Genomic DNA, 125,237 nt, shown 5'->3' with positions numbered 1-125,237 from the left:
ACATTTCATGGAGGTTTCGGCTGTTTGTGAACTTACCATCCAGAAAGGACACCCCAGGTGGGTAATGTCTATGCAAGAGCTGGAGTGAGAGTCCTGCATGGCATTTTACAGTGCTGCTGGGAGTTTATTTCTACCAAAAGTCTACTTAAAAAAGAAATGTTACTGGGGGCTCTTACAGCTCTATTAAGAAACCATGCATCAGTTGTTTCAGACACATTTGTACATATGTGCCCATCATCATTTTCAAAACATTGTCTACTTGAGCCCATGGTATCAGCTCCTCTCTTTTTCCCCCTCCCTCCCCCACCCTCTCATCCTCATGAAGCCCTGACACATTATAAATGATTATGATTTTCATATCTTATACCATCTGCTGTCTCCCTTCACCCACGTTTCTGTCGTTTGTCCCCCGGCGGGTAGGGTGTGTGTGTGTGTGTGTGTTATACATTGGTCATGCAATCGATTCCCCAATTTCTCCCCGTTCTACACCCACCTTCTCCTACCCTCTGGTATCACTGTACTGTACCTGGGGGTTATCTGTCTCAGATTCCATGTGTCGAGAGCTCTTATCTGTACCGGTGTACATGCTCCAGTCTAGCTGGATTTGTAAGGGAGAACTGGGATCATGATAGTGGGTTGGTGGGTGGTGGGTAGGGGGTTGAGGGCATTAAAGAACTAGAGGAATGTGCGATTCGTAGGTGCTGTGCTGCACCCTGGCTGACTTGTTCTTTCCTTATGACCCTTCTGTGAGGGGATGTGCAATTGTCTACAGATGGGCTTAGGGTCTCCACTCTGACCCCCATTGTTTACATTGATAGAATTGGTTTTTTGTGGGGGGGGTCTTCTGATGCTTGATATCTGATCCCGTCGATACCTTGTGATAACACAAGCTCTGGTGTGCTTCTTCCAAGTGGGCTTTGTTGCTTCCCTGCTAGATGGCTGCTTGTTTAACTTCAAGCCTTTACAACCCTAATTGCTGTATCTCGTAATAGCTAGGCACCATCAGCTTTCTTCACCACATTTGCTTAGGCACCCATTTTGCCAAGTCTACTTTTTTTGAGGTCAAATTTTCCTGATTTAAATTTGGTAAAATTTGATACTTGCATCTTTCAGTGTAGTATACCACATGTATCTTTCGCCTTGGTTGCTTTTAGGGAACATGAATACCAGTAATTTTTTGTTCGATAAAAGATTGATATTGGTGTATTTTCAGACATCACGTGAGGAAATTGGGACCTACTCATTTTAGTATCCTGTGTACGTCAGGCAGGCGGTCAGCTGAGCTCTCTGGCGGAACTAGCTGTCTTTGATACTCACTCCAATGTTAACTTCTCAATGAAAACTCAGAAGGAAATGTTTGAGTGACAGAAAGACTAGTCCAGTTAGCGCAGGGAATATTCCACAGGGGCTGCTGGGCGGAGGCAGCGCACATGTGAGTTAGAGAAGCCCCAGACCCCCCCCCCCCCCCACACACACACACACATTACTTAACACCAGGGACCAAATGGGGGCAGTGTAGGTTTCTACAAGGTAAGGCTACAAGCTCACTTTTCTTGGTCTTTTATCCTGAGGTTTCTCTGGGCTTGGTTTTTGTTAACATTTCCCTAATGAAATTATGATAATTCAGAACAGTGTTCCTTAGATGTTACCATGCATGCAAATTATCTGGGGTTGTTGCTAAATGTAGGTTGTGATTTAGTAAGTTCCTCCGGCCCTTGAAACCCAGTGTTCCTCACAAGATCCAAGGGGGCGTTTTTGAATAGTGAAGAAGTCGATCATGTTTTCCCAGATGACCTTTTTGAGATCTTGACCTTTCCTGTTTGTATTTTATTTCCTCAGGGGCTTTAAAACTCACTCAATGCCATGCAGCGCAGCATCTGCTTCCTGTGGTGCATTAGTACGCTCTCAGGGTGAGTGTGATCAGCTGTCAGTTGTCAGTCATGTGCTGAGGATTATGTTTACTACCCAGACAGAAGGAAGCATGAGAACTTGGAATCAAATTTAAGAAATAAACCTTAAATAAAAAACCAACTCACTCAGTGCTCTTCAGTTATTGGCCAGGCTGGCGTGCCTGCTCTTCAGTCTACAGCAGTCCCCGCAGCCTGAGGCCAGTGCCTGGCAAGAACAGCTGGCCTGAAGGTGGCCACAAAGCTGGACTCAAGTGGAAGATGCGTGGCTGTGTTCCCAGTCTTACATTACAGGCGTCCCCCCCTGGGTCCCTGGGGGGTACCTTTGCATGGCACACAGATAGGTATTGCCTAGTACTTAGTTGCATTGGGTTATGAGCCCCTCTCCTCCACATGATCACCGTTTGTTTGTCAGCACTGAAGATGACAACAGACAGCCTACAGTAAGTATCATGAACACATTTACTAGTTGAGACACTGAGCTGGAGTGACCAGATGTAGCAAATATAAATGTGAATTACATATTTATTTAATCCTAAAGACCTCTATGAAGTTAGGGTTACTTTTACCATTTTGCCAATGGAAAGAAAAAACAAATTTAAAAAAGATTAGTTTATTGATGTTATTAAGAAATTGAATACAAGCTAAGATTTTCTTACCTAAAGTTAACCACTGTGCATCTTTCTCTAGAAGCAGTGTTATAGTGGTAAAGAATCATGGGCAGCTACATACAATGCCAAGTATTAACAGTACTAAATTAATCACATTAAGTGCTATGAAACCAATGCGGGTATTGATATCTGCTAGGGATGGGATGAAGATGTCCCAGAAATGACATTTGACCTGGATTGAGAATATGAGCAAAGTGAAGAATTAACTAGAAAACCCCACTCCTGGTACCATAATATATTAGTCTGAGTCGATCAGAGAAACAAATCCAGGGACACTCAAGTATATGTTGAGAGAGAGCTTTATATCATAGAGCAATTGCATATTGAGAAAACATCCCAGCCCAGGCCAGATCAAGTCCATAAATCCAATATTAGTCTATACGTCCAACACTAGTCTATAAACTCCTCAGACTCACGCAGCACATGCAATGTTCCCAAATGCAGGAAGATCACAGGCTGGTGGGTAAAAAGTCCAGAAAACAAAAGTAGAACTCACTGCAAAAGAAAAAATATTCTCATCCTCATTACTGGAGTTAAACGTTTTTTTTTTTTACATTGTTGCTAAATTAGCTACAGCAACATCAGGAGGAAAAAGAGCAAGCTATCAATCATCCTCCACTCCTTGGGGCCAGAATGTAACAAGGCAACAACCTCCTCCTACTCTGTAAACGGAGCCCATGTGGGATTGACATTTAAGGACTGGTCTTCCTTTCCCCCTGGGTTTCCTGAACTCCAGAGCAGCAGCTTTCCGATACAGTAATCCAGGGACATGTTCCATTTCCCTACAAGTGTGTTACTTCTGTTGACAATATACGTAGCAAAATGTACACCAACTCAGCAGTTTTTACACGTACAATTCAGTGACATTGATAACATTCTCATGCTTCTTTTCTGAGTTGTCGCTCCCCCATTAGTAGAAATTTATTGCCCCCTAAGGTTAGTATCTAATATGTTGAGTTCCTATTGTCAATAACACCCATGACGACGTTGTTAGGTACCATCAAACCAGTTCTCACAGTGACCCTGTGCACATCAGAATGAAGCACTTCCGGGTCCTGTGCCAGCCTTACAATTTTCCCGTTGTCTCCTTGTTGCAGCTACTGTGTCAGTTCATCTCCAGGCCCTTCCTCCTTTTTGATGCCCCTGTACTTTACCAAGCTTGATGTCCTTCTCCAGGGACGGGTTTCTTCTGGCTACATGTCCAAAGTATGTAAGACCAAGTCTCTCCATCCTTGCCTCCAAAGAGCACTCTGTACTTTTTCCAAGACAGATCGGTTTGTCCTTTTGGCAGACCATGGTACTTCCAGTAGCTTCACCAGCACCACCACTCGAACACATCGATTCTCCTTCGGTCTTATTTAAAGTCCAATTTCCACTTGCATCTGAGGCCCTTGAAAACCCTGGCTGGGTCAGGGGCACCTTAGTCCTCAAAGTAACATCGTTGCTTTTCAATACTCTAAAAAGGTCTTGTGCAGCCGATTCATGCAATGCAATATGTTTGCTTTTTTTTAAATCTCTTTTGTTGTTGCTGTTTGATCTCTGTCCGTTTTTCATTCTTTTTCCCTATTGGTCCGGTTGTGAGGATTTTGATCTTGACACTGAGTTGTAATCCATCCTGCAGGCTGCAATCCTTGATCTCCATCAACAGCTGCTCAAGTCCTCCTCACTTTAAGCAAGCAAGGTTGTGTCATCCGTACATCTCAGCCTGTAAATAAGTTTTCCTCCAATCCCGATGTGACATTCTTTGTCCTATAACCCAGCTTTTCAGTGTTTTGTTCAGCATATTGAATAAGTATGGGGAGAGGATGCAACCCTGATACCCACCTTTCCTGGTTTTAAACCATGCAGTGTTCTCATGTTGTGTTCTCACAACTGCCTTTAACCATATACAGGTTCCACATGAGCACAGATGTGTTCTGAAATTCCCATTCATCTCAAAGCTCTCCATAGTTTGTTATGATCTACACAATCAAATGCCATTTAACAGTCAATAAAATACAAGTAAACATTCTGATATGCACTGCTTCCAGCCAAGATCCATCTGACACCAGCAATGATATCCTTTGTTTCATGTCTTCTGAATCTGGCCTGAGTCTCTGGCAGTTCTCTGTGAATGTTACTGCTACTGTTGTTGGGAACTTTAGCAGAATCTCACTTCTCTGGTTTATCAGTGACATTCTACAATTTGAGCATTCTGTTGATCACCTTTCTATGAAATGGGTGCAAACATGGATGTCTTCTAGTCAGTTGGTCAAGTAGCTATCTGTCAAATGTCCTGGCCTAGTGGATTGAATGCTGTGCTCCACCTACTTGTTGAAGCATTTCAATTGCTGCTCCATCAATTCCTAGAGCAGTGGTTCTCAACCTGTGGGGGTCGAAGGACCCTTTCACAGGGGTCTCCCGATTCATAGCAGTAGCAAAATTACAGTTACGAAGTAGCAATGAAAATAATGTTACGGTTGGGGGGTCACTACAATATGAGGAACTGTGTGAAAGGGTCGCGGCATGAGGAAGGTTGAGAACCACTGCATAGAGTCTTTTTGATTAATGCTTTCAGTGCGGTTTGGACTTTGTAAGTACCATCCGTTCTTGCTTCTGTGTTATCTCTTGAAATGATTGAATTTGGTGCAGTGACTGTATTCTTTCTGTCTTCTTTTGATACTTACTTCATCATTCCATGTTCTGCCCATAGAATTTTTCAATATCGCAACTCAGGGCTTGAACTTTTTCCTGAGTTCTTTCAGTTTAAGATCTGCTGAGCATGTTCTGCCTTTTGGTTTTCTACCTCTAGTTCTTTGTACATTTCATTATATTTCACACACATTTCATATCCTCCTTGTTCTTACTCATTCCTCTGTTGCTTCAGGTGCAGAGTCCAATTGTGCTTTAAAGGGCCACTTGTACACTTTTAAGGCCCCAGGCACTGTGCAAGGAATTCAAGGGTATAACAGGAGCGCTAATGTCATGATTAGGTCAATTACCTGTGATGTTCCATGGACACGTGACCGGAAACTTCCAAACCAACAAGCCCCAAATACTTAAGTACACTGTACGTAAGTAGCTATATGCTTTTATTGTCGTTCTTAATACATCTATCAGTTTTTGCCAGTTCTTTTCACAGATGTGCACCTACTGACAGCAATTAGAATAATCAATGCGGTTTTCTATCATTGTCTTCTTTCCACTGATAAACTTTTTTAGTCTCTATACAATACTTATCCTTATGGTTGACTTGTTTCAGTCGGCTGCTTCCACTTTTCAGCTATTCTGACCTGCTGCAATGAACAGTGTTAGTTAGGCAAGTCTCATCTTGTCTTTTTTTATATATGTAGGAGTAGACTTGCTAGATCATAGGGTAGTTCCATTTTTAGGTTGTTTGTATTTTATTGGGGTCTTGTACAACTCTTATCACAATCCATACATACATCCATTGTGTCAAGCACATTTGTATATTTGTTGCCATCTTTATTCTCAGAACATTTGCTTTCTACTTGAGCCCTTGGAATGAGCTCATTTCCCCCTCCAGCACCCCTTTCCCTCATGAACCCTTGATAATTTACAAATTATTATTTTTGTCATCTCTTACACTGTCCGACGTGTCCCTTTACCCACTTTTCAGTTGTCTATTACCCAGGGAAGAGGTTATATGTAGATCCTTGTAATCGGTTCCCCCTTTTTACTCAACCTTCCCTCCACCCTCCTGGTATCACCACTCTCACTACTGGTCCTTAAGGGTTCATCTGTCCTGGATTGCCTCTGATTCCATTTCCTATCTGTACCTACCAGTGTATATCCTCTGGTCTAGTCGGATTTGTGAGGTAGAATTGGGATAGTGATAAGTTTGGGAGGAGGAGCATTTTAAGAACTAGAGAAGAAAGTTGTATGTTTCATTGTGGCTACACTGCACCCTGACTGGCTTGTCTCCTCCCTGCAACCCAGTTGCATACAGATGGGCTTTGGATCTCCACTCCGCACTCCCCCTTATTCACAATGATATGATTTGTTGTTTGTTGCCTGTTCTTTGACACCTCGTGATCACTCAGGCTGGTTTGCTTCTTCCATGTGGGATTAGTTGCTTCTGAGCTAGATGTTTACCTTGAAGCCTTTGAGACCCTAGACACTGTATCTTTTGATAGCCAGGTACCATCAGCTTTCTTCACCACATTTGCTTAAGCATGCACTTTGCCTTCAGTGATCGTGTCGGGAAGGTGAGCATCATGGAATGCCAGTTTAATAGAAAAAAGTATTCTTGTATTGAGGGAGTACATGAGTGGAGGCCCAATGTCCTTCTGCTACCTTAATACTAGATTTAGAAATATGTGCAAATTGATCTATTTCCATATCCTCATATATAAAAATATTTACCTATGTACATGCCTTTATTTAGATCTCTATAAATGTCCTTTGCCTTCTAGCTCTTTTCTCTAGTTCCTTTTACTTTCCTCTTTTCCCACTATCATGTTCAGTCGTCATTTGGGTTTCCATAATTCCTCTTGGTTACATTATCCTTGATCAAGCCCTACCAGGCCTCCTACACCCTCCTCACCACCGATTTTGGATCACTTGTTCTCTTGTCCCTGTGTTTAACACCACTTCCTTTCACCCCACCTCCCCCTCTCTGATGTCCCGCCGGAACCGTCGGTCTTATCTAGATAGACCTGCAGAAATAATAGCATGCACAAAAACAAGACAGAGCAAAGCCAATCAACAAAAGAAAACAACAACCAAAAAAATGACCAAAAAGAAAAAGAGGGAAAAGCCTGTAAATAGCTCAAGGACTGTTTGTTGGCCTTTCGGAGTGCTTTCTGGTCAAGTTTGATGGGGTGCCATGCCCTGGCCCTAAAGTCTATTTTTGGTACTACCTCGGGACTTCCTTGCTTTGCTCCCCTTGCTGTTGTTGCACACCCTTAGTGTTTTGCTTACATGTGGTGGGGTCAGATCGGGCACAATTCCCACATTGTCTCCAGTGTTGACCACCGTAGGGCTATGGGTCAGTGAGGGATATTGTGTCTCAATAGTGGGGCTGGCCATATGGTTCTCTTTGTGCATTGGCTGCTCTGAGCAGAAATATCCTCAAGTCCTAGTGGGCCAGGATGTGCTCTACTCTCTTCCTCCCCCTTCATTTGCTCCTGTGTGCTCTGATCAGACCTGTCCCTCTCCGAGCTATAGCTTCAGTGCTGTCCTCTGAAGTCAATCCTTCTGTCCATGTAGTTGGGATTGAGGCCAGCCCCTCAGTAGCATGTCTTTTAAAAGTCTTCCCCCCCACACACTCTACGGAATTTATGGCTTTTAGATAACACGTTTTTAGATTATACATTTAGGTCCTTAGTCCATTTTAAATTTTGTTTTGTTGTTTTATGAACTTGTTATGTACGATGGATGGATCTTGCCTTTTTCTGTGTGTGCAAATCTAAGTTTCCCACCACCATTTATTAGACTCTTTGTTCACATCAAATAGACTTAGCACCTTCATAAAAAATCAGTTCACCATGGATGTGTGTTTATTTCTAAACTTTAAATTCTATTCCACTGCTCTGTGTGTCTGTTGTTTTATCAGTACCACAGTTTTGGTTACTGTATCTCTAATACATTTTATAATCAGGAAAAGTGAGTCCTGCATTGTTAATTCTCTTTTAACAGTGTTTTAACTATTTGGGGCTTCTTTACATTCCACATAACATTGAGAATTGATTCTTTTCCCATTTCTATTTAGCTGGCTATTTGAATTTTAGTTGGGATTGCGTTGAATCGATAGGTTGTTTTGAGTAATATTAACATTTCAACAATATTAAATCTTCCAGCCCAAGAAAACAGAACTTCATGCTCATTTTCCTTTACAGTCTCTGTGGTGGCGTAGTGGGTTGTGTGTTGAACTGGTGAACAAAGTCACCAGTTGAAAAGCACCAAACTGGGCCATGGGACTGACCCGTGCTTGGTTGTGTTGTGCTGACGGTCACCAAGTCTGAACCAACTCAGCCCCCGTAACAACGGGACAGACCATCAGTGGGGCTATATGGGAAGGAGAGCCTCTCGGATTGGGTCACTGCACAAGTTGTAAGGATCACTTGTACAATATATTGGGGAATGAAAAATGTTGATTGCAGCTAAAGCCTTTTAACTTTTAAGACAAATGGATTAATAAAATATTCCAAAATGCCTCTAATTTTATCATTTAAAAAATTAATCTTAGAGCAGAGTCATCATTTTTTGCTGCCTGTTGCTCACTGACTTACTGAAAACTAACAAAATTCCTCCGTGTGGCAAGTACTAATGCTGCAGACTCGAGGCTCCCATTCAGACATGGTCATCTTGGGAAAAGTAGTGTCACAGGATCCAGTAAAAGCAAAGGGAAGGCACTGGCAGGTTCGGGAATAGAAATGGGCCCAACGCTCAGTATCAGGAAGAGTACATGTGGACTGCTTTGAAAGATGAATACGAGTTAACTGCACATGATTCAAGGGGAAAGAAAGCAAGGACAAAAGTTACACCATGCATTGACAAATGACAAGCTTTGCGAGTGAAGAGTTGGGCATGATACTAGAAGTGGGAGGCTACCAAGTGATTAGATTGACAATGGACAGGGTTGGTTAAATAACAGCATTTTCCCAGGAATTGTGGATTTCCTCCTGCTTTCAATGAGGATCCCTTTAAAGAAATGGGAGTAAGAGCAAGTTTGAGTTCTTAAAAATGCATTTAATTGTGGAATAAAGTTCAGGAGGAAAATGACCTGCACCCTTTCCCCTTTATGTTGTCGACAGATTACATTTTAATATGTTGTATGCCCATTACCATGGGTTTACAATGGTCTCATGCACTAGCTTTTAAATACTAGAAAAAGAAGTTACAGCCAACCACAAGTACAATGACACACTGGTTTTTATATGGTTACTTTTTTATTATGTTTTTAGTTACTGTCTTTTCATCTCAATATAATTTTTTCATTTTTTTGCTCTTATACACTTATTTTTTAAAAAAAATTTAAATCATTGGGGCTCACACAACTCTTATCACAATCCATACATACATCAATTGAGTAAAGCACACTTATACATTCGTTGCCCTCATCATTCTCAAAATTAGCCTTCCACTTGGGTTCCTGGAATCAGCTCATTTTTTTACTCTGACATTTTAAAATATGGCACATCTACTGGCAATGAACTCTTACCTTTCATTTATTAAAGTTATCTTAATTTCTCCTTTATTCTTGAAGGACATTTAGGTAGATAATAGGATTCTGTGAGTGCACCCAATCCCCCGCCCCTTTAGGACTTTAAATTTGCCATCCCATTGCCTTCTGCACCCTTGATGTCTTAAGGGTTCCTGGTGTACAGTGCATCACTTCTTTTGCTTTGAATTTGGGCCTTGAGTTTGGCTCAAACTCAAGTACGTCTCCATGTGGATCTCTATGGCTTCATCCTAGTTGGAACTTGTTGAACTTCTTGGATGTGTATGTTCATGGCTTTCTCTTCTTGAGACTCCTATATGCTGGTAAATGATGGATTCTAGTTTCCTCAAGTTCTGCTCCTCAGACGGAATAATTTCAAGTTTGCCAATTCTGTTTGAACTCCCATTTGAAAACTAATGTTTTTCAATCATCATACTGAAAAGCTCCCAAATTTGTTTGGTTCTTTTTTGTAATTTCTATTTCATTATCGATAGCCTCATTTTGTTCAGGCATCATTTTCCTTTTTAGTCCATTGATCCCATTTGACAGTTGATAATTCCAATGAGTTTCCTTAGGATGGGTTGCCAATTTTTTTCCTGCTATTATTTATTGAATTATGTCCCTCCAAAATGTGTTGGAATTCAAACTCGTGTATCTGGCTTTTACAAGATATCAAGGATGTAGTTTTGTTTGTTGACACAATAGGTCAGACCTGAATGGTGTTGGTTTAAAGTCTCTTCTGAATTAAAACAGGTGGAGACATGGGTAGGTTGGGACAGACAGGCAGTATCTGATGTTGGCAGTCTGTAGGCCCAGGAACCCCAAGGATCACTGAGCAGAAGACAAAAGACAAAGGCGGCTCCCCCTTTCCCCAACAGCCACCCCTGAATTTGGACCTTGACCTTCCTAGATGTTAAGAAAACAAAGGTCTGTTCTTTTATTTAAATTATTTTTAAAATTTTATTTTTCAGGTCTGTTCTTTAAAGCCCGCTCTTGTAGTATTTGCTACAGCAGCAAAGAGACTAAGGTGTGAGCCATAGCCACACTTTGCTGCTTTGAATTTTTAAAATATTCTAAGAACTGGACATTTTGAGTATTGTGTTGTCACTCGAAATCTTGTTCTCTCATTCCTTGGTGATTGTGGTTTTTTACTTATTGGGGGTGTGATGGTTAGAGACTATGTCTGCTAGACACTCCTGGCTATGGGTAGGTAGGGGTGGAGCCCAACCTGATCAGCCAGATTACCGCCTAATGACACCTCCTTGTGTGACCTTTTGAATAAGAGACCAATTTCTCTTTGGTTTTTCACCTGCTGGAGCTGGATCCTGTGGCTGGTTCTGAAATTCCTGTTATTACTTGCTAATCCCAGGTGGATTCATTCGGCCGATCTCAGATTCACTTAGCTCTTCATCCACCTAGCCTGTAGCTTACCCCACTGCTTCGTCATCCTGCTCTCTGTTCGTCAGCTTCCACAGCTGAGTCAGGAGCAGCCTGACTTGAGGCCAGACTGGACTGACCTCCTACATTCATCTGTGTAAACAATTTCTCTCTATAAATCTCTGTGTATAAAGACAAACACAGACCACTGTTACTGGTTCTGCCTCTCGCAGTCACGCTTGTATGTGTGTGGTGTTTCCAACCAACTTTTGCAAACTGCATTCTTTGTGTGTGGCCACAAAAATATGTTCCTTTATTTTTGCCGTCAGCCAATGAACTGGCATTTCTTTAAAATGCTTCCAAAGCCATTTCTTTTAAATGGCTTCCAAAAGGGGACAAAAGGACTGACTGTCTTTTTGAATCCTCTAAGGCAGAAAAGCCACTTCAGCCCTTGGGGTGCAAACCACAGCTGCCCTCGATGCCAGCCCAGTGATCAAAAGCAGGAGCCTGTTTTTATAAAAGTTCTTACTTCTCACCCTGGACATGGTAACACAGTAAGCCGCAGCAGGAATGTGGACCACAGTCCACTACTGGTTCCTGTGCACCTTCGAGACAGAGACCGGTAGGCCATAAGCAGACTCATACTCACTGCAAATCTGTCAGCCTCTCCTCATCACGTGCTTCCCTAATTGCAGCAAATACTCCACTCGATTTTGAGGGTTGAGAACGGATTTGAAACAGTTCTTGCTAGTTATGTAAGTGCTTCGTTCCTAGAGCTTCCTACTCAGCCAGCTTCTCAAAATTAACTATATACATTACATAATTTAACCATAAAAAATAGAGAAGTCCATTGTTTTTGTAAACTTTTAAATTATATATTTTAATTATGGAAAAATTTAAGTGAACAATGCAAATTAAACATTCGTTTTCATTCTAGACAAGTGTTTCCTAGACATGCTAATGATGGTTGGCTTGTGGTGAATCATTATTTCATACTTGAGATGCAAACCTCTGTAAACCAGATGAAGTTTTCTTTATTGTTAACACCCGTTTGCCAAGTTAGGCCAGCTGATTTGTGCGCGGGGTGAGAGGCAGTAATGAGATACTAATTTTGAAAATTCATGACACATTGATAAAAATTAAAATTTACACAAACAAAAAAGGAGAAACTTTTAATATTGCCAGCAAATATAAAATGAATGTAATATGACAGGACAGCAAGGACTTTATACATTTATATTCGATACCTGACCATATTTTCAGTCACCATAATATCTCTCTCCAGACTTAAAAAAATAGTATGCTGATTTCTATAACAAAGCTTTTCCCCCCTATACAAAGATCAAATAATGGCCAACGAGTCACAACAGTGCAACAGGTCGGGGATAAGAAACCACACTGAACAGGTGCTGAAAATAAATACTAACTAGGAAGCGGAAAGGATAGAGCACTCTGGGGGAGTGCGTGTGGGACTTGCTTTCATTTCTGTGAGCTCTTACCCTATCTCATGAATGCTGTTTATGGAGGCAGACTGCAATCGAGGCACAGGAGCCTTAAAGACCCACCTTCAGATCATGGAGTTGAAGCAAACAAACAAAATGGAGAGTGGAGAATCCTAACTATCATTACAAAGAAAAGATCTTCCCCCTATTGCTCAACTGTGCTAATTGGGAGTTCATCAGTCAACATACTCGAGATATGATTTAAAACTTAAGAGCATATGCAAGGGGGTTTCAGAAAGTCTGGATAAATGGGATTGAAAGATGATGGGGTTTCTGAAGCCCCTTCATGTTCAGCTTATTCAGGCAGAGATGTTTGCATTTTAGCCCAAGTAGGCATATAGATTTTTAATGGAAAGCCAGTATGTGAGAGATTCCTGGCATTAAAACAGACCTTTTGTGTTGGGTAGATTGGTCAAAGCTGATGCCTCTGACAGATTTGTGAAGAAGCATGTGCTGATTACAAGCACACGTTGCAAGTGGGAGTGGTCTGTGCTGCCACAGACTGGCCCAGACCCGTTCCATGGGCAGCCAGCTCTGCCTGTGACTGAATCCAGCCATCTTGGCGAAGTGGGCTTGTTTACTGTGGTTTGGAACTGTAAAATATAAGAATTCGCAGGGGTGGGGGTGATGGGTAAAAAAGGACACCCACTAAGCGTCATTCTGGCTAGTTTGCGAAACCATGAGGCAACTCCCCATTAGATAATCTGCACCGAAAAGGTATCAAAGGCACAAGCAAGAGTGACCCGGTAAGCAGAAATCCTGATGGTCAAACAATGGATCAGTCCACAAGGCAGCTTTAATCCTCAACATGTTTTGTTTTGTCCCCCTTGAATGGGAGAAAGAGATCCTGATTCTGCTGTGATAAAAAAGCAAAAACAGAATTTTTGGTTTAAAAGAAGCCACTCAAGGATTAAAAGAGTTACTGTAAGTTAAGCAAAGAAAATTAATCTTCAAATAAGCTGATCTTATCTGGAAAACCCATCTGCCCCTTCAAGTTCAAAAATGTTTCAGTCGCTCTGTCCTGTAACCTGAGCCTGGTGGTGAAGTCACAGGTGAGAGAAAAGCATGACTGAGGAGAGAGAGACACCTTTACAGAATGTACACCACAGGAGGGTTGTGCATTGAGTCTCAGATTACAGTAAGATGCACGGGGCTTCCATGTCCACGGGATGCTGCTCAAATGGGTGTTTCCTTCCGGTCTTTACTTGGCGATGGCTTTACTTGCTCCTTGCCTGCCTTTGGCTGCTCTCTAGCTGCTTTCGTCTCGAGAGCACTTTCTCTGGTCCTCTGAGGTCCACCCCCACGCCTCTCAAGTTCCTCCTCCTCCGGGGCCTGCTGCTCAGCCTGGGCCCGCTGCAGCTGCAGCAGCCGGAGCTGCACTCGAAGTTCGATAATGGCCTCTCGTTCTTCATGGATTGCCTGATTCAAGTGATTGTTCTTTATCTTCGGGAAGAACAGAAAGGGCAGTGAGGGAACAGATGTGGGCGCAGAGGACCATCTTTGCTCTAGTGACTTCACTGATGAATGATGGTGCACGCATGCCGAGCCCCCCCCCCCCCCCCCCCCCCCGTCTAACTGTGGGGCTCAGGACTGCGGACTACTCTTGGTCAGAGGAGAAGAGACGCCTCTGGAAAAACGAGACACACCTAAAGGACAGACACACTTATCTACGTATCAAGTATTGCAGTGTCAGCATAACCAACGTAGCAGCAACCGGAAGCAATTTAAAGACAGGATAAAAACCTAGATTTGTGGGAAAAGTCAATGTTCGTTGTAAATAGGATTTAGGTCTAAACTACTCAAGCAGCAGAACACCATCGATTCTAAGTTGTATGGGCTCCGTCAGCAAATAACTACATGCAGTAGCTACTCCTGAAATTCCTGTCATCTCTATTGTGACAGACATCAATTTAGGAACCTGCTCTCCCTTGCAAATGGCTCAGCTGCAGCTCCATGTCCCAGCCTCCCTTGCAACAAGGTGGGGCTCTGACTACACAGCTGCTCCGAGGCGGAGGCCAAGCGGTGTGCTCCACTTGCACATCTTGACACTCGCAGCAGGCGATCCTAGCCCCGAGAGCAACCCTCAGAGCTGTCACTTGCAGGGCCACGTAGAAAAGCCAACACTGAAGACAACAGACCCACACCTAATATATAGTGATACCTTGGTCATCAAACTCAATTCACCCCCAAATTCGTGTTCAAACACCGAAAGCTCAAGAGTAGAACATATTTTGCCCATAAGAAATTTACATCACTAATGGAGGCTTTTAACCTTCTTGCACGTCACTGTCTCGGATGCACTATTGCCATCTGGTTTTTCCTTTATTCAAATTAACTAACTTTTCAGCCTTACCGATGGTCTGGGCTTTGTGTTTCACAGTTAATGATGTCACACCTTTTGCTACATTAGTCACTTCGGTCAGTTTTTTGCCAAAATGTTGATCATGTTCCCTTCCCCAGCCTCCCATCAGACAGGCTTAGGTTCACAGTGATTCTTTCTTAAGTCTATCGTGGGTCTTACAGTTTTCCTTCTTAGCTCCCTTTGGAGTCATGGTTTCAATGTTTTACACAAACAAACAAAAAAAACCCAAAAAAGGCAGAAGGACTAATGTTCTAACGCACTAACACAATACTGGATGTCGTCTGAGAGAGAATGGTGCTGTAGACTGAAGCAGACAGGCCTCAGGATTCACTCAGCACCTACACCTTTTTTCAAGTCTGATCTTCAGTTTGACTGTGGAACAGTTAAAGATTTTTTTTTAACTTTGCTGTGGAAAGTTTGAGCTTAGAGCCATTGGACAATCAAGGTATACTGTATGACAGCCTGTGCCAATTACACAATGCAAAATAAATGCAGAACCTGCTGTACACGTGATCAGACACAACTCCATTCCTGGATACCCCCCCTCGGGCAGTCCTTGCACTATAAGTGTCTTGATCGAGAGCCTCGCTGGGGCGCCACTTGGGATTTCTGGGGGTGACTTCTGGAACGTGGATTTCTAGTTCTCTGCTCACTGTGATGTTTTGGATTACCCAGAAAATTGATTCAATTATAACAGTAAACCTGAATGAGGGAGACAGAGCTTTTCTTGTTTTCTCAGATTCCTTTCCAAGAAAAGAATGTATTCTTCCAGCCCATAGGCAAAACATCTGGAGAAAAGATCTTACTTGGGATGATTCTGATCAAGATAATTGAAATGTTTTCTTTCTTTCACTCTGCAGCTGTCTCCTAGCTGCCCCTTACTGCACTCACACGCATCTGCCTCTTAGGAATTTGATTGCCTCAAAGAAAACTTTGTCCTCACGATCCATAGAGATGGAAACAGCCCTTTCCTTCTTCTCATAGCACAGCTTTTTCTGTTCATCATTTCCAGGATCAGGCTCTTCAAACTAGCACAGCTAAGTTAATCTCCAGGTTTGGTTTGTGTGATAAACTGAAGTGACGAAGGGGCACTCTCTCTGCACAGAGCCTGAGGAGCGTCTAGAGAGACCCGCGTGCCTTCAGCTGGGCCGCTTTGTGCTCGCTCTCCCTTTCTGCTGACTGAGGAAAATAACCCTCTGATGGAAAGCAAGTCGTTTCTAGACCTTTGAGGCATCAGTGTGCTTTGTGGTTACTCCCACCTCCCCACAAACTCACTTCCAACTCTTCATTCTGTCGTTGTAAATCTTCAAGAATGATTTGCAGCTCCTCCTCATCCTCGCTCTCACTCTCACTCTCCGAGGAATACTCCTCCGTCTCACTTCGACCATGCTGCTGGCGACTGAAAGGTGAGAGACCCGTTACGGCTTGACAACTGGGAGAGGTAGGTACAGAACCTACTGAGTTTCACCAGCCTTTTACATTGAGCAGGGCTGTGAGTCTACTTCACATTAACAGCCTTCTTGAGACTTTAGAAATAAAGATGTTCAATTTCAGAAGCCTAATTCTTTTTTATGAAAGGCTGAAAATTGAAAAATTGCACGTATAACTTAAACATTCTTGGAAACTTTAGAATGCTTGGCTCTCCTTTACCTCTGAATTTCGGCAATCTCTGCTCTGAGGCGCTCTATCTCTTCTTTCTCTGAGGCAATCTGCCGCCGCAGAAACTGCTCCGTGGCTAGAAGCTCCTCCTGCTCGGTCAGGATCTCATTCTCCTGAAATGATGATCACAGGTGAAGATATCCTGAGTTTCCATCTAGAAAATGCTACTTCTTTCTGGCCTCTAATGTTGCTGTGAATTCCTTAACCCTGTTATACAATGTTTGAGGAACTAGATTAATGTGAAAGGTTGTTTTTATTTATTTATTTTCAGTCTCTGTGGAGACCGTCAAAAATTGCCAATGCCGACTATTTTCCAAGTCGTCACGGCGGGGTATTGGGAAAAGTTTTCAATTAGCAATAATCGTGCCTCGGGTAAACCTCATCGGCTACGATGTTGCCACTGCACAGGGCTTGTGAAAGGTTATTATACTGCACAACATCCTGTCTCTTGAGGGTGAGAGACTTCTGTGAGAAGAGATAAACTAAGCAGTTGTGTGAGGAAAATGACTCGGCTTTTCTTAAAACATACAATTAAAAAAATGAAATAACTCCTCCATTCTGTGTAAGGATAGTGTCTTCATCCTGCAAAGGATCTCAGCAAGAACAGCACGTTAGAGACAAAGTCAGTTTTCCCTCCACATTAACCTGCCTTGGCTTTCCAGTTCTTCCTAATTGCCTTCCATCGCTCAGGGTCACAGTGGAGAAGAAGGACCCAGGAGGTAAGCCAGCTAGTCGCAGCAACACCTTTCAAAGGGGGACTAAGTGAAGGACTCAGACAGTCTTCCTCACCGCAAGACGCCATTCTTCCTCAGCCCATGTCCCCAGAGATAATATTAAAACAGCAAATATTCTCTTGTGATAATCATCTCTACACATTATGCCACCAATCTTATGAAAAGAATTGGGGGGGGGGGACACTATCTACACACGATCTAGCCTTTCCAACCGAGAGGAAAAAAGACAAGGAAATACAAGTGAGAGAGGGGAATTAAGAATTTAAGGCTATGCACTACGGGGGATGACACTGGAGACACACTGCAGGAAGAGTGCCCGACCTGACCCTAAGGGCATGCAACAGAACAGCAAGGGGAGCAGAGCAATGAGGTCCCCAGGGAATACCAAACATAGACTGTGGGTCCAGGGTGTGGGGCCCCATCAGACAACAGGAAAACACTCCTAAGGTCAAAGACTTTGAACTATTTATAGGCTTTTCTTTTGTTGTTGTTATTGGAGTTGTTTTATTTTCTGTTGTTCCTTTGTTTTGCTCAGTCTTCTGTCTGTGCATATTATTATCTCTGAATGTCTTGTCTAGATAAGATAGGAAGGATAAACAAGCCAGAGGAGAAAACAAAGGGATGGTTGGGGGGTTGGGGGAGCGGGAGAGGGGAAGGTGGGTGTTAATAAACCCAAGGACAAGGGAACAACAAGTGACTGAAAATCAATGGCGAGGAGGGTGTAGCAGGTCTGGTAGGGCGTGATCAAGGGCAATGTAACCAAGAGGAATTACTGAAACCCAAATGAAGACAACAGGAAAGTAAAAGGAAATAGAGGGAAGAACTAGGAGGCAAAGGGCATTTACAGATATCTAAATACAGGCATGTACATATGTAAATAAATTTACATATGATGATGGGAAAATAGATCTATGTGCATATATTTATAGATCTAATAGTAGGTAGCAGATGAACACTGTGCCTCCACTCAAGTACTCCCTCAATGCAAGAACACTTTGTTCTATTAAACTGGCATTCCATGATGCTCACCTTCCCAACAAGATCACTGAAGACAAAGGGCATGCATATGCAAATGTGGAGAAAGCTGATGGTGCCTGGTTATCAAAAGATACAGTGTCTGGGGTGCTAAAGGCTTGAAGATAAATAAGCAGCCATCTAGCTGAGAAGCAACAAAGCCCACATGGAAGAAGCACACCAGCCTGTGTGATCATGAGGTGTCGACAGGATCAGGTATCAAAGACCCAGAACAAAATATCATGTCAATGTGAATGGTGGGGGGTGGGATGGGGAGTGCAGAGTAAAGGCCCAAAGCCCATCTGTAGGCAATTGGACATCCTCTTAAAGAAGGGTCTCGGGGAGGAGACGAACCAGTTGGTGCAGTGTAGCAACGATGAAACATACAACTTTCCTCTAGTTCCTTAATGCTTCCCCCCCACCCCCACTATCATGACCCCAATTCTACCTTACAAATCTGGCTAGACCAGAATATGTACATCGGTACAGATAAGAGCTGTAAACACGGAGAATCCAGGACAGATACACTTGTCAGGACATTGAGAATGGCCATACCAAGAGGGTAAGGACAAGGTAGGGGGAGAAAGGGGGAACCAATCACAATGACCTATCTATAACCCGCCCCCCCCAGGGGGATGGACAACAGATAAAGGGGTAAAGGGAGACAGTGGACAGTGCAAGACATGGAAAAATAATAAAAATTTATAAATTATCAAGGGTTCATGAGAGAGGGAGGGACGGGAAAATGAGGAGCTGATACCAAGGGCTCAAGTAGTAAGAAAATGTTTTGAAAATGATGATGGCAACAAATGTGCTTGACAGAATGGATGTATGTGTGGATTGTGGTAAGAGTTGTACGAGCCCCCAATAAAATGATGAAAAAAAGAATGTAAGGCTATGAAGATGAGGCATTACATAGAAAGGACATTTCTTCTCGGTATGACAGGTAATGAAGCATGTGTGGTCAACCTAGAAAATACCATGACCAAGTTCTGAAGTAAATGTCTTTCTTAAAGCCAATCATACTTTCGAGTCTTTCTCAGAGATGCAAGGGGCAGTGTTTCTCCGGTGTTTTAAAACACATGCTTTTCCGTTTCCTTGGTATACCTACTAGAGATAACATGCTAAAAATACATCAGTCTGAAAATTCTAGAGTAAAGACATAATTGTTCTCCCTTTTCAGAATGAAAGCATTCATTATGTGCCTGCTAGGCAAAGCAACGGCTCTTTCAGAAGTAACCGAAAAGGATCTAATCTTGTAGGGCTGTCAGCACATCACATCCATGAACTTCAAGAAGTTCACAAAAACATTCTCCTTAAGCTTTTTTTCCCCCCTTAAACTATGAGAAAGTTGACTTGATCAATTCCAAAGGAGAGAAATGAGCTCATTTTCAGTTCTATGCCTGGAATAAAGTAGCACGCAATAGCTATTTGTTGAACCAATGAACTATTAATAAAGATCATGCAACTCCAACAATTGAATTCTACCTACAAAGAATAAAATCAAAATATCGTAAAGGATAACACTTCAAAACAACAATTAACTAAAATCCTGTGATAGCTAGGTTTAGTGTCAATTCGGCTGGGACAGAATGCTCAGTGGCTAGGCAGTTGAGGCCTTCGCCATACTGTAACCTAACAATGGAACCCCACGATGGCATCTCCGGATGAGAAGGTAAGTAGCTGTGGGAGGCTTAGCGAGGCGTGCTGTCCTCCTAATCAGGTCCCACTCGGAATGCAACTGGAAGAAAGCTTCATTGGGAACGCGCCTTACTTGTATGTAAGCAGACTTGGGGAAGGCTGGTCTCCTCGCTAGCCTGGGTCCTACATCTGTCTCCTCAACTTCCAGTTCCTTGAACCTAAGCCACTGGCTCACCAGACTGGCTACCAAACCCTGGTGCTATCAGTGGCCTGCCACACTGCCCGCTAACGTTGGCTTCATTCGCCTCTGCAGCCACAAGCCTCACCCACTTCTTCTACCAAACCCACTTGTTGCTGGGCTGGTCAGTTCCAGCAGGATCCCATGGACTTGAGCCAGGCTGGACTTACTGCTTCCATGACTGTGAGCTACTTTCTTGATAGGAATTTCCTTTTCTAAGGGACACTGGTTTTCCTTCTCTAGAGAACCCAGCCTCGTTTCAGGATGCCAAGCTTTGTGACCTTAGCCACAGATTTTAAAAGAATGACGAATAATCTGAAAATGACGGAAAATGCCTCTCACATGACCTGCTGTAACTAAATGTCATGAACTAAAGCAAACAGCCTACTTAACTAAAGGAGAGTAAATTAAGCAAAGTAGCCAGAACAGTGTCCAATGAGGAGTAATTACTTAGTATGTGATAGTCTCTTCTCTAATCACCTAACATTTGAAAAACCCAACAAAAAAGCAGGGTCAAAAACAATACAAACCAAATGGGGAAGCATGTAAACAAATGACAAAAATGACTGATTCCATTAAATTGATTCCAGCTCGGTGCAGCTCTGCAGAATAGGCTGTAAATCTTTACGAGACAGACTTTTCTTCTGTGGAGCAGCTGGTGGGTTCGAACTGCCACGCTTTAGGCACTGCTTAACTGATACACTCCCAGGGCTCCTCCACAATAGGCACTGTCCCTCGAAAACTTCTAAATCATCTTATAATTTTGGGCGTAACGGTACTATGCCTCTGTAGTTTAGGTAAGGAGCTCTGGTAATACAGTGGACTACATAATATACTGCTCACGGCGAGGCCAGTGGTTGGAACACATCAGCATTCTGTGGGAGAAAGATGAGATGATGCATCTACCATCTCAGAAATCAAAAGGGCAGGGACGGTTCTGCCCTGTACAAGAGGATGGCTATGAGTCAGAACTGACTCAATGGCAGTGAGTTTGTTTCTGGGTAGTTTAGCTTCTCAAATTATAATGTTAAAGTTAAGAAAGAAAGCAGGCTACCTGGGCAAGGAGGATATTTATAACTTCTTCATTTTCATTCATTTCTTCTTTGGAAACATCCTCTTTTGAAAGACTGGCTATTTCTTGTGCAATCTTGGTTTCACACTCCTGTCAAGAAGCAAATGAAAGAACTGTTCAGCCGTGATATAACACGCCTTCAGTACTCCACCCAGCTGTATAGAAGATTTTCATTTTCTTAACTGAAAAAGGAATATACGTGCATCAACAGGTTTCATAAAAGGATAAACAGATAACCAACAGCCTGGGGGGGAAATTTTTTCTCATTGACAAACAAGGGAATAATCTCAAACTTTTACAGGAAATACCAACATGTCAATAAGAAAAAGAAAAATAATCCAATTGAAAACCAGAAGACTTGATCGGTCAGTGTAAGATATGACAAAATAATTTATAAATGATCAAGGGTTCATGAAGGAGGGGCAGCATGGAGGGAGGGGAAAAATGAAGAGCTGATGCCAAGGGCTCAAGTAGAAAGCAAATGTTTTGAGAAAGATGAGGGCAACAGATGTACAAATGTGCTTGACACAATTGATGTATGTACAGATTGTGGTAAGAGTTGTACGAACCCCCAATAAAATGATTTTTAAAAAAGGAAAATCAACCCGAAGACTTTAGATTGTGGTAAGAGTTGTACGAACTCCCAATGAAATGATTTTAAAAAAAAGGAAAATCAACCTGAAGACTTGAACAGGCACTTCACCAAAGACATTCAGAGGCCATCAAAAGCATATCAAGAAATGTTCAAGATCATTAGCTGTTAGTGAAATGCAAATAACAATGAGCTATGGTGTCACCCAGCATTCACTGTTGTCAGGTGCAACCCTACCTGCAACAGAATCAGACACTCCCCAACGCTGCGTATGCGCATAATTGTTGCTGTGCGAGCCCATGGTTGCAGTCGCTGTGTGACTCCATCTCACTGAGGGACTTCCTCGTTTCCCGCTGCTCTTTGATTTATCAAGCATGGCCCCAAGTAAGGCGACAAAGTCTCGCTGTCATCTCTTCTAAGGAGCACTCTGGCTGTACTTTGTCCTAGACAGATCTGTTTGTTCTTATGCCCATCATTCCAACTCACCAATTCGTTTCTGATCTCCCTTCTTTACTGTCCACATTTCACATGTCTATGAAGCAACTGAAAGCACGATGGCTTGGATTAGGTTCACCTTAGTCCCCAAAGTGACATCCTTGTTCTTCAACATTTCAAAGAGGTCCGATGCAACAGATTTCCCCAGGGTGATGTAGTGTTTGGCTGCTTGCCAGAAGGTTCCATTAATATTGATTGTGTGTGGTGACAAACAAGGTGAAATTCTTGCCAATTTCAGTCTTTTATGAGCTTATTATGATGATGTTTGTTGGTACAGTTGTAAGGATTTGGATTTTTACATTGAGTTTTAATTCATATCGAAGGCCTGCAATCTTCAATCGTCATCAGTAGATGCTTCAAGTCCTCTTCGCTTTCAGCAAGCAAAGTTGTTTTATCTACATATTGCAGGTTGTTAATAAGCCTTCCTCCAAGTCTATGTCAGTGTGATCAGAAGACACGAGCCTAACACACACTTCTAATTTTAAACCATGCACCATTCCCTTGTTCCATCCACACAATTACCTCTTGAATCCTCTGTATAGGTTCTGCATAAGCACAATAGTTTGTTATAATCTAGACATGTGGCATATCTTCTTCTGAATCCAACTTCAATTTCAGGCTGTTCCCTGTCAATTTATTACTGTAACTGTTATTGAATTATCTTCAGCAAAATTTTACTTGCATGTGATGTTAATGGCAGTGATAATATTCACATTCTGTTGAGTTACCTTTCTTTGGAATGGGTACAGGTATGGATCTCTTTTACTCAGTTGGCCAGGTACTTCTTCTCAATTTTTCCCAACAGTTTTATTGACATATAAATCACATATCATAGAATTCAATGGTTTAATCACACCAAGAAGAGTTATACAATCATTACCACAATCAGTTTTAGAACATTTTCTTCATGCTTGTGCTCAGTGTTATTAGCAGCTTTCACCTCCCCTGCCATACCCCCAAGGAATCATTAATCCAGTTACTGTCTCTAGCTATTTACCTATCTTGGACTTCATATATAGAAAAACCAAACAATCAATCAAACTCTTAACTAGAAAAACAAAGTAAAAAAAAAAAAAAGGTAAAACCTCAATCAAAAATAACAATTGCGAGAACAGACTTTGGAGACAGCCAAGAGGATGGGGGCAAAGGAAGGAAGAGAAAGCAATGGGCTAGCGAGACGATGAGCAGGTGTTAACTTGGGTCTAACAGAAAGATCTTAGTCCACAAGAGGGAGAAGTGAAAATAGGAAACAAGGGTAAACTTCTGGCAAGTTTGATTAGTGGTTTAAACTGTTGAATACAAAGTTGATGATCTGAAATATAAACCCCCACCTAATTTACAATTAAAAACTGAATATAAACAAATACAGTTCACTGCTGTTATATATATAGGATCTACAAAAAACCTACATAAGACCTGGTGGTGTAGTGGTATACAATGGGCTGCAATCCACACGGTTGGGAGTTCGAAACCACCAGCTGCTCTTCAGGAGAAAGACCAGGCTTCCTACTCCCGTAAAGTTACAGTCATGGAAACCCATAGGGGATCGCTTTAAGTCAGCATTGACTCGATGGCAATGAGTTTGAGGTTTTTGTTCTGCAAACCAGGTAGTCACAGTTTAAGCTCTGAGGCCATACGGTCCTTCAGTTTAGGATTAGTTATAATGCTGGGATCGCACAGGCTTCCCCCATGTGGACTTATTGGACACCTGATCTTTTTTTTTTTTACATAGACAAGGAAGCGCTTCCAGTACTACACAGCTTGTTGGAGCCTTTCAGTGGGTATTCCTTCAATTCCTGAGGCCTCGTTTTTGGCAAATCCCTTCAATACAGCTTTGACTTTTTTTTTCTTCGTTTCTATTGGTTTTAATCACATGCCAACTCTTGAAATGGTTGACTGTCAAGTAGTTCTTTTTGATACAATGACTGTATATTCCTTCCATCATCTTTTTCATACTTTTTAACTGAATTAGGTGGGACTACATTTCAGACCATCAGTTTTATATTAACGTGTTTTGATTTGCATCTCTGATGGTGAGTGACCACAAACATTGCTTCAGGTTTTCTGGCTTTCTTTGGTGAGCTGTCCATGTCCTTTCCACATTTAGAACATGGATGACAAGTCTTTTCTCATTGAGACACTGACGTTTTCTATACATCTTTAGAGATTAGTGCCTTGTCCTGTAGTTGTCAAAAGTTTTCCCACTCTTGTGAGTTCTTTTTCCCCTCTTTTGTCTTTGGACATTTCTCTTTATTTTCAGTAGGTACCAGTCTTATTTTTCTTCTACTTTTTTCCTGTTACGTTTTTAAGTAGATAATTCATGTGCTACTTCCTTAGAGAATGAAGTTAGGATGTGGATCAGAATTAAGCTGCCTTGACATTTCCCCAGTATACATATACAAATGGTGTGTATTTGACTGCTTTGTATTGGCATTCAGAAAAATATATATTGTTAGCAGCCATATGCTGATGGCCCATGTTTTTGTTGGTTATATTAAGACTTTCTAGGTATATGGTTACCCATAAATGATGAAAGTTTTATTTATTTAAAAGATATTATTTTATATCTTTGTTTCAAGAGAAAATTTTCATTTTTATTTCTTTAATTACATAGGGTTTTTGTTGTTGTTGTTTTGGGTTGGATACTTCACTGATGGCACATGACAAAGTGGGGTTCTCTAAGCCCCTTACCCTTCTTCAAAGGTCTGGATGAAAACTCTTTGACAATGATATTCTCAATATGTTGGGGAATCAAATTGGGGCAAAGACACCCAGCCCCCCAGTAGCGGAGGTCCTCTCTCTTCCATTAGATACTGTGGTTGGTGGTCCAGAGAACTCCCATTCTTTGGAGGCCATGTGAACCATTCTTTTGGAGGCCATGTTGCTGGAACCAAATGAAAGTGGTTGTTGTGGATATTGCCAGCCCCAGAATCAGAGGTAGCAGAAGGGTGTCACTGATGAAGTTGCAGGAGACAACTTGGTATTCACTTTAGCCCAAGATGTCTTTTAGGAGCCATCTGACGCCTCCTTCAGCACCTTCTTAATTTTATCATGCTTAGTGGCTTTCTCCAGATGGCAGGTGAGAGTCACGCTGCACACACTGAGGACAAGAACATGAAAGGGCACGCCAGCGAGTTTCCTATCAGCTCCGAGAAAATCTTGCCTACAGCCTTGGCAGCACCAGTGGTTATGTTTTGGGGAAAGCCCCGTGGCTGTCAAGCCAGAGTTCCCCAGAGGAGCCATCAGCAGTCTTCTGGGTGGTACACAGGCTATGGTCATGGGTCTCTCCAGGATGCCGATGTTGTCATGGATAACCTTGGTTGCGGGGCACTCGTGACTGTCTTGAGGAAATTGTCATACTTCTCTTGGCTCATGGGGCACTGGCAGGAGTAGAGGATCCTGTTTGGCACCACTACGCAAGTGACCCTCAGCCTCACAAAGGGCTCTACAGCACACTCGGCCGCAGCTAGCATGCCTGCTATGTCCTTCCTAGATTTAAGGCAGTTCTCAATTTATTGAGAACTGCTTGTCTTCCTTTTACTGTGAAAATGTTGCACATACACATTCCCCTGTATTTTCTACTTGTCTTCATCACATATTGAAGACTTCCTATTCAAGAATTCGTATCGCTGGCTTCCTATTTTCAGTCTTTTGTTTTGGATGCTGCTTTAAGTGTGTTGATTAATGGGTGGTGCTGTCCTCTTTCTTGATCCCAGGCTTATACCTACTGTTGATGATGGTTCTCTAATCAAAGGACCCCTTTATTATTTTTTGTAAAGCTGGCCATTTTGTTAATTCCATTATTGTATCCTTGTCTGGAAACAACCTACATCTCCCTTTATATTTGAGAGATAATTTTGCTGAATATAAGATTCTTAGTTGGCAATCCAACCCCCACCCCCTTGGGGCTTAATATGTCATTCCATTGTCTTCTTGCCTGCACAGTGTCTGTTGAAAGTTTTGATTTATTGTTACTGGTTTTTCTTTATATGTAACCATTCCCCTCCCCTGAGCTCTCAGTATTCTCTACTTGTCTTTTATATTATTACATTTCACTATAATATGTCACAATGACATTCTTTTAAGGTCAATCATATTTGGGGTTTTTCAGCTTCTTGAATAGTTTTCTCTTTCATTGTGCTATGGAAGTTTTCTTCCTGGAGTTCTTATATTCTCCAGGGCTTGTTTTTTCTTTTTCTTCCTGTTCCAGAATCCCAATGAGACATAGTTGTTCATATTGATAGTGTCTCACATGTTTCTTAGGCTTGCTTCATATTTTTTGCTCCTTTTGCTGATTGTTCTCCTCATAGACTGGAGTCTAGAGATTTGTCTTAAAGCTCAAGAATTTACCTTTCCATTACTTCAATTCAATTACTTTGTTCTTTGTCTAATTCTGGTGTCTCTATGTTAGTCTTTTGAATTTCTGTTTTATTCTTTCTTGTTAGGTTTCTAGTCTTTTCCATTTTCCCAATGTGTTCTCGATATTGTTTTCCTTTCATTGAAAGCACTTAAGCATCATTCTTTTGAATTCTTTTTTCTGGTAGTGTCAAAGCCATTCCTTCCTTCTTCACACTTCCTCTGGATCTAGCTAATTTGTGCCTGTCTTTGTGTAGACTGAGGTTGTTATCTCTGCGATACAGCGGGATATGGGTGATAGGATAACTGGAAACTTGGAGGACAGTTAACTCCATCAAGTGGTGCAAAAGAGGAATAATATAAACCACAAATAAAAACGAGGGGAAATACATTTAAAAAAATTTTTCTGTTTTTAAAAAAAGAAGGGGGGGGGAGAATACTTGCATTTTGGGCAGGCACATCTCTCAGCCCTGGGGAGCAGCTGGGAGTAGCAGTTGGCATTCCTTCAAGCACTCAGGGCATATTATCCCCTAGGTGGTGGAGAGCTGTGGGGCCTTTGTAGCTGGTGTGCAGGCAGCCACAGGAACACCAGGGTGCTGAGGTATGAGGGGAAGTGCTGAATCACAGGGAGAGTGCTGGGGCGCCAGGAAAGCCTGGGGTGCCAGGAATGCAAGGGTACAGCCCTGCAACCGGATCATGACTGGGACCCATTCGTGGGCATGTGGACCTGTATCTCTTTGAAACATTAAGAAACCCTGGAATATAGGACTGGCTCAGCTCCTTCCCCACCACCCTCTCTAGCTCAACAGATCTGCCCATTCCTCACCTTCTGCCTGCATCCCACTGCCTCAGGAATGTGGAGGCTTCCTTCAGGTCACTTAGCTTTAAAAAAAAATTTTTTTTTTCCAGGACCAGGGGTGTGAGGGACGATGCTGGGAGAGTAGAGGGTGAGTGGGTTGGAAAGGGGGAACTGATTACAAGGATCTACATGTGACCTCTTCCCTGGGAGATGGACAACAGAGAAGGGGGTGAAGGGAGACGCCAGATAGGGCAAGGTATGACAATAATAATCTATAAATTATCAAGGGCTCCTAAGGGAGGGGGAGCGGGGAGGGAGGGGGAAAAAAGAGGACCTGATGCAAAGGGCTTAAGTGGAGCGCAAATGCTTTGAAAATGATTAGGGCAAAGAATGCATAGATGTGCTTTATACAATTGATGTATGTATGTGTATGGATTGTGATAAGAGTTGTATGAGCCCCTAATAAAATGTTTAAAAAATTTTTTTTTCATTTTTATCTTCCAGGGTTCTAGGTACCTGGCTTTTCTTTGTGTTGGCTTTCTCCAGTTTGTTCTGGAGGGTTTTTCTCATGGATCTTAGTGGCCATCGTGACCCAGAAGCAAACTTCTTACATCATACAATGTTTTGCCCATAGGGTCTTTCAATATTGCAACATGAGGCTTACTTTTTTCCCTTCAGTTCTTTCAGCATACTATGCTGAGCCTCTTCTTCCTTTCTGGCTTTCCAACTCAAGTTCCTTTCACAGTTCATTAACGTACTTTGTCTTCTGAAGCTGCCCTTTGAAACTTTCCACTCAGCTCTTTGACTTCGTCATTTTTTCCACGTGTTTTGGCTACTCTGCAAGTGTCAGACTGTCTTCTGACATCCAGTTTTCTCTTCTTTCCTGTATTTTTAATGCCCTTTTGCTTTCTTCACGTATGACGTTCTTGACACCATCGCACAGCTCATCAGGCCGTCTGTCATTAATGTTCAATGAATCAACCCATTCTCGAGATGTTCTCAAAATGTAGGTGGGAGAGACTCAAGGTCCTATTTTGGCTCTCGTGGACTTGCTTTACGATTCTGTTCAGCTTCAACGCTAACTTACATGTGTGCGACTGATGGTCAGTTCCAAGTCAGCTCCTGGCCTCATCTGCTGACGTTTCTCTGCTACTCATGAGGTTTCCAGAGGCCAGTTCCTCCAAAGTGAAAAGCCTGCTCCTTCTTCATCATCTGTTCTTAGTCTGGTTTTAGAAATGTTAGCAACATAGTTTCCACTCTCGCGGAGGTCAACAACCTGGCAGAAGAGTGGTGTCAGGAATAGCAAACTTCAAAGAACAGACAGCAACCGCCGCTGGTGCGGGCGGCGACTGGACCTCTCACACACTGCTGGTGCGAATGTACAGGAATGCAACCTCGGCATGCAAAGCAGCACGGCACTTCCTCCTCAAAACGTTGGGGCAGAAATTCCGCAGTACTCAGCAACCTTTCTACTGTGTCCTTTGGGAAGACAGTGCTTCTTCCGCCTTATTCGGAGTAACTTCTAACCTGAGGGGTTCATCTGCTGGCAGTGTTCCCCAAAGCGGGTGATACTGCAGAAGGCCTCAGAGTGAGCAACAATGCAACATTCTTCTAGTAGATGTAGATCCTAAAACAGTGTTTCCCAGAGGAGGGTGCCGGAATGATCCAGAGAGACTGCACAAGCATATGCCTATACTTTACCCAGGGTTATGGGCTACAATATGAAAGTTTTTAAATGCTAAGGGGGCACGCACAGAGGGCAAAGTCGTGAAAACTTAGCCATAACCAGTCACCTAGCCGGAATCAATCACTGGCCCTGGGAACTCAGGATCAGCCTCAGGGGACATGAAGGTCAATTGCCATAAGATAGCTTACAGAGATAGGGGTCGACATCCTACTTTGGTAACTGGGGTAGTAACACCCATGACTGGTTGTCTAGGGTGCAATTACTGTTCTCTCCCTGTCCAGAGGAAACCAGAGTGATGGGAATCAAAGGCATCTGGAAATAATTATTGCAATGGGCTAACTGATCAGTCTCCTCCCCGCCAAGACCAGAAGAAGTCTGGTCTGGCTTCCACAACCAACTGCTCCTAAAGGGATCATCGGAGGAAGTAAAACAATATTCCAAATGGACAGAGGCTGTTGGAATGCTCAAAATATGGCCCTTAGTTGTCCTTCGGTCTGGAATGGAACTCACTCTGTGGCTCACTTGTCCTTCGGTCTGGAATGGAACTCACTCTGTGGCTCACTTCTCAGCCAATCACTAGATCTAAAGGGGGGTAATAACAGTCATAAAGCATGCACATTTCAGAATCAGCCACTTGGCATCATGCTCAAGGATGAAGTCCAGAAGGTGAAGAGGAGAGGAGACGGGACCAGAAAGAACGGGTTGAGCGGTGCTGCACTGAGGAAACTGCAAGGCGGGAGACGCAGCGCAGCATAGGCTGTAGGAGCCGATGGATGAAAAATTGATGACCCCAATTGCTCCTCCGCCTTTTGGCTAAGATCAAGTGCAGAAAAACTGAGGATCTGCTGCTCTGTAGACCGTCACCCGATTCACAATAAAAAGGTTTTTTTTTTTTTTTTTTTCGTAAGTCCACAGTCAGATGAATCATGTTAACAGAGGTAGTCTGTGGATGCACTGGGAAAATTACCCACTCTGGGCTTGTATGTGCACTTCACCATTTGAAACCCTCCACATCTATTACATTCTGTGCTTTTTTTTTCCTTTTTTTTTTTAACTTGGGGCTTTAAGGAAAGGAGTCCATTTTTAGGTGTACTGTCAGACTAATTACTGTACATACTCATGTAGAAGCCGAGTTTTCAGCACATTTTTATTAGAGCTTTTGTGGTAAAATTAGGTGTCTCGGCTGATTTTCTGGTCAGATTATACTCAAGTATATATGGTAGTTTTGACACATTAACGAAGTCAAGTGACTACCACTAATATGATCCAGAACATTTTGTTACTACAATCAATTCCTCCCTCTACAATCCTGATGCCTCCCTGGCAACTTCTGCCCTCTTTCTCTCACTGTACTTTTGCTAAAAATGTATGCCACACTTGGTAGAGGGCCAGTGAAATGAGATTAATTTTCATTAAGAGAGTATGCTTTCTTTTCCTAAATAAATACCTATGAGGATGATTTCTGGGATCTATATTTAACTTTATAAGAAACTACAAAACTGCTTTCCAAAATGATATTTTACATTTCAAAGAGCAATATATGAGGGAGTTTTTACAAAATTGGAGACAAATTCCATCTTCCACGAATTTGAAGTGTCTTATGTAAATATTTCATTCTGTTTGGCTTACACATTCATCTCTTAAGTCTTTCAAAGAACAACTTTTAAAATTTTGATGGATTGAAATTTATCAAAAATAAATCAATGCAGAAAGGGCATTTGTTTCGCTGACCTTTTTAATCTTACCTTTTTAAGCAAAATTACACCAACGGAAGCTAGCCAGTGGCTATTGGGGGAAGCAAAATGGTGGAGGTGGTAATTGGCTATGGTGGTGTAACTATTTTCTATTACAACTGTGATTGTGGTCACTTGACTGTGAACGTTTGTCAAAAGTAATTGGCTTGTTTTGTTTTGGTACCTTATTTAAAAAATTGCTGCTTAACTATTCAAAGTTAGAAAGGTTTTCTGTTTTCATCTGAAAGCTCTATGGTTTTAGTTTATGACGCATTTGGAGTTTATTTTAGTCTACAGTACAGTTAGTGCCAAGGTTCTCCACTTTTCTGCATGTGGACATCCAACTATTTCGTACCATTTGCTGAAAAGAATACTCTTTCCAGACTGAATTTCCTTAGTATTTCCATGAAAAATTAATTGTTCTGGACGAGCCAGCCAGGGTGCAGTGTGGTGCCAATGAGGCACACAACATTCGTCTAGTTCAGCGGTTCTCAATCTGGGGGGCAAACGACCCTTTCACAGGGGTCACCCAATTCATAACAGTAGCAAAATTACAGTGATGAAGTAGCATTGAAAATAATTTTATGGTTTGGGGGGGTCACCACAATATGAGGAACTGTATGAAAGGGTCACGGCATTAGGAAGGTTGAGAACCACTGCTCTAGTTCTTTAGTGATTCCTCCCCACCCAATATCATGACCCCAGTTCTACCTTGCCAATCCAGCTGGACCAGAGCATGTACACTGGTAAGCGTAAAAGAGCGCTTACGCACGGAACCCCTGAGGCACAGTAATGGGAGTGGTGATGCCATGGGGGTGGGAGGTGGGGAGAGAAGGGGAAACAAACCACAACAATTGACGGATACACTCCCCTCCCCAAGGGGGATGAACAACAGGAACAGATGGTGTAAAATAGGAAAAAATAATTGATAGATTATCAAGAGTCATGGGGGGGGGGGGAGAGGGAAAAAAGAGGAGCTGATACCAAAAGCTCAAGTAGAAAAAATGTTTTGGAAATTATAATGGTAACATGTACAAAATATGCTTGATACAACTGATGTGTGGAGTTAGAAGAGCTGTAAGAGCCCCCAATAAATGATCTATTAACATTTTAAAAGATGATTGTTCGTATATGTGTGGTTTTAAATCTATGGTTCTATCATGATGCCCATCCACTTATGCTTCCCGAAGCCTTCTTATCTCACACTATGACCCAACTGTATTTCCTTTCTAAAAATTGTTAAACTTTTAAATCATTTGTGTTTCCATATAAATTTTAGAACTGTTTGTCAGTTTCTACAAACAGTATCATTTTGGACTCTGATATGGATTGAATCATTGATTAGTTTGGTTAAACTTAAAAACAAAGTTGCGTTCCGTATGTATGATGTATCCACTTATTTTTTTAAGATCAATAACCACATTTTCACTGTTCATATACAGAAATATAAGTAATGCATATCTAGATCGTATGTCAGTACAATCCTATTAAAATCTCTAGTTCCCTTTCTCCATAAGCAATCATTATTTTACAAACAGACAATCCCATTCGTTGTCTAAGAATAAATAAAGGCAGTTACTTCTTTTCGATATGTATGCCTTTCTCCCATCTTTTTTCCCTTTGCTTTATATGTTGGCAAGAACTTTTAGGATAATGTTGCATGCAAGTGGTGAGAGCAGTCTTGCTTCCTACAATACATGGGGATGTATTCAGCCTGACGTAATTAGATAAAATGTTAAATGGAGATTTTTCACAGATGTCCTCTGTCATGCTGAAGAAAGTGCTTGCTGAAGAATATTTATCACAAATACATGTTGCATTCTGTTAAATGCATCTCAATACCCATTGTGAGAGGCTGAGTTTTTAAAAATTATTTTTAGTCTGTCATTGTGATGAATTACATGAGTTTGTTTTTAAATAAAGGCGCCCTAGTGGCACTGTTGGTAAGTGTTGGACTGGTAACTGCAGGATCAGCAGTTCGAACCTACTAGTCACTCCACGTGAAAACCATGAAGTCATTTACTCCCACGGTAGTAGTTACATAATCTGTTGTCAATTTGAGGATTAAGATTGAAGGGGGTGGAGTCTAGCCTGTCAGTCAGGTCGTAGGCCGATTACCTCATTGGAAGCGGGACACACGCTCACTCCCTTGGAGACTCTCTCTCTCTGCTCACTCCATTGGAAACATTGCAATCGACAAACCACATGGAGACGAGCCGATGGCAACCTGAGCATCAGAGCTGAAGAAGCCACGTGGAGACCCCTGCCAGTGCTGAAATGCTTACACTGCCACCGGATCCACAAGACTTCCCACCCTCTGGCCTGTGATTGTTCTGCATTCGGCACCAATGCACGTGTTTCATGAGTCTGAAGAGGAATTTATAAATTGCTATTGGGCATATGTGCTAATACCGGACTTATGGACTTGATTTAGACTAGGCTGGGATGTTTGCTTAATGTACAAATACTCTGATATAAAACTCTGTCTTATACCCATATGAGTGTCTATGAATTTGCTTCTCTAGTCTACCCAGACTAACACACCCATAAAGGTTTACAACCTCCGAAATCCTACACAGGGTCACTGAGTCACAATCAACTTGATGCCAGTGGGTTTGGTTTGTTCTTTCAATAATAACATTGATTCCTCAAAGCTAAAAGTAACTTGATAGAAAATGTTGAGAATTTTGTGAATTAGAGAGCAGACATGAAATCAGAGCATAGAGAAAATTGGTAAAGTAATCACTGCCTTTCCATGTTGGCTCTTCTTGCTCTCTCATGATCTGTTTATACAAGAGTGTTGCCAAAGCAAGAGAAATCAAAGTGAAACCTGCACTTGCGTGAACGAAGTCCACATGAAAGAAGCACACCAGCCTGTGCAATCTAAGGAGTGTACATAATAAAATATCTGCAAGGAACGGTATCAGAGTGCAAATTGTGAACACCAGGTTTACAGAAGACTACGAATGACAATGGACCCCAAATGTCTTTGCAGTGTCCCCACATAGATCAAATAGACAGCGAATCCCCTCTGAACACAGCCCAGGGGCGGGAATAGCTCACTATCAGACAGAGAACTGTAGCGTCAACCACGACAGACGCTCTTAGGTTCAAGTGTAGTCTCTTCCCATTTGCTCTTTTTGACCCACTTTAAAGTTGTTTCAATTTTGAATATTTTCTGCTTTCTCTTTGATTGTCAAGTCGTTATTACTGGGTTATTTGTTGCTTTGCATGATTTTGTGGGGTTGTGCATTGTTTTGTATGCTTTTCTGTATATGGAATGTACCACAGGATAGGCACATCTATGGAGACAGTAACTGGATGGTTAGTGGTACAGCAGGGGAGAATAGGAGAAATGAGAGCTAACTCCAATGAGAAAATGTTCGGGAATTGTGATGATGAAAGTGCAACTCTTCAAAATATGACTTAACTATTAAATTGTATGGCATATGAAAGTATATACCAATAAACTATTTCTTTTAGGTCAATGACACATTTTCAAGGCTGACCAGGCATGCATAGAATTAAAAATTACAATCTACATAGGAAGTCTAATTAGTCAGTGATTATAACTCTGTGGTAGTTATATAATCGTTTGTCAATTTGAGAGGATTAAAAGTGAAGGGGTGGAGCCTAGCCTGTCAATCAGGTCATAGCCAATGAGGTCTCTTTGTGGGCATGGCTTCTCCTGAGGATTCTTGGAGGCGGGAGACACTCTCTCAGGCTCACTCCCTGGGAGGAATTGCAGCTGACAAGACACATGGAGCTATGCTAGTGTCCTGAGCTGGAGGAGCAACATGGAGACCCCTGCCAGCGCTGAGATGCTTACAACACCACTGGATCCACAAGACTTCCCACCCACTGGCCTGTGATCTTCCCGCATTTGGCATCATTGCATGTGTTTTGTGAGCCTGAGGAGGACTTTAGAGGTTGGTATCAGACATATGGACTAATATTGGACTTATGGACTTGAACTGGCCTGTTCTGGGATGTTTTCTTAATGTACGATTACTCTTTATATAAAACTCTTTCTTATAAACATATCAGTGTCTCTTGTTTCTCTAGTCTACCCAGACTAACACAACTTGGTTTTATGCTGATAAAAGGAGAGAGGCAAGCAAAACAGGAAGAAGATAAAAACCAAGCATATGAAACAAAAGATGGGTAATTGGTAGGAAAAAGGAAGAGAGAAAGACACACTGATGGCTTCTGCTGGTACTTTATAAACGTGTGACCTTTGTAAAATTCCAATTCCATGCTTTCCTCCAGACAAAGGCTAGAAAACAAGTAAGCAACTGATGCTTAGTGGCAGAATTCTCATTTTGCATTGAGGAAAGCCAGGGTCGATTTTTTAGCAATGAACATGCAGTTATTACCTACCAGTGGTGGTTTGTGTGATACTTCACAGATTTCAACAGAGTTTCAAGATCTAAGATGAACTAAGAAGAATGGCCTGGTAATGTAATTTTTTAAACCAGCCAATGAAAACTCGAGTGAAATAGAAGTGTGATCTGCAACTGTGTATGAGGGTGATACAGGACAGGGTGTTTCGTTTCCCTTTATTCTCAGTGTCTGCACGGGCTGGGTCAAACTCTAGGGCAGCCAACAGCAGCTCTCCACTAAATACAATCTCCAATACTTCAATGCAAAAAAATTAATCACACCATCTAGTCTTGAGAAACAACCCCAACTGTGACCCATTACTAAATATGAATCTGGCAAATGCTAACCTAGGTTCCTTCGAATTTGGATCCTATAGTTTAATCTACATATAGATTATAAGAAATTTCAGAGATTTGGGATTTCAAGTCTTGATGTACCTGATAAACCCACAGTCCTACAGTCACAACACACACCAAGAGGGAAGGATCTGATGTCTGATTACTCAAATTTTTAGGAATCAGGTACATGAATTCTTCCAATTAAGGAAAACTCCCCCAGTACTTCAATATCTTCCATGTAATCCATACCAATATATTTCTAAAGAGCTGACTCAATTCAAATGCCTCAAGTTCTCCAAATGTCTCTGAAGATGTTACCCTCCAACCTGCTTCTCAGACTTAAAAAAGCTGTTTACAGATATAATTAGAAATATAACAGTTTTCAGTATAAAATTATCTTTAAAAATCTTTTAGAATAAAACACTTGACCGATAGTAGGGTGAAGTATCAATAATATAAAACTGAAAACATTTAAGCAAATAAATTTCTCATCAGGAACTTCAAAAATGCATTCTATTTTTAAAGAAGAATAGCTATCAAAGACACCAGCACATTCTTAGTATAAATACGATGTACAAAAATAAGTTTACTCACTTGTCTTTTAGCTTCTCTCAGTTTTCTTTTGAGGGCTGTCAAAATTCTTTGTACTTCCCACAATCTTTCCTCTTTAGATAAATCCTTTACCCCACCCTGCAAATCTCGATGTAAGCAATTCAAAAGAAACTCCTAAAAAAAAAAAAAAAAGCACACACACACCTAGTAATATTCCAGTCTTATTACTTTAAAAGAACAGCCATGCGATCTCTAAAGGTGTAGGATCAACTATTTTTCAATTTTGCGTAAAGGAATGGAACGATGACCTGGGCTTCTTTGTCAAGACGACTAAAGGGCATTGAAGTACAATTGCTCTCATTTTTAATATTTCTACAATTTATTTTCAGTTGAGGTTTTTCTTTGTTTCATTGTTGTTGGGCTGTGTGTTTTCTGTCTTGATTATGTATGATTTTCTTTATCAAAATCAGATTAGGTAAACCTAAAGCGACAACTGGATTAAGAGATTCAAAGGGACATGAAAAGGTATGCTAACAGGAAACCGGAAGCTAACAATGAGTACAAGGAAGAAACGTCCTGGAGATGACTGAGGTGGTGATTGCTCAACTCCTACGAATGTGACTGAACAACTGAAATACGTGGTATGTGAACGGTATGTCAGTGAAACTGTTAAAAATACACAAACTAATAAGAAAAAAAGGAAGGGCATTGTATTTTCATTCAGTAATTTACCCTGGTTCCACAGAAGTTAATTCACATTTCCTTAACCCTATCATTAACCAGTGAGAACTGAGAGCTCCGAGTACATAAAAGGAAAAAAACACAAGCAGCGATTTAAAATTTGTTCCACACGATATATATTCAAATGAAAGCTGTAATAGTAATCAAATATAAGTAAGGACTTTATTAAAGTGTTGAATTTCTTATTCAGTCTCGCCAAAAAATAAAACAAATCGAAAGCCACCATACAACCAAATGGTAGTGTTTCTTATATACAAGGAATCCATCAAAACGGCCTTACACTTGGCTCAATTCTGGCTTTCATAGCTAGAGCTCAGTAACAAGCAGATGAAACACACAATCTCTTTACTGTCCCAAGTCTCGGTGTCCTCTGCACAGTAGGTTGGATGGGAAGCAGCAGCCTTATCTGGATGAGTGAATGCTTTGGATTGCTGACTATGTGCCTGGCTCTGTGCTGAGCACATTATTTCATTCATTAAACTTCACCTCAGTCTGAGGAAGATCTGTCTACAACTGAAAATATTGAGGTTTAAGAAGATTAAGTGGTTTGCCTAAAACCCATCAGTAAATCAGATACTAGCAAGAATTTAAAAGCAGATTTTTTGATTCCACAGCTGGTGCTCTTTCTACCACGCTGCTTCTCTAATCTGCCGTGAAGAAGGTGGTGATCCCAGAATCAGACCCTCAGAAGAGCGCTCAATAAACCAGAGCTGTGAAGAATGACAAGCGGTCTTCGAAGTGCCAGATGGACGGTGGCGCTTTAACAGCTTAAGTGTACAGGGATGGCGCTTCACACACCTGTCTCCTGATCTCCTCCTTGATGCTCTCCTGCGTGTCTGGCAGTGTGGGCATAGTGGCCATGTTAGACCACCGAAGAGGTTTGGTCACTTGCTTCAAGACCACATTTCCAAAGAGCTCTTGCACATGTGTGAAAAACACATACAGGACACGATTGCTAATCTAAGAAAGATAAAATATTTTCAAGAAAAGTATTAAAATTAAATTTCATTTCCTTGTTCATGCTTTAATCTGTAACACGAGTGGGGGAGGGGGAAGGGAGGAAACTGAGTTAAATCATATCCTTGAGAATCAAGAAGCTAAGAAAAGGAGGCAAAAGCTAAGGAGTACCACCTTGTGCTTTGCTTTAAAATAGCTGTTTGCTGATTCTTTGGTCTTACGTACTTTTTAAAAGAAATGTACTACACTGGGATACCATTTTTATACTTTGGAGGCAAAACGGTTTCTTATTTGAGAGGTGACTTCGGAGGACAGTTTCAATGTTTGAAGAGCAACTCGGGGGTACAGTTTTGGGGATTCCTCTAGCCTTGGTAGGTTAATTTAAAGTTCTCTTCTCCGTTTTCTCCCTTATTATTAGAACCCATTTACCGTGTGCTTGATTAGAATGTCCAGTAGAGGTGGTCAGGCAGCATTTATCAAAATTTTTACACATATAACAAATGTGTTATATTCTCTCCCCACCCCAGTCAAAGTTTTTAACTATCTCACATCAGCGCCCTGTGTGCACTGTGAGCAGAATATGTGCGGATGAGTATGTCCAGAGAGCCCGGGTGTTTTTCTAGACTCAAAATGGAGAGGGCAGTGGTTTGCGTAGACAAATAATCTTGTAAACCAGTTCCTTCTGATTCTTGGGTTTTATCCCTTTTATCCATATGTAGAAAGACCAATAGCTTTATCGTAAATGGTCGCTCATACGCTTTACAAATACCCCAAATACTACTTACCATATTAAGAGGTAGAACACAAATTTTAAGAACCCTATTATGCTAATTGACTGGAGTGTCTTAAGCAATCTATACACAGCTGCTTTTCTATCACTACAATATTAAGTGATTTTAAAAAAAATTCTTTATTTTCAAGTGGTTTTTGAGACCATTTAACTCCCACAGGAATCGAGTAAGAAATAATGAGAGAAGAGCATTTGCAGTGCTTATGAGGGGCTGAGGCTTGAAGAATCCCTTATCAAAAGTGTACCACTTCTTGGCATACCTGGACAGCACATTTTTAAGTAAGACTCTAAGTTTTATTTAAATATGCTGTGAGTATAGTGTACTAATCAGAGATTATTTCCTACCTGGAACTTACTCTTACACTGCACCTAAATCTTCTGTGATGGAACCATCCCTATTATGATGCAAGAACACACACTTATCAAATTCTAAAATCATTATATCTGTATAATAAGACACCAATGAACTCATTAGTTAAATTTTCTTATAAAGTCCACACATTAAATCTTTGACTATATTAATATATGACAGATCCTCTAGTCCTGCATTTGAGAAGCGTGTATGTGTGTAACTAAGCAATCAGGATGATGAAGTATCTGAAATCTTTAAAATGCCAACATTAAGTTTGTAATTGTAGGTACCAATGGCTTCTTCTCTATACATGATTGATTACTGTCATCTGAAACCCACACTAAAAACTATGCAATATTCAAATGATATAAAAAACAAAAAACTTCAAGTTAAAGAATAAATATTTCGTCATCTTATATGTCAATGCTGTCCATGTTATGAGAGAAAAAAGGGCCTATATTCAAGCTAACCTATCATATAATAGCGAAACCAAACCCACTGTTGTTGAACTCCAACTCGTCCTGACCCTGTGGGGTGGACCATAATTGTTAATGGATCTATACGCTGCCCAGCTACAGAGTCCAAGGGCCAATACTTGAGGGGCTGCGTACAGGGAATACCACATACCTGAACTGTTGGGCTGAGCACTATAGAAATATTCTGTATGTTCATCTTTGTTTCCAGTTCTTTGGAGATCACATGGTCCATGTGTATCATCAGCCAGGAAATGAGAAGGTAGTTACACTCCGGCAGTTCCTTCAGTAAGCGCTGGAATTCCTGCACTTTCTCGCCCTCCGTGGCCTTGCCACAAGCCTCTTCAAACCTGGGCATCAGCTCTTTGGTAAGCAAATTCTCGGGAAGGTCTCTCAAATACTGCTTCAGCAAACTGGCTACAGTGTTAGGCTCGTAGTCATCCAAGTTTGGAGACTCTTCACGGTCATAGGCTGCTTTCAGTTCATCCACTTTTGATTTAATTCCTTAACACATTCAAATTAAAAAGAGAAAGAAAATGCCCCCAAAAGGAAATCAAACACCTCAGTTTTCATTATCACCGCAATCACCCCTAGTGGGGACATAGGAAAACTAAGTTATAATTGTAAATTATTTATCTGCACAGGTTTCAGAGTGTCCTATAAATAACAAAACGCAAAAGACAACATTTTAAGAGTATATCTACCAAAAGCCATATAACTGAAAACCTTACTACTCATACATGGACATATATTAAGCAAATACTAATACAAGAAAAAAAATAAAACAAAAAATTTGTTTAAAGGTTCTAAAACCCACTGCCATCAAGGTGATTCCAATTCACAGTGAATCTAGAGGATAGACCAGAACTTCCCCCTTAGGTGTCTAAGTCTATAAATCTTTATGGAAGCCAACGGTTTATCTTTCTCCTACAGAGCGGCTAGTAGGTTCAAACCATCAAGTTTCTGTTGACAGCTTGAGTGCTCAAGCACTCAGCCTCAGGGCTCCTTGTTCAAAAATTAATAGGAAAAAGTTCTGAAAAGAGATTAAGCTGTAACTGAAGAATGCATCTTGCGCTACACAGCAGGTACCGACGTGGTGCTAGTTGAGGTGCCGTCACCAAGAAAGGCTAACAGCTTCTGGTAATCGTCACAGGACGAACATAAATCCTAACTCAGTGTATGGATGCAAGTTCCAAAATAAGTCGTGAGTGATTACATTTCAAATAGAAAAGGTGAGCGCACCATCTAAACAAAACCCAGCACCATCAAACTGATTCCAACATACAGCAATCCTTCGAGACGATTTATCTTTAGAGTGGGTTTGAACAGCTGGCCTTCACATAGCGGCCCAAGACCTAACCCAAATTACTGAAAATCATTCTTATTAATTCACACCCCATTTCTATTCCTGAGTTCTTTCACTGTTTCCTTAAAATGAAATGCTGGGACAAAAAAAAAAGGAAAAGTGAAGCTCTGGAATGGATTTCAAACATTATATACGAAGGGGTACCACCCCCACCCCCCTCAAAAAAAAGAGAAGGAAATAAACCTGCTGGGCGGAGCTTTCATAGCACACGTTTAAAGGCAAACATCAAGCAACTCGCTCTGAGTCAGTGCACCCAGTGGGGTCACCTGGAAAGGTTCTCTCTGGTCACAATGAACTTTTTTTCATAAAAGCAGTTTCCCTTGAACCTCATTTTTTGTGACAGCTGATTTAAGAGAACGGGGCGTGGCTGTGAAATTTTGTTTCCTGCTCAGGAAAAGTGACGCAGAAACTGCCGTGATGTCGATCACAGCTTATAAGGAGAGCACTATGGGAAAACCTCAAGTGTACAAGTGGTTTTCTTGTTTCAAAACAGCTGAAATGTCAACTTCTAAAATGGACAAAAATGTCCACAAAATTCATGTACTTGTGCTCAAAGACCACCTGACCGACCACTGAAGAGATGGGGTTATCTGGACTCTCTTGGAGCTAGTTCCAGCGAATTTTCATGAAAGATTGGGGAATGAGAAGGGAGGGTCACTGTAAAATTTGTGCCTCAGGTTCTGACTGACCAGGAAAAAGACATTGAGTGGAAACAGGCCATACTTTGAAAAAACATCTCCAAAGAGAACCAGACTTTTTACTAAGATCATTACTGGTGACAGACATGGCCCTATTTCTGACCCTGAAAGTGAGCCAGAGAAAGATGCTCTCGTCACTTCACCCAAAAAAAAGCTCGTCAAGGGAAATCAAAGGTCAAGGTGATGCTTTTTTTTTCTCATGTTAGGGGGATAGTGCTTTGGTGTTCGTTTCACCGGGTCAGAAATTGTGAATCAAGGTTTATATTTAGAGGTTCTGAAAAGATGGTGTAATAGTGTGTGGCAAAAAGGCCTCATGTGTGACAGACGAGGGACTGGTTTTGCCACCACAACAATGCACCTGCTTACACAGCCATCTGTGTGCCAGTTTGGGGCAAAAAAACAGCATGCCTCTCTTGCCCCACGCACCTTAGTCACCTGACCTTACTCCATGCAACTTCTGGTTTCTGCGAAGGACAGTGATTTGACAACTTAGAGGTGAAAGATAAAACGAGGGAGGTGCTGTCAGCCATCCAAACACATGAGTGCGAAAATTGTTTCCAAGAATGGAATTGCAGATTTGCCAAATGTATTAAGTGTAATGGAGAGTACTTTGAAGGTGATAAGGTTGTTTTGTAAAAAGAATTTAAATACATAACTCTTGGGGTGGGGGGAATTCCGGGTTTGGGGGTGTATGCTCTCATAGTTTTAGTTCAATCTGCATTTAAGTGACAAAATTTAGTGACTTCAATCACTAACAGACTACACCATACCTTTTTGTTGTTTTTAGGCCAATTATGTGAAAACAGCCAGAAATTAAGACTGACAGTTTCTAATGATAAATATTAAAATGTTACCTAACCTGAATACCATTTTATAACAAATACAATGTTTATAGCTAGTCTGTACATTCCTTATTTTATTTGAAAATGTGTTTATTTAAAGCTTACCCAGCATGGACAAAATAAAATATTGCCAATTATAAAAATAATAGTATGAATTATATTTTTCCATGATCTTTATTTTGAAACAGAATGGGAAGAAAACAATTTCCTTTTTTATTTGCTTTTATGATAATGAGTAAAACATAATAAGCAATAACTTTTCAATATTCTTAGAAGAACCACCTCTCTTTCTTGCTCATATATTTATTTATTCCCCCAACACTACCACCAAGAATAACAACCTAAAAAACAAAGCAGCGTATTGCTTAGCTTGTTGTTATTCTGACTATTATCTGAATGTTTTCTTTGAAAACGTGAACACTCCAAATAAAGCATTCACATTGCAGTGAAAAAATCTGTACGATTATGTATGTAATATAGATAATTAATCATATAAATAATATATTGTATATATATCCATGTAGTGTGAAGGAAATAATTAGCATACAGAAAAGAGCACTGGTGCTGCTGTGGATTAGGCACAACTACAAATATTGAATCACAGAAACCCTATATCCGAGCTAGCATGGGCTCAATGGCAGTAGGGTTTGCATGTGATTTGGGAAACATAAGGAAGGGGAAGCTTCTCCCAAAGTTGCAGACTGTACTTCGCTTTGCTGCTTATTGCTTATTCTGATCTTTTCAAAAGTGTAGTGAGCATACCCAAGGAAGTCAGTTGGCCCCCTCTTCACCTTTCTTCTCACAGAATGTTCCTAGATATGACAGTCACTCAGGCTCACTCCCCTCCCCCCGCCCCAATAGCCACAGTCAACAAGACTGTAATGCAGAGTGATTAACCTCCCTGGCGGTCTAATTATGTCAGTAATTTTGTACCAAATTCTTGTTTGCGAAGTGAAAAAAATTCCATAATCAGGGAAAATCTGTATTCTGGCATGACGGTGGCAAAAAATGGAGTTGCAAGTAATTTATTGGTGGTCCAATACCACTCTGCAGGGGTTTCCCCGTCACTCCCTGAAGTATGATTCGGCCCAGAAACTTCCAAATGTCATCTTTGGTCACTGGTTCCCACTTTCTGCTTCTTGAAAACTTATGAAGCAGAGTAGCAGATTGTTGCTCTTTGTACCGGTTTGTCTCCGTAACAATTTTTTCAATGACCTCATCAGTCAAATAATTGTAGGTACACCAAAGGGTTGCTGTGGTCAACGTCTACTCTCATACCAGGTGCTCCAGTAAATGGGAATCTTGGGGGAGCTGTCTGACAATAGAGCAGCAAGTTCGCCCATCGCTGAGCTCAGGTGCGGAATCGTCAGTCGTCACTTACCTGATCAGTGTCAGTGTCGGATGATGAATTTCCCCATGAACCACTATCGCTCAATTCTACAAGTAATTCTAAGTCACTGTTGCTGTCATTTATCTGGTCTAAAACTCCTTTTGGGCTAAAGTGACACTTTTTTGATGCCACGGACAAAAAATTTCCATACAAAAATTTTCCAAATGACAGTAAAAAGGTTTCTAGGGACAAATCTGAGGTGATTTGCTTTGAAACAATGTAATTTCACTGGTTACACTGTATCACTGTTTCTGTGTGTGTATGTCTCTTTTGGACTTGCAGTTTTGAATTTCCCACCCACTTCATGCAGAGAAGACCACTGGACCGGGGAGCAGATAAGGGACTTCTCTGCAGTGTAATCTCGATTGTGGCTCATGGTTACTGCTTCTGACAGGTAACATTTACCCCAGCCACACTCGCGATTACCCACCAGGGAAGTTAACATAACAATGGTTACAGGATCTTGCAATTTTCTGTTAAAAAACAATTCTGTAAATGCCAACCAATCACGTTTTCTTCCTTTTATGTTCCCAGATTTTCTATACTTAAACTCTGAACATTCCCTCTTGCCAGAACACTTCTGTGAATATCCTGCTTGATATACGTTATAGTCTTCCTTCAATGTAATTCTTTAATTTTAATAGAAACTTCAGTTTGGTATTTGACAGTTTGGTATGTGACAGTAGACAGAGTAAAATGTGCCCACCAGAAAAAATCATAACTGATTTAGAAATTCATATTCTCTTAAAACGTTCTTGGAGTAAAGCTATGACTTGTACCGATTACAAATGGGCAAAAAAAAGGACATGTAGCCCAACCACACACTTCCTCCCCTATCCCAATCTCCTTCGAAAGGACTGGCCTCTGCTTATGTGACAAATGTCCGATCCACTTTTTCCAAACTAGCGTCTCCAGAGGCCCTTGTGAAAAGGAAGTGAAGTTCTTGGTACCTCCTCTGGAGTGTCAGGCTTTCTTGCTGCAGCAATTTGGTTTATTCCTAAATAAAATCTATCAGAATTTCTAAACTTGACTCTAGATTCTGTCATTCAACAAATCACACAACCTTTTAAATTATCTTTCATAGTAACTGGAACTTATTTAAGAATACAGAATGAGCAAACTCTCACTGGGAAAGTGTTGCTAGCTAGACAAAACTGGGCAATGGGGAAAAGGTGGCAATGAAAGGGTAAAAGTGTGACAATGGAAAGAATTCTACACAAAAGGGAGGTGAAAGCATACTTTCCCCAATCCTCCCCAAGCACAAAGGAAGGTAAAGGGCAGATAAGACACATTTCCTTCACCAATGAAAGAGAAGCTGTTAGGTAGCTAGATGGGGGGGTTGTTCCTCTCCATGCCTCTGACCCCTCAGGAGGGTGGAAGCCATAAAGCCTAAAGGGCATGTGCCAACTCAGGTACCTGAACCCGGTGGACTTAATTCAGCTAATGGGGTCAATCAGTACCCTTGACCACGCCTCCCAGCCGCAGGCCCCAAAAGGCTGAAACCTGGAGACCAGCTCCTCTCTTCCCCACTGCTCCTCTGCCTTCTGCTCAGCTGTGCTGCAGTCTCTCTCTGTCTCTCTCATCTGGCCTCAGGTTGCCACGTGTGGGGGGGTGCAGTTCTGTGTTCAGTTATCGGTAAAACCTGAAACTTCTATCATTATAAAACCCACTTGGATCACAAACCAGGCTTTAGTGTGAATTCCTTCTCGTGTGAAGCCAAGGACCAAGACTTTTCCCAACTGAGAAACCTCACAGAGAATAAAAAGGTGTGGGCTCTTGGGTCAGGCACAGGTCGGGAACACAAGGAACAGCCTGATCTGCCCTTATCGGGCCAAGTCAGCTAGCTTCAAAAGGGCTCCAAGGACAAGAGCCATCTCCTGTAGGTATCAGGCAGAATGATCAAGACACCACCCTACCTCGGAATGTCCCAGATGGAGAGGGCTTAAGTCCCTGCCCCCTCCCCCTTGTTTTCCCTCCTGAACACCTTAAAAACTTGCTCTTCACCACAGATAGGTGCGACTTCCTGGGCTCACAGCTGGGGATCTATGAACCTCCCTGAGGCCGGGAGCTCAGGTTGCTCCTGTCCCTTTCTCTGCTCTCCCCTCCCTCCCAGGCAGTATGACTTCTGGCCTGGCCTCAGTTTATCTTTGTGGCAAACCTAATATGGGCAGGTGGTGTGTGTGGAAACAGGATGTTCACACTACTCCCACAACGGATGACTTGACTCTTGGATTCAGACTCTGGCGTGTTGGGGTACACGTACCTGGAAAGGGAGGAATGCTAAGTCATCTAATAGCAGTAGACCTGCTAGAAAACAAGCCAGCAATAGAAAATTCACCATTAGCAAAATAAAAACCCAGTTCTTGTTCTGATTAGCTGGAGGCCCTTTAGTGCTCTGAGACAAAGTATCTCTTTTTAAACTCATTCTGTTCAAGGCTTTTCTCTGAATCTGGCTGGAATGTTGTACCTCGCCTGAGAACCAAGAGTAGACAGGCTCAAGACTGATTCTCATGGCAACAATCTACTAGTAGCAGTATTCAGAAAAAGTCAGTCTTCACCTGTGCACTGCATGTCATGCTGAACGCAGCACGTAGCCACAAGAAAAAGACACAATGGTATTTGAGCTCATCAAAGCAGGAGCTTGGGCCTAGGAGTCGATTCTTGGGCAAGCAACTCAGCTTGAAAACCACTGAGGAAGAGTTGCAACCTGAGTTTCTTACAGAATGCTGACATAAAAAACAGATCAAAGGTGAAAGAATCCTTTAAACAAAGTTGCAGTAATTTTTCAGAGAAACTTTTACCTAAAATAAAATGTCTTACCTATCAAGGCCAAATAAAACAAGCAACTTATTTTATTATTGTTTACATTTAAAAAATCAATTCATATTCTTAACAGTTAATTTTCCAATTCATTTAAATAGGCTTCATTTTATGTACCACTAAGGAGTTACGAAGAACCAAGCTGGATTTGGACTAAATCTGGACCACTGACTAAAAGGCTGGCGTTCCAAAATCAGCAGATGTTTCATGGAAGAACAAGGATGCAGACTGCTTCTAGAAAGATTTGCAGAAACCCTAGGGCCTATAGTTGTACTTTGCTCCATAAGAATGCTGAGTTTAGTGGGTGTGGTCTAAAGGACTTACAAAATAAAATATAATACCTGATTTGTTTTCTATAAAATACAGCAGTGAAGCCATAAAGTAGAAGAATATTGTCTATTGGATTTTGTAAGTTTTCCAGTTACCAAAAAGTCTGTTCTTTCTTAACAAAATTAAAGTGTCAAAGCTACCTTCTAGAAAAATATGTCTTAATTAAATTTCTAAACATAATGGGAATTTAATGATTTTGAACATAGGTGTTTTACAGGCCAGAACTTTCATCCCATGTCAGTACAGCAGTCACACTGCTTCGCAAGAAATAAAGTCTTTTCACTTGTAAATATCACACATTTTACGTAGCTAATATAGAACATATTTTGCCAAGTATGAAAATGGAAAATTAATTGCATCAATGAACATAATCGCAGAATGATTGACAAAAACATTACCATTTGTAACATTTAGTAAATAACATTTCATCCCCCTTAGCATGTGGGGGGAGATCAGATGCTTACAGACACTCTCCCCAAGGGCAGTTAGTCACCAGACTACAGGGTAGGCCTCACTCCCTGCTACTGGGACAATAAACTATTTCTCCCTGAGCCTGCAACCAAGCGTTCACACCCTACCAATAATGGTCTCTATCAGTTGAGCCAGGGAACAGGCCAAACTGACTCTGTGACATCCAAAGTTAAGTTGCCATCCTAAACCTAGGATCTGCCCATCTTGTCACATGTATACCCCCAATCCCTCCTCTTCCTATTGCATGTATGTCCCTAGACCACCCCCTCTCATTACTATATCACCTATAGCACAGCCCCTTCCTGTGATGTATGTCCTCACCTATAATTAGGGGGCTTGCATGTCCCCAGAGAAGATAAAAAGCCTGGAGTAGCATTAAAGATGGCTCTCTCCCTCCCCGTGGACCACCAAGCGGGGCTGAGGTGAGCATGCTGCCATGAATTGTGTCTGACTCCATTTATTTCAATGCTTCTCTTCTGTCTCTCATGCTCTCTATAACTTTACCATGATCTTTACTTATTATCGCTGTACAATTGCGCCTACCGGACCCGTAACGATGTGTTAGGGGCTGGCTTCCCTGACATTAGCTGAGCTCAGAATTATAATTGTATTAGCAAGTGTGTTTCTAGGCCAAGAAGCTTCTGAAGAATATGGATACTCTTCTCTGTAGCGATTCTCTGATGTCCCTCACGACACGAACCTCTGCGTAGTCAGAAAAGAAAGCACACAGAACGGCCCACGAAGCAACATGACTATCCCTATGTTTTACTACGTCTCATCTTATGATGTCACAAGCTATAAACAACTCATGTCTTCGCGGAAGGAAGGAAACAGTATTTGAAAAGCAAACCGCCAAAACATACTAAAGGGGAGAGGGAGGCGCTTTTGTTCCAGCTGGAAAAATGGAGAAGGTTATTATGATCTACAATTTTCCTCACACATTGTTAGTATTTTCCTGTCCTTAGAAAAATCAAAGAGAAGTTAACTTTGAAAACCCATCAAATTAGCTCTATGTACCCAATACCTGAAACTCTGTAGATGCCTTCACACTTCATGCCATACTTTTCCACATAATCTAAACATTCTCGGAAAACTGCAGGCAGGCAAATGCCATCATACATCATGGTCCTCTCTGCTGCATCAGCCAAAGGAATTCCAAAAATGGGTCTGAGACTTGGAGTATCCACTTGAGGCAACTCTGGCTCTGGAACTGTCTTCTTCCTTTTCTTCTTGTCCTTCCACTGCTTAACAACATCAGCTGCTGTCAAGTCTTTGGACTTCTTCTCCTTGTGCTTTTCTTCTTTGGGTTTCTCCTTGATTTTAAAGTCCTTCTCCTTCTTTTTAGAAAAGCTCGGCTTCTTGAACACATGGATCCCCTTGGACCTTTTCATTTTGGAAGGACTCTCAGCTTCATCCCCAGAGCTATCTTCCTGAAAGGCGGCATAGCCTTCAGCTGCCAAAGAAATATAGGGAGTATAAATTTTATGTTTGTCTAATATCACACTGTCCACAAGCTTTCTAAAAACAGAATCATCTGGGACTACCAATCTAGCTTTTCACTTCATGCCCAACCACTCCGAGGCAACCTGGCAATGAATGGCTTCTTCATGCCTAGTATGAGACGCGGCAGTAACAACTCCACATCACAGGAGGGCAACATGCAGGCCGACCTGCAATAGTAGGTAGTGAAGACTGGTTTTGTTTTACACATGTATGTAAAGGAATTTTGACAAACCAAGTATTAGGAGTACACAGAAAGGGGTCTACACAAAGGTCCTTCTATAAAACACAGCATCCCTTCGTAAAGTAAACAATGTCCTCTGATAAACTACCATATAGACTCATGTATAAGCTGAGTTTTTCAGCACATTTTTAATGCAGTTTTTGTGGTAAAAGTAGGTGCCTTGGCTGATATTCAGGTTGGCTTATACTCGAGTATATATAGTAGCTTCAATAAACTTAGGTTTTTTTCATATTTGAAGTCTGAACTTGGAGTGATTCCCATCACAGATGCTCTGGCTGTTCCCTGATCACACTTCACATTCCTGTCACTAGCTGTTTGCTAAGACTGTAGCTGAGACTGAAGCTTCAGATGTACAGTAGATTATAAAAAAATCTCCTAATCTTTTATGATGCCCACATCTATCAGCCACTGGCCTACACCAAAAGTCCTGGTTTTCATACACCTGTCGCATGCCTAGTTATTTTGTACATTTCAGTGTCATCATGGTTTTGCTTCTCAAAAACTGCCACTCTTATTTTCAGCCTACCTTACCAACTACGTTGTCCTCTAACAAAAATAGCGTAAGCCACATATCAACCAAATGCCAAAAATATTAAAAGGCTTAATTTTTTTATATAAAATACCCGACACTCATACATTGTTGGAGGAAATAAGCCATACAACCATTCTGAGACGTTATTTCTCAGGAGATACTAGAGTTGAAATAAGCAGGAGCTGTTAAGTAAGCAATTCCACTGCCAGGTATAAGCATCCAGAAATGTAAGCATGTGTGCCAAAAGACATGCACAAGTGAAGCACTATTCCTAATAGTAAAAAAACTAAAGACAGTTCAAAGGGACAACAATGGATAAATATATCTGGCATATTAATGATGCGAAATATCATCCAGCAATAAACATGAACAAATAAGTATCACAAGGAATAACATGGAGGATCTAGCACACATCATATGGAGCAACCCACTCAAAAAAGTTTCCATTTACATGAAATTCAAAATTAGGAAGTACCAATCAATGGTGGCAAAGTTTTCCCTTTTGAGGTTGGAAAGACTGTCTTGGAAGGGACAGTAAAAGGAACATCTAGGGTGCTAATAACAATCAGCTTCTAGACCCTCATTGTGGTTAGTCATTGTTAATGGATTAAACTTCACCCTTCAAAAATGTGCTATAAATTCAAAACTGTATGCCTGTGATTATAATCCCATTCAGGAGTGGGCTGTCTTTGTCATGTTGATAAGGCAGGATTGGTGGAGGGTGCCCTTGGGTCAATTTCTTTTGAGATTTAAAAGATATTAAACAAGTAAGAGCTGGGGAATATAGATACCAAGGCACATGGAGTTCTTCAAGGAAGAAAGGGCAAAAAAATTCAAAGACACAAACACTTTACCCAGAGCCAACAGAGAGAGGCTATTTTTCTCTAGAGTTTGTGCCCTGAAGTCAACTCCTAGCCTCCTAAACTGTCAGAAAAGAAATTTCTTTGCTTCAGAGATATACTTGTGGTATTTCTGTTACAGCAACTCTAGGTAGCTAAGACAGAATTTGGTACTATAAGTGTGATGTTTCTGTAACATATAACATGGAAGTAGTTTTTGGTATTTCTTCATAACTAGCTTTTGTGATTGGTGGATGAGGCTGAATAATAGTTGTAGTGATTGAATTTCCGTCAAGGTGGATAGGTATAATTCAATCACAGATTATATCTATCTGTACTTCATGATAGATTTAACAAGATCCTACGTCACAAAGAATGCCACCACATTTCTCTTGATTGTATTATTCCTGGCATAGTTTATTTTATTTATTTAGTTAGTTAGTTAGTTATTTTCCTGGCATAGTTAAATCGCACGATTTCTTGATTCAAAATGGCCAATAGTACTAATGGCTGCTCTATCAGTCTTCATGCGTTCTATTTCATTATGGCCTTTTCTCATTTTCCGAAACGCATACATTGCGCATTCCAAGCGTGAAGAAATCAAACAATTCTACCAACAACTTCAGTCAGATATTGATCAGACATGCAAATAAGATACACTGATGAATATTGGTTAGATTGCATTGACTGGAATGCAAAATTTGGAAACAAAGGAAGGAACAGTAGTTAGAAAATATCGACTTGGTGGTAGAAATGAAACTGGAAATCACATGATGTTATTTTGCAAAACCAACAACTTGTTCATAGAAAATACCTTTTTTCAACAACAGAAGAAATACATCGAAATCAAATTGACTACATCTGTGGGGAGACATGATGGCACATCAGCAGCTAAAACCAGACCAGGGGCCAACTGCGCAACAGGCCATCAATTGCTCAGATGTAAGTTCAGGATAACGCAGAAGAAAATTAAAACAAATCTACAAGAGTCAAAATGTGACCTTAAGTCTATCCCACCTGATGTTTGAGAACATCTCAAAAGCAGATTTGTGGCATTGAACACTAATGACAGAAGACATGACGAGCCGTGGGAGGACATTAAGACTATCATTCATGAAAAAAGCAAAAAACCCAAAAAACTAGAAAGACAGGAAAGATCAAAGTGGATGTCAGAAGAGACTCTGAAACTTGTTGCTATTGTAGAGTGGCTAACACAAGTGGAAGAACGGCTGCCGTCAGGAGCTGAACGAAGAGGAGCTTAAGGAGACAGTCAAATATTAAATGAAATGTGCAAGGGCCTGGAATTAGAAAGACAAAAGGAACATGTACAGCAGCACATTGGAAACTGAAAGAACTCAAGAAAAAAGTCAAGGCTCGAGTTACAGTTTTAAAATATTCTGTAGGCAAAATATTAAGTGATGCAGGAAGCATCCAGAGATGGAAGAAATACACAGAATTTTTTTTTGTTTTTTGTTTTCACTTTTGTTCATATTGGGATTTAGTTCAGATGTGTTATGTCATTAGGCGTCACTTGAATTTTTGTTATGTTATTCAGTATATGAATCCCAGAACTGAAGAACCTATAGGGACAGCGAGTAGATTAAGGGTTTCTGGGGGTCCAATAGGGCGGGGTAAGAGGGAGCTGATAATCAGTCAAAGAGTTCAAGTAGGAAAAAAAAGTGTTTTGAAACTGATTGTGGCAGCAATTGTACAATACTGCGTGATTTGATCGAAGATGAAATTACTTAACTGTATTAACTTCAATAAATGGTTTTGGGCAAAAACAATGAAAAAGAACCAGAATCACTGTATCAAAAAGAACCAGTCTATACTCAACTATTTCAGGAGGTAGCATATGAGCAAGAAGAAATTCACACCGAACAGAATGCATCAGCAAAATACAAAGCTTCAGGAATTGATAGAATGTCCACTGAAATATTTCCGAAAGCTGAAGCAGCACTGGAAAAACTCGCTCGTCTGTGCGGGGAATTTTGGAAGACCGCTACTTGGTCAAATCCGTATTGGTGGCCTTTCCAAAGAAATGTGACCCAACAGAATGCTATAGAAGTATATCACTGATATCATACACAAGTAAAATGTTTCCTAAGAACATCCAACAACAGTTGAAGTAGTGTATCAACAGGGAACTTCCAGAAGTTCTGAGGAGAACATGGAAAAGAGGATATCACTGCTTGATGTCATCAGATTATCTTGGCTCAAAGCAGGGAATATCAGAAAGGTGTTTACTTGTGTTTCATTGGCTATGCAAAGGCATAGTGTGGATCAAAACAAACCATGGATAATCTTGAGAAGAATGGGAATTCCAGAACACTTCACTGTACTCATTTGGAACTTATACATTGCTCAAGGGGCAGTTATGAGAACAGACCGAGGGAATACTGGATGGTTTGTGACATTGAGGTTGTATCTTCTCATCATACTTGATCAATCTGTATGCTCAGCAAATAAAGCATCAGAGAAGCTTGATTACCTGAAGAAATGTGTGGCATCAAGGCTGGAGGAAGGCTTATTAACAACCTGAAGGATGCAAATGACACAACCTTGCTTACTGAAAGTGAGGAGGAATTGAAGCACTTTCTGATAAAGATCAAGGATTGTATTCTTCAGTATGGATTACAACTCAATGTAAGAAGAACCACAATCAATGCTCATGGAAGCAGCAGTCAAGAGGTCCAAAGATGTAGTGAATTAGGTAAATCTGCTGCACAAGACTCTAGAGTAAGAGCAAGGATGTTACTTTGAGGTGTAAGGCATGCCTGACCAAAGGCATGGTATTCTCCATGGCATCATATGATGTGAAAGTTGGACACTGAATAAAGAAGACTGAAGAACAATCGATGCATCTGAATTGTGGTGCTGGAGAAGAATACTGACAAGGACAGAGACTGGTAAAAGGAAAAATTGGTCTGTATTGGAAGAAGTAAGGCCAGAGAGCTCCTTAGAGCCAGGATAACAAGGCATCATCTTACATACTTTGGAGGACATCCTGTTTAGTAAAGGGGAAGGGCAGTGTGTCAAGATGGAATGACACAGTGGCTGCCATCAGTGGACTCAGGAATAGTAACAATTGTTGGATCTTCATCAGTTCTGGTCCACTGTGTAGAACTGGCTGTTAGGGTCTGCCAGGGGCAGGGGGGTGAGGGGAGGGCTATCACCCAAAGCTGAGGGGATGGGGCTGTCTGAAGAACAGGGCTGGCCAAGGGGATCAGTCAGATTGTGACGCAGCTTGACTAGGAAGATGGGGTTATCCAAAACTGAGAGCAGAGTTACTGCCTCAGTGGGTCTAGAAAGAGGGCTGAAAACCAGGGTGGAGACACATCTACCAGATTCCAGAAAGCACAGCCAACATCCAGAGGCTGATAGGCAGGGCTGGTGCCTAAATGATCGCAGAGAACAGAGTATTATTTTCAAGCTAGTGTGGATTGTTTTGATGCGTTTTGGACTTCTTATTCCTCCTTTTCCTCCAGCTTCTCCCCAAGTACGTTAGAAATGCTTGCTTTGTGTATGTTTACCAGTGTCCTTGGGCAGTCAACAATGTCTATTGTAGATTTCAGAAGTACGCAGATAAAGAGGAATGTTGCGCCTCGATGAAACAGGCCTAAAGTTTCATCCATAATTAATGAATTTAGATGATACAGAAAATGAGATTTTGGACCTAATTTGAACTTAATGAATTGACCCCGATGTTCTAAGACATGAACCCATATGAGCACCAACAGTCCCTAAAAGACATGTACAATCCACTCAAGAAAACCAGATTACATAAGGGCAAAGATGATAGGAGTAAAATTCTAACATCTACCTTTTATGCATTATTTTACTTGACTAAGAAATTTCTACTCGAAAACTCTCACTACTACTTCAAGTTCAATATTTTTATTTGTGACACTAACGTCATATAAAATGCAGTAAGATAAAAAACTGGGACCCTTCAAAATAAATACTCCGGCTAAATATATTTTCAAAAGATAATAGGTACATGTGATTAGATTAGAAATTATTTAAAATATATCTAAAGTATAGAGAAAAATTATACTTACTCCTTTTTTCCTTTTTCTTAAATTTTCCTTTTTTCTTTCCATGATCTTTCTCATCATCAGACACAATATCAGGTGGTTCATGGAGGTTGTCATGGGGAGGTGATGGCTCACCAGTCCGGTATAATCCAGGAAATTTGGTGGGGCTGATCTCTTCAGAGCTGGGGGTTCGAGTGAGACCACTGCCATGTTCCCCCCTTCGATGTTCATTGGGGCTGCTGGTAGGGGGCAGGAAGCACTCGGTCATTTTGACTCCCTGAAAAAAGGTGAAGTCTTCTCTGTTACCTATCCATTACACCTACACAGAGAGAAAAATGCCATCAAAAATCATCTAACAGCAACAACTAAACGAAACCAAAACCAAGCTCTGCCATTTGAGTCACAGCCCGTCCTAACTGGGAGCACCCCCCTAGGGCAGAGTAGACTTGCCCTACTGGATTTCAAAGACTGTAAATCTTCATGGGAGCAGAAGATTTATCTTCCTCCCATGAAGAGCACCTGGGGGTTTTGAACTGCTGACCTTGAAGTTAATTATCAGGCCCAAACCCCACTGCACCACCAGGGCTCCTTAAAACCAACAGCCAAAACATCACAAAGACAACACAGCAATTAATCTTTATAAGAAAAATACCTTTCTTCTCATCAATATTTTTATGTTCTATTATCTCATGTTTCTTTCCATGAATCATATATTTCAGTTCTCAAAAAGTGTAAAGCTCTGAAATTGTCAAGTATCTTCAGGTATTAGACCTTTAAATATTAGAATACTGAATTCCCCGTAAGAACTCACCATTGAAGAGGGCCTTGTTTTTACTACTATCATCATAAATTCTTACTACTTTTCTGCAGCTGTAATCAAACTACTATGCTATATAAAGGATAATTTATAAAGACTATACATATAACTAAGGAGGGCTGGTGGTCCTGCAGGTGAAGCATTAGACCGTTAGCCACAAGACTACCAGCCACTCTGTGAGAAAGAGGCTATCTGCCCCTGTAAACAAGTTGAGCCTTAGAAACTCTCTCTAAAAGTCATTATAATTTGGAACAGATTCAATGGCTATGGCTGGGTAAGCATAATACAAGTTTACAATTAAAATGATGTTTAATGATTCACAAAGTTGAGAGACAATGAGGTATGACATGTGCGATCAGTTTTTAACTGCATGTTATATTTTGCCCAACTCAAAAACAAAGCTCACTGCCAGAGCCAATTTTGACTCAAAGTATCCCTAGAGAACAGGGCAGCACCCCGTTTTCAAGATGGTAATTCTTCATGGGAGTAGAAAGCCCCATCTGGAAAGGCCAGTCTTTCTCCCACAGAGCAGCTGGTGGTTTCAAACTGAATCCTCAGCTTGCTCAATTCTACAATATACAAAAAGTAGTTTCACTAAAACGGACACATCAAAGGATTCAAGGACACATCAAAGGGAGAAATAAAAGGATTCAAGATTTGTTTACATTTTTTTCTTCTTTAGAGCGAAGGTACAAAAAAGTTACAGAGATTAGTCCTTATTCCCTTCATATTATTATATTCATTAAAATACTGTTGCCTCTATTTCTCATTACATGGATTTTAAAGATTTTGCCATTTTTAAATGCATAAACTATAAATTAAAAAATTTATATGACGGGGGGGGGATGAGGAGCTGATGCCAGGGGCTTAGGTGGAGAGCAAATGTTTTGAGAATGATGTCGGTAATGAATGTACAAATGTGCTTTATCCAATTGATGTATGTGTGGATTGTGGTAAGGGTTGTATGAGCCCCCAATAAAGTGATAAAAAATGTATATGACCAAAAGCACAGCCAAGAGGTATGAAAATGTGAAAAATATGCTAAGAAACCAATTTCTTTTTAAAACAGAGTTCTTACAAAGTGATGGAAATTTGTAACAATCCTAAAGGAAAGCTCTGAACAAGCAATTGATAAAAAAATTAGTAATACATACATAAAAAGTTCAATGTTAGTCATAATTTTTGTTACTCATAATTTTTAATGAATATGAAAACAGTAAGTTACCATTATTTTAGTACCAGGATGGCAAATAACAAATAGGTAAAATAGGTATGTAATATCCAACATTAGTACAGACATGAGGAAACAAGGACTTGTAAATATTTATTGATGATGGACATATAAATCAGCACAATCTTTTAATTTCTTTAAACTTTCACAATGTTTATTAAATCCTACACGAAATCAACAATATCTCATTTTACAGAAATCATCCCATGGTGAACATGTTTAGCCCGTCAATTAGGTCACAGCCAATGGTGCCTCTGTGTGGGCATGGCGTTCTCCTGAGGATTCTGGGAAGTCCTGTTTTCTTCCCTAGGGGTGGGGCACACTCCCTCTGTGCTACACATTCATTGCTGACAAGCCACATGGAGACAGGCTGATGGAGCAAGAGCCCTGGAGCTGGAGGAGCCACATGGAGACCCACACCAGCACTGAGATGTTTACAGCACCACTGGATCCACAAGACCTCCCACCCACTGGCCTGTGATCTTCCTGCATTTGACATCATTGCATGTGTTGTGTGAGTCTGAAGAGGTATTTATAGACTGGTGTCAGGCATATGGGCTAATATCTGACTTACGAACTTGATCTGAACTGGGTTGGGTGTTTTCTTAATATACAATTACTCTTTGCTATAAAGCTCTTTCTTACATACATGAGTGTCTCTGGATTTGGTTCTCTAGTCCACCTGAACTCACACAACCAGTAAAAGTATATCTGACATCAAAGTCCTGATCTTCAGCAGACTGAACACCTCCACAGAACACTACGAGACAGGCATACACTTGCACAGAGTTTTCATACAAGCCATGCTGGTTATCAAACTACATGTCTTAAGATTTAATATGGTAGAGTCCGTGAGTGCAGTGCCCATATCATATATTAATTATAAGTGCCTTACAGAAATAGCATTGACAGTTTCACTGACATTCTCAAACTAGCATGATATATTGAAAAAATAAAAATTGAACATGAAAAGTCAGTAAAAAGAATGGAGGGAAAGGGTTGAAATTATTATTGGGGTAGAAGAGTCTAACAAGTCTAGGCATTTGGTTGGAAGAGAACAGAACTACAGATTTTCCAAATCCAGTTCCTAAGTTTGAAATTCAAAGGTTTACAAACTGTGACTTTAGACAGTACCAACTCTTCTGGATCAAAAAAGCCCCTAACAGTTGAGATTGTATTACTTGACTTTCCTTCATAGTAGGTGGCGGGCACAAGCAATCCTCCTTAATAAAGTTGACAATTAGATTCACTCAGAACATTTTTAACAAAGCACATTTTTAATGTGTTCATTTTACAATTCAAGTGTACTTGGGAAAACAGCAGTTAGAAAATAAATAAAAGCCGGGTAAAAAAGACGAGAAAAGTACAGGTTGCCGATGGCTCGGATTTCATAGTTTTCTTACTGCGTTATCAACATGAGAAATCTGTTCCTTCAGCTGGCTCCACTGCTCAGGGTGTAAAGAAATACTTTTCTTCCTGGTTTCATTTCATCTTCTTGATCTATCCAATAATCTCTAAAATCAATTATGATTTCCCTTTGAAGTCCTGAACACCGACATAGCCCCTCCCCTTTTCCCAATCTGGAACATGTTATTCTCTCTGCTGCTGCTGCTCTGCTCCGAGGATGATAGGACTCTGGAAGTTTCCCCATCTTTTACTTCTTTATAGGTTTATCTGAGCAACTTGCTTGTTCCTCTTCAGCTTTCGGTCACCTTCACTCTCAGAATCACTGCCAGAGAAGCTTGAAGAAACAAGTTCTTTTGATTTAGTCACTGCTCTGGTTGTGCTGCCCAGCAGCCTCAATGGCTCACTTGCGACTCAGCACAATCTTTTCTGATAAGAAATTTTATAATATCTACACACTTTTATTTAATTGATTACATCTAAGATGTTTTAATACTTTACACCGGTATGCTCCCCAACACATTTGTGGATTTATTGCAGCAAAGTTAAACATACCTGTACAAACTGTTGTCAGACTTTAAATATATATATATATATATACATATATATATATATTATATATATATGTATCTATGTATTCCCCACCCCCAAGGGAATACTTCCACTCTCCTTCCCACAGGTGGTCAGCATGCACATCTGTATGCCCAAACGTCTACTCATAGACCACCACTATTTCAGGATTGTGTACACAACAGTTATTTGCCTCTGTTGCCTTCAGTCTCTTGGAAGCTTCCCAGTGTCTTCGTGTGCCTCCATCATTTCCTGCCAACCTCATTTTCATTGTATACTGCCTCCCCCTTGCCCAAACTGGATCCCTGATGATGTTGCTGGGTGAGTAGTAGGCTGCTAACGCATCAGCTATCTGCTCCCATGACTTACAGCCTTGAAAATGCTAACGAGGGTTGCCATGAGCTGGAATTCACCTGATGGCAGTCAGTTTGGTTTGGTTTCACGTAAATTAGCACTTGCCTATCCTCCGCACCCAGTGACTTCCTTCCTCTCCATTCCCTTCCCACCCCTCATAGAAATCAAAGTGTTTCTAATCTTGAAGAAGCTTTTAAGTGAATTCTTAAATTTTGAAAAGTATAGGGCTCCAAAGTTCAGAGAGAACATAAGTCCAACTGACATAACACTTACAACAAGGGATCCTCAGCTAGTTTGTGGAAAACTAGATTTTCCCCACAAGCTTTTTTAAGCTCTTCATACTTTACAGAAGGGAGAAAATGAGCTCCAAAAACCAAGGAAGCAGTTCAACAGCTGGGTGAATTTTTATCACACATAAATTATACCTCAATAAAGCTTTAAAAAAAAAGATAAGCAATAGCAACACTTTCCCCCAGGAATCCTCCCTCATTGTCCGCCACCACCCAGTGTGAATGGTCCGATAAATTGTGGCTCCAGTATTTACATAGTACATCATAAGTGATGAATTGCTTAAAATATTAATCACTGTCACTATGTTCTCAAGGAGCTCATGGTTGATGCAATTGATTAATACACTCTCAGCTGCCAACCAAATGACTGTTAGTTTGAGTCTTCCCTGAGGCTCAAAAAAGAACAAAGGCCTAGCAATCTACTTCTGAAAAAAACTGCCATGAAAACCCCATGGAGTAGTTCTACTCAGACATATGATCATCAGCCGCCAGCACCAGGCTGTCTTAATTAATATTCTCTCAGGATGTCATGGCTTGACAGAACTCTTAGACAAAAGTCCTAATTAAAGGACCCATGAGGACAGTAACAAGCTGTCAATGCCAGTGGACAATGCTCACGGTTGAGCTCTTTATCAGGACATGTTACCAAATTCTGCCACGTCTGCTAATCAATGCCCCAATGGCATACCACTCTGCTATAAACCTCAACCAAAGGACATTCACAGTTTAAGCCTCATGGGCCAACAAGTCCAACTTCCCGAACTACGTGCCTGGAGACCCCCTCAGGCCACAGGCCAGCCTCCTGCACAAAGCACTCATCTTTCGGTGCTCCACAGGGTAGGAAGTCCACCACTCTGCTCCATGCTCTGGCTTCTGCTGCTGCCCCTCTGAAGGTATAGCTGTCACCTGGGACCAGGTAGTTCACTGGACCAGGACCCGAGTGAGGGTCTAGCAGAGGACTTCCACACGTGGGTCTTGCTGGTGATGAAATCCCTCTTCGTGTTTCTCACGGCAGGATGGTACTCCGGGGAATCCTATTTGCAATGACTCATAGGTTTTAATCCTGTCAGCATCTTTCCCACCTTCCTACCAGACCCGTGCAGAAGGTCATGTGGTAGGAGTTAGACACTTTGTCTAGAAGAGCCACGTTAAGTAATTTGTTGTCCCAACACCTGGGTTTTTAATGTTCTCATCAACATGCTGTGCATTGTCAATGAGACAAATATGAGGGGAAAATTATCTTTTTTTTTTCATTTTAATCTTAATTAAGGAAACAATGAAAAGGAATCCAAAATTTCATTTGAGTTCCTGTAGCTTCATGAACTTTCATATACATTATCTAACCTTACTTAATACACCCTGAAAGAGTTCTGATGGCACAATAGTAAAGTGCTTGGCTGCTGACTGAAAGGTTGCCAATTAGAACTCATCCAGTGACTGTGGGTGAAAACCCTCTTCAGCTACTTCTGTACACATTGCTGTCTTGAAAACTGCAAAGGGACAATTCTGCCCTGTTATGTGGAGCCGATGTGAATCTAAATGGACTTGTGACATGACAGCAACCAACAACACAGCAAGAAAGAGTCTGAGATCTGTCTGACTCAAAGCATGCATCTAAACTATTTTTTACGTGAGAGAGTTTCTATGTACTCCAAGAGGAGGTGCAGGGCCGAGGCAGAGAAGAAAGAAATTGAAGCTTAAAATGGGAATGACAAGAAACTGGTTGAACCAGCGCAGTTTCTGATAAGGATTATGGAGTCCAGAAATGACAAGATTGGGTGATGAGTTCTAAGGACAGGAATGAAAGGCTGGAAGAAAATGCCAGTAAGATTCTGAGCATTCCCTCGTGTATTCCTATAAACTCACTACCATCAACCCAGTTCCAACTCACAGCAGCCCTGTAAAGCAGAGTAGAACTGCCTCTTTAGGCTCTCAGGACGTTAAATCTTTATGGAATTAGACAGCCTCGTCTTGCTTTTAGAGGAGTGGCTGGTGGGTGTGAACCACTGACTTAGCAGCTAGCAGCTCACTGCACTCCCCTATACCACTAGACCTCTCTTCTGTTCTCATACCGTGACTTTTAAGCTATACCTGAATTCACATATTCTCCTAATTCAGATTACTGTTATCCAGCTTCCCATACTAGATGAAGATAGATACATTGTATTCATAAAATGCTTATATATTGTCTTGCAAACACGGTTGATGTTGTTCGGTGCTGTGCAGCAAGTTCCAACTCATATCAACCATAGGTGCAACAGAATGAAACACCACCCAGTCCCATGCTACCCTCACAATGGCTCCTGTATTTGGGCCCCTTGCTGCAGCCACTGTGTCCGTCTATCTCAGGGGGGGTCTTCTTTCTCAATGATCCACTACCTAGAAAGATGTTCTTTTCAAGGTACTAAGGCTCATTGCGAACACTATTCTAAATAAATCTTGAATTGACTCACAGACAGTTGGGAATGACTGGAAGAAGGAGGGACAGTTGAGGGTGGCTTAGTAAGGGAGAAAAATGTGCTTGCATAGGACATGTTCTCTGGCCACAAGGAAACAATCAAGCCTAAGCTTCACTAAATAAAAGGGCAACAGAGAGGGACTCAAAGTGATCCCAGGAAATTTTAATTACGAGTATCCAAAGAAAAGAAGGCAAGACAGATCACAAAAATTAGAAATTCCTATTTCAGGGGCAGGAAAAGATGAGATATTTTAAGTGTTTTTTTTCCTCCCCTAACACTGATAAGACAAAAATATGAGAACTACTATGATTGTTTTCAATTACACACACACACACACACACACACACACACACTTTTAAAACACCATCGAAGAGGGATACACCAGATAGGGCAAGATATGACAAAATAATAATCTATAAATTATCAAGAGCTCATGAGGGAGGGGGGAGCGGGGAGGAAGGGGGTTAAAAAAGAGGACCTGATGCAAAGGGCTTAAGTGGAGAGCAAATGCTTTGAAAATAATTAGGGCAAAGAATGTACTGATGTGCTTTATACAATTGATGTATGTATATGTGTGGATTGTGATAAGAGTTGTATGAGCCCTTAACAAAATGTTTAAAACAAAAAATATACCATTGAAGAAATAGTGTCTCTAGAAAGATAGAAGGCATGGTCTATCCTATTAACTACAAACCTGGACTTTGGGAGAGAAGATGGTACACTCAGGATGATAAACTGAGGACTCTCGAGACTCAAGAAACTACACAGTGGTGAGTTCCCGAAATTTCTTTGTGCCTAATACACTTAGGCTGGGCTCAGGAAAAAATTTTTTTTAATAAATGAATGAATATCCTAACTAAGGCCTGCTATCTCCAGCCAGGGCAGAAAACTTTTACAAATCGCTGCCACCACCTCAGGTGTAGCCCCACCACCTCCATGCAGGCGAAGACCAAGTGAGAATCCTAGATAACCCACCCTCAGGAAGCTGGTACCATGGTACCCTAATACCACCACCAGGTTGGTGTCAGCAAAGGTCAGTAAGATAAGTGGGTCTTTCATGACTGCTTGCTGGTAGCCCTATAAGAGATTAGACGGAGAACTTGAACTTCGACCCCCAACTCACAGGTAAAAAGACTTCCCTCTCCTTTCTTGTTAGAGTTGTGCTGCAGGAAGATGAGGGCTTTCTTCACCGCCCGGTGGTAATGAAGCCACCTCACTGCAGTCGTCGACAACATACCAGAATTGCTACCGCACAATGAGGTGGAGCCCCACGTGACCTGAGTCTAACTACAATCTAGTGAGGGACTAGACTCCTAGCCCCATCTGGCAGTGAGAGGGCAGCCTCTCCCTGTCCCGTGTGAAAGGTGTCAGAGAAAACCTGTTAAAACACAAGGCTGATAATGAAGGGACTTTTAAAAGTTCATGGAAAACTGGAAATAACAGATAATGAAGTTTTTCAATTAATTTTTGAAGTCCCCCTCTACGGGCAATGACTTCGGAACACAATATAGCTGAACAAGAGTTTGAACTGCACAGAGCCAGCCACTTAGATTTCTTCTCCTACTGCTATGGTGGATGGTAAGCTCAAGTGTTACCAGTAGATCCTTGAAATACTGTTCAATACCTACCTATTTTTGCGTGAGTGTGTCTTGCCCAATTGATCTCGGTATCTAAAACTACCACTAAAAAATGATATCAAGAGATACACTCAAAAACATTATAAAAAATAAAAATTGAAAAAAATAAATCAAAAATAAAAATTGAATTCTATAAAAAATATTTCAAAACTCACAGAAATGCAAGAAAATAGAACTGGAAATGAAAACAAATATAGTGACTTAAGCCCTAATATAGTGTCTTGATTAACTAGTGTTGGTGTAACAGATACACAAAATAAGATGCGTGGACAGCCTTACAGGCATTTGCTTGCTCACACTTGGGGAGGCTAGAAGTTTGTTTAAACTCAGAGCATTGGCTCTAGGGGAAGTCTATCTTTCTCTGTGCCAGAGCTCTTCTGAGCTTCTGTTTCAGGATAATTTTTTGGTTTGTTTATTTTTCAAGTTGTTTTTAAGTGTTTTATTAGGAGTTCCAACAACTCATCACAATCCATACATACATCAATCGTGTAAAGCACATTTGTACATTCATTGCCCTCATCATTCTCTAAACATCTGCTCTTCACTTAATCCCCTGACATCAGGTCCTCATTTTTCCCCTCCCTCCCTGCTGTTCCCCCTCCCTCATGAACCCTTGATAATTGATAAATTATTATTTTGTCATATCTTGCCCTGTCCGACGTCTCCCTTCACCACTTTTCTGTTGTCTGTCCCCCAGGGAGGAAGTCACATGTCGATCCTTGCAATCGGTTCCCCCTTTCCAACACACCCTCCTTCCACCCTCCCAGTATGGCCACACACTCACTGGTCCTGATGGGATCATCTGCCCTGGATTCCCTGTGTTTCCAGTTCCTTTCTGTACCAGTGTATGGCCTCTGGGTTAGCCAGATTTATAAGGTAGAACTGGGATCATGATAGTGGGGGAGGAGGAAGCATTTAGGAACTAGTTAAGTTTTATATTTCATCATTGCTACATTGTACCCTGACTGAATCGTCTCCTCCCCGAGACCCTTCTATAAGGGGGTATCCAGTGGCCTACAAATGGGCTTTGGGTCTCCGCTCCGCACTCTCCCCCTCATTCACAATGATATGATTTTTTGTTCTTTGATGCCTGATACCTGATCTCTTCGACATCTCCTGATCGCACAGGCTGGTGTGCTTCTTCCATGTGGGCTTTATTTTTTCTCAGCTAGATGGCCACTTGTTTACCTTCAAGCCTTTAAGACCTCAGACACAGGATAATTTTTTAAAAATAGTTTTACTGGCGCCAGACCCAAAGGGACAGGTACAACATGAGTCCCCTGAGGTAAGTACAATCAGCATGACAGAAATGGGGCATTAATCCACCCAAGGGGAGGGTATGGTTTATATCTCCACAGGGAAAGTGGGACCAGACTTCAACCCAGTGTCGCAAGGTGTGAATGCAATATCCCGGCGTGGAGGAGGGAACCGGTGGAGAGGTCTGGGAGGCTGGCCCCAGCACCATAAATTAAGTGGATTCCTGCCCCTCCCCCGAAAAGAATTTGTTCCAAAGGACAACATTGACTCTGCAGCTATGGGAGATGGACATATTTGATCAGAGCACACGGGAGCAGATGAAGGGGCAGGAGGAGAGAGTGGAGCACAGCCTGGCCCACCAGGCCGTGATGATGATGTTCCTGAGTAGAGCAGCCAGTCCACAGAGAGAACAACATGGCTGGCCCCACTATGAGAAATGATGCCAATCAGTGACTAAGGGCGATACAGGGGACAGCACTGGAGACACAGTGTGGGAATTGCACCTGACCTGATCCCACCACACCGAGGCAAATCACTGGGGGAGTGCAGCGGAAAAGCAAGGGAATGGAGTGGCAAGGTCCCTAGGGAATGCTGAAAGTGGACTTTGGGGCCAGGGCGTGGTGCCCCAACAGACTGGACTGGAAAACGCTCCTAAGGGCCAGCAAACGATCCCTGAACTGACTACAAGCTTTTCTCTTGTGAACTGTTTTGTTCTGTTCTTTTTCAGTGGTTTGTTTTTGTTGTCTGGTTGTATATTGTTGCTTTGTGTTCCTCTGTCTAGTTTTCGTGCATGTTAGTGACTCCACAGGTCTGTCTGAATAGGACAGGCTGGATGAACTATCTGGATGAAAAACAACGGGACCGACAGTTCCGGGGGGACTTGGGGTGGGGGGGTAGAGGGGGGTAAGGAAGTGGTGTTAACAAACCCAGGGACAAGGGAAAAACATGGGACCCCAAATGGTAGAGAAGGGGGAGTGGCAGGCCTGGTAGGAAATGATCAAGGGTAAGGTTGCTTAGAGAAGAGGTATACTCTAGCCCAGGTGGCGATGAAGCATGGTAGTAGGGCAGGAGGAAGGTCAAGGGAGATGGAGGAAAGAGCTAGGAGTCAAAGGGCATTCATGGAGGTCTAGACAAAGACAGATACATGCAAATATATATAGGAGGTTGGGGAAATAGATCTTTGTGTCTATATTTATAGGTCAAGTATTAAGGTGGCGGAAGGACCTTGGGCCTCTACTCAAACACTCCCTCTATGCATGAATACCTTCTTTTATTAAATTGGAACTCTATGATGCTCACTCTCCCGACACAACGGCTGGAGCCAAAGTGGGTGAACAAGTAAACGTGGTGAAGAAAGCTGATGGTGCCCGGCTATCAAAAGAGATAGTGACTGGGGTCTTAAAGGCTTGAAGAGAAACAAGCGGCCATCTAGCTCAGAAGCAACAAAGTCCACATGGAAGAACACACCAGCCTGTGTGATCGAGTGGTCCCAAAGGGATCAGTTACCAGGCATCAAAGAACAAAAAATCATATCATTGACTGCACACCTCCATGATAGGATCGCTGAAGACAAATGGGTGCACAAGCAAATGTGGTGAAGAAAGCTGATGGTGCCTGGCTATCAAAAGAGATAGTGTCTGGGGTCTTAAAGGCTTGAAGGTGAACAAGCGGCCATCTAGCTCAGAAGCAAATAAGCCCACATGGAAGAAGCACACCGGCCAGTGCGATCACGAGGTGCCCAAGGGACCAGATATAAGGCATCATGCAAAAAAAAAAAAAGATATAAGTGTGTGTATGTATGTGTATATATGTGTATATGTATATATGTATGTGTATATATATATATTATATTAAATGAAGGGGGAAGTGCAGAATGGAGACCCAAGGCCCAAGTGTCGGCCAATGGAGATCCCCTCATAGAGGGGTTTAGGAGAGGAGATGGGTTAATTAGGGTGTGAGGTAGTATCGATGAAGAACACAGCTTTCCCCCAGATCCTGGATGCTTCCTCCCCCCAATTACCATGATCCGAATTCTACCTTGCAGGGCTGGATAGGACAGAGGCTGTACACTGGTACATATGAGGGTTGGAGGTACAGGGAATCCAGGGTGGATGATACCTTCAGGACCAAGGGTGTGAGGGACGATGCTGGGAGAGTGGAGGGTGAGTGGGTTGGAAAGGGGGAACTGATTACAAGGATCCACATGTGACCTCTTCCCTGGGAGAGGGACAGCAGAGAAGGGGGGAAGGGAGACCCCGGATAGGGCAAGATATGACAAAATAACGAGGTATAAATTACCAAGGGCATATGAGGGAGGGGGGAAAGGGGAGGGAGGGGGGGGGAAAGAGGACCTGATGCAAGGGGCTTAAGTGGAGAGCAAATGCCTTGAGCATGATTGGGGCAGGGAATGTATGGATGTGCTTTATACAATTGATGTATGTATATGTATGGATTGTGGTAAGAGTTGTTTGAGTCCCTAATAAAATGTAAAAGAAGAAAAAAAATAGTTTTACTGGCATACACTTCACATATTGTACAATTTAATCATTCGATCATATTCAGAAGAGTTGTGTAATCACCATCAGCATTTTCTTCTTGTACTCGTTGCTGTTTCCCTCCAACTTCCCCTGCAATGCCCCCAGGTAATTACCTCTACAGATTTATCGGGCCTAGATTTCATACACAGAAAATCACACAAATATATAAAACACAAAGAAGCAAATAAAATGAGCAATAATGACAAAACAAACAGAAAAGAAAAACCTTGATTGAAAAGAAAACACAAAATACTAAAACACTGAAACAACTTGAAAATGGGTCAAAAGGGAACTCAACTGATAAATTGTTACATTTTAACCGACCTTCAACTGCCATAATAGATTTCACAATTCTCTCTGATAGTACAGTCTATTCATATCCCTGGACTGGTCAGAGGGAACTCACTGGAGGTCTAATTGCTGTGGACACCCTGCTTTCACTGTCATCCACCGCCTCCTGCAAACAAGGGGTTCACAACGTAAGCTTTCATACCATTCCCTTATTTAGAATCCTTAGATCACACAGGCTGGTGTGCTTGGCATCTCTCTCTCTCCATCTCGCTTTCATTCACTTACTTATCTAACCTCTCGTATACCTCAAAACATATGCTACCCTCATCCTGTCTCATTAACATAATGAAGACACGTCATTCCCAAATGGGATTAGAACCATGGGTATGGTCCTATTTGAGTTTACAACACATTATATTTTATTATTACTAGTTTTTAAATCATTTTAGTGGGGCTCTTACAGCATGCATAACACTCCATGCATTAATTGTATCAAGCATATTTGTACATATGTCCCCATCATCATTTTCTAAACATTTACTTTCTATTTGAGTCCTTGATATCAACTCCTTTTTTCCCCTCCTTCCCTTGAATAAATTATAAATTATTATTGTGACCTCTTGATAAATTATAAATTATTATTAGTGTTTTCATATCTTATATCAACTGCTGTCTCCCTTCACCCATGTTTCTGTTGTTCATCCCCCTGGAGGTGGGATTATACATCGATCATTGAGGAAGGTTCCCCCTTCCTCCCCTCTTTCCCCCACCTTCCTCCTACCCTCCTGGTATCACTAACTCCCGTTTCTGTTCCTGAGGGTTTTATCTGTCCTGGATTCCATGTGTCAATAGATGGGTTTGGGGTCTCTGCTCCAACCCCCCTCATTCTCAAAACAGTATGCTTTTGTTGTAGTGGTTTCGGGGCTTCTGGTGTCTGTTGCCTGATTCCTTCAACTCCTCATGATCGCACAGGCTGGTGTGCTTCTTCCATGTGGGCTTGTGGCTTTTCTGCTAGATGGTCCCTTCGTTTAACTTCAAGCCTTTAAGACTCCAGATGCTAAATCAAGCCAGGCACCAACAGCTTTCTTCACCACATTTGCTTATGCATCCACTTTGTCTTCAGCAATCATGCTGGGAGAATGAGCATCACAGAATACCAGATTGTTAGAACAAAGTGTTCTTGTGTTGAGGCAGGGATTGACCAGAGGTTCAAAGTCCATCCACTTCTTCAATGTACTGCCATATAAATATATATGCGCGTAGTTATGTAAATATATTAATTCATAAAAATAGAAAGTATTGGCCTAAGTGCACATATATAGCTTTGCTTCCTAGATTTTTCCTGCTTCCTTTTTCCTTCCTCCTGTCCCACCATCACACTCGCCCTTCTTCTGCCTCTTAGGAACTCCTCTGAGCTAGGTTGCTGTTACTCCAACACCCCCAGGATCTCTATGTCCTCCTCGTTATTGCTTTTAATTCCCTAGTTGTTCCCCCATCTATGGCTACATCACATATTTTAAGGACATACAATCCAATCTGTAGCACATATCAATAATCAATAATGTAGCACAATAATGTAGCACATATCAATAATGACATGAAATGTACATGGTCTAAATACTCCAATTAAAAGACAGATTGGCAGATCCAACTATGTTTGCTGTCTACAAGAAATTAACTCATATCAAAAGATGCAAAACAAACAATTATATCAACGTAAATGAAGGGGTTGGAGTGGAGACCCAAAGCCCATCTATAGACAATTGGACCTCCCCCCACAGAAGGGTTACAAGGAAGGGACAATTCAACCAGGGTGCAGTATAGCACCAATGAAACACACATCATTCCTCTAGTTCCTGAATGCTTCCTACCCCCACTACCATGACCCGTTCTACCTTACAAATCTAGCTACACTGGAGTATACACATTGATACAGATAAGAGAGCTTCACACACACATGGAATTCAGGACAACTAAAACCCTCAGGAACAGCAGTGGGAGTAGCGATATCATGAGGGTAGGGAAATAGTGGGGATGGGGAACAAAGGGAGAACCCATCACAAGGTTGAATATATAGCCAACCCCCAGGAATACAAATCACAGAAATGTGGGTGAAGGGAGACAACATACAGTGTAAGACACAAAATAACAACAGTAATATATAACTGATCAAAGATTCAAAGGGTGGCAGGGGAAGGGAGGGAGGGCAAAAAAGAGGAGCTGATACCAAGGGCTCAAATAAAAAGAAAATGTTTTAGAAATGTTGATGGCAACATATGTACATGTGTGCTTAATACAACATGTGTGCTTAATGATGGATTATCACAAGATTTGTAAGCAGCCCTCAATAAAATGATTAGTAATTTTTATAAAAGAAATCATCTCAAAGATAATAATACAGGCAAACAAAGTACAAGGAAGGGGGAAAGACAGTTCATGCAAACAAGTCAAAGAAAGCAGGAGTTGCACCGTACCCTCAGATGAAGTGGACACAGAGCAAAGACACTTACCAGAGGCAGGAAGGGGTGTTACATAATGATAGTAAAAGTCCATCTGCCAAAGAGATATAGCCATCGTGAGTGTGCAGGCACCAAAGAGAAAGAAAGAAAGGACAATTAGTTGCCATAGAACCTGTTCCAACTCTTGTGGACCCCACCTGTTACAAAGAAGAATCCCTCCATCAGGTTCCCTTGGGTGTTGTAACTGTTAACAGAAATAGATGAGTAGGTTTTTCTCAGGAGGCATCAATCTACACAACCAAACTCACTGTCACTGAGTCAATTCCAACCAACTTCCTCACTGCCACCAAGTTGGTGCCAAGGCACAGTGACTCTGCAGGGCAGAACAGAACTGTCCTTATGAGTTCCTAGGACTGTAACATTTGCAGGACTAGAAAGCCCCGTCTTTCTCTCGCAGAGTTGACTTCAAGCTGCTGCCCGTGGGGTTAGCAGCCCAACGCGTAACCACTGTGCACCCAGGCTCTTTGGGGCATCGTTCACTCAAACTGGACTCAATGCCATGGAGGTGGCTCTGACTCATAATGGCACTGTAAGACAGGGCTTCAGAGACTAATTCTTCACAGGAGTAGAAAGCTTCATCTTTCTCCAGAGGAGCTGGTGGTCACTTTGAAATGCTAACCGTGTAGTTAGCAGACCAACTTGTAACTACCCTGTTTCCCCGAAAATAAGACAGTGTCTTATATTAATTTTTGCTCCCAAACATGCGCGAGGTCTTATGTTCAGGGGATGTCTTATTTTTCCATGAAGAAGAATAGGTACACATTTATTGTTTATTGTTTTATTAAAAGAGACCTTGCACTTCCTGTCTGCTCTGGCTGCGCTGCAGCTAACAGTGAGCTGCGTGGCAGCGCCCGCTGCTGTGGTCCAGAGTCCACAGTTATGGCAGCTTCGGGGGCCTTATTTTCAGGGAGGTTTTATTTTCAGGGGGATGCTTTATATTTCAGCGAGAGGCAAAACTGTAAGTAGGTCTTATTTTCAGGGGATGTCTTACTTTGGGGGAAACAGGCCACCAAAGCTCTTTTGGGGGCATCATTAGGTGGGTGCAAACAACTAAGCTTTAGATTAACAATCTGCTGCAAGCTGTTTGTGCCACCAAGGGGCCTAAACATTGTCTAAAAGGGATGAGACTAGAGAATAAGAAGCATCGAAAAGTCTCACTTACTGCTGGGGTCGATGTAAACTTAAGAAAACTGTTTGCCAGTATCTTTTCTTTAACATACCCTTACCATACAATCTGCATTTACTCTCCTAAATATGTACCTGAGGGAAATAATACACGCTCACAAAAGGACTTATGACAAGAGTAAGTAATTACTCATAATAGCTAAAAACTAAGATACTCGCCTTTCCATCATCAGGAGATTGGCTAAATAAACTGCAATATATTCCAACAGTGTAATGTTATTTGTTATTTACCATTACAGAAGCAAACTAACTAACCATATGTTGCGAATTGAATTATGTCGTTCTCAAAAATATGTTGCACACAGACTCTTACATCTATGTCTGCAGTTCTAATCCCATTTGGGGATGGGCTGTCTTTGCAATGGTAATGAGACAAGATTAGCACAGGGTGTGCTTTCTGTCAATCCCTTACAAAAAAAAAGAGATTAGGGAAGCAGAGCAAGGGAAGATGAATGCCAAGTGACATAAAGATCTCCTAGGGACAAGGGAACAGAAGCGAACGAGAGGATGGCTTTCCTCCAGAGCTGACAGAGATACAGGCCTTCTCTAGAGCTGGTATTAGATTCAACCTCCTAAAATGTAAGTGGGAGAAAGCTGGGCCTTTCTACCCCCGCAGAGTTACAGTCGTGGAAGCCCACAGGAGCAGTTGTCCTGAACGAGTCAGAATCGACTTCATGGGAGTAAAATGAAAACTATAAGACAATGAATTTCTGCTTGTTAAAGCCATTTCTTGCAGTATTTCTGTTAGAGCAGCACTAGATACCTAAGATATTATACATATAATAAAATGGATAAAATGCAAAAGAAAGCACCCTGAGACACAATAGTGTCTATTGTATGTTTCTATTTACATTGTATGTTTCTATTTACATAAAATTCTAAACAGTTCTAGTTGTCATAGAATTTTTAACTGTGGTTCAGCATTGTAGAGGACAGAGACGGAATGAACTTTTTAGATAAGGGATGTACTATGTACCTTGCCAAGCATGTGAATTACATATGCGTGTACACTTATTAAAATTTACCAAGCTTTGAGTTTCACTGACTCTAAACTATACCTCAATTAAATGTATGAGAAGAGCGGGGTGGTGGGGAAGGTAATGGATGGTTTATAAAGATGACTGTGATCATGAGTGATTTAATAAAATATAGACCTTCCTTTTCAAATGCTGCTACACCCTTTATCCTCAATACCCATCTATTTCCAATAAAACTAGGTGACTGATTCCTATATAAAAGGAATAGGTTCTTTAAAAAATAGAAAATGTTTTTTCAGTAATGCCTAATAATATACAAATCCCATATTCATTAAGTATATTCAGACTTATAAGACAGAATAGAAACACTCGTTTGTGTTTCCAAGATTATAAATCTCTATGAAAGAAGCCAACCTTATCTTTCTCCCATGGGACAGCAAGTGAGTTTGGAACTCAAAATGCGGTTAATACCCTGTACCACCAGGGCTCCTGTAATATGCAACAACAAGTTAAAAGTACAAAACGAAACAAAATTCACAAGTCTAGAGCTTTAATTTAGAGTAAAAAAGATCTGTATCATTTTAAAATCATTTTATTGAGGGTTTGTACAACTCTTAACACAGTGCATACTTCAACCCACTGTGTCAAGCGCATTTGTACATTTGTTGCCATCGTTTTCAAAACATTTTCTTTCTACTTGAGCTCATTTTCTTTTCCTCCCTCCCCTACTCTCCCTCTCTCATGAACCCTTGATAATTTATCTGTCTTATACTGAGACAGATGTCTCTCTTCACCCACTTTTCCACTGTCTAAGCCCCTGGGAGGGGTCATATGTAAATCATTGTGATCAATTCCCCCTATCTTCACCCACTTTCCCTTTACCTTCCTAGTATGGCTCCTCTCAACATTGGTCCTAAGGGATTTATCTGTCCTGGATTCCCTGTGTTTCCAGCTCTTATTTGTACCCATGTACATGCTCTGGTCTAGCTGGATTTGTAAGGTAGAATTGGGGTCATGATACTGGGGGGGGGGAGAGGAAGTATTAAAGAACTAGAGGAAAGTTGTATGTTTCATCACTGCTATACTGCACCCTGGCTGGTTCATCTCCTGCCTGTGACCCTTCTGTAAGGAGATGTCCAGTTGCCAACAGATGGGCTTTGGGTCTCCACTCTGCAATCCCCCTCATTCCTAATAATACGATTTTTTGGTTCTGGCTCTCTGATGCCCGATACCTGATCCCATCGACACCTCAGGATCACACAGGCTGGTATGCGTCTTCCATGTGGGCTTTGTTGCTTCTCAGCCAGATGGTTGTTTGTTTATCTACAAGTGTTTACGATCCCAGACATTGGGAGGGGGGAAGCGGGGAGGGAGGGGGAGAAATGAGGAGCTGATATTAAGGGCTCAAGTAGAAAGCAAATGTTTTGAGAATGATGATGGCAACATATGTACAAATGTGCTAGACACGATGGATATATGTATGGATTGTGATAAGAATTGTACAAGACCCCAATAAAATGATTTTAAATAATTTTTTTGGAGAGTGAGTAAGAGTAAGTGAGAGAGTGAGAGTGAGTGAATTAGTAAGTGAGAGTGAGTGAGTGAGAGTGAGAGTGAGTGAGAGTGAATTAGTAAGTGAGAGTGAGTGAGAGTGAATGAGTGAGAGTGAGTGAATTAGTAAGTGAGAGTGAGTGAGAGTGAGAGAGTGAGTGAATTAGTAAGTGAGAGTAGGTGAGAGAGTGAATTAGTAAGTGAGAGAGTGAGTGAGAGTAAGTGAGAGAGTGAGTGAGAGTAAGTGAGAGAGTGAGTGAGAATGAGAGAGTGAGTGAATTAGTAAGTGAGAGAGTGAGAGTAGGTGAGAGAGTGAGAGAGTGAATTAGTAAGTGAGAGAATGAGTGAGAGTAAGTGAATTAGTAAGTGAGAGAGTGAGTGAGAGTGAGAGAGTGAGTGAATTAGTAAGTGAGAGTAAGTGAGAGAGTGAGAGTGAGTGAGAGTAAGTCGATTTAAAATAATTTTTAAAGACCCCAGATATCTTTTGATAGCTGGGCACCATCAGTTTTCTTTACCACATTTGCTTATGCACCTGCTTGTCTTCAGCAATCGTGTCAGGAAAGTGAGCATCATGGAATGCCAGGCTATCAAAACAAAGTGTTGTTGCATTGTGGGAGTACTTGAGTGGAGGCCCAATGTCCATCTGCTACCTTAATACTTAACATATAAATATATGTATATCTATTTCCCCAACGTCATATATATATTTACATATGTACATGCCTGTATTTGGACCTCTATAAATGCCTTTTGCCTCCTAGTTCTTTCCTCTATTTCCTTTTATTTCCTCTTGCCCCACTATCATGTTCAGCCTTCATTTTGGTTTCACTAATTCTTCTCAGTTGCAATGCCCTTAATCAAGCCCTACTAGGCCTCCTATATCCTCACCATGGATTTTAGATCACTTGTTGTTCCCTTGTCCCTGGGTTTGTTAACACCACTTCCTTTCCCCCGATTCCCCCTCTCCTATGTCCCCCCAAAACCATTGGTCCCATTGTTTTCTCCTCCAGATTGTTTATCCTGTCTTATCTAGATAGATATACAGAGATAATAATATGCACAAAAAACAAGACAGAGCAAAACAAAGGAATCAAAGAAAACAAAACCAACGACAAAAAAAGAAGAGAAAAGCCAGGTCTGTTTGTTGACCTTTAGGAGTGTTTTCCAGTTGAGTGTGATGGATGCCACAAAGTTTACTTTTGGTGTTCTCTGGGGACTTCCTGGTTCTGCTCCCCTTGCTGTTCTGTTGCACACCCTTCGTGTTTCACCTCGGTGTGTGGGGTCAGATCTGTATCTTTTAATGTGAATAATATTTACACCGAAAAGAACACTTGTGGTAATCACAATGGAGGTAAAACAATTTTTTTAAGTTTTCATAAAACTAGACTTAAACCTAACCAAATTTTCACTCTCCAAAGATGGAAGGTATATTGTGTGTACATATAAGGAAGTTTTATCTGTTCATGTACCAGTATTAATGAACTCATATACCAAAAATCATTTATCCCTGGAAAAGGTCAAAGTGATGTATGTAGGAAAGAAAAGTTGCTCAATTAAAGTTTCCTGCAATGAGCTCAAGTATGAAGGATAAAACTGATGGTTTATTAAATCTGATGATGCCTCAGCAAATAAAGGTCTAGTCCAACAAATGTCTTGCTTAACCAGTTTTACAAGTTACATCAGCATTTATAAGTGCTCCTAATTAAACACCAGGTTTAAATTCTCTTCAAGCAGTTTTCCTACATGACGATGGTTTTTAAGAACAATCTGTAAATTAGAAAGTCTCACGCGCTACAGAGGGACCCAACCCTGGTTTATATACTGAATAAACACTATTTTTAATCTACTACTTAAGGAAGTTTACATTAGCACGCACAAATCAAGCAGCACGATTACCAAAACATGTTTGCATATCTTAGTAGCCCAAGATACAAGTATTTTAACTGGCAGATTTTAAATTAACCCTCAAAAAACAATCAATTAAGCTACATTTCTCATCTAATATACAGGGAAAGTTGACCCTAACTTGAACAACATTAGTCAAGTCCTTAGAAGTCCTGGTGGTGTAGGGGTTACACATTAGGCTGCAAGCTGCATAGCCGACGGTTCGAAACCAGGAGCTGCTCTGAGGGAGAAAGACTGGGCTTTCTACTCCCATAAACAGTTACAGTCTCAGAAACCCACAGGGGCTTGGAGGCAAGTTCTCTGAATTCTACCCGGACTTACACTTTATGCCTGTCACTCACTCACTGCCATGGAGTCAATTCTGACTCAAAGAACTGCTTCTGTGGGTTTCTGAAACTGTAACTTTTACATGAGTAGAAAGCCTCATCTTTCTCTTAGGGAGAAACTAATGGTTTTGAACTGCTGGCCTTGTACTCAGTAGCCCAACATGTAACCCACTATACTACCTTAACAGTCAATTTAAACCCCACAAAGAGATTAATTTCTATTTAAAAACTCAAGAAACAGACAACTTAAATTTAATCATCATGGAACAAACTTTCAGAATCCTAGTGATAGAAAAGAATTGAACTGCTAACCTCAAGGTCAGTGGCTCGATTCAATCAGCTTCTTGGGAGAACAAGGCTATCTGAAGAGATTTACAGCCTCATCATAGGGTTGCTGAGAGTCAGACTCCAACATCAAAAAGTAGGGTTTGGGTTTGCCTTCTTAAACCTAAACCCTACATCATAGGATTGATATAAGTTGAAATCAACTAGATGGCACTGGGTTTGGGTAAAAGGAATATTATATGGCTGAGGAAAAGATGAAAGGAAATATACTGACTATAAACAAGTCATTGCAAAGTTCAACCATGTGATCTCTGGACTCATTTCTATCAACAAGACCATATTTGCAACTGATTGATAGGCTCGATTCCACCCTCATCTTCTTACAAGTGCAGTGCTGGCACACAAAATTCTAACCATCGCACTCGGAAATAACATACAGGGTTGCTATGGGTTGGATTAGACTCAACAACAGTGGATTTGATTTTGGGTGAGAATATTGGGTGGCTGCAGAAAACAAGTAGAGGGGGAAACATTTTTTACCATATCCTCTTTTGTACTATTAGCATAATTTGGTGTGTTACTGCAATACTCCTTTTTACTATAATAATGTAGGTAGCTTAAAAATAAAGAGTAAGAACTTTAAAAGTCCTTTCCTCCTTATCAGCATCTAAAAATTCAGTCAATTTCCTCAAAACTAACCAAAAGCGTGACGTCATCCCGGGAGCGCTAACTCAAGAAACACAGCCGAGTCTTGTTAAGAACAGCAAGCACAGTGGCATTTCTAACTTACCTTACTTAGTCCCATTCTGTTCCCTACCTAATCAATGGCGGCCTTGAAAATAATCAACAACCCACATTTCTAGTACTGGTATAAACTCAAACACTGAAACTTACTGTCACTGAGCCCATCCCACTCATAGCTACTTTACAGGACAGAGTAGAACTGCCTCTTCAAGTTTCTGCGGCTGTAAATCTTTATAGGTGCTGAAAGTCTCATCTTGCTCCAGCAGAGCACATATGGTAGATTCAAACTGTTGGCCTTGGGGTTGAGCAGCCCAACCCATAACCACTACACCGCCAGGGTTACACCACCAGGGTCCCTGGTACTGATTTAATGAAACAAACATTACTCCTAGAGAGCTGCTCAAAAGGCTTGTTTTATCAACCTACTTCAGAAAACTAAAACTTGTCCAGTGCTAAAGCCACTCTGGATAGGAGGGGTGTTTGTTAAAAACACAGGCAATGTTTTAATTGCTACTATCTGAAACAATTTATAACAGGGCAAACAATAGACTGTTAAGAGTTTGAAAGGAAAGGCTGGGGGATAAAGGATCTTAAAAAGCTTCAACATATTCCTAGGATCTAAGTAGCAACACGAATGCCAAGAAAAAACCCAAGATCTTAAGCTCTCATTTCTGGCTAACTTGGGAGATTTGCGCACATAGGAAGTAATTAACTTCCTGTGTTAGGCAGAATTAACTGAATGCTAAAGGATGCCTGGACACCAGTGGTCCTCAACCTTCCTAACACTGCGACCCTTTAATACAGCTCCTCATGTTGTGGTGACCCCCAACCATAAAATGATTTTCTTTGCTACTTCATAACTGTAATTTTGCTACTGTGATGAATTGGGTGACCCCCGTGAAAGGGTTGCTCAACCCCCAAAGGGGCCACAACCCACAGGTTAAGAACCACTGCTCAATACACAGAGAACCCTTCTGCAAGGACTGGGGTGTTTTCATTCCACATGTTTAAGAAAATGTCTACCCAATCCAGCTGACCACTAAGCTAAAAAAAATAAAATAAAATCAGATTTCAGTTGACCATACATACCAAGCATAGGCTTAAAAAAAAATTCATAAGTCATTATTCAAACAAACAACAAGCAGAGGAGAGTACTTGATATCCATGGATGCCACACCATAATATTCAAAACGAACAACAACAAAAAAAGAATCATGAAAAGAAACAAAGGATGGTCTATAAACAGGCAGAGGAGGTGGGGAGCTAATACTGTATGCACGCGTGTATAAACCATGTTTTCAGCACATTTTTAATGCCGTTTTGTGGTAAAATTAGGTGCCTTGGCTGATATTCTGGTCTGCTTATACTCGAGTATATATGGTATATACATATCTTTTTCTGTATATGAAATCCAGGATAGGTAAATCTCCAGAGACTGTAATTGGATTAATGATATCTTGGGGTATGATAGGGCAGGTTGATGGGAAATGGAGAGCTAGTAGTAATGAATAATAATGAATACATGAATGAAGAAAATGTCCTAAAATTGATTTTGGTGATGACTGTACAACTTTTCTTAATATGACTGCATGTAGATGTGAATTATGTGCCAATAAAATTATTTTAAAAGAACCATATAGATAGTATGGAATTGGAAAGTACAATAATGTAAATTTTTTAAATGTAATAAAAGGGTTCAACAGTATATTAGAGAGCACACAAAAGAATTAACAAATCTGAAAAAAGGTCAAGACGCATTATCCAGTCTGAGGTTCAGAAAGAAAAAATAATCCAGAAAAAACACAGAGCCTAAGAAACCAACAGGGCATCATCAGGCATTCCAATATATGCTTAATAGGATTCTCAGAGGAGATGAGGAAAAAGGGAAGAAAGAATATTTAAAGGAATAATGGCTAAAAAATCCCCAAAATGATGAAAGTCATTCATCAATATATCTATGAAGCTTAACAAAGTCAATGTAGGAATAGCATCAAAGAGATTCACAACTGGGACACATCATAATCCAGCTGCTGAAAAACAGGGGAAAAAAATCTTAAAAGTAGCTAGAGTAATGACATCATATAAAAAGGATCCTCAATGAGAAAAACCATAACTACTGATTTGTCACTGGAAATCATACTGGGAAAACACACACACAATTCAACCAAGAATTCTAGGTCCAGTAAAAATATCCTTCAAAAATTAAGGAGACAGTAAGATATTCACAGTTAAGTTAAGCTGAGGGAGTTCCCTGCTAATAGACCTGTCCTGCAAATAAATGCTAAAGGAAATCTTCCATGCGAACATGAAAGGACACTAGATAGTATGCCCACTCCTCACTTATTGAAGTTATGCAAAACATGGAGGTTTACTATATAAGACCACAAAATGGAAGATAACACATCCTTACATAATAGCCAAATTACATCATTATGTAACTGCCAGAAATCATGGCCCAGCCAAATTGACACATAATCTTAACCATTAAACAGCATTGCCTTGCACCTTGTCATTTCTTGCTGCCAAATATATGTCTTAAACGTGCAGAATAATCAGATTTCTTTTACTACTGCCTTAAGTAACATACGTTGGATGAGATAATAGAACATGAGTCCATATAACTTGAAACCACATGAAAAATAAAGAATAACATTAAAAGTAAGGTTGTTAAATATAAAAGATAGTATAATTTTTTATATACTGTAACTACTTTCTTCCAATTTAAAAGACCATTGATGAACAATTATGAATTTTGGTGGGGTAAAAGGGAGACAATGTCAAGGAGTCCATGTAGAAAAGAATGTTTGGAAACTGATTGTAGTAGCAATGATAAAATTCTGCTTGATGTGACTGAACTATGTAATGATACATGTATTAAATCCCATTTTAAAATAAGTACAGTATATCCTCAAGTATAAGCTGACCTGAATATCAGCGAGGCACCTAATTTTACCACAAAAACTACATTAAAAATGTGCTGAAAACACAGGAGTAAATGAAGAGGGAGGAAGAGAGAGTGGAGCACATCCTGGCCCACCAAGCCTTAAGGATGATATCCCTACTCAGAGGAGCCAATCCACAGAGACCATATGGCCAGCCTCACTCTGAGACACAACATCCCTCACTGACCCATAGCACTACAGGGAACAACACTGGAGACACAGTGTGGGAACTGAACCCGATCTGATCTCACCACACTGAGGCAAAACACTAAAGGCATGCAACAGAACAGCAAGGGGAACAGAGCAACGAAGTCCACAGGGAATACCAAAAATAGACTTTGGGGTCAGGGCTTGGCACCCCATAAGACTTGACCAGAAAATACTCCTAAAGGCCAACAAACAGTCCTTGAACTAACTACAGGCTTTTCTTTTTTGTTATTTTAATTTTTGTCATTGGCTTTTTGTTGTTGTTTTGTTGCTTGGTTTTGCTCTGTCTTGTTTTTGTGCATGTTATTATCTACACAGGTCTGTCTAAACAAGATAGGCTGGATGACTATCTGGAGGAAAAACAACGGGAAGGACAATTCCGGGGGACTTGGGATAGGGGGAGGTAGGGGGTAAGGAAGTGGTGTTAACAAACCCAGGGACAAGGGAACAACATGGGACCCAAATTGGTGGTGAGGTGGGAGTGGCAGTCCTGGTAGGGAATGATCAAGGATAAGGTAACGAAGAGGTATAGCTGAAACCCAGGTGGGGACGGAGCATGATAGTGGGACAGGAGGAAAGTCAAGGAAAATAGAGGAAAGAGCTAGGAGGCAAAGGACATTTATAGGGGTCTAGACAAAGACATGTACATATGTAAATATATAATATATGAGGATGGGGAAATAGACCATTGTGCCTATATTTAGAGGTTTAGTATTAAGGAGGCAGAAGGACCTTGGGCCTCTATTCAAGCACTCCCTCAATGCATGAATACTTTCTTCTATTAAATTGGCATTCTATGATGCTCACCCTCCCAACACAACCGCTGAAGCCAAAGCGGATGAACAAGCAAATGTGGTGAAGAAAGCTGATGGTGCCCGGCTATCAAAAGAGATAGTGACTGGGGTCTTAAAGGCTTGAAGATAAACAAGCGGCCATCTAGCTCAGAAGCAACAAAGCCCACATGAAAAACACACCAGCCTGTGTGATCACGTGGTTCCGAAGGGATCAGTTATCAGGCATCACAGAAAAAATAATCCTATCATTGGCTGCACACCTCCATGATACGATTGCTTAGGACAAATGAGTGCATAAGCAAATGTGGCAAAGAAAGCTGATTGTGCCCGGCTATCAAAAGAGATAGTGTCTGGGGTCTTAAAGGCTTGAAGGTAAACAAGAGGCCATCTAGCTCAGAAGCAACAAAGCCCACATGGTAGAAGCACACCAGCCTGTGCGATCACGAGGTGTCGAAGGGATCAGGTATAAGGCATCATCAGAAAAAAAAATCTTACCATAGTGAATGAAGGGGGAAGTGCAGAGTGGAGACCCAAAGCCCATTTGTCAGCTGCTGAAGACCCCCTCACAGAGGGGTGTAGGGGAGGAGATGAGTCAGTCAGGGTGCCATGTAGCACCGATGAAGAATACAGCTTTCCTCCCGTTCCTAAATGCTTCCTCCCCCCCAACTACCATGATCCAAATTCTACCTTGCAAGTCTGGGTAGAGCAGAGGATGTACAATGGTGCAGATAGGAGCTGGAGGCACAGGGAATCCAGGGCGGATACCTGCAGGACCAGGGGTGTGAGGGGTGACACTGGGAAGGTAGAGGGTGAGTAGGTTGGAAAGAGGGAACTGATTACAAGGATCTACATGTGACCTTTTCCCTGGGGGATGGACAACAGAAAAGTGGGTGAAGGGAGACGCCGGACAGGGAAAGATATGACAAAATAATAATTTATAAATTATCAAGGGCTTATGAGGGAGTGGGGAGCGGGGTGAGAGGGGGAAAAAAGAGGACTTGATGCCAAAGGCTTAAGTGGAGAGCAAATGCTTTGAGAATGATGAGGGCATGAGTGTACAAATGTGCTTTACACAATTGACGTATGTATGGATTGTGATAAGTTGTATGAGTCCCTAATAAAATGTTTTTTTAAAAAAACTGTCTTCTTCTACTACCCATTTCATACTGCTTATGGCCTCAGCAAGCACCTAGGGTTCTTTGTGTAGTGGGGTTGATTCTGAGAAGTCTGAGCTTTGAGGAGTCATTTCCAAATTGAGGTGCTACAGTTTACCATTGACTTTAATCACAGGACATGGTAGTACTAAGAGATGACCTAAGAAATCTCCTGGACTCTTAGACATATTCTTCTTTAACTCTAGGATGCATTACTAATCCAATTTCACGTAGGTAATCAGGACCAATCGCACCACTCAATACAGTAATACCCTACTTTGTTGATTCAGAAACATAAGGAGGTACAAAATGGTCAGGAGGCATTCTAACTTCCAGCTCAAGGGAATCAGTGCTGTGTCACCAGGCAGGAGTATTCTTCCCTTTGGAACTAAGACTTCCACAGCTGAAGACATAGGGTTGCAGGGACTGGAAGCAAAAATGTGGTCAGTATGCCATTAGGAGTAATAGTGAGTGGTATCATTCCCATTTCCACCTGTTGCGTTCCTGGACCCATAAATCCTGGTTACTGGAGAAAAGGCATCATATGCTGGTTTAAAACATTTACAGGGCTTCTGGAGAACATTGCCTCAATTTTGCAAGATGCTGTCACCAAGCTGGTGCCACAACTGTGTCTTAAGAAGTCCTTTCCATCATTCTGTCAACCCAGCTGCTTCAGGATGATGAGAAACATGTTAAGACCAGTGGATTCCATGAGCATGGGCCCACTGTCATTACTTAATTTGCTAAAATAATAATGTTTTTTTAAAAATGGACAAAGGGCCAGAATAAACATTTTCCCAAAGATGTGCAAAGACCAAAAAACACACAAAAGGATGCTCCTCCCACCTAATTCACAATAAAAAATCTACTTAAAAAGATGCTCAATATCACAAGAGAAATGTAAATGAAAACCACAAGATACCATCTCACACTCTGTTTAGTTGAAAACTAAATGGAAAAGTGCTGGTGAGGACTTGCTTTCAGTTTACAGTGATAATAGTCCTGTTATTATTGAAATGTTATTGGAAAACCACACTGATAGGGTACAGGGCTGCTATACTAAGAATCATTGCAATGGTGGTGTGTTGAGTGTTTTTACCGTTTATTGTTTGGGGGTTTTGTTTGTTTGTTTTTTGCAGAGCTAACTACTGGAAGTACTGTCAAACTGTAAGCCTGTAAAAAATTAGAAGTTGTGTGATGGCCATTATTTACAAAAATGACAAAAAGAGTACATGTTGAGGTTGATAATGTACAAGCGAACACCTCATGTATAGTAAAATCATGTTTGTGATTCAAACCTCCTGGCATGGAGGTTTAGGGTCATGGTTTCATGGGCCATCCCAGTTAAATGACCAAATCTTGTGCTCAGTGCTTCTGCTTAATCTCCTAGTTTGTTGCATTGTGCCTGGAGTCTTAAAGTTTGCAAGCAGACGTCCAAAGTACAATTGGTCTGTCCTAGAGTAACAGAGGAAGAAGAGTCAGGAACAGAAAGAAGATATGAAATGTATGGCAAATTGCCTCCAGGAGACCAGAAGAACTAGGTGGCGTCCAGCTCCCATTACAGAGCCAACGATGTGATCAAAGTAAACAGAATACTGATAAAACGTGTGTGTGTGTGTGTAAGAGAGAGAATTTCTGAAGCCATGATAGAGGCTGGATGAAACTCTGAAACTATTGCCCTAAAATAATCCTTAAATATTAAACCAGGTGTGCATTTAATTCTTCGTAAACCAAACAATTGTTTAACTCATAAACAAAGGTCTGCCTTGAACATTATGCTCTTTTAAAAAATTACAAGGAATTGTATTGACTATAGCAACTCAAAAAATTAGAGAGGAGGCTTGGTGGGGTTGTGAGTTTATGTTACTAGAGGAGCAACTCAAAAAGGGCAGTGTGAATGTTTGCACAACCCAGTGTAATCAATGTCACTGAACTGAATATGAAGAAACTGCTGCTGTGCGTTTTGTTGCATATAGTCTTAACAACAACAAAATTAATAAAATTATCCCCCAAAAGCAGTGAGGATGTGGGGAAATTCAGAGCTTCATCCTGGATTGCAAAATGGTGCCACTATACCAGAAACAGCTTGACAGTGCATCTAAATCTTACATGGTGACAAATGAAAATGTTGTTCACACACACACACACACACACACTACATGAATTCCACACCTGAAAATCAAAATAATAGCCCCCAAATTGGAACTTAAACTGTTGAATGAATGAATAAAATGTGATATACCCAAACAATGGACTATTACTAAGCAATGAAAAAGTCTACTGAGACATGCTCCTAACATGGATGAACCTTGGAAACATTGTGAGAAGCCAGCTACAAAAATAAAATAATGATTCGATTAAGTGCCCAGATTAGATAAATCTTCTGAGATGAAGGTACATTAATGATTGCCAGAGACCGGGCTCGGAAGGAATGAGAATGACTGCTAATAAGTAAATGGGCTTTTTTTGAAGTGATGAAAATGTTCTAAAACTGATTGCCCAACACTATAAATGTACTAAAACCACTCAATTGTACATTTTAAAGTGATTTTATGATGTGAATCTAAATCTCAATAAACCGTTATATTTATAAAGCAGAATCCATGTACCCAATGAGAACTTCAAGACACATTACCACCCATATATACTCGAGTGTAAGCCAACCCGACTATCAGCCAAGGCACTTAATTTTACCACAAAAACTGCATTTAAAATGTGCTGGGAATAATTTATAAATTATCAAGGGTTCATGAAGGAGGGGAAGCGGGGAGGGAGGGGGAAAATGAGGAGCTGATATCAAGGGCTGAAGTAGAAAGCAAATGTTTTGAGAATCATGATGGCAACAAATGTGTAGATGTGCTTGACAAAAAGGATGCATGTATGGATTGTGATAAGAATTGTATGAGCCCCCAATAAAATTATTTTTTTAATGCGTTGGAAAACTCGGCTTATACATGAGTATATATGGTAATCAAATTCTTATAGAAATGAAGGAGACTTTAATACAACACTTTTAAGCAAAGATTGATCAACTAGAAAGAAAAGCAACAAATATAGAAGAATGAAACACAATCAACTTGATCTCTTAAATATACAGTACACTTCCACAAAGAATATACATTCTCCCCAGTGCACATGGAACATACACCAGAATACCATATATACTTGAATATAAGCGGACCCTAATATCAGCGGAGGCACCTAATTTTACCACAAAAACTGCACACAGCATTCCTCTAGTTCTTTAATGTTTCCTAACCCCCCACTATCATGATCCCAGTTCTACCTTACAAATCTGGCTACTCCATGGAGCAAGTACCTGGGTATAGATAAGAGCTCTCAACACATGTAATCCAAGACAGATAAACCTCTCAGAAACAGCAATGGGAGTAGTGATATCATGAGTGTAGAGGGAACTGCCTACAATGACGTACAACTCCCCCTATCTCCAGGGGGACAAATAACTGTAACGAGGACAAAGGGAGACAGTGGGTAGTGTAACATATGAAAATAATAACAATTTAGAAATTATCAGGGGTTCCATGAGGGTAAGAGGGTGAAGGCTGATACCAAGGATTTAAACAGAAAGAAAATATTTTGAAATTGATCAGGGCAACATATGTATAAATGTGCTTGATACAACTGATGGACGGATTGTTATAAAAACTGTAAGAGCCCCCAGTAAAAAAATTTTGTAAAGATACTACAAATAGCCATTTTTTTCTGATCGCAATGCTATAAAATTACAAATGAACCATAGGATTATCAACCAAAAAATCAATTCTATAAAACATAAACAACACATTACTTAAAAAACACTAGGTAACTGAAGAAATAAAGAGCAAAATTTTCTTAATGACTTGAAACAAATGAAAACAAAAATACAACATACAAAACCCTCTGGGACATGGAAAAATGGCAACTTATAGCAACAAATGCACACATTAAAATAAACACCTTAATACATTAACTTCAGCAGTTAGAATAAGACTAGCAAAACAAACCGCCAGACACTAGAAAAGATTAGAGCAGAAATAAATGAATTCAAAAATTTTAAAACTAGAAAGAAAAAAAAGAAATCATTGCCTCAAAGGGATTGACAAAATAGATAAACCATTGGCAAATCTAACAAAAGAAAAGAAGTAAATATTATAAATAAATGAAAAGGGTTGGTATAACAGAGCCAACCAAAATATTATTAAAAACTGTATTCAAGTAAATTTGAAACCTCTAATAGCTAAACATATTACCTACAGAAACCAACACAGACTGATGTACAAAAACCTTACGAAACAAGAATAGATCTGATCATTTAAAAATTCCCAATATCAAAAACTCCAGACCAGATGGATTTACTGGAAAATTCTATCAAGCATTTAGAGGATTCATAACAATTCTATGTGAACTATCTTAGAATACAGAAAAAGGACATTATACTACCAAACTCATTTTACTACCAAACTCAGGAAGCAAGTACAACTTTGATGCCTGACGCAAACATCCTCCTCGATAGAAGCACTGAACGGGAACATTTTTGTTAAGTGCACCTGAGTCCAACCCACAGCGACCTTATACACCAAAGAAGGACCCGCTGCCTGGTGCGGCGCCATCCTCCCAATGTTGCTCATGTTCAAGCCTGCCACTGCAGCCACAGTGCCGATTCACTTCCTTGAGGGCCTTCCTTTTTCACGCTGCCCTCTACTTTACCATGCTTCTATCCTTCTCTGGGAACTGGGCTCTTCTGACATGTCCAAAGTAAGTAAGATGAGATCTTGCCATACTTGCCTCTACGGGGTACTCTGATCTTATTTCTATCTTGCAGGTGTTTGTCTTTTTTAGCAGTCAGTGGTATTTTCAATACAATGCTTGAGCACTATGATTCAAATGAATCAATTCTTCTTTGGTCTTCCTTATTCAGCATCCAACTTTCACATGCATATAAGGCAATGGAGAATACCATGGCTTGGGTCATGCACACCCTAGTCCTCAAAGTAATATCCTTGTTCATCAATACTCGAAAGAGGTCTTGTGCAGTAGAATTGCCTAATACAACTCTCTTTTGATCTCCTGACTGCTATTTCTAAGTACATTGATTGTGGACCCAAAGAAGACAAACTCAACAACGTCAACTGTTTCTCCACTTCTCCTGATATTGCCCATTGGTCCAGTTGTGAGGATTTGGTCTTCTTTACATTGAGTTGTCATCCATACTGAAGGCTAGTCCTCCTCACTTTCAGCAAGCAAGGTTGTGTCATTTGCAAATCTCAGGTTAAGAAGCCTTTCTCTAATGCTGATGCCACACTCTTGTTCATGTAATCCAGCATCTCTGAAGATTTGCTGAGCGTATAGAGAGAGGATACAACCCTGTCACACACCTTTCCTGATTTTAAACCATGCCACATTCCCTGTTCCATTCACAACTGCCTCATGATCCATGTACAAATTCTGCATGTGCACAATGAAGTGTTCCTTCCGGAATTCCCATTCTCCTTGAAGTTATACACCGTTTGTTATGATCCACACAGTTGAATCCCTTGGCATAGTCAAGATCCATCTGACATCAGTAAAGACATCCCATGTTCTTACATCATCTTTTGAATCCAACCTGAATCTAAGGCAAGCTCACTGCCAATGCACTGCTGTAGGATGATCTTCAGCAAAATTTTACTTGTATGTGATACCGATGGTTTTTCTATAATTTGAACATGCTGATGGGTCATTTTCTTTGGAATGGTACAAAACTGAATCTCTTCCAGTCAATTGGTCAACTGATTCTTCAAATTTTCTGGCATTGATGAGTGCTTCCAGTGCTTCATCGGCTTGTTGAAACATTTCAATTGGCATTCGATTAATTCCTGTAGCCTTGTTTGGGCTAATGGTTTCAGTGCAGCTTAACCTTCCTTCAGCATCGTGAGCTCTTGCTAGCTCCTAAAATGATGGACTGTTGACTAGTTATTTTAGGTACAGTGACTTGGTACATTCTTTCCATCTTCTTTTGATGCTTCTGCAGTATTCAATATATTATGCCCATGGAATCTTTCAAGATTGCAAGTTGAGATTTGAATTTCTTCTTGAGTTCTTTCAGTTTAAGATATGCTGGGCATGTTGTTCCCTTTTGTTTTTCTAATTCTAGGTCTTTGCCCATTTCATTACAATAATTGACTCTGTGTTCTCAAGGTGCCCTTTGAAATTTTCTGTTCAGCTTTTACTACATCATTTCTTACATTTGCTTTAGCTACTATACAATTAAGAGCAAGTTTCTGACATTTTCTTTCCTATCTTTTAATGATCTATTCCTTTCTTCATGAATATGTCCTTGATGTCCTCCTACATGAAGTTTTATGTCATTAGTGCTCAATGCATCATATCTCTTTTGTTCTTGAGTTGGTCTCAAAATTCAGGTGGGATGGATTCGAGGTCATATTTTGGCTTTCATGGACTTGTTTTAATGTTCTTCAGCTTTAACCTGAACTTCCATAAGAGTAATTGATGCTGTGTTCTATAGTCATCCCCTAACCTGGTTATAGCTGCTAATATTGAGCTTCTCCATCATCCCTTCACACATATGCATTCAATGTTATTTCAGTATATTCCCTATGGAAAAGTCCATGTGTGTAGTCATCTTTTGTACTGTTGAAAAAAGGTACTTGCTATGAAGAAGTCGTTAGTTTTACAAAATTCCATCATGCAACCTCCAGCTTCATTTCTATCACCAAGTCTTTTTCCACTTACTGTTACTGTTTGCTTCCAACTTTTGCATTCTGAGCACTCATAATTAACAATGCATCTTGTCTGCATGTTTGATCAACTTTCTGACTGAAATTATTGGTAGAATTCTTCAATTTCTTCATCACTAGCTTTTGTGGTTGGTGCATAAATTTTAATCATGGTTGTATTGATTGTATTTCCTAGAAGACAGGTAGGTAAACATAATTCTATCACAGAACATTGTGCTTCATGACTGACTTTGAAATGTCCTTTTTGACATAGAATGCCCTACTGCTCCTCTTCATTGTGTTATTCCCAGCATGGTAAATCATGGTTTTCTAATTCAAAATCACCAATACCAGTCCATTTCAGCTCACTAATACCTAGGATATTGATCTTCATGCATTCCATTTCCTTTTTGACCACTTCTAGTTTTCCTAGATTCATACTACACACATTCCAAGTTCCAACCATTAGCAAATTTTTGCAGATGTTTCTCCTTACCTTGAGTTGTGTTACATCAGTAAATTAATCTCCTGAAGGTTCCATTCCCACAGGCTTTATACCCAACTCACAATACCATCTCAACCCCACTCCAAGAAATCAGCTCATTAACATTTCTAGGGCCCTCTAACCTCCATCCTCTGGCACTATCTCTGACAATGTTCTGTTTCCATTCATGAGGCCTTTAGTATCTGACCATGTTTGCTTGTTTGTATTCTGACCATGATTAGAAGCTACGCATAAGGTTTTCAGCAGCTGCTTCTTCCAAAGTGGAGAGCAGAGTTCTTCTTCATTGTCTGTTCTTAGGCTGGAAGTTTTACTGAAACCTGTTCACTTTGGGTGACCCTGCTAGCAACATGACTTCCAGCACCATACCAGTGATATAACTTCCAGCATCATAGGGAAATTCCTTGACATAATAAGGCCATATATGTGAAACCAACAGTTTGCATTTCACTTAATGGAGATAAATAGAAAATATATCCCTTTTGAATAGGAACTATGCAGGGCTGTCCGTTATCACCTTATTGAATAGTGCTGGAAGTCTTAGCCAGAGCCATTAGACAGCCAAAATATATTAAAGGCATCCAAGAAGGAACAAAACTCTCTTTATTTTCAGATGCATAGACCTATATATACAAAACTCAAAGGAACGATTTAAAAATTACTAAGACTATTTAAAAATGTGACAATGTAGCAGGATCCAAGATCAGTGTACAAAAATCAGTTGGATTCTTGACATTAAATATGATTCTAAAAAGGAAATTAAAGAATATTATCAGTACAATAACCCAAGAAATAAAACACTTAAGAATAAATCTTTCAAGAGTCACAAAAGACTTATACAAAGAAAGCTATAAAGCATTTGAACAAGAAACTAAAATAGACTCACACAAACACAAGAATGTTCCATGATCAGGCATAGGAAGACTTACTATAGTAAAAATGTCAATATTAGTAAAAGTACTCTATAAACTAAATGGAATTCCAACCCAAGACCTAGCACAATTATTCACAAAGAAATAGAAAAACTAATCACCAACTTTATATACAAAGGAAAGATATCCAGGATAAACAAAAACCATTAAAAAACAAAGTAGAGAAGCTTTCACTCCCAGATTTCAAAATGTATCATACAGCCATGGTAATCAAAACAAGTTGGTATTGGTTGTTGTTGTTAGGTGCCATTGAGTCTGTTCCAACCCATAGAAACCCTATGTGCAACAGAACGCCAACCAACAGCAACAATATGTACATAGTGAAGGCTGTATTTCTTGATTTTCATCAGCGACTGCTTCAAGTCCTCCTCACTTTCTGCATTCTGCAGGTTGTTAACAAGTCTTCTTCCAACCGTGATGCAGCATTCTTCGTGTAATCCAATTATTGAAATGATAGATATGTAGACCAATAGACTAGAACAGATATTAAAATCCAGAAATTCAAGCAACCACCTCTAGACACCTGATCTTTGATAAAGTACTGAAACATCTTAAGTGAGGAAGAGATAGTCTCTTCAGTAAATGGTGCTGGAAAAATTGGATCTCTACCTTCCAAAGAATGAAACAGGACCCATCCCTCACACCATGTATAAAAACAAACCCAAGATGGATTAAAGACCTAAACATAAGGATCATCAATGAAAAATTAAGAACCCTAGCACAAGGTATAAATATACAACCAAACATAATGAAAAGCACCCACAACTAAAGAAGACAAAATAGAGGACTAAGGCCTTCTAAAGACATTTCTGTACATCAAAAGACCTCAACAAGAGTAAAAATGGAGAATCCAGAGATTGGAGAAAATTGTTCACAATGATTTATCAGATGAAGGGTTAATATAAAAATCTATAGAAAACTAAAACATAGTAATAGAAACAACCTAAAAAAATAGACACAAAACATGAAGAGATGACCTATTAAAGATGACATCCAGGTAATCAACAATCATAGGAAGAAATGCTCCCATTCATTAGCCATAAGGGAGACAAAATAAAATAACAATGAGATCTTACTTCATACCAACACTCCTAGCAAACTTCAAAAACGCAAAAAGCAAATGCTGGAGAGGATATAGAGGGAAAGGACCACTCAAAGCATTGTTGGTGGGATGGCAGAATGGTACAGCCACTTGGGAAAAACAATGAGCCTGTCAAACACCTCATGACATGGACACAATTGGAAGACATTACGACACTGCTATTATAAAAGAAAACATAAAGTAAAACTTGTTTTCACTCCAAAGGAAAAGACTTTTAAGACTACAAGGCCAAGGATGGAAGACACAATGGTATGGAGGGTAGGTGGGAAAAGAAAAAAAAGGAAGAAAAATAAACCACATATACAGCAGACTTATTAAAATAACAAAGCAGTCAAAAGTCTGTGCCTTATTAAAAATCCCTTCCTCAACTCTTTATTTGCTATTAGCTCTTGATACTAAGTTTTAAACGTAATCTATATTTGTGGTCTCCATTCTCTATAATCTCACTACTTAAATCAACAAACCCCAGCTTCCACCGTTTTCCCAAAACAGCACACTGAATTATTATACCCAATCGCTTTCTCTTTATCAAATTCAATAAACAAAAGTCAAAAAAATTTTCATAGATTCCTAACTTGTTTCATGCAACCTTTTGAAGCATTTGAAGTATAACTTCCTTTTGAAATGATCCTGTTTTGGCTTCCATGATATTTTCTCGTTTCTATACATTTCTAAGCACTTAAGAATTTTCTTTTCCAAAATAATAATTTCCTTTTCCAGCCAGAAAAGGTTTTGTGTAGATCCTAGATCCAATACTTCTATCAGTCAGTAAACTCTTCCTATGTCATGTTAGCCAAAGGATTCCGTTAGCTCCTCTGACAACAACTACGTCTCTTACATATTAAACCAGATTCTATAGCATATATTCCAACCTAGATTTTTCAAGGACAACACGATTTCCAAAAGCTAATGTTTTCCCCCAAAATTTGCTCCTCTTCATTTCCTGTTTCAGTATACTTTAGCAATATCTATTGAACCAAATAAAAATCCAATTCGTCCTATTTCCCCCCACTCATAATGACTGAATTGTGTATCTACCACCGAAATATTTCTGCCATTAACTTATTACTCTACATCCCTACGACACTTCTTAGACACCTATCTGTAATTTTAATTATGACAAAAACCTCCTAACCTGTCTTTCTGCATCAAGCCTCAGTTTTCCTCCATCCCTTCTGAAATCCAGTCTCTGCACAAAGCTTCCTAAACTGTGCATTGCATAAACCCTATGTGGCTGGGTAACTGAATGTGAGGGCTACGGAAGTTTTGGCAACAAAGGTTTCTGAATGCACAACAACCAAACATTAATTCAAAAATCAAAAACAGTGAGTATGAGACAGTTTTGGCAGCGCTTGCCCATGTTGCAAATTTCTTGGGCGAAAAGGGGTTACAAGGGAAAAAGTTTCGGAAACCCTGCTCTGTAATAGCAGAATGATCTTTCTAAAATGACAACTTAATCATGTTTCTTTCCTGATTAAAATCCAGAAACCCTTTATCTAAAGGAAAAAAAAGATCTACAATCCATAGAACAGCACACAAAATCATACTTCTTTGTCTAATTTACCGTGATTTCAGTTTCTTTCTCCCCACCTTCTGCCTCAGTCATGCCTAGGTCTTCCTAAATTGTAATGATATTTAGTACCTGACATATAAATCAAAACCAAACAAGTTGCCATACAGTATGTGCAATTCCATGTGTTTCAGATCAGAAGTATGCTTCACAGGGTTTGTTTGTTTCAATCATTTTATTGGGGGCTCATACAACTCTTATCACAATCCATACATACATCAATTGTATAAAGCACATTTGTACAATCGATGCCCTCATCATTCTCAAAACACCGGCTCTCCACATAAGTTCCGGGCATTAGCTCCTCATTTCCCCCCTCCTTCCCTGCTGTCCCCTCCCTCATGAGTCCTTGATAATTTATAAATTATTATTTTGACATATCTTACACTGTCCAACGTCTCCCTTCACCCACTTTTCGGTTGTCCGCCCCCCAGGGAAGAAGTTCTATGTGGATCCTTGTAATCGCTCCCCATACACCCCAGCCTCCTTCCACCCTCCCGGTATCACCACTCACACCACTGGTCCTGAAGGGATCGTCTGCCCTGGATTCCCTGTGTTTCCAGTTCCTATCTGTACCAGTGCTCATCCTCTGGTAGAATTGGGGTCATGAGAGTGGGGGGGCGGGGCAAGGGGAAAGCACTTGGGAACTAGAGGAGTGCTGTCTGTTTCATGGTTGCTGCCTCCCGGCCCTTGCTTCATGGGGTTTTCAATGGTTATGGTCTCTCTGAATCAAGTTGCCAAGGGTTTTCTCCAAAGGGCCTCTCTGAGAGCATGCGAGCCAACCAACTTTTGGTTAGTGGCCCAATACTTAATCATTTGTACCAGCCAGGGTCTCGGTAGGGGGTTAAAAATGGACTCACCTGGTTTAAATGTCCCACCTGTGGTTGCTACAGGATGAGACTGCAATTACTTCAAAGGCGTACAAAAACATTCATAATCTGGTCTCCACCTACGTCCCCGGTTTCCTATCTGGCCACCACCCTGCACTCCAGCTGACTATACAAACCCTTTGCAGACCCTACAGCTCCCCATATAATTTTAAACTCCCAGGCTCACCCTGTTCTATCTTCCTAAATGCCCATTCTTGTTATACCTGTGTAGTTGTTTTCAACACTTACTAGATGTACTTTTGTTACCTCTTCATCCCTCTTTTCCTCCTCTGACAAACTGACCACTACTTCCCTTTACACTCACTAGATCCCTATATTTTTTTTACAATCAAAGCAATCTTTAAAATGTATTATACTTCCCCCAATAAAATGATTTTTTAATGTAATATACTTGTTGACAGTTAAAGTAAGGGAGAGAGGCTAACCACCCTGAAGGCAGGGATGCTAAGTATTCTTGATCTGGCATGGTGCCTGCTATGTAATTCTTCTTTATACAACCATCTGCATTTTTCCTTGCCCCTGGTTACATATACTAACATACGCTTCCATCAGGGATTCTCCTTCAAAATGAAAAACATACTTTCAGGTTATATTCTGGACTCAATCTTTCCTTGCCTAGCAAACAACTATACATACATACAGATGTGTACAAGTTAAAATCCACTGCCATCGAGTGAATTCTGACTTATTGGGATCCTATCCAGGGTTTCCAAAATGGTAAGTAGTTAAAGGAGCAGACAGTCTTTTCTTTCCCCCATGGAGTAGTTAGTTGGTGGATTTGAATCGCTGACCCTGAAGTTAGCAGCCCAACACCGAACTCATAGCACCATACAAATTAAAATATATACTTTTTAACAGGTTTATTGTTTCACTTCATTCACATATACAATAGTTCAATCAGATCAAGAAGAATTATACAATCATTACCATAATTTTCTAACGTTTTCTTTTTCTTTGTACTAATTATTGTAATTATTTTTAATTGTGGCAAATATATATACAACGAAACATCCTCCAATTCGACAACTTCTACATGTATAATTCAGTGTCACCGATTATACTCTTCATGTTTTACAACCATTTTTTATATCCTTTTCCACATTACTCTACCACCATTAACATAAATTCAACACCCCCTAAGCAAACAAAAACGCTTCCTCCTTCACCCATGGTAACCATTGGTCAGATTTACTTTCTTTTTTCTTTTTTGGAGTTTTCTTGATGGTAGAATATTCACATCTCATACACACTTCCATCGCTAAATCACTTTTTAAAAGAGTTGTATATACATCATTACAATCAATTCCAGTGCTCCCTCCCTGCTAATGTGTATTTTCTGATGCCACTTTCTGATGCCTTTCTAAATTAAAGAAGTGGTTCCTATAAGATATATAATTAGAAGTACTTTAACGATAGCAAATTATATTATGGTATAATGCTTTGTTAACAAGATGTATTGTTAAAGAATTATTTCTCCACGGTAACTATTAAATTAGCCTACCTGAATTGGATCTCTGGGTCACATTGAAAAGTAGAAACTACTGTACTTTCTACCCATTCCTTCTGCCAATACAGCTTACACTAACTGCTCCTTTTCAGGAAAACACCAGAAACTCTGGTGGTATAATGGGCTTATGTGTTGGCTGCTAATGACTAGATAAGCGGTTGGAAACCACCAGGCACTGAGTGGAAGAACGACAAGGCTTTCTACTCCCATAAAAATTTAGTCTCTGAAACCCACAGGGGCCGTTTGTCCTGTTAGCTCACTGTGAGTCAGAATTTACTCTATGTCAGTGAGTTTGGTTGGATTTTACTCCGACAGGAATTATGAAATCACCAACGAAATTTGACAGAGTGAGATTACCTTGGTCATTCATGGTCCCGCCTATGCGCTACATAGTGAGCTATGAAGAGTTTGAATTGACTCAGCAGCAATGGGTTTTTGGTTTGCCATGGTGAGTACCAAACCAAAAGTGGACTTATCTCGTGTTGTTAGGGGCCATGGAAACCCTGCCAACGCATGGCTTGCACACAGAGCTGTGCTACAAAGGGTTGGGGCTGTGACCTTTCTGTCAGGCTTGGCCTCAGACGCATCTTCTAGGTAGGTCTGAAGGGTCAATGAAATTAAACGCTTAATGGTTTTTACCATTCCGGGACCCTGGTCTATTATTTATCACCACTCAAATCTTTTTTGAGTAACCGCTCAAGCATAATGGAATGCTCCTCAAAGTACAGCACCATTAGAATATGCCCACTCCACTAAACAAAAAGTTCAGTGTTCCTGTGCTACCTCAGTAGTCATCGTCTTTTATACGCCCATTCAAAATACCACGAATCAATATTTAATTATATTCAAGAATTCTCCTAGGTCTTAAAGGAAACATGCTTGCTTAAAAGGGAGAATCTGGAGTAATGAATTTCAAAACTTCCGGCAGTTTGATTCAGGTAAGGCTGGATGGAGTGTACAGCCTGTTTCACTCTCAAGAATACACAATTGGAAAAGAAAGAGAAAAACTAACCTCAATTAAGAGTATTTGGGTAAATGCTTACTTGAAAAACAGTGGTGAGAAGTACTCTCAACTCTAGATCTGTCAACTCCCCCCTCCACACACACACATACACACCCTCAAACTTGAACTAAGCCAAAGTACTCAGCAGACGCCCAGGGGTTCGGGGCGGGCGTGGGGGCACGCGGAGAGCCCAGTCCCAGTCCCTGGAGGTAGAACAATACTTGGGCTAAGATTAGGAGGCTGAGGGCCCCTCTCCGGGGTGCTCCCTTCCTAACTCTCCTCCCGTCCCCGCCACACCAAATCGCGAATTCCCATGCCATCGAGGGGGGCTGTCCGGCAAGCGGGCTACGCCGGCACCACGCAAGTGCGGGGGAAAGGGGAACCCAACACCACACACAGCCACGCCCCCAGCCCCCAATTCCGAGAGAGCGCCGGAAGCCGAGCCCCGCACGCTGCCTGACAGCCTCGGAGAGAGGCCGGGGCCGTGCGGGCGCCCTCGGCTCGCGAGGGGCGGGCAGCAATTCGGCACGCGACCGCTCCACGCGACTGACCTGGGAGAGCTGCTGCGCGACCGCCCGCTCCTGCCGCAGCCGCCGCCGCCGCCGCCTCCGCGCGCTCACGCGGCCGTCCCAGCCACCGTAGCCGCCTCCCGCGCGGCGCCCCCGGCCGACCCCGGGAGCCCCATGCCGACCCCGCCCAGCCTCCGCCTGTTTACAATGACTGAGACCGAAGTGGACGGGCCCGCCCTGTGCGCAGGCGCGTTGCCTCCCCCCCGCGAAGCCGGTTTCCCGGGTCCTGGTCGCCTGTGGAATGACTGCTAACGCCGTGAAGGGCAGACGCCCGTAGCCTCGCGCGGGGCACGCCGGGAGCCGTAGTTCTCGCACCCCCGGCCTTCAGTCTTCACGGGGCTTCGCCGAGGAAAAGTGCACTACAACACCCAGGAAGGGCCGCGCCCGCTTCAGCCCTGGAGCTCCCGTCGAGGACAGAGGGTACACGGGAAAGCGCGCGCCGTGCTGGGGCTGTGCACACGCCTGCGCAGTTCGGCTAGTGGGCGTCAGGGTGGGCTGTTCCTTCGCCCTTAAAGGTACTAGTGAAGATGCTGTGGGACAGCGCTTGGGGGTCTTGGAAAAAGAAACAGCTTTCTTTCCACGCTCTGAAAACTCTGCCTTCAGCTCCCGAAGCTCGGATCTTCTTCTGTGTCCTCGTGCGTTAGTTATCTTAACCAGTTAGACGAGCCTGGGAGGTTGGGCAGCTTCCTATGGCTTCAACTGGATGGGAATCTTTTTGCATTGGGTGGGGACCTAAACTTGGGGGTTTTAGAAAAAAGGAAACGCCGAGGGCCAGTGAGGGCCACCCACAAAATTCCTAAATTAAGTCTTGACGGAGCCAACAGAATTGCTATGTCTTTTTAAAAAATTATTATTTTTAATCGTTTTATTAGGGGCTCATACAGCTCATCACAATCCCTACATACATCAATTGTGTAAAGCACATCTGTACACTCATTACCTTCATCATTCTCAAAACATTTGCTCTCCACTTAAGCCCCTGGCATTGGCTCCTCATCTTTTCTCCTTCCTCCCCTCTCCCCCCTTCCTCATGAACCCTTGATACTCTATAAAGTATTATTTTGTCATATCTTGCCCTGTCCGACGTCTCCCTTCACCCACTTTTCTGTTGTTCGTCCCCTGGGAGGAGGTCACATGTAGATCCTTGTAATCAGTTCCCCCTTTCCAATCCACCCTCCGTCTACCCTACCACAGAATTGCTGTCTTACCACTTTCTTTGGATCAACGTTTACAAAGCAATTTGAGTTAAAAATGCCCAGCCACGTGTTTAGCCCGCAAATAAGACTGAATTCCGAGAAGGAATGAAAAGAATTAGGCTTCTCCAGAAGTGAGGGCTGAAAGTCCTCCCCCAAATTCTCTACAGCATAATGGATGCTTGAAATCCGGGTTTGTTTGTTAAAGTGTTTTAGAAAAGTTGGCAATTTATTAAGAGAAATAAATGATAAGGCTTTCAGATTTACAGCCTCTACAACCCTAAATAAGGATTCACACAAGATGGAATCAAATTAATGGGGTAGGTTTGTTGTTTGGGGGGCAGGGGAGAGGGAACTTCACAAGCACATCTACTCGCAGTGTTAACAACAATCTGCCCTGCACGATACCTCCTGATCACTTTTGCTAAAATCTAGCAAATTTGCCTTATATACTCTCCGTTGCCTACTCTATAGAGTGAGCCCAGGGAGCCTTGGTTACAAAACTTAACCTAGCCGGAAAAGACAAAACCACTGCCCTGGGTTTGATTCCAACTCAGGGACTGTATAGTACAAGGTAGAGCTGCCACTGTGGGTTTCTGAGACTAACTCTTCATTGAAGGGGAAAGCCTTATTTGCTGCAGATTGCTGGTTGGTTTTGAACTGCAGACCTCTGGCTGTGTATTAAAAATTCTGAGCACCCCAGTTTTCGAAAGGCATTGGATAACAGTTAACAGATCAAAGTCCATTTGCAGAGTCCCCACATAGATGAAGCCTCCAGTGAACTCTTACGGATCATGAACCAAAACTCTGCCATCAAGTCAATGAAGACATAACAACCCTATAGGGCAGGGTAGAACTGCTGCTGGTGAGTTTCTTAGACTCTAAAGAAAGAGAAAGCCTGGTCTTTCTCCCTCCTTTAAGAATGCAGCCCAAGACTTGAGCATCACACCATCAGGGCCCCAAGGATATAGATAATCTTGTCCTCAGGCAGAGTGAATTAGAAAGTAGATTGCCTCCACTCCTCTCCAGTCATCCCAGGGAGGGGCAGTCTCTCTTTGGGCCTTGCCTGGGTGTGTCCTTGATGGAGGTCACCTAATGGGGACAGACAGGGGAACACATAGTCATGAGTCATTCTCTACCAATCTCACCCTGAGTGCATTGGTTGGAGACCACAGAACAGTCTATCAGCATAATGCACGTAGTCCCATGTGTAACTGTGCTATATTGATATTTTCCTGACAATTTCCTTTGGCCTCCCATGCTCTTAAAACTTTGTATCTCAACAAAGCTCGACATCATTAGGTCCTAGTTCTAATAACCTGTGTCTTTGTTTTTGTTGCTTTTATGACTTAATAAAATGTTCGCCTTAAATAAGTTAGAGATGATGTCTCTTTTGTACCCTAAAACAGCTACTACCATAAAATTTGGTGGCTCAAACTCACCAGCCCCTCCGTGGGAGAAAAATGTAGCAGTACGTGCTACTCTGCCCTATAGAATCTCTGATTTGGAATCCACTGTGCATCAATATGTGTATCTTGTTTGCTTCAAAGTTCAACAACCTCAAGATGACCCTGAGGAACTTCCCACAGATTAGAATCTCTCTGCCTTTGGCAATACTTATGAGGCTAAGGGATGGACACTGACCTGACTGGGCATTAGGAAAATTGTTATGTGGCCAACGAAAGGGGTATATATGTTTTTTCTGTTGATATTCTTACTGATGGCCATGTTCCCTGCAATATAAGAGCCCTGTCCTCAGTAGGAATAAAAAAAGGTCCAAAAGGCAAAACAAGAGAAAGCGGATCTGCCAGCATGATAACTTGTTTCCATCTTAGAGATATTTTTTTAAGTGGTATGAGTATGTGAATCTAGCTGGGACCAATATGCTCACTTAATAGTATTCAGGGCTAATTTTTGTGGGCCTAGAAATTTTTGTAAGTCATTTAAATCAATTATTTTAAATGGCTTAAAATCAGGGAAGGTGTGTGTCAGGTGCATCCTCTCACCATAGTTACTCAGTGTGTATGCTGAGCAAATCATCAGAATAGCTGAACTATATGAAGAAGAACATCAGCATTGAAGCAAGACTTATTAGCAACCTGCAATACACATATGACACAGCCTTGCTTGCTGAAAGCCAAGAGGGCTTGAATTATCACATCCAGGTCTCGAGATTAATCAGGGCCACACCTAACATGATCAAGTGAAAAGCTTTATTGGACCAGGCAGCCTGGAGTCAGCTAGCACTCAAAACCTCTTGGCCCGAACACTACTCATGCCCAGTCTATAAAGCAACAGAATGTGGGTGGGGTGACTCCGCATTCAGGCACACGCTGACTAGGAGGATAAATAGCTAAGGAACTTCCTGCCAGTATGCCTTATGGGTGTGGACAGAAGCCCATCAAATGTTTTAACCTAGTGTCTCTCTGCGGGAAGACCAATGAGGAAATAGCAAGCTTAAGCAATGAAAAAAATACAGAACCAAGAGTCAGCAGGTTAGCAAATGAGCCTTAGAGTACTTCAGAATCACTTGCAGATGAAGATCAAGGATTGCAGCCTTCAGTGTGGATTGTGGCTCCATGTAAAGAAAACTAAAATCTCCACAACTGGACCAACAGGTAACATCCTGATATATGGAGAAAAAGTAAAAGTTGTCAAGGATTTCATCTTGCTTGGATCCACAATCAGTGTTCATAGAAGCAGCAGGCAAGATCAATAGACACATTGCTTTGGGTAAATCTGCTTCCCAGGACCTCTTTAAAGTGTTGAAAAGCAACGATGTTACTTTGAGGATTAAGGTGTGTCTGACGCAAGCCGTGGCATTTTCAGTTAGCAGCCCATTGTTTATCCCATAATGCCACCAGATTTCATTACTACGAATTATAAGTTGTCACTCAGATACAATGAAAAACACAAAGACCATCTTACAAGAACACAATTTGAGTCCATTAAGGATGCCAAAAGTGCCATTTGACATGATATAAATGAAAAATCAGAATTCTTTGCAAGAAAGCCTATGCAGATGAAGCCAAGGCTGGCAGGTAAGATTGCTGACACAGGCTACAGAGCCTGTGTTTGGCTCAAATCCAAAGAACTGGAGACCAGTAGATGATGAGCCAAAGGCAGGATCCAAATCTAACAAAAGAGCTTTGCTGGCACATCTGCACATACTGGAAGCAGCACACTCCCCCAAGGAAACTCCCTTTGAACTGTTGGCTGTGCATAGCATTTCTTAGCATCAACTTGATTCATTATATCAGAACTACCTTAGCCATCATAGTTCATCCCTTCTCAGCTTGGCACTGATCCACATCTTCTTAAAACATACATGATTGCTTTTAAACAGTAATTAAGTTTACTTCCCCCAACCTGATATAACTAACTTGTGTACACACAAAACCACACTAGCCTCATTTAAATCTTCTATTTTATAAATGAAGAAAACAAAATCTTTGATGCACACATAAAAAGAAGGAATATTAATGACAGCTACAGTCATCAGTTCTGTAACTGTTAGCAGGGTGTTGACTGGTGCTTATAGCCAATAACTCCCTGCTTCCATCACTCATCCCATAGTCCCTTTGCCATCTGCAAGCACCTCACCTAATCCCTTGTCTGATGGGGTGACTCAAACCTTCATCCTGAAGGATCTCAGTCAGTAGTAGTCAAGTGGAAAATGGTTTGCTGTCGTGTTCCATTGACTTTAATCACAGGGCATGGTGATTAAAGATACATCCTAGGGAATCTCTTGGGATCTATAAATCCTCTGTTATGTAATACCAATCAGATTTTCCCTTTTTAATCAGGATCAATTGCACCAGGCAATATAGTAAGTCCCTACTTTGCCTGTTGATTTAGAGCAGCAGTTCTCAACTTGTGGGTTATGACCCCTTTGGGGGTCGAACCACCCTTTCACAGGGGTCGCCGATCATAGCAGTAGCAAAATTACAGTTATGAAGTAGCAATGAACATAATTTTACTTTTGGGGGGGATCACCACAACATAAGGAACTGTAATAAAGGGTCGCGGCATTAGGAAGGTTGAGAACCACTGATTGAGGAGGAGTATTGTGCATCCAGGTGGAAGTAGTCTTTCCTTTGGAACTAAGACCTCCAGGCCTGCAGAGGACAGGGTCATAGGGACAAGAAGCAAAACAATTTCTAGTGAATTCCTAGAGGTTGTAGTGAGTGTTGCCACTCCGTTTTCACCCCTTGATTCCTGGCCCAGGGACTCCTGGCTTCTTTTTTTTTTGGGGGGGGGGGGGTTATTTTTATTTTATTTTTTTAAAAACATTTTATTAGGGGCTCATACAACTCTTATCACAATCCATACATATACATACATCAATTGTATAAAACACATCTGTACATTCTTTGCCCTAATCATTTTCTTTTTAATCTTTTTTTTTAATTTTAACAATTTATTAGGGGCTCATACAATTCTTATCACTGTTCATACATATACATACATCAATTGTATAAAGCACATCTGTACAGTCCCTGCCCTAATCGTTTTTTTCTTCTCTTTTCTTTTTTTACATTTTATTAGGGACCCATACAACTCTTATCACCATCCATACATATACATACATCAATTGTATAAAGCACATCCATACATTCCCTGCCCCAATCATTCTCAAAGCATTTGCTCTCCACTTAAGCCCCTTGCATCAGGTCCTCTTTTTTTTTTCCCCCTCCCTCCCCTTTCCCCCCTCCCTCATGTGCCCTTGGTAATTTATACCTCGTTTTTTTGTCATATCTTGCCCTATCCGGAGTCTCCCTTCCCCCCTTCTCTGCTGTCCCTCTCCCAGGGAAGAGGTCACATGTGGATCCTTGTAATCAGTTCCCCCCTTCCAACCCACTCACCCTCCACTCTCCCAGCATCGCCCCTCACACCCTTGGTCCTGAAGGTATCATCCACCCTGGATGCCCTGTACCTCCAGCCCTCATATGTACCAGTGTACAGCCTCTGCCCTATCCAGTCCTGCAAGGTAGAATTCGGATCATGGTAGTTGGGGGGAGGAAGCATCCAGGATCTGGGGGAAAGCTGTGTTCTTCATCGGTACTACCTCGCACCCTAATTAACCCATCTCCTCTCCTAATCGCCTCTATGAGGGGATCTCCATTGGCCGACACTTGGGCCTTGGGTCTCCATTCTGCACTTCCCCCTTCATTTAATATGGTATATATATACACATACATATACACATATATACACATATATACACACACTTGTATCGTTTTTTTTTGCATGATGCCTTATACCTGGTCCCTTGGCACCTCGTGATCGCACTGGCCAGTGTGCTTCTTCCATGTGGGCTTTTTTGCTTCTGAGCTAGATGGCCGCTTGTTCACCTTCAAGCCTTTAAGATCCCAGACACTATCTCTTTTGATAGCCGGGCACCATCAGCTTTCTTCACTACATTTGCTTATGCACCCATTTGTCTTCAGCGATCCTATTATGGAGGTGTGCAGTCAATGATATGATTTTTTGTTCTTTGATGCCTGGTAACTGATCCCTTTGGGACCACTCGATCACACAGGCTGGTGTGTTCTTCCATGTGGACTTTGTTGCTTCTGAGCTAGATGGCCGCTTGTTTATCTTCAAGCCTTTAAGACCCCAGTCACTATCTCTTTTGATAGCCGGGCACCATCAGCTTTCTTCACCACATTTACTTGTTCACCCACTTTGGCTCCAGCCGTTGTGTCGGGAGAGTGAGCATCATAGAGTTCCAATTTAATAAAAGAAGGTATTCATGCATAGAGGGAGTGTTTGAGTAGAGGCCCAAGGTACTTCCGCCACCTTAATACTTGACCTATAAATATAGACACATAGATCTATTTCCCCATCTTCCTATATATATTTGCATGTACATGTCTTTGTCTAGACCTCCATGAATGCCCTTTGACTCCTAGCTCTTTCCTCCATCTCCCTTGACTTTCCTCCTGCCCTACTACCATGCTTCATTGCTTCTTAAAGCATATGTAGCCTCCTGCATTGCGACAACCTTCAAAGATGTTCTCAAGCTAGCTGATCTAGAGATTGGGTCCTTAGAAACCAGTTAGTTCCTTCATTCTTTCAAGCCAGCAGAGCGATGATGGGAACAAGGTGACTCACTGCCATTGAGTCAATTCTGACTCACAGTGGCCCTGCAGCAAAGAGTAGAATTGCCCCTTTAGGTTTCTGAGGCTATAAATCCTTTAGGGACCAGAAAGCCTTGTCTTTCTCCTACACAGTGGTGGATGGGTTGACACTGATAATCATGCGGTTAGCAGCCCAACAGACAACCCAGCATGCCACCAAGGCTACTAAGTAACATGTTTATACCAGTGAATTCCATGAGCACAAGCAATTGCAGTATTTCATTTGCTATGAAGTGAGTCCCTTGATTGGAAGCAATACTGTGCACCAGACTATGATGGTAGAAAGGCGGAAGCATTGTATGCAGGGAAAGTAAAGCCATATCCATTGTCTGTTCTAACAAGAACAAAATCCTTCTATTTTCACCATAGAAGAGATACAATATACTCAACCTGCCACTGGCTTACTGGCTGATCTCTTTGAGAAATGGTTCTAGATCATGGACTCAGTTTAGATCCTTACTGCTGGAAGATCGGACACTCGGCAATGTCAAGTCATCCTTCAAGACGTAAAATCCACTGCCACCAAATAATTCTGACTCATGAGTATACATCCTTCTTACTGAACCCATGAATAACCTCCATTCCTGCTACCCTCAGATGCCACCTGAGCATTTCACCTACCAGGCAAAGTGAAAAATTACCGGTAGGTGCTCTACTTCAAGTTCTTCCTATTGGCAGGGAGGTTCCAGAAATGTGTTTAAATGCTACCACTGTCCTTTTGCATGTTGTCCACCTGCATATTGTATAGAACTATTTGTAAAGCAGACACAAGTGTTCTCTTCCTCCGTCCATTAACCACAAGGAACTCCCCAGGAGGCCATGGACTGTGAGAGGGGTGGTAGTGTGATGGAGTGGAGACCATGGCATTTAAGCCAGCTTATTGTGAAATTTGCTTGTGCCTTCAGGTCTTGCTAGAGACAGATATCATACATACCGCATCTATCTAACGAGAGGCTGCAGCTGTGTATGTTTGATGTTATCACTCTGTGGATCAGAGTGCATGGTGGGAAGCTCAAGCTGCATAGTGAGTTGGTGGCCTATGGTTAGATGTTCAGTGTCTACTAAGGTCCCATAATAAGCCAAAGTGGTTTCTCAAGAGGGAAGTCATTATCTGCAGAGGATAGCAGGGTTGTGCTCCAAATTGAAGGGAGTCTATGCTGCGATTCACAAATAGGGGTTTGCCAAAGGCTCCAAACTGCTTCTCTACATGCCTCAGACGCTTCAAACCCAGAGTTCCACTACGAGTGAGTCAGTTTGCAATACCGTGCTGCCCTAGATATTGCTGTTGTTGTGATACTGGTAGCTACGCCACTGGTATGTTTGTTAAAAAAGGAGCAGGGTCACCCATGGCTAACAGGTTTCAGTGGAGCTTCCAGACTAAGGACAGACTAAGAAGAAAGAGTGGGTACATGACCTCTGAAAGATTGTGCACTGAAAAAACTTTATGACTATCAGAGGAGCATTGTTCAATACTGTGCCAGATGATGAGCCTTGGGTTGGAAGCCAATCAAAATATGTTTGGGAAAGAGCTGCCTCCTCAAAGTAAAGTCGCCTAAACTTTTGGACAGTTTTTCGTTGTGGCTTCATTCACCTTCTTTAAAAATATTTCAAAGAGTCCAGAGACAAAGTGACTACCTATGAATGCCATATGACATAGAAAGCAAACCTCTCGGCATGTTACTTTTTCCCCCCAAAATAGTCATTTAGTCTTGGAAGCTTATCGATAGCAAAGTAGTTATAAAATATTAGCTAGAGAATGTAAACAAATCAGGATGTTTAGAAAGCTACATAAAATGGCAAATATATACATGTTAGCAGTGGGCACTCTGGACACGTCCATGCAAGTGAGCAGGCTTGAGGAGCAGGGCACCATTCACACAGGGAGCATGCCCTTCCAACAATAGCTAACAGAGAGTGACTAACAGAAAGGGCTTCCACACACCCAAGGCTAAAATGTTCCCTGCCATGTGCGCCCTCCACAGGGACTAACAATTCCCGGACAGCTTGTCATGAGTAAATTCTAGGCAAGAAGCAGGAAGCATCAAGTCATTGAGAATGTTGAAGATATTCACTCTTGTAAAGCTTGAGTTTCCTTTTGCTACATTTTCTTCCAAGGACATGTATAGGATCGACCCAAATGACATGGATGGAGAAAAACTTTAGGGGCCCTCATTTGCTGATAGGGCATGACTCACAAGAGAACAGCTGCAAACACCCATTAATATCGGAGTGGGGAATGTACAAAGTATGAATATAGAAAAATTGGAAGTCATCAGAAATGAAATGGAACGAATAAAGGTCTATACCCTAGGCATTAGTGAGATGAAAGGACTAATAGTGGCCATTTTGAATCAAACAATTATCTAGTCTACTCTACAAGGAATGACAAATTCATTTGAATGATGAATGTCTCCTTCATCATGCAAGAGAACATTTAAAGTCCTAGCTTGAAAGTAAAATGTTGCACATCATATGATATTATCTATATCCCTACAAGGAAGACTAGTCAATATAACTTATTCAAATTTACACACTAACCACTAAAGCCAATGATGAAGTTATTGAAGAAATTTACTAACTTGTTCAATCTGAAATTAATCAAACATGCCATCAAGATGCATAGATAACTACTCATGATTCTAATGTAAACATTAGAAACAAAAGGATTACCCCCAAAAAAAACCCTCATTACCATTAAGTTGATTTCAGTTAGTAGCTGTCCTGTATAGACTGTAACTCTTTATAGGAGAAGATAACCTCATTCTTTTTTCCCATGGAGCAACTGGTGGGATAGAACCACCTATTTTGTGATTAGCAGTTCAATACTTACTCAACAGTGCCAGTAGGGCTCCTTGGAGGAAACATTGGTAGATGGAAAATATAGGCTTGGTGAAAGAAATAGAGCCGGAGAGCATATGATACAACAACTCATTGAGAGACCGGTGATTTCTTGATGGCAAGCACCTCTTTTGTCAACAACATGCTGTTGCTGTTGTTGTTAGGTGTCACAGAACGTGTTCTGAATCTGTGTACAGCCTAATGAAACACTGCTTGGTCTTCTGCCATCCTCACAATTGTTATATTGGAGCCCATTGTTACAGCCATTGTGTCACGCCATCTTGTCAAAGGACTGCCCCTTTTTCGCTACCTCTCTTCTTGATCACGTATGACTCCTTTTTCTGGGAACTGGCCTCTCCAGATAACATGTCCAAAGTATGTGAGACAAAGTCGCATACAGCCTTACATCTCAGGAGCTGTGCTTCTTCCAGGACAGATTTGTTTGTTCTTTTGGCATCCACAGTTATTCCATTATTTTTCACCAGCACCATAATTCAAATGCACCTATTCTTCTCCGGTCTTCCTTAGTCAATGTCCAACTTTCACATGCACATGAGGCTATTGAAAATACGCTGGCTTGGATCAGGAATACCTTAAACCTCAGTCATATCCGTGCTTTTACTACTTTAAAGCGGTCTTGTGCAGCAGTTTTACCTACTGCAATGTGCCATTTGATTTCTTCACTGCTGTTTCCATGAGCATTAATTGTGGATCCAAAGATGAAATTCTTGATAATGTCAGTTTCTTCTCAGTTTATCTAGATGTTACCTGTTAATCCAGTTGTGAGGATTTTTTTTCTCTTTACATTGAGTTGTAATCCATATTGGAGGATGTAATCCTTGATCGTTATCAGCAAATGCTTCAAGTCCTCCTCACTTTCAGCATATCACAGGTTAGCAAACCTTCCTCCAATCCTAATACTGTCTTCTCCTTCACATACAGTCAGTTTCTTAGTTTATTTGCTCACCACACAGATTGAATAAATATGTTGAGAGGATGCAACTCTGATGCACACCTTTCATGATTTTAAACCACGCAGCATTCCCATGTTCTGTTTGCACAATTGCCTCTTAATCCATGTACAGGTTCCACAGTGAGATGCTCATAATTTGTTATGATCCACACAGTCAAAGGCCTTTGCATAGTCAATAAAACACGAGTAAATATCTTTCTGGTATTGTCTGCTTTTAGCCAAGATTCATCTGAAGCCAGTAAGGCTATCCCTTGCTTCAAATCCTCTTCAGAATCTGGCCTGAATTTTTGGCAGCTCCCTGTTAATGTGCTGCTACAACCATTGTTGAAAGTTGCATGATCTCCAGCAAAATTTTGTTTGATAAGTTCTGCCTTCTGTTGGGTCATCTTCCTTCAGAATCGGTACAAATAGGGATCTCTTCTAGTCAGTTAGCCAGGGAGCTGTCTTCCAAATTTTGGGCATAGATGAGTGAGTGCTTCAGTGCTTCACCAGTTTATTGTTATTCTAGCAATTGTGGGGCCTTGCTTTTGGCTAATGCCTTCCGTTCACCTTGGACTTCTTCCTTCTGTGCCACTGGTTCTTGATCATACGTTTCCTCCACAAATGTTTGGTACCAAAACCCGAAACTCACTGCCGTGGAGTAGATGCTGACTCACAGGACAGAGTATGTGGTCGTTACATAATCTATTGTCAATTTGAGACTTATGAGTGAAGGGGTGGAGTTTGGCTTGTCAACCTCATCTCATTTGGAAGTGCTGAGGAGATAAATAGTTCATTGTAGGCAGGACACACGCTCAGTCCCTGCAAGACATTCTTGTTGATAAGCCACATGGAGACAGGCTGATGACAGCCAGAACCTTGGAGCTGGAGAAGTTACGTGGACACCCCTGCCAATGCTGAGATGCTTCCACTGCCACTGGATCCACAATACTTTCCACCCATTGGCCTGTGATTGTCCTGAATTTGGCATCATTGCGTGTGTTTCATGACCCTGAAGAGGAATTTATAGATTGGTATCAGACATATGGACTAATACCAGACTTACAAACTTGATCTGGAGGACTGGGATACTTTCTCAATATTTAATTGTTCTTGTATACACAGATGAGTCACCCTGGGTTTGTCTCTCTAGTCGACTCGGATAGAACTTCCCCTGTGTGGGTTCCACGACTGTAACTGTTTACAGGAATTGAAAGCCCCATCTTTCTCCACAAAGTTGGCAAGTGTCTTTGAACTGCTGACCTTGTAAGTCACAGCCCAATGCATAACCACTACACTACCAAGACTTCTCTGTCTTTAGTACAGTGACTGTATATCCTTTCCATCTTTTTGGATATTTCCTGCATCATTCAATATTTTTCCATAGGATCTTTCAGTATTATAGCTGGAGGCTTGAATTTGATCTTCAATGTCTTAAGTTTAAGATACATTCAGTATGTTACTTTGTAGTTTTCTTTGTAAATTTCATGGGACTACTTTACTATTCTCAAGCTGCCCTTTAAAATTGTCTGTTCACCTATCTTACTTCATCATTTCTTCCATTTGCTGTAGCTACTCTATGACTAAGAACAGTTTCAATTGTAGTTTCACGTAAAATGAATCCTGGATAACTTCATGTATTTAAAAACAAACAAACAAGTTTCAGAGTCTCTTATGACATCCATTTTGATCTTTTCTTTCTTTCCTCTCTTTTTTTTTGGGGGGGGGAGTAAAACTCTATTAATTAAACCACTAGGAAAATGTATCACAGCTTTGAAATAGCAAACAGATAGGTTGTATGATCACTTCAGGTATTAAGTTGGTAGAAAGGTGACACATCCCTTGTCTAGATAAGGTATCACTGAAGCAGGAACACCTCACACGAGAGGCTTTGGGCAGAAAGCGGTATTTGGTAACAGGGGTGGCCCTCCCTTGCTCTAAAAGAGCCACAGGTCTCCCTTACCCCGGAGTCACTTGCTTTTTCTCCCTTGACTTTCCTGTTGCCAGGAGATTGGTTTAACAGGATTCTGATAACACAGGGGACAAGAAAGCAGTTGGACATGCCACCCTTTCCTCTCTTTTTAATGACCATTTGCTTTCCTCATTTATGATACCTTTGATGTTATCTCACAGCTCATTAGGTCTTCTGTAATTTTTATGTGAGTCGAATCTATTGAGATATTCTCGAAATTTAGGTGGGAGACATTCAAGGATGTCTTTTGGCTCTCATAGACTTGTTTTAATTTTATACTGCTTCAACCTGAACTTGCATATGAGCAATTATTGGTCTGTTTCACAGTCAGTCTCTAGCCTCATTTTAGCTGCTGATTGAACTTCTACTTCACATCTTTCCACAGATTTATTGGCCATTTGGAGAAATCCATGCATCTATCCCTTTTGTGTTTTGGGGAAAAAGTATATGAAAAATTCTTTTTTTTAATATATGAATAATTCTAACATACTATCTCCAACCTCATTTCTATCACCAAGGCCATATTTTCCAAATGCTTTTCCTTCTTATTTGTTTCAAATTTTTGCATTCCAATCACTAATAATTATCAAAGCATCTTGATTGTATGTTTGGTCAGTTTCATATGAAGACTTTGGTCAATTTTTTCCATTTTTTCATCACTAGCTTTAGTGGTTTATGCATAAATTTGAATTATATTTGTATTGACTGGATTTCCTTGTATGTGGTTAGATATGAACTGGTATTGGCCACCACAGTACGACAAACTGACAGACACATGGTGGTTGAACAATATAAATGGCAACCCTACACTTGGACCTGCCAAATGGAATACACAAGAATCAAATTGACTACATTTATAAGAAGAAACAATGGAGAAGCTCAATATAATTGGATATAACAAAGCTATAGGCCTACTGGGGAACATATCAATTACTCTTATGCAAGTTCAGCAGAAGGAAATTAAAACCATCCACAAGAAGGAGCTCATCTGGGAATGGGAAGCCAGGGATTGTTTTAAGAAAATGGCAGACAAGTCAGACATGGGAGAAATTGCCAGCTTCGATAAGGCCAAGCTGAAGAAAATGGAGATGAAGAAGAACATCCTGCTGACCAAAGAGACCATTGAGCAGAAGCGGAGTGACATATCTTAATCCTGGAGGAATCGCCCCCTCCATCATCTACCAGACTGATGTGGAGGAAGGGTTACCTGCAAGATGGACACGACGGACAAGCTGCACTGTGAACCCACCAACTTCCATGTCTCTGAAGGGATTTCCAAATTCTCTGATCTGCCCTAGGATACTATAGAAAATTATTTGTATGATTAGTGAAAATAAAGCATACCTCGTGGCATTAAAAAAAAAAGAAACAACAAAAAAGCCCACAAGAGTAAAAATAAGACCTTGAACGTATCCCACCTGAATTTCAAGAACAGATTTGATGCAAAAATATCATACGTGAAGAAAGCAAAAGGTCATTAAAAATATAAGAAGGAATGAGGGATGGGAAAAAAACAGGAAGGAATAAAAAAGGGGGAAAATCAAAGTGGATATGAGAAGAGACTAAAATTTCTGCAACCCCCCCAATAGTTTTATTAAGATAAAATTCACATATGATACACTTATATCGTTAAGTCATATTTTTTATGTAACATGACAACTTTTATTGTTTTGTCAATAAACCATGATGAAGCTTAGAACTGGATCACCTGGCCGTTTCTCTTCTTATCTCCTCCCAGTTCAAAATGCTTGCATCGCTTAATAGCCAACATTCTCTTATATCTGCAGTTGGGCTCAACACATTCAAGCCTCAGCACAATCTTCTTTGTTGTTTTCGCCTTCTTCCGGAAAATTGGCTTCGTCTGCCCACCGTAGCCACTCTGCTTCCTGTCATATCGTCGCTTTCCCTGGGCATACAGAGAATCTTTGCCCTTCTTGTACTGGGTCACTTTGTGGGGTTGGTGCTTGCCACACTTCTTACAGAAAGTCCGGTGGGTTTTAGGAACGTTCACCATGTTTACGGGAGCGCTACCAGCACGAAAAGAAAGCCGAGGGCCCGGAAACAGAAGTACATAGGAGATCAGTTAAGTCATATTTTAAAAGAGTTGTCTATACATCACCACAATCAATTCCAGTGCATTCTCCCCACCCCCATATTCACAACTTGCTCCCCGATTCCTCTTCAACCCTCTCCAGCCCTGTATTCCGACAAGCATCACATCAATTTTTTTAAATTAATCATTTTATTGGGAGCTCTTACAGCATCATAACATTACATAGTTCAAATGGATCAAGCATAATTATACAATAGGAATACAATCAGTTTCAAAAATTTTCCTTTCTTCTTGAACCTTTTGATATCAGGCCCCCTTTATCTAATACCTCCTCCACTCTTCCCCTCGGGAACCGTTATTGTTATACTGTTATTTTTATTCTATACCACTCTCTGAGAAAGACAGTTCAGTGGGAAAGAAGTTCAATAAGGAGGCTGCAGAACTAAACTCTACAATTAGACAACTCGACCTGATAGACATATTTAGAGTTCTCCACCCATATGCAAAAAATGCACATGCTTTTCAAGTACACATGGCATGTATTTAAAAATAGACCACATGCTGGGACACAAGTCAAGCTTGAGTAAATTCAAACATATAGAGGTCACTCAGACTTCCTTCTCTGACCACGGTGTCGTTAAGCTGGAAATCAACTAAAAGAAAGATTAAAAAAACAAAACTCAAAGGGCTACTACTTGAAGGCTGAATAACTCTTTTTCTTTCTTTCTTTTGAATAACTATTTTTCAAAAGGTGTGGGTACTGGCCCAAATTAGAGACGAAATTAGGAAGTTTCTAGAAACGAATGAGAATACAACACACAAAACCTATGGCATACAGCAAAGGCAGTTATTAGAGGATGTTTGATAATGATAAATGCACATAGGAAGAAGAAAGAGAGAGTTATGGTTGACACTCTATCACAAAACCTTCAGCAATTGGAACAAAGTCAACAGAATAATCCCTCTAATAACAAAAGAAAAGAAATCATAAAAATCAGGGTGGAAATCAATGAGTAGGAAAACAAGAAAATAGTGGAAAAAATCAACACAGTAAAAAGCTGATTCTTTGAAAAGATTAACAGAATCGACCAAGTGTTGGCAAATCTAATAAAAGATAGGAAGGCACACACATCAATATCCAGGAGGAGGGATGAAAAAGGGAAAATTACAATGGACCCTAATAAAATTAAAAGACAAAATACATAGTTCTTAAGAAGGTCTGTACTCCAATTAATACAACTTAGAAGACATGAGCAAATACTTGGAAAAGTAAACCCTCCTCAGATTATTTTATATAGACATCAAGAACTTGAGCAGACACATAGCAAAAGAATTAGATAAGGTTATTTCAGCCCGGATGGCTTCACAGGGGAATTCTACCAAGCATTCAAGGAAGAGATGACACCAATTCTACCCGAGCTCTTCCAGAGCATAGGAAAGCATAGTAAACTCCAAAACACATTCTATAGAGCTAGTATAACACTGATAACAAAACCAGAAAAGGATCTCAGAAGAATGGAGAACTGCAGGCTGATATTGCTAATGAATATCGATGCAGAATGTTCTTAAAATTTTGGCCAATAGAATACAAAAGTATATAAAACAAATAATTCTTCTTGATCAAGTGGAACTCATACCAGGGAAGCAGGGATAGTTCGCCATCCGAAATCCATCAACATTATCCATCACATTGATAAGAAAAAGGACAAGAAGCACATGACAGCATCAATAGATGCAGAAAAAGTATTTGACAACATTCAACATCCATTCTTAATTAAAACACTGAAGAAGCTGGGTTTGGAAGGAAATTACCTCAACATAATACAAATTATATATAAAAAACAACAGCCAGCATTACAATCAATGGAGAAAAGATGAAAATGTTCCCACTGAAAAAGTGAACCAAGGGTGCCCCTTGTCCCCACTTTTGTTCAACATCATCCTGGAGGTCCTAGCTAGTACCATAAGGCAATGGAAGGACATCAAAGGTACTCAACTAGGGTAAGTAGCAGTGAAACTATCATTATTTGCAGATGATATGATTCTATACAAAGAGAACCCCAAAGGCTCCACAATAATAGTGCTGGGGTGACAGAGGAATATGGTAGAGTGGCAGGATACAACAGCAAGCAGAAGTCAATTGAATTTGCTATATACAACTGATAGGATTACAGCAAAAGAGATCAAGAAAGAATTACTCTTCACAATAGCCAAGCATACATTGAAATATCTGGGGATATACCTAACCAAAAAACCAAAAGATCTGTATGAGGAAAACTGCAGAACATTATTATGAGAAACTAAAAGTGAGCTTCACAAATGGAAGAACACCCCAAGCTTATGGATAGGAAGACTCGATATTGTAAAAATGCTAATCCTACCCAAGGCACTATAAATGTTCAATGTAATACCAATGCAAATACCAGCATCATTTTTTTCAAAGAAAAGAAAAAAACTGGCTACCAACTTGATATGGAAAGGGGAAAAGCCCAGAATTGGCAAACAACTCCATAAGAAGAAGAATAAAGTGGGATGGTGTATTAGTCCAGATAGACTAGAGGAAAAAAGTCTACGGAGACTCATATGTGTATAAGAAAGAGCTTTATATAAAAGAGCAATTGTACATCAAGAAAACATCTCAGTCCAGTCCAGATCAAGTCCGTAAATCCAATATTAGCCTATATGTCTGTTACCAGTCTATAAATTCTTCAGACTCACACAGCCCGTGCAATGATGCTGAATGTAGGCAGAAAGATCACAGGCCAGTGGGTAGAAAGTCTTGTGGATCCAGGGTGGTGGAAGCATCTCAGCACTGGTATGGGTTTCCACATGGCTCCTCCAGTTCCAGAGTACTGGAACTATCAGTGTCTCTCCATGTGGCTTGTAACAGGAATGTAACAGGAGTGTTTGTGTGCCCTGCCTCCAGGGAGCTGTTTATCTCCTTAGCACCTTGAAATGAGGTCATTAAGCTGCGACCTGATTGACAGATTAGACTGTACTCCACAAGTAGCCACCATATTATGTAACTACCACAGATGGTTTGCAATACCTGACTTTAAAACCTACTATACAGCCACAGTTGTCCAAAGAGCATGGTATGGGGATACTGACAGATACATGGACCAATGGATAAGAACAGAAAATCTTGAAATAAAATCAGCAGCATAAATACAACTGATGTTCAATAAGGGTACAAAAAACATCAAATGGGAAGTGGATATCATTTTAAACAAATAGTGCTGGAAAAACTGGATATCTATCTGTACAAAAATGAAGCAAGACTCTTATCACACTCTATACACAAGAACAAATTCAAGGTGGTCACAGACCTTGAGGTATATTTTAGTCTGTGTAGACTAGAGAAACAAATTAATAGACACTGAATGTGTATAAGAAAGAGCTTTATCTGGATAAACTATCTGGAGGAAAAACAACGGGACTGACAGTTCCAGGGGACATGAGAAGTGAGGGGGAAAGGGAATAGTGTTAACAAACCCAAGGACAAGGGAACAACAAGTGATCCAAATTGGTGGTGAGGTGGGTGTGGGAGGCCTGGTAGGGCATGATCAAGGGTAATGTAACTAAGAGGTATAGCTGAAACCCAGGTGGAGACAAATCATGATAGTGGGACAGGAGGAAAGTCATGGGAAATAGAGGAAAGAGCTGGGAGGCAAAGAACATTTATAGAGGTCTAGACAAAGACATGTACATATGCAAATATACATAAGAGGTTTGGGGAAATAGATCTAGGTGCCTATATTTATAGGTTTAGTATTAAGGTGGCGGAAGGACACTGGGTCTCCACTCAAGTACTCCCTCAATGCAAGAATACTTTTTTCTGTTAAATTAGCATTTTATGTTGCTCAACAACAGAAAAGTGGGTGAAGGGAGACATCAGACAGGCCACGATATGACAAAATAATGATTTATAAATTTTCAAGGGTTCATGAGGGAGGGGGAGCGGGAAGGGAGGGGAAAAAAAGAGGACCTGATGCCAAGGGTTTCAGTGGAGAGCAAATGCTTTGAAAATGATGAGGGCAAAGAATATACAGATGTGCTTTACACAATTGATGTATGTATGGATTGTGTTAAGAGTTGTATGAACCCCTAATAAAATGTTAAAAAAGGAGCTTTATATACCAGAGCAATCGAATATTGGGAAAACATTCCAGCCCAGTCCAGATCAAGTCCATAAGTTCAATATTAGCTCATATGTCTGTTACCAATCTATAAATTCCTCTTCAGACTCATGCAACACATGCAATGATGCAGAATGCAGGAAGATCACAGGCCAATGGGTGGAAAGTCTTGTGGATCCAGTGGCAGTGGAAGCATCTGAGCGCTGGCAGGGATCTCCATGTGGTTCCTTCAAGCTCCAGGGCTCTAGCGTAGTATCATGTGTCTTCTCAACAGGAATGTCTCACAGGGAGTGAGAGTGTGTCCCGGCTCCAGTAGGCTATTTATCTTTTTAGTGCCTCCAAGTGAGGCCATCAAACTGCAACCCGATTGATGGGCTAAACTCCACCCCTTCACTCTTAAGTCTCAAATTGACAACAGATTATATAACTACCACAAGGTAAAACCCCCAAGTATCAGAATCATCAGTGAGAAAATTGGGAAGAAGAACCTTAGCACAGAAATAAGGAAGTATATACCCTCAAAGGAAGATAAAATAGATGAGTGGAACACACTAAAGATGAAACACTACTATACATCAAAAGGCTTCAACAAAAGAGTAATAAGAGAACCCACAGACTGGGAAAAGATATTGAGGAATGATATATCAAAGGGCTTATCACTACAATCTACGCAATCCTGAAAGCTTACACCAAGAAAAATAAAACCAAATTGCACACTGAGGAGGTGGGCAAAAGACTTATACAGAAGATTCACAGGGTGGAAAGCTGAATGGCCAATAAACATATGAGAAAATGTTCCCGATCATTAGCCATCTGGGAAATGCAAATTAAAGCAACTATGAGATACCACCTAACACCCACAAAGATAGCCCAATTCAAAAAAACAGAAATAAATGTTGGAGGGGACAGAAATTCTCCTTCACTCCCTGCAGAATGCAGGAAGGTCACAGGCCAATGGGTGGTGGGCTTATAGATATATACCTCTGTGGAAAGTGATTTGGCAATACGTAAAACAGATGGAAATCGAGTTACCTTATGACTCAGCAGTTTTAACTACTGGGTATATACCCAGAAGAAATAAGAATCAAACCACGACCGACATCTCTCTCCAATGTTTATTGCTGTACAGTTCATAATCGCAAAGAATTGGAAACAACATACATTTCCCTCAGTTGATGAATAGATTTAAAAACTCTGTTATATACACACACTGGAGTATTATACATCCCTAAAATAGTGATGAAAATATGAAGCAACTCATCTAGAGGAAAGAGTTGGAAGATATTATGCTGAGTGAAGTTAACCAAGCACAATATGAGTCTGCTGAGGTAAGTTTAAACAGCAGAAAGTACATGGGGAAGTGTACATATTGCACAGATGCTGAGCTGAGGCCCAGATACTCTTGCATGAGCCAGACCAAACCTAATGATACATACATCATCAAATTAAAAACAAGCAAATTAATGAATAAATAACGATGCAGATAGTACCTGTGCTGAAAGGTATCCCCCCACCCCCAATATGTCTTTAAGGCCCACAGAGAGGTGGGGGAATAAAAAAGATGGCAAAGGGGGACCAGGGAACTAATTCACCCAAAAGGACAGTATTATTGTTTATATTTCCACAGGAAAGTGAGACTAAGGGTAGACCTTTTAGTGTGCCAATCCTTGAGGGCGATGTTCCTGCTCGCAGCAGCTCATTCTGAGAAATGACTGCAGGGCCAGCCCCAGCTTGAGACATGACAGCATTATAGAGGACAGAGCTGAAGATACAGTTAAGGGAGAATGGCTGGTTTGACCTGCCCACATGGGGACAGAGCAAGAGACCAGTGATGGGAGTGAAGCCACAAAGTCCCTGCGGTGCAGCACTTGGCACGTCACCCAGACTGGTTGGGAGTTACTCACAAGGGGACGCTCAACAAAAGTCTAAAAAGTAGCAGAGTGTGAGGGGGGCAGGGCATAGACCATTGCATCCCTTTTGGACACAGATGCGGAGGACTAAAAGGGTATGAGTGCTGTTAGGTATGCAGGTCTTGGGATATGGAATCCTGAAAGAAAAGGAGATTGAGTTGAGGGATTATTAATAGGTCCTGCTGATTATTTAACAGAGAGATATTCATCTACTCTGAATATCTAATTGATCAGGATACCAGTTAGACTTGGTACTGTTTATATGGTCTTTCTCTCGCTCTCTCCTTTTTGTTTGTTTGCTTGGTGTCTGTCTATATAAGATTGGCAGGGTAGCAATCCCATGGAAACAGCAACAGGACCAACAGTTCCAGGGGGGAATGGGAGGGGATAAGGCAGGGTGAGGTGAGTGGTGTGCCAATAATCACAGGGACAGGAGAATAACAAGAGTTATAATTGATGGTGAGGAAGCAATAGTATTTCTGGTCATTTTTCACCAATTGAAAAGTGTCTGAGGGGTGAACGATGGGTAAGCATAATAGTGGTTCAGGAGGAAAGAAGAAAGTAAAAATTATATACAGGCATAAATATAGAAATATAAATGTATAATTATATAAAATAACTGTATCTGTTCATATATGTGAATACAACAATGAAGCAGATGGACCTTTAGTAGATGGCCTCTACTAAAATCTTACCTTAGTACATGCACAGTTTGTTCTAAGAATGTGGCACTATATAATGCTCACCTTCCCGACAGGATCTCTGAAGATAAAATGGGTGCATAAGCAAATGTGGTGAAGAAAGCTATGGTGCCTGGCTATTAAATGGCTTGTAGTTAAACAAGTGGCCACCTAGCAGGGAAGCAACAAATCCCACATGGAAGAAGCACACTAGCCTGTATGGTCATAAGGTGTTGACAAGGAGAGGTATCAGAAGTTCAAAAACAAACAACCAAATTGATGCGAAGGGGCTTGGATGTAGAGACCTAAAACCCACCTGTAAGATAATTGGACAGTCCCTCTTAGAATAGCCACACAGACAGGATGATAAACCCAGGATGCATTAGAACAGGGATGAAACACATGACCATCCTCTGGTTCTTTAATATTTCCTCCCCTCACTAATGTTTTACCTCATTAATATTTTATGTTTTACCTTATTAATATTGTTAGAGCTACATCGGTTCCTTTGGATGATCCTTCAGAACCAGCAATGGGAGTAATGATTTCCTGAGGATCCAGGAAGAGGGGGAGGGGTGCTGATAGCAATGATGACTGCGTAACCCCACTCGAGGGGGACAAACAGTAGAATTGTAGGTGAGTGGATATATTGGATGGGGTAAGCTATGGCTATATGTGTGTGTGTGTACACACATAATGTGTACACATAATATATATATTACATCAATTTTTGTCATTTGGGTTTAGGAGGCCTGGGGGGGCTTGATCAGGGGCAATGTAACTGAGAAGAATTAGTGAAACCCAAATGAAGTCTGAACATGATAGTGGGACGAGGCAAGTAAAAGGAAATAGAGAAAAGAACTAGGAGGCAAAGGGCATTTATAGAGATCTAAATACAGGCATGTACATATGCAAATATGTATTTGTATTTTTGAACTTATATATGACTTATATAGTTATATAAAAATATATTTATGTTATGTATAAATTTATATTATTTATATCATATAAATTTATATTGTTTATATTTATATATGGCTTATATATTTATATTATATATGACATGTATTATATATGACATATTTATATATGACATATTTATATATGACTATGAGGAAATCTATCTACATACATATATTTATATTAAGGTACCAATGGACATTGGGCCTCTATTCAAGTATTAAACTGGCATTCCATGATGCTCACCTTCCTGACACCCTTGCTGAAAACAAAGCAGATGCATAAGCAAATGTGGTGAATAAAGCTGATGGTACCCGCGTATCAAAAGATATAGCATCTTAGGCCTTAGGGGCTTGAAGATAAACAAGTGGCCATCTACTGAGAAGCAGCAAAGTGCACATGGAAGAGGCACACCAGTCTGTGTGATCATGAGGTTTCGATAGGATCAGGTATCAGCCATCAAAGACCCAGAACAAAAAATCATATCATTGTGAATGAGGGGGGAGTGCAGAGTGGAAACCCACAGCCCATCTGTAGGCAACTGGAGATCTCCTTACAGAATGGTCAGTGGGAGGAGAAGATCTAGTCAGGGTGCAGTATAGCACCAATGAAACATACAACTTTCCTCTAGTTTTAATGCTTCCTCCCCCTTAGTATCATGACACCAATTCTATCTTACAAATCCAACTAGACCAGAAGTATACTGGTACCGAGAAACACAGGAAATCCAGGACAGATGAACCCTTCAGGACCAGTAATAAGAGTGGTGATACTGGGAGGGTGGAGGGAAGGTCGGGTAAAAAGGGGGACCAATTATAAGGATCTACTTATAACCTCCTCCCTAGGGAAAAGTGGGTAAAGGGAGACATCGGACAGTGTAAAAAATGACAAAATAATAATAATTTATAACTTATCAAGGGTTCATGAGGGAGGGGGAGCAGGGACGGGAAAAATGAGGAGCTGATACCAAGGGCTCAAGTAGAAAGCAAATGGTTTGAGAATGATGATGGCAATAAATGTACCAATGTGCTTGACACAATGGATAGATGGATGGATTGTGAGAAGAGTTGTATGAGCCCCCAATAAAATGATTTTTAAATAAATAAATATTTTCTCAATTTCTGGCAAGATGGCGCCTAGGTAAGCCACCCATCTTTATTTTGGGGACCTCCATGGCAATCAGTGATCCCGGTGTCTAGGAGGATGAATGGGGGCACTTGGGTAAGGGAAAAGACTCCCATGACATCCCGGAGTGTATCCTCAGTACGGGAGGTGTCCTTCCCCTACATCTAGCCTTGCTCCAGAACTCTGGGGATTGCACTCTGGACACAGGGATTCTCTGGCCCATGCTGGCTGCCCCACTTCAGACCCCACCATGACTAACACCAACCGATCAGCCCCCCTCAGCTTGAATACTATACCTGGAGCTAGCCAGCTGCCCTACCGATTCCATCACAACCACGGCTGGACCCCCACATGGTGACTGTCCACACACAGCACTCTCTACCGGGAGTGGCTCCCTTCTCCCCACATTGAGCTTTGGGTCCCTCTCACCACCCACTCATGGCCCCAACAGCCATGGCTAGACCCTTTCCGCAGTCTGCCTGCAAAAAGTTCAGTCACCTGCGGTAGCGGTGGCCCTCTCCACTGTGAGATAGGAACTCTTATCTACTGCTGGTGGTCGTTGTAGGGATGTGCAGCCATTATGGAAATCGATATGGTGATACCTAAAACAAATGGAAATCGAGCTACCATATGGCCCAGCCGTCCCACTACTGGGCATATACCCAGAACAAGTAAGAAACAGACCATGACCAGATATCTGTGCTCCAATGTTCATTGCAGCACAATTCACAAGTGCAAAGAATAGGAAACATCCTAAATTTCAATCAACCGACGAATGGATTAAAAAAACTCTCATATATACATACAATGGAGTACTACTCATCCCTAAAAAGCAGTGATGAATGCATGAAGTGCATCAACACATGGGAAGAGTTGGAGGAAATCTTGCTAAGTGAAGTAAACCAAGCACAAAAGGACAATTACAACATGAGTCCACCGTGGTAAGTTTAACAAACACAAGGGGCATGGGGCAAAGGCCACCGAATGCATTAATTCTCAGGGCAAGGTCCAGGCACTCTGGCAGGGATCTGACCCAGCCCAGGGATGCATATGGTAGCCAACTAAAAAAGAGGGGGAGAGGGGGGAAATGGAAGACATGGATAATGGGGGAACAGAGCACTGACCCACACACGGGGAGGGTATTGTTCATATCTCCACAGGAAAGCGAGAAAGGGACCAGACTTTAAGCTGGGGTGCCAAGCACTGAGGACAGCAGGTCAGCAGGAAACAGCGAACTAACTGAAAGGTTTTCAGGGCCAGCCTCAGTCCCAGCTAAATTGGTCCCATCCCCAGAAGAGTGTACTACAGAGAGCAACACTGAAAATACATCCTCGGGAGAGTTGCAGGTCGCCCAGTCCACTCGAGGAGAGAGAGAGAGAGAGAGAGAGAGAGAGAGAGAGAGAGAGAGAGAGAGAGAGAGAGAGAGAGAGAGAGAGAGAGAGAGAGAGAGAGAGAGAGAACTGCATCCTGGCCCTGCATCCTGGTCCTCCAAGCCTCGAGGATGACATTCCTGCTCAGAGCAGCTAATGCACAGAGAGTACTGTGGGACCGGTCCCACCAGGAGACCTGATGCCCCCTCACTGGACCACAGTACTAAGGAGGAAAGCACTGGAGACAAAATGCAGGTATTGCACCCGGTTGGACTCGCCCATATCAGAGCGAAACACGAAGGGAGCAAAATGGAGCAGCAAGGAAGCAAAGCAAAGAAGTTCCGAGGAATCCCGAAAGTAGACCAGAATCGGTGGGCAGGGCCTGGGACTTCAATTGGAAAATAATCAGAAGGGTCAGCAGACAGACCTGGAACTATTTATAGCCTTTCTTTTTTTTCCTCATGTCTATCCATATAAGATAGGCAGGATAACCAATGCCAAGGAGAGGATAATGGGGCTGGTGGCTCCAGGGGACACAGGAGGGGAGGAGGTGGGAGAAAGGGAGCATGGAGCCAATGAACCCAGGAACAAGGGAACAATAAGAGCTCTAAAATTGGTGGCAAGGAGGGCGTAGAATGCTGATCAAGTGCTATGTAGCTGAGAGAAATTACTGTTAGTCAAATAGAGGGTGGATGGGACAGGAGAAAAGTAAAAATAATTAGAGGAAATAAGTAGAAGGCAAAAGACATTTATAGAGGTACAAGCACAAGCGTGCACATATGTAAAGATATTAATAGGAATATAGGTCTATGTACATATATTTAAATGTTAAGTATTGGGGTAGCAGACAGGCATTGGATGTTCACTCAAGTACTCCCTCAATGCAAGAACATTTTGTTCTAATGATGTGGCATTCTGTGATGCTGACTTTCCTGACTTGTTCGCCGAGGCAAAATGAGTGTGTGAGTAAATGTGGTGAAGAGGGTTGTGGTGCTCGCTATTAAAGGATATGTGACTGGGGTGATGCAGTTTCTTGAGCAGGGAGAATGAACATGGAACCAAACAGCAGACACACACACACACACAATACAGGACTGCAGCACAAAATAGACACAGACAGAGATGGTACAAACTGCAGCCCTGACGGACCACAGCGCTTTACTTTTATCTACTAAATACTGGCAGTGTTCCCATTAAGTTCGCTATTCCCACGCTTGAATTTCTCATAGCCTTGAGAGTGAGTTCCGTATCTCAGCCCATACTGCTCTTGTGTACATTTTACCAGGGAACACTGTTTGTAGCTGCTCCCCAAATTCCTTACTGTTTGCAGTAAGGAAGCAATTTATGAGAACCAGCTAGGACAGACGTTTGCGCACTGTCCTAGACAGATACCTGACACAAAACACAGCCCTCCTCTCATGGCTCCTTCATATTCCCCTTTTTTATTTTATTTAGATCTCTAATATGTTTAAACACTGCCATAACATCCTGTTACTTTTGCATAATCATTCGTTCTTGGTTTCGTCGCCGGAAGACTAAAAAGGCAAACAACAATATAATTATTAATAGAATAATATTACCAGTGATTAAGGATAATAATTCTTTTGCTTGTTCCATAGGGTTAATAGAAGACAGTCTCTTAGCAATTCCTTGAAAAATTTCATTACCTGTAAATTTGGGTAATTGTCTACTGAAAGTTTCACTAATTTGATGTTCCAATAACTGAATTTCTAAAGACATTTTTATGTCCAATTAATAAATTTCTAATTTTTTCCCAATCCTTACTAATATACGGAACAGGAGTAATTCAAAAATAAGAGGTGTTCCCATCACATCGAAGCATAACTCGAGTAGCTAACACAGATATCTGATCTCCCATCCATAGCACTGTTTGTTGTAGGTTGGCGATGTCTTCAGCTATTTGAGCATCAATATCATATTGCTGTTGCCACAACAGATGAGAATCTTTATGCCACCCTCAAACAAAGTCTGCTGTTTGTATTTCTTGCTGCAAAGCAACTCCCGCCATGGCTGCAGTAGATGTTACAGCTACAGGTCCAATCACTGTGGCTATTATCAGTCCAACCATTCTCTTCGTTCAATGGGTCAATTCAGCCAAGGCATTTTAGATCTGCATTACTCTCGCAGATTCGCTCCAGGGTCCAGTTAAATGGAAAGGTAACCAAATCTCAGGACGCATTCTTATAAGATACAAACTGTCTCGAGTTTGGTTAAAAATTTTCCACCAGGTAAAATTAACACAATGTTTTAAAGTACAATTTGAAGGACAAGTCAAAACCCTAGTACTAGAATTCTAAGTAATATCTCCTGATAAAATTAACATAAGGAATTTTCACATAAGCTTGAATATACAGAGTAGCATTAATATGAAGATTTACACTAATAGGCTCAACAGCATTAGAAACATTGATAGACATATTGCCAATCCAAGTTTTAATTGACTCCCTGGATGCTAATAATCTCCATAAATGGCCTTGAGAGTTGGTGTCTCACAATAAATGAGGCATAGAAGGGGTTAATCCTCGTCATGCCAAACAACAGTTTCATTGCCAGTTCAAAGAACCATTATGTATGTGCCATCTTAATGGTACTTTAGAAAATTTATTAATAAAGTCTCCATAAGGGCTCTAATCCACTATCTTAAAGTCTGTGTGATTTAACAGTATCTTAGGCCGTTCTTGACAACGAGTTCATACCAAATGTTGCATTCTGGGTTCTACATTAGGGAGTGGGCAAATAGATAACCGGGTAGGAACGGCCTTGGAGATATTACCGACCTTCCCCCTAAAGCCTTTGCAGAAATAATACCCGTAGTTGCTGCACAAGAAGAATGGTTATACCTCACTCCCCAAACATCATGCGAATAAGATAAACAAGAAGAGCCATACCCTAGGCAAACAGGAAACCCTCTCGCCCCCAAGCTGAAATTATTACCATGTCTGCTTCTTCTTAAGCAGAAGGGAAGGGACATTTTGAAACCCTGGCAGGAATTTCT

At 41.1% G+C, this 125,237-nt stretch overlaps 2 protein-coding genes, 1 non-coding gene and 1 pseudogene across 4 annotated transcripts; 1 reads left to right on the top strand and 3 right to left on the bottom strand.

Annotated features, from left to right (window-relative positions):
- Positions 1-11,970: 11,970 nt before the first annotated feature.
- On the bottom strand, positions 11,971-97,136 carry RALBP1 (ralA binding protein 1). 2 transcript variants are annotated; one of them, XM_075533036.1, is made up of 11 exons: positions 96,869-97,136; positions 70,017-70,059; positions 54,684-54,978; positions 48,532-48,960; positions 39,745-40,094; positions 37,817-37,978; positions 36,320-36,451; positions 21,325-21,432; positions 16,635-16,756; positions 16,260-16,383; positions 11,971-14,065 (listed from the first exon to the last, which is right to left on the bottom strand). In XM_075533036.1, the coding sequence occupies exons 3-11, from the start codon at positions 54,925-54,927 to the stop codon at positions 13,799-13,801; spliced, it is 1,938 nt and encodes a 645-aa protein (XP_075389151.1). In that variant the 5' UTR covers positions 54,928-54,978; positions 70,017-70,059; positions 96,869-97,136; the 3' UTR covers positions 11,971-13,798. The 2 variants fall into 2 exon arrangements, with proteins under 2 accessions (XP_075389151.1, XP_075389152.1); XM_075533037.1 differs by lacking the exon at positions 70,017-70,059.
- On the bottom strand, positions 16,915-17,055 carry LOC142428264 (U4 spliceosomal RNA). Its single transcript, XR_012780191.1, has one exon. It is a non-coding gene; the product is annotated as a U4 spliceosomal RNA (small nuclear RNA).
- A 13,870-nt stretch (positions 97,137-111,006) lies between the features above and the next one.
- Positions 111,007-111,135, top strand: LOC142428145 (thymosin beta-10 pseudogene; annotated as a pseudogene).
- Positions 111,136-111,642: 507 nt separating this feature from the next.
- LOC142427750 (large ribosomal subunit protein eL42-like) lies at positions 111,643-112,042 on the bottom strand. The gene has a single exon (XM_075532891.1). The coding sequence runs from the start codon at positions 111,996-111,998 to the stop codon at positions 111,678-111,680; it is 321 nt and encodes a 106-aa protein (XP_075389006.1). The 5' UTR covers positions 111,999-112,042; the 3' UTR covers positions 111,643-111,677.
- Between the last annotated feature and the right edge of the window lie 13,195 nt (positions 112,043-125,237).

This window comes from Tenrec ecaudatus, chromosome 15 (genome assembly GCF_050624435.1).
Source record: "Tenrec ecaudatus isolate mTenEca1 chromosome 15, mTenEca1.hap1, whole genome shotgun sequence".
Taxonomy (NCBI): domain Eukaryota; kingdom Metazoa; phylum Chordata; class Mammalia; order Afrosoricida; family Tenrecidae; genus Tenrec; species Tenrec ecaudatus.
Note: the sequence above shows the minus strand (reverse complement) of the source record. Positions and strands in the feature narration are given on the sequence as shown.

Coding starts and splice junctions, on each gene's coding strand:
- RALBP1 (XM_075533036.1), bottom strand. CDS start 54,927: ATGACCGAGTGCTTCCTGCCCCCTACCAGCAGCCCCAATGAACATCGA. Junction 37,979..39,744: donor TGCTCAGCCCAACAGTTCAG/GTATGTGGTATT, acceptor TATCTTTCTTAG/ATTAGCAATCGTGTCCTGTA. Junction 21,433..36,319: donor TGAGAGAAGCTAAAAGACAA/GTGAGTAAACTT, acceptor GCTTCTTGACAG/GAGTGTGAAACCAAGATTGC.
- LOC142427750 (XM_075532891.1), bottom strand. CDS start 111,998: ATGGTGAACGTTCCTAAAACCCACCGGACTTTCTGTAAGAAGTGTGGC.